Raw genomic sequence first — 139,118 nt, forward strand, 5'->3', positions numbered from 1 at the left:
ACCATGAAAAACACTCTGTGCAGCTCTGAGGCAATATAAGGCATTTTCTCCAAGGAGCCTATATAGCCAAAAGCAGTGCAGCTCCAAGCTTTGTATCCTTTTCAGATTTTCATTGGAGCTGACATTCAGTAAACTCTAATACAAGTTTCCTCCTTCTTAATTTTTTAAAAGGTGTTTATTAAGTTTCCTATGAGCATTTTTAATGATATCAATGTTTCTCTGGAATCTTAAACACAACTCAATTTCATAAGCTTTTTTCATTTTGTTTTCTCTCAGCTTTTTGGGAGTCTTCTCTTTCTCTGGTTCCTCGAGCTGGGATCTCCAATCCCTCTTCGCAAATTTCTCCTTCTGTTTAAACTCTGTCTGCCAGACCCATCTATCCTTTCTCCTGCCTTGCTATTGACCAGTTCTTTATTAGACCATATCGTGTTTTAGACAGGCACAGTAACACAGGTTCACAGAGACAAAAGGATCAGTGAAACCTCTAGCCACCAGCCTAATCCAGTTCCACCACATAAAACCTCTTGCCTTCAATAAGAAGACACTATGTAAAATATGATCTCATTTTTATAAAAATAAATTTATCATAGAGAGATGTATAAAATGGTGACCCGAGTGCTATACTGAGTAAGCCAGGGGTAGCTTCATTTTTCCATCTTTTGCTGTTCATCCTTTAGATGGCCACACACAGGCTCCCCATCCACACAGCCTCAGGTCCCTCATGCTTATTCAGGTGGGACAGATGAAGGACAGAAATAATTCCACTTCGTTACGGACAATGAGTGTCTTGGGGTGGATGTAGTCTGGCAGATCCAAGCTGGAGGTCATTTCCCAGGCATCCACAAAGGCCACTTGGAGACCCACAAAGGCAGCTCGGAGGAACCTGTTCACCTGGAGTGTGAGCCAGTCACTGCCATACACAGATTTGTAGCCAGTACTGGCCAGTTTGATAACCACCAGAGTACTGGGTTCCCGGTCCAGCAGGGCTTTCACAGCTGCCCGAATCCCTGCCAGTCTTCGAGCAATGATGGATGGATGGAAGGTGGTAAAGTGAGCTCCCACACCCAGCACCACCACCGTGGAGGGGCCCCAGCCAGGCCATGCAGTTCTCTGGCCACAGAGTGGAGCGAGGCCACGGGGGTGCGGAGAGAGCGCAGGGGCCAGCCATGGGCCCTCCAATGTAACACTGTCCCCCGAGTGGTGTCCACAGCCATCAGGGGACCGGCCTGATATGTGACATGTAGATCAACTGGCTTCAGGGCTGTTGGGAGGAGGAGAAAGAAAGTATTAACATAGGGGATCAGCAAGATGGCTCAGCCAGGAAGGGTGTTGCTGGCAGCCCTGACGACTTGAGTTTGATCCCCTAAGATTCACAGAGAGAGAATCAGCTCTTGCACGTTGTTCTCTGATCTCCTCACACACACTGTAGTATACACACACATGCACAAGCTCACAAATATTTAAGATAAAGTCTTTTGTTGCTGGTGCTAGATTTTAACCTTCTTTGTAGCTGAGAACGGCCTTGAATTCCTAATATTCCCGCCTCCATCTCTAGAGCACTAGGACTACACGTGTGCACTTCCACACTCAGGCTGAAGAAGTATTCATGTCTCCACTTACAGGTGGGACACTGAGATCCTAGAATGTTCAGTATTTTACCTTGATCACAATGATGGCAGGAGATGTGGCTCAGCACATAGAATGCTTGCCTAGTGTGGCTAGGGCTAGTGAGAGGACTCCTTAGGTAAAATTCCTGCTGTGCAAGCCTCACCACCTGAGCTCCATTCCTGGAAGGAAGAGCTGACTCCTTATTGAGAGCTGCTGGTAACAAAAGACCATGGGAGTATACAGCAGGTGATATCTAGTATTCAGAAGGTCAACCTATTAGAACAAAGGGTTCTGTTAGAGGAAACTGCCACACAAGGTGTTATGGAATTACTGCCTTTTGTATGAATTGGTTGTTTCTTGTTGTAAACTTCTTGTGCGATAACAGCTATGATTCTCTCCATTTACCATGCATTTCCATGTATGTGTACATGCAATGCCATGACTGTATCTCAATCTTATGGGCACACATAATTGTGGATAATCAAGAAGATGGTTTCTTATTTAACTATACAATTTATATGAATAGAAACATACTAAAATATGCTTCATAACAAGGTCTATTGTTCCATGTGGACTGTAGACACCTAGAGGTCTTGTTCTTTACCCTAAGCCACTGATAAGGCAAAATTGGCCAGAATAAGTGTCCTCGTATAACTTTTACAGAGTGGAATTGAGGTGCCTGGCATTGTTAGATGAAAACTCTTCAGAAGAATCACAGTGAACCAGAAGTGATAGTGCAGTGTCTGGCCTTGGTATGTCTTAGTCCTTCAAGAGATCAATAGCACCTTTGTTGCCCTAAGCTTCTGCCACTGGCACCTTCCCCCACTCTGATTAAAAAAAAACAGTTAACACTTTGTATTTATTTCTACACCAGTTTTTAATGCAAGATTTTATGCTCAGTAGAATAATTATATATAGGTCCTGAGATTCAGTGACTAACAGAAAAAGGCTGTTAACTGACTAACCATGTCTGGATATTACTAATCACATAAAATAGTACATGTATTCTTTGTGTTTTCCTTAAATCACTCATTGGTTTAGTTTCTTCCCTTGTAACTGTTGTAGCTATCCCTTTAAGAGACAGCCAGAACTTTTTAGAGCCTACAGGTGTTGGCAGCCACCAATTAAGCTCATCAAGTCTTTGCCAAGTGTGACTCTCATCAGAACACTTGTCCTTGAGAGTTTACTTTGTAGTTTTTATGAACAAGTTGTGAATGAATGGATATATATATGTGTGTGTTGTGTGTGTGTGTGTGTGTGTGTGTTTGTGTGTGTGTGTATATGTGTGTGTGTATATATATATGTATATGTGTGTGTGTGTGTGTGTGTGCTTGTGGGACAAAAAGGGGAAGGTGGTAAGAACTAGGTAGAATAATGAGAGAACAGCAGGAGGGACCAAGAGGAGCTAAGTATGAGAACAGAAAAGAAGCTGTGTAGATAGAATTGATTTAGAAGAATAAAGCGAATGGACTAAAGAACTTAGTGTGCTTAGATTCATTGAACATCCTCAGATCAATATCCTAAATGTTTGCAGTTTCTGTTCTGGACCCTGGTAGAATTCATAACTTCTCAAAGTCTCTATAAGCATTCCAAGAAACATGCACAGCTTTGAACACACACACACACACACACACACACACACACACACACACACACACACACTCATAGCTGGGCTTTAATTCTAGCACTCAGGATGCTCAGGCAAGTGGATTTTGTGAGCTTGAAGCCAGCCTGATACCCATAGACCAACCAGGACTACATAGTAAGACCCTGTCTCATAGAACAAAGAAGACATCACACTCCTTCACTTACCTGCCTTTCAGGAAGGCCCAGCATCCTGCCATACCTTTCTACCAATCATGGGAGTCTCCTTCAATACAAGTGCTTGTCTGGCTTTTCCATCATGAGTCCTCACAGGCCCCCCTCCTCCCCTCACGGTCACTCACAGGGCACTGTGTCTCGCAGATACTCCCACCACTGCCGAAGTGTGGAATCCCCCATCATGTAGACGATGCGGCCAGCCAGGCAGTTGAGGATGCTGTCCACAGTGGGGAAAGAGCGGCTAGAACAGAACGTGGAATGCCATCTGTCTTGGTGGTAGAAGCCAGAGGGTTTTGGAGACAGGTGGCCAGGGCGGCATGGGGGCCCTGAAAGCAAGGCTATGGGACACAGAAAGGCAGAGAAGATTAAACAAACAAAAAATGAAAGTTTTATAAAATACCAGGCATTCTTTATAATTTATTTGTATTTTTTTTTTACATTTACTTGTGTGCAGGTGTGTGAATGCCACACTACACATGTGGCAGACAGAGGGCAGCTTTTGGGAGTCAGTCCTTTCCTTTCACTGTGTATGTCCCAGGGTTTGAACTCGGGTCCTCAGCCTTGGCAGCAAGGCCCTTTGTCCACTGAACAATTTCTGTGGTCCAGGCAGGCATTCTTCTACATACTTTGTATGTAGCCCATCAGTGCACTCTTACAGAGCCTGGGACGTTCTATTATGGTGTGTGTGCGTGCGTGCGTGCGTGCGTGCGTGCGTGTGCTCGAGTGCACACATGAGTGAAACAGTCTTATGTAGCTCATAATTGCCTTTAACTTCCTATGTAGCCAAGAATGGCCTTGACTTCCTAATCCTCCTGCCTTGACCTCTAGTGTGCTGGGACTCCAGGTGTGCATCTCCACACTCATGATGTAGCCCTGTTCACATCTCTACTTATGGATGGGGACACTGAGCTCTTAGAATGCTAAGTGATTTACTGTGATCAAGAACAAGGAAGATGGGCCAGGCATGGTAACTCATGTCTTGGGGAGGCAGAGGCAGATGTCTATGAAGTCAAGGCCAGCCTGGTCTACATAGCAAGCTGCAGACCAGCCAAGGCTATGTAGTGAGACACTGTCTCAAAACAAACTAATAAACAAACAAAAAAAACATAAATGGCTGTAGGTGAAGCTGAGTTTAAGTATGCTTACCTAGTATGTTTGATGTTCTGGGTTCAAGTCTCATCAGTGAATAAACCAGTTCTGTCAACTTCTGGCCTGTAACTCAGGAGGTGGAGGTAAAACGATCAGAAATTTGAGGTTGTGCCCACAAGATAGCTCAGTGGGTAAAGCCATTTGGTGTACAAGCCTGGAAACATGAGTTTCAATTCCCCAGGGTCCACATAAAGGTGGAAGATGAGAATCAACTCCACAGAGTTTTCCTCTGACCTCACATGTGGGGGGCCATCCCTCACTCCTTCATTTCCACAGAGTATTCTTGAGCAGGAGCAGCAGGAAATATTAGCTAGAAGGATAGAGGGAAGAAAAACAGAAAATACAGAATAGCCTCGAAAGGGCCTGGATTCTAATCCAGTGGGCCTCAACTGTCTCTGCCCCAGAGTATTTAAAGAATACCAAGGGCTGAAGCAAAACATCTCCCCCAGCACAGCTAAGAGCAGACCAACTCAGACACCTGCTCTCAGGCACAAGGTTCAATCATCCTCTCTATGCAGACCTGCTGGGTAGAGCCACTAGGAAACCTAAAAATGGACACACACACACACACACACACACACACACACACACACACACTCATTATGGCACATGTGCACCCACATCCACATTACATATCCACATGTATAATAATCATAAACAGATGAGTAATTTTTAAAGGCCATCAATATGTCTCCATCACCAAGCTTGATGGCCTGAGTTTGATGCAAGGACCCACATGGCTGAATGAGAAAACCCATTTCTGTAAGTTGCCCTCTGACCTCCACACCTTTGCTGTGCCATGCATGGCTACACACACACACACACACACATACACACACACACACACACACACACACACACACACACACACACACAATTGTTGTGGGATGTCTTTCTATGTGCTGTAATATGTGTTGCTATGATTTGTTAATAAAGAAGCTGCTCTGGCTTATGGTGAGTCAGGTTATAGCCAGAAAAGAAATCCAAGAGAGAGACAACAAGAAGAAAGGCAGAGGAGATGCCAGACTGCCTTCCTAGGAACAACATGTAATGGGATGCAGGTAAAGCCATGGAACATGTGTCGAAACATAGATGAATAGAAATGGGTTAATTTAAGATATAAGAGCTAGCTAGAGGCCTGCCATAGGCCATACAGTTTGTAAATAATATTAAGCCTCTGAATGATTATTTTATAAGCAGCTGTGGGGCAATATGGCCAGATGGGACTGGAGAAAACTTTTGACTACACACAATGTAAAAAAAATTTTTTTCAATAAAAAATGTTCCAGTTCATCCTTGGCTACATAGCAGGTTCATGGCCTATCTGTGTTAACTAAGACTCTGTTTCAAAAGAAAAGTATGAGGTGTGGTGGAACACACCTTTTTTTTAAATTTTATTTATTTTATTTTACAATACCATTCAGTTCTACATATCAGCCACAGGTTCCCCTATTCTCCCCCCTCCCGCCCCTCCCATTACCCCCAGCACCCACCCCATTCCCACCTCCTTCAGGGCAAATCATCCCCCGAGGATCAACTTGGTAGACTCCGTCCAGGCAGGTCCAGTCCCTTCCTCCCAGACTGAGCCAAGTGTCCCTGCATAAGCTTCAGATTTCAAACAGCCAACTCATGCAATGAGCACAGGACTCGGTCCCATTGCCTAGTTGTCTCCCAAACTGATCAAGCCAATCAACTATCTCACCTATTCAGAGGACCTGATCCAGCTGGGGGCCCCTCAGCCTTTGGTTCATAGTTTATGTGTTTCTATTCATTTGGCTATTTTTTTCAATAATTGAGCAAAACCGAAATTTATTATAAGCCACAGTCGTCCTAGGGACCTCCATGCTATATATATAGCCTCCATGGTTCTATGGGTTGTGGTCTGATTGATCTTTATTTTATATCTAGAATCCACTTATGAGTGAGTATATACCATGACTGTCTTTCTGGGTTTGGGTTACCTCACTCAGGATGATTTTTTCTAGTTCCATCCATTTGCCTGCAAGCCTCATGATGTCATTGTTTTTCTCTGCTGAGTAGTACTCCATTGTGTATATGTACCACATTTTTTTCATCCATTCTTCCATTGATGGGCATCTAGGTTGCTTCCAGGTTCTGGCTATTACAAATAGTGCTGCTATGAACATAGCTGAGCATGTATCTTTATGGTATGAATCAGCATTCCTTGGGTATATGCCTAAGAGTGGGATGGCTGGGTCTTGAGGTAGTTCGATTCCTAATTTTCTGAGAAACCGCCATACTGATTTCCACAGTGGTTGTACAAGTTTACATTCCCACCAACAGTAGAGAAGTGTTCCCTTTGCTCCACATCCTCTCCAACATTGACTGTCATTGGTGTTTTTGATCGTAGCCATTCTGACAGGTGTAAGGTAATATCTCAGAGTTGTTTTGATTTGCATTTCTCTGATGATTAAGGATGTTGAGCATTTCTTTAAATGTCTTTCAGCCATTTGTGATTCTTGTTTTGTGAATTCTCTGTTGAGCTCTTTAGCCCATTTTTTAATTGGACTGTTCAGTATTTTGATGTCTAGTTTCTTGAGTTCTTTATATGCTGTGGAGATCAATCCTCTGTCAGATGTGGGGTTGGTGAAGATCTTTGAAGGAGGAGGTTTTTAAGGAGCCCTCCACATAGGCCTGCTAGGGCTTAGAGGGAGGAAACACGGGCAGAAGCTGTCTCCATGGCTCTCCCACTACATGCTGTGCAACTACCAGATGCCAATGGCAGGCAGCAGCTGGTCCATTGGCCTTTTCCCACTAGCAAGCTATATAATTGGAAGATGCAGAACCCTAAGTTTTCTGAGAAGCCTGCAAGGCTCATTGACCTGTTAGATTGACCCACATCCAACAATATCCAATGCCTAGAGAGACCAAAATGGGGTTTCCCCTCACATCAGAGACTGGATATCCTTGCCAGTAGGCCTGGAACATGCCCAGGCCTGTTAAAAAGCCCAGGTCTAATGACTACTGACCAGTACAAGACCTCAGAAAAGCTAACAAATGGGTTGAAGACAATCACCCCACAGTGCCTAACCTTTACATACTTCTTAGTACCTTGTCCCCAGAAGGAACTGTGTTAGATCTCAACAATGCCTTCTTCAGCCTGCCACCAGCCCCAGCCAGTCAACCCTTGTTTACCTTTGAATGGATGGACCCAGAAGGTGGATTCAACGGACAGCTGACTCGGACAAAACTACCCAGGGGTTCAAAACTCTCCCACCATCTTTGATGAAGCCCTTCATGAGGACATGGGTGAGTACTGACACACTCACTCTGGCATCAGCCTATTACAGTATGTGGATGATCTCCTAATAGTGGCTGACACCTTGGAAACCTGCAACACTGCCACCGAGGAGCTGCTCAAAACTTTGGGAGACCTGGGGTATTGTGTGTCAGCAAAGAAAGCTCAACTCTGCCACACTGAGGTAACTTATCTGGGATACACACTCAAGAGGCAGAAGAGATGGCTGTCAACAGCAAGAAAAGACATCATCCTGAGGATCCCCAGGCCCATCAACCATTGAGAGATGAGAGAATTCCTGGGGTCTGCTGGGTTCTGTAGACTCTGGATCCAAGGACTTGCTGAGTTGACATGGCCCCTTTATGGGGCCATGAGGGGAGGAAAGGCTCCTCTTTTTTTTTTTTTTTGAAGGTTCACCAAAGTCATTTAATCTGTCAGTTTCTCATTCATTTTTATGTCTTAATAATATTCTATTGTATGAATAAGCCACATTTTATTTCTCTCCAGTATTTGATAGCTATTTGAGTTGTTTTAACTTTTTTACTATTAGCAACACACTGCTGTAAACCTTCATGTACATGTTTCATAGGTGCACATTTTCAGTAGTTTGAGGGTATATTCCTAAGGGCAGAATTGTTGAGTAACAGAGTAACAATATTTTGCATTTTGACCAACCACCAAACTGTTTTGCCAAAGTGGCACACCATTTTACAATCTCACCAAATCCTTGTTTTTAAGGCTCTGATTTTTGTACAAAAGCATTCAATCATTCAGTCAGACCAAACCAGGAAAAGTAAGCTATAGTTCAGAGCTGTTCTATTCCATTTACTATGCAAAGCCATTCTTGGCGTTTGCAACTCTCAGCCCTTTTGAGTATTCTTGCAATGTTCACCTTTTCCTCCACCACTTTTTTTCTTCTTTCTTTCTGGTTTATTTCTATCTATTACAAATGTATGAAAAAATCCTCCATCAACGCCGCTGTTAGCAGCAGAACCTTGAGAAATATACCTTTGGTTTGCCTCAGAAAAGGAACACATATTGCACTGTAAAGTTTATAAAATTGGCGCAAAACATTGTGATAATGTTACAATACCAGTTTTAAGAGTTCAGTGACTAATGGGGAGCCGATGGGATACATGCAGAACTGTGAAAGTGATCTCACTTAGCCAGCTGTACACGTAGACTGTAAATCTACATTCAGATCATTTCTAAACTAAGACTATCATCTCAGTTTATCTGTTGAGGTCAACCAGGAAACCCTAGAATATACCTTGATTTTTGCAAAAAACAAAATAGGGGGAGGGGTTTCTTCAGCATTTCAGTCCACGAGTAACAGTATCCTAACAGGCAAAGTGTTCTCTCACTGTCAACATAGAATGAACTGCTGCTGGAGGTCAACTTGGGTTTTAATTTGCATTAGCACTTACATGCATAGTAGTCCAAGTTGTTGACCTCATGACTTTAAAAAGTAACTCTAAAAAAGTAAAATGGCCCTTCTTGGAAGACTAAAGAAAGACATCCAGCCACAGTTGTAAAAAGTCTCATCAAAACAATATACCCTTTTATGAATTACGCCTCAATTTAAAAAAAAAAGTAGCCCCAAATAAGAAGCAGTTCTGAAAAAGAAAATATAACTTAAGATATTTGAAAAAATACTTGCAGCTTGATCTGTACTGACAATGATTGTCGAAGCCTAGAATTCAACATTTACAAATTCTCATTCACACACACAAAACACACTATTATCACACAACTTGTGTCTTGAGAGAATCTTCTGCTTTTTAAATCTTTGGCCTCCCAGTCAATCCCAAGTTCAACCAACTTTAACTAAAACTTCACTCAGGATTTCACCAAGCTTTTCACCCACACATTAATGCTTGTCGTATCTTTCATCAACTGTCAAAATCTGAAGCCTGCTCAGAGATCGCCAGGTAAAAGAAAATAAATGAAATACACAGAGGTTATTTCAAAACAGAACATGACCATCATCAAAAAAAAAAAAAAATGTCATGATTCCCGATTGGGATCATCTTTTGTTTCCCACGTTGGACTATTTCACACTCTGGCATTGGCCAAAGGACATGAGAGCTGGTTCTGGAGCATGCAGTTTCTCACACAGGTGTCCCCAGAGGAACACCAGAGACAAAGTCACATGAGGCCTCTCCCATACAGAGACTGTCTCACAGGGGCAGTGAGGGAGGACACCCACTAGTTTGTGGAGATCCCTGAGAGAGTATGATTCTTAAAATCTGGACTGTACATAATTCACATCAGCCCTGTTCAGGTACTTACTGGAAGAAAGATGCAGCTGTTTGCCAGAACTCAGCACTCCACTCTAGATCTCTGCTGCCTTAGTCTCCGTCGCGGATTTCCGAGTTCTGGTAGTTACCTGAACCACTGAGGCATTGCCACAAGACTTCTTCTCTTTTGAAACATCCTTTTTCTCTAGATATTAGGATAGCTACACTAGCTTGTTTCTTCTGTGGTGTATGGTGGTGTGGGATTATCTATTGCTTGATTTTTCATGGATGTGTTTAGCTTCTTTGGGTTGAATTTTCCCTTCTAGTGCTTTCTGTAGGGCTGGGTTTGTAGACAGGTATTGATTAAATCTGGTTTTATCCTGGAATATTTTGTTTACTCCGCCTATGGTGATTAAGAGTTTTGCTGGGTATAATAGTCTGGGTTGGCATCCGTGGTCTCTTAGTGTCTGCATGAGATTTATCCATGATCTTCTAGCTTTCATAGTCTCTATTGAGTAGTCTGGTGTTATTCTGATGGGTTTACCTTTATATGTTACTTGGTCTTTTTCCTTTGCGGCTCTTAATATTTTTTCTTTGTTCTGTGTGTTTAGTGTTTTGATTATTATGTGGCAAGGGGACTTTTTTTTTGGATCCAGCCTATTCGGTGTTCTGTAAGCTTCTTGTATCTTCATAGGTATTTCTTTCTTTAGGTTAGGAAAGTTTTCTTCTATGATTTTGTTGAATATATTTTCTGTGCGGAAAGGCTCCTCTTGATTGGACTCCACAGATGGAAAAAGCCTTTGATGAAATCAAGGCAGCTTTACTAAATGAATTACCCTCTAACATTACCAGATGTTACCAAATCCTTCCACCTATATGTGGATGAGAAAAAGGGAGTTTCCAAGGGGGTAACTGATGCAAGCCCTTAGTCATGGAAAAGGCTGGTGTCCTACTTGTCAAGAAGCCCAGACCCAGTGGCCATTGGATGCCCCCCTTGCCTCTGCATAATAGCAGCAAGAGCCCAAAGTAGAAAGTACTGTCACCAAAGTAGAAAGGCCAGATAGAAAGGATGAACCAGATCTTTAAGGAGACCTTAACTAAATTAACCCTTGCACCGGCAGTGACTGGATTTCTCCCTTTGCTCTTTACTGGATACACAATTCCCCCTGTACTTTGGGCCTAATTCCACTTGAAATCATGTCTTTCAGGTCTCCACTCTGAACCTGATAGAAGAGAAAGTAGGAAGTAGTCTTGAATGCATTGGCATAGGAGATCATTTCCTAAATATAACACCAGTAGCACAGACACTGAGAGAAACAATCAATCAATGGGACTCTTGAAACTGAGAAGCTTTTGTAGGGCAAATGACACAGTCAATAAGATAAAATGAGAGCCTACAAAATGGGAAAAGACCTTCACCAACCCCACATCTGGCAGAGGGCTGATATCCAAAATATATAAAGAACTCAAGAAACTAGACATCAAAATACCTAAGAGTCCAATTAAAAAATGGGCTATAGAGCTAAACAGAGAATTCTCAACAAAAGAATCTCAAATGACTGAAAGACATTTAAGGAATTGCTCAACATCCTTAGTCATCAGGGAAATGCAAATCAAAGCCACTCTGAGATACCATCTTACACCTGTTAGAATGGCTAAGATCAAAAACACTGAAGAAAGCTTATATTGGAGAGGATGTGGAGCAAGGGGAACGCTCCTACACTGTTGGTGGGAATGCAAATTTGTACAGCCACTTTGGAAATCAGTATGGCAGTTTCTCTGAAAATTGGGAATAAATCTCCCTCAAGATCCAGCTATACCACTTTTGGACATATACCCAAGGAATGCTCAAGCATACCACAAGGACACATGCTCAGCTATGTTTTTAGCAGCATTATTTGTAATAGCCAGAACCTGGAAACAACCTAGATGCCCCTCAACTGAAGGATAGATCCAGAAAATGTGGTACATATACACAATGGAGTACTACTCAGCAGAGAAAAACAATGACATCATGAGGCTTGCAGGCAAATGGATGGAACTAGAAAATGTCATCCTGAATAAGGTAACCCAGACTCAGAAAGACAAACATGGTATGTACTCACTCATAAATGGATACTGGATGTGGAGCGAGGGATAACCAGACTACAACCCACAGCTCCAGGGAGACTGGCTGGTAGGGAGGACCCTGGGAGGGACACAGGGATCATACCATGAGGGAGGGGTGGATGGAATCTACATGAGCAAGCTGGGGGGTGAGGGGGGATAATGGAGGGCAAGGGAAAGGGGAATGAGAGCTTAGGGGAGCAGGAGATTTGAGCTGGATCAGGAGCAGATTAGGAGAGCAGAGAAGGAGATACCATGATGGGTGAAGGCACCATGGGAATAGGGAGAGGCAGGGTGCTGGGGAGGTCCCCAGGAATCCACAAAGATAATTCCACCATAGACTACTGGCAGTAGTCAAGAGGGTGCCTGAGCTGACCTGCTCTGGTGATCGGATGGCTGAATACCCTAGCTGACATCATAGAATCCTCATCTCCAACTTTCCCTATAGATGGCGCCATGGACATGCACTGTGGCAAATGTGTGTTGGCTATCAGTATAGAAATTAAGTCTCTTATCCTTCTCCAGCTGTAATGCCTTAGTTAGAGCTACCCTCTGAACTCATGTCCCAGGAGGCAGGGCCTCTGCCCATATGACTTTGTCCTCGGTGATGACTGCTGCCCTGCATACCTGGTACCATCCTTGATACCTCAGCCCTCATCAGAGAGATGTCCTTGAAGTCTTGTCTGATCCCGTGAAGATGACTCAGGATGTCCACATATTTGTGGAGAGGTTGGTCCAGGTCCATATCTAGAAGCATGATTGAAGGCACTGTTGCTGGTGAACTGGATTCTGGGTGGGTTTAAGAATAGAGTGTTAGCCATCTATCAGGAGGGTGTTTAAGAACCCCATCAATAGTATGGGGGGTTGTCACTTTTAGGGTTTGTCCCAAGGTTAGTTTGTCTGAGTCATTAACTAGCAGGGCTCTTGCTACTATTATGCAGAGGCAAGGGGGGCATCCAATGGCCACTGGGTCTGGGCTTCTTGACAAGTAGGACACCAGCCTTTTCCATGACTAAGGGCTTGCATCAGTTACCCCCTTGGAAACTCCCTTTTTCTCATCCACATATAGGTGGAAGGATTTGGTAACATCTGGTAATGTTAAAGGGTAATTCATTTAGTAAAGCTGCCTTGATTTCATCAAAGGCTTTTTCCATCTGTGGAGTCCAATCAAGAGGAGCCTTTCCTCCCCTCATGGCCCCATAAAGGGGCCATGTCAACTCAGCAAGTCCTTGGATCCAGAGTCTACAGAACCCAGCAGACCCCAGGAATTCTCTCATCTCTCAATGGTTGATGGGCCTGGGGATCCTCAGGATGATGTCTTTTCTTGCTGTTGACAGCCATCTCTTCTGCCTCTTGAGTGTGTATCCCAGATAAGTTACCTCAGTGTGGCAGAGTTGAGCTTTCTTTGCTGACACACAATACCCCAGGTCTCCCAAAGTTTTGAGCAGCTCCTCGGTGGCAGTGTTGCAGGTTTCCAAGGTGTCAGCCACTATTAGGAGATCATCCACATACTGTAATAGGCTGATGCCAGGGTGAGTGTGTCAGTACTCACCCATGTCCTCATGAAGGGCTTCATCAAAGATGGTGGGAGAGTTTTGAACCCCTGGGTAGTTTTGTCCGAGTCAGCTGTCCGTTGAATCCACCTTCTGGGTCCATCCATTCAAAGGCAAACAAGGGTTGACTGGCTGGGGCCGGTGGCAGGCTGAAGAAGGCATTGTTGAGATCTAACACAGTTCCTTCTGGGGACAAGGTACTAAGAAATATGTAAAGATTAGGCACTGTGAGGTGAATATCTTTAACCCTTTTGTTAACCTTTCTGAGGTCTTGTTCTGGTTGGTAGTCATTAGAACTCAGCTTTTTAACAGGCATGTTCCAGGCCTACTGGCAAGGATATCCCAGTCTCTGATGTGAGGGGTAATCCACAATTTGGTCTCTCTAGCATTGGATATTATCTGATGCATGTTGGCATTTTGTGTCAGGTTTCAGCTGTACTAGTATGGGGGGCCTGTGTGTTGCCAGCCCAGATCCCCCAGTCTCTATCCATGCCTGGGGAACTTTGTTGAGCCATTTTTGTAGTAGGTCTTTATTGTCCTTTTTATTGGGGGGGGCTGATAAACAACTTATATACATCCACAAGTGACATGGTGAGCATATGTAGGGCCTCCCAATTTGATCAGTCATTGGTGTTCCTGTCTAGTCAAAATGGATGTGGGCCTCCACCTTGATTAAGAAGTCTCTTCCCAAACAATGAAAGCATGAAATTTGCAGGCAAATGGATGGAACTAGAAAAAATCATCCTGAGTGAGGTAACCCAAACCCAGAAAGACAGTTATGGTATGTACTCACTCATTGGTGGATTCTAGATATAAAATGAACAATCAGACCACAACATAGAACATAAAGGCTATATATATATAGCATGGAGGTCCCTAGGACGACTGTGGCATATAATAAATTTCAGTTTTACTCAAAAAAAAAAAAAAAGAAGTCTCTTCCCAATAGTGGGTATGGGTATTCAGGGATGACCATGAAAGAGTGGGTTGCCCATCCCTTTCCTGTGTCTACTGATCTTTGGGTAGTCCATGAGTACTGGTTCATCCCTGTGCCCCTTGTGCCCAAGATTGCTTTTGGGACATTTGGGCCAAGGGTTGTTTGAGAATGGAGTGCTGTGCTCTGGTGTCTACCAGAAAATCTATGGGTTTCCCTTTCACATTTAGGGTTCTCCAAGGCTAGGGGGCATGAAGGGGGGGGCTCTGAACCCCATCCCCTTCAATCACTTATTTCTTCCAGTTCTAGTGGCCCTGATTTTGAGCACTGCCATTCAGGGCATTTGTTTTCCAGTGACCCAGTTTCTTACAGTAGGCACATTGGTCTCTTTGTAAGCTGGGTCTATTGCCTGGCCTTGTCTGTCAGTTCTTCCTTCCTTGTTTTGAGTTTCCAAAAGCCAATCTGCTTGCCTGTCTCTTAGCTTCAGGATTGCCTGATGCAGCCAAGAGGACCTTGGTGAATGAGTCCTTGTGTCTGCTTATCTAAAGCCTTTGTTAGCCTTCTGGTCCATCTTTCTTCCAGGGTCTCTCTATTATTAAACACTTTTTCTGCATCTGCAATGAGTTCAGCCAACATCTTACCTTCAAAATCTTCTAGTCTTTGTAACTTACAGCCAATGTCCAGAGCTGACTGGTTGACAAAAGCCAGACTCACTGTAGATCTATTCTCTGATGCTTCAAGATCCAAGGGCGTGTAAGTCTTATAAACTTTTATCAATCTCTCCAAGAAGGCTCCTGGTGTTTCCTTGGTTCCCTGATGCACCTGACTTACTTTGGACAAATTTGTGGGCCACCTCAGAGCAGCCCAGAAACCCCTTATTAGAGTCTGGTGTTAGACTTTTAATCTCTCCCTACCTTCCTCGTGTTGAACTCCCAGTCAGATCACAGCAGGGGAAAGCTAGCATTTATGAAGTCTGCACTGGTAATTGGCCTACTATCTGGGCCTAGAGCCAATTTTTCAGCCTCTTCCAGAATCCGTTCCCCCTCCTCAGTAGTGTAGAGGACCTGGAGTGACTGGTAACAGTCATCCCATGTCAGCCGGGGAGTAAAAAGCACAGAATCTAACAGATCAATGAGCCCTGCAGGCTTCTCAGAAAACTTAGGGTTCTGCATCTTCCAATTATATAGCTTGCTAGTGGGGAAAGGCCAATGGACCAGCTGCTGCCTGCCATTGGCATCTGGTGGTTGCACAGCATGTAGTGGGAGAGCCATGGAGACAGCTTCTGCCCGTGTTTCCTCCCTCCAAGCCCTAGCAGGCCTGTGTGGACAACTCCTTAATCCCTCCTCCTTCTCTATCATTGCCCTCCAGCCTGCCCTTGTGCGTCCACCCATCCCACAACTCCTCCATCCTGAGCTGACTTAGGGTGGGGAATTGGGGATGAGAAGAATTCTTTCTCCAGGTCACTTGGTGACAGAAGGACATGGTACAATGACGCAGAAGGCTTGCCTCCTCGCTTTGGCTCCACCTTCTTTTCAGCAGCTACCACCATAACTGACTTCTGGGGGGGGAGAATTTCATTCATTTAGGGGGCTGCTCTATAAGGACCTGCCTGGTAGTTACATAGAGAACTTCATCATGGTTAACCTATCTGTGAGGGAAAACAGTCAACGAATGAAGAAACAAACAAAAACTAAGCTCCCGGGCAGCTGAACCATAGTTCAAGTGGCAGAGGAGGTCCCCACATTCCCGCCAGCTCCACTCCTTGGAATAGGGGTGTAGCATCTGATGTACATCTGTGCTCTGCCACACCTGGCAATAAAGAGCCACGGGGCAGCTGGTGCCCAAGGACCTTTGTGCTCCTAGATAAACACTCCACTGAGCACACATTCCCATTGGCTCACAAGAAGCCAGGAATCTTACCACATATAAGTACATGTGTGAATAAAAATCCTGTTTTTCCACCTGAATTCTGCCTCAGCACCTATGTAATCCAGCCAAATGGACCTCCCCACCAATGGCTGGGGCTATTTCCATATCCCTGCAGCTATTACCACATCCCTCTATATGATATCAAATACATACGTCACGGGACAGTGTTCAAGGAAATGAGAAGTCTACACAGTGAATCAGCTCCTTCATGGTGGGAGAGCTCTCAAACTCATGGTGCCTGCAAAGAGAGCTACATTTGTATAGTTCCACAGGAATCTAGGCTGTGTGGATCTATTCATGGGGCAATTCAAGGATTACAAGATTGTGACTGCGGGGTTAGTCTTTCTGGTTTTGGTAAGTACTTTTCTTGCCTCCTGTTGGCTTCATTACTGCTTCTCCCTATATTTGGATTGGTTCAATGCTTTAATACTGGAGAGTGGACTGGGGGAAGCTCTCATGCTCCCTTTTTCCACCCTTGAGGGGTATCTGGGAGCATCAACTGCAGGGGAGAACATCATTCTAAGGAGTGTGAGCAGGTTGCATGTTGGAGTCCATCAGGAAATCTAAATAAGCAAGTGTGTGTACTTCTGCTGGGAAGAAATGAGCAAATGTTTGATTGCCCTATGTAAGGCACCACCAGTAGACAAAAGACCAGTTCTACCAAGTCTCGCGTGCTGAGTAAGTGGGTTTATTGGGCTTACTCAAGGAACCCAAGTAAGAGGTTACCCTCCAAACAACCACATCAACAAATGGGCTCGCCAGACAGCTTCCCTACAGTGGCATAAACGGAGTTCTCCCTGCTACTTGCTTTTGCCTTCTCTATGCTCCAGCACCTCCAGACACCACAAGAGGATGGAACAGAATTGCAGATACCTGGGAAAGGTTCGGGGTGGGGGCAGCTGAGTTCCAGGTGAGGTCTAATACCCTCCAAGCCCTCCTTCTTCCACACACAAGTCTATAGACTAGGCCTTGTTGAGGCGTTCTTGCCTGTCCTCAAAGCTACTCTAATGATGACAGTGATGGCTGTGTTCCACATCAGCAATTCAAGTTCTCAGTTCTCTCAACTATAGATGATGGTGATCTCTCTGTCCCAGTTTAAGAGAAAGAAGTCTTTTGGTGTCTGGTTCTGCTTTTAGCCTTGAGTGAAATAAAGTCAGGAAATAGAAAAAGTCTTGTGGACACATAGACACACAAACACGCACTCACACATTTTCTCTCTCTCTCTCTCTCTCTCTTCACACACACACACACACACACACACACACATACAGAGAGAGAGAGAGAGAGAGAGAGAGAGAGAGAGAGAGAGAGAGAGAGAGAGAGAGAGAGACTCACACACATACAAGGACTGGGGTTGGTAAAGGGGCCAGTGAGAGTGAGAGGGTAATAATGGGGGTGAATATGGTAAATATGCATTGTATATGTGTATAAAAATTGACATGGAAAATAAATAAATTTAAATCCCTTCCTGAGGAAAGAAGAGTTTAGGTTGAGCCTCTGTTTCTTCTTTGAAGTTGTGTACTAGAAGAAGCCAACACTGTTCAGGAGGAAGCTTGTCCTGTTTGTTCATAGGTCAAAACTGGAATTGTAAGTCACAGGGTGTTGTTGATATTTAGCAGCAAGGCTTTTTTGCCTGGAAATGTAGTTTCTCACCTTTCCTAGAAAAGGAATGATTTGAAATATAATTTGACAAATCAGACATTATTCTGAGAGCAGTGAAAGAGTGAAAGAGGTTAAGAAAAAGTGGATCCTTCTTTGCAAAGACGTTGATTTCTGATTGCATTTCCACAGCAACTTTGTGCTGTGTGCCCTCCCGTCAACCGTCACACATACTGAAAAGAGTTAAGCTATAACATACATCAAATGTCCAAGGAGATCAAACACATGGTTGTAACCCAGGAAAGCCAGAGATGGTGACTCACCATGTGGAGTCCCAGCCTTTGGGGGGACTTTGGCAGAGGAAGGAGAATTATGAGTTGGAGACTGACCTATGGAACAAGCCATGCCAACTACTATGAGCTGTCTCAAAAACAACCAAAGGGGGATTGGGCAAACGTAACAGTAATTACTGGAGAGTGTCTCAGAAGGGCTTTTCTCTCCCTGGATCCACAGGCTGTTAATGTATGCTGTGAGAAGAGGGAGATTTCCTTCAAGTGGTGTAGCCTCTGGGAAGTTGCCTAGGCTCTTGTAAGTCACCTTAATGAAACTTGTCAGGGGCTTCTGTGTTGTTTGAGTCAATTGAGAAAAGAGGTCACTCCGATCTGGATTTTATAAGCCTGTGTGGCAACAAGAAGGTCCATCCTCTAATGGGATGACTGTGTAGAAAGTTTTTTGTCAGGACCACAGTCAGCTCTGTCCCACCAGCCCAATCCCAAATAACCACACAGAAATTTATTATTCATATGAATGCTGGACTGATAGCTTATGCTTATCAGCTTATGTTACTAACTAGCTCTTACAACTTAAATTAACTCATATTTCTCATCTACCCTCTGCCACGTGGTAGTACCTTCTTTCCGAATGGCATATTCATCTCCTACTTCCTCTGCATTTCCTCTAGACCTCTGTGATTCTGCACTTCTGCCCATCATCCTCTTAGTCTGGCTCTCACACCCAATCTCTTCATGCTCAGCTATAGGCCAGTCAGCTCTTCATTAGCAATGAGAGTAACACATCTTCACAGTGAACAAAAGGATTATTCCCCAGTAGGACTGAACCTACAACCACTGTACAAAAGGCGTATTTATTTATTGTTGCACCAAGTTGTTTTTTGGGTAAACAAGTTCCTCATACAAAGTCCATTATTTAATCTATATGTTTTTCTGAAGGAGAGCATTACGCCCCAGCCATTTTACTTAGTCTTTTATTGTGTGTGTTTTACAATATTTGTTAACCCAAGAACTGCAAGTGTGCCAGAAGTGTCTTTTGACCAAAGTCATGCAAAGGCTGTAAAACTGCTTCAGACAAACAGCTGTATAATTCACAGGAAACATTCACTGATTTCCACCAACATTGCTTCTGTGAGGACCAGCCTCCAGCAGCTTGGATTTGACGGGGATACCATTGTAGGCAGACTAATCACTCAACTTGACTTTTCTATCTGAGGGAGTAAAACTTAAATCTCTGGGGCCAGCAAAAGGGGACAAAATTTAACTCTCTGGGGCTAGCAAAAAAAGGGGAAAACACACACACACACACACACACACACACACACACACACACCTTCAACATATCAGGATCTCACCTAGGGTACTGATGAATGGCAAGCCTTCATCAGGCCAGAAAAACTGAAGGGGAGATGCAGAGCAGGGGAACTACTGGACACACAGACACATGAGGACTTTTCTAAAGGCTGAAGCTTAGTTCTTCATTTTATTATTCTCACTGTTGCTTCTTCTACTCTGTTCTTTTTCTGTTCTCCTGCCCTGATGTTTCCCTTCTGTCTCTCTTAATGTTTTCCTTCTAACTTTCCTTCTACATCTTCCTTGGTGTTTTCTTTCTCTCATGTCTTTATTTTTTCCCTTCAAACTTGTATACCCCAGTAGAGTCTGTCAAGCAATATAAAAATTATATTGTGGTTACAATTTATTTTTAAGTGAATGATTACAATGAATACAAGTAAAAAAAAAACCCAGCATGTTTTTCATATCCCTTACATGATTAAAAATTTTACTATTACTGGTGAAAAACAAGTTTCCCCAAGCATACATTCACACCCAAGCAACTTGTTATAGATAACAGAATGTAAGCAAGCAAGTTATTTTTCTCAGCCAGCTCTTTTACTGGCAGGCTGCATTTTGCAGTTACAAAGAAAGGACCAATCATTTTATTACTTAAAAGAAACACAAATCTAAACCTTTAATATGTGAAAAACAATCAGTCATCTCTACTTTAAATCCTTAGGTTGCATACCCATTCATTCATCAACAGTTTTGTGGGGGTTTATATCAGAAAGCTGAGAGTAGAAATGGGTACAAAGAATTAATCATCATCTTTGATCACTAACCAATTCTAGTAAGAAAGACACATCAGCTAATAATAATTGGGCTTGCTTTTACCTATATTTTTACCTATATATAGTTTTTCCACTAAGCTAACCTTTATTATAATCCCTGACTATATTTATTAAAGATCCTCAATCATCAAAATCCTACTTAAACTAACACTATTATTGTATAAATTATTATTACTTCAGTTAAACAGTACAGTTTAGGAGAAAATCATCTTCAAAATCACAGATAAAAATGCCCAATAGAATGGGATATTTCCATGAGATAATTACATCACATTAAAGGCATGGATATCTCCCCACACCCATTCACACTATGCCAGATGCCAGACAAAAATGTCAGGAGCAAACATGTAAAGACACAGCAGTAGCAAGAGACATTCTGAAGCCAAAGCTCTCTGGAACCTGTCTAGCTGATGTTCACCCATCAGAGCTTTGCTTCCTCATGGGCCGATTCCCTGAAGTCAATTACCACCTGCTGCTCCTCTGACATGGCCACCAGTATGTCAACATTCTTCAATGTACTTCTAGAAAACCACTACTCTGTTCTAATGTTTACCCTAGATACAGCGACTCTGCTTGATTCCTACGACAAAACTAGTTAGGACACACACACTCTCATACACAACTTTCACACACACACACACACACACACACACACACACACATTCACTCTCACACAAACATACACACACTCTCATACACACATACACTCACTCTCACACACACATATACTCACTCTCACACACACATACTCACCCTCACTCTCTCACACACACACACATATTCACTCTCTCTCTCTCTCTCTCTGTCTCTCTGTCTCTCTGTCTGTCTCTCTCTCTCTCTCTCTCTCTCTCTCACATGCACACACACGAAAGTAGAATTAGGACTAAAAGTTGGGGGAGATACAAAAGAGGGTAATGGAAGGCTAGAGAGAGCTCAGTGGTTAAAAATACTTGCTGCTCTTCCAGAGGACCTGAGTTCAGTTACCAGCTTCATGTCTACTGGCTCACAATGCCTGTAACTCCAGTTCCAAAATATCTGACACCCAATTCTGACCTCTATAGGCATCTTCACACATGTGGCACACACACACATACACATAAATAAAAATAAATCTTAACAAAATTATTAAAGGGTTGAGTGTAGGGATGTAGGTCATTAGTCCCAGCACTTGGGAGACAGGGGCAGGTGAATCTCTGTGATTTGAGACCAGCCTGGTTAGAAAAATGAGTTCTATGCCAGGCAATGTTACACAGTGAGACTTTTCTCAAAAATATAAAATAAAAAACAGAAATCTTAGTGCTGGTGAGGTGGCTCATGGGTAAAGGTATTTGCTGCCCAACTTGACAACCTGAGTTCAGTCTCTTGAGACCCACAGGGTGGGAGGAAAAAATGACTCTGCAAAATTGTCCTCAGAGCTGCACATCTGTGCCATGAAATGTGTGCCGCCACATATGTGCACACAAATTAACACATGTCATAACTTTACTTATTTATTTATTATTGAATTTTTGAGACCAGATTTCACTTTATAGTCCTGGTTGTCCAGGAAGTTGCTCTGTGGACCAGGCTGGGTCTTGAATTCAGATATCTGCCAGCCTCTGCCTCCTGAGTGCTAGGATTAAAGGCATATGCCACCACACCCTACAACTTTTTTAATTAAAAAAAAAACTCACCAGGTGGTAGTGGCACATGCCTTTACTCTTAGCACTCTAGAGGCAGAGGCAGGTGGATCTCTGTGAGTTCCAGGCTAGCCTGGTCTACAGAGCGAGTTCTAGGACAGCCAGAACTATATAAAGAAACCCTGTCTGAAAAAACAGAGAGAGAGAGACAGACAGACAGAGACAGAGAGGCTGGCCTTCTGGTGAATGTCATTAATTAATTGATTGATTTAATGCACCACATGAGTACAGGTGCTAATGGCAGCCAGAAGAGGAACTTCTGGAACTGGAGGTAAAGGTGGTCTTGAGCCACCTGATGTGGGTGCTGGGGACTGAATAATGGTCTTCTACAAGGGTGTCGCTCTTAACCATTTACTGTCTCTCCAGCCTCTCAGCTCATTTTTGATTGCGTTAAATTGCCTACATTATCCTTATCAAGTTATAAAAGATTATTTATAAATATGTGTCTCTCTGTGTATGGGTATATGCACATGAGTGCAGGTGCCACAGAGTCAGAAGGGGGGTCAGACGTCCTGGAACTGGAGTTATAGGGGGTTCTGTGGCATCTAACAAGGGTACTGGGAACTGAACTTGGGTCCTCTGCAATCAGTACCTTATCCATCTCTCCAGCTCCTTGGTATTTTTATTGTTTGTTTGTTTGTTTGTTTGTTTGTTTTTTCAGATATGAATGGTCTTCTTGTGAAGCCCAAGCTGGCCTTGAACTCCAGATCCTCTTGCCTCTTCTGGGATTACATGCATGTACTATCACTGGCTCAAAGTTTTCATATTAGTAACTATATACACTTGTCTTACCACTATGTATTTGGGACAAATCCCCACTAGTTCCTGATTATTTTGAATGTTACTTTTGCATCACGTGTCCATAAAGTGTGGGTCTATTCTAGGCCCTCTGTTCTTTTGACATATTTATTTTTGCACCAATACCTCATCATCTTAATGACTGTGTGTGACTTAATGACTTAAAAAGATTTGATTTGATGTGTGGTGTGTAGTGTGGTGTGGTGTGTGTGTGTGTGTGTGTGTGTGTGTGTGTGTGTGTGTGTGTGTGCTTGCACATGATTGCAGATACCCATAGAGTTCAAAAGAGGGTGTCAGATCCTCTGGAACTGGAGTTTTGGGGAATTGTGGGATGCCTAATGTGGGTTCTGGGAACTGAACTCTGGTCCTCTGCAAGTGCAGTATGTTTTCATGGGCACCAAGCCATGTCCTTAGCCCAATGACTGTGTGTGTATATATGATATCATAAATTATCATCTCATGTGTGATAGTTTAAGTGAGAGATGTCCCTTACAGACTCCAGTATTTGAACTTGGTCCTCATTTGGTGGTGGTGTTGGGAAGGTTTGGAAGGTGTGGCCTGGCTAAAGGACATGTGTTATTGACACTGGACTTTAAGAGCTTAAGCCTCATCCTACTTCTAGTTTTCTTTCTCTGCTTTATGCTTGCAATAGAAGAAGTCAGCCCTCAGCATTCTGCTTAACATTTTTTCAAATTTACTATTGTTTTGTGTATGTGTGGGAGATGGTGTGGAGGGATGATGTGGGGTACTGGGGGATGGTGTGTGTGTATGGGAGGGTGTAGGGGATGGTTTGGGGGGATGGTTGGTATGTGGGGAATGGTATGGGAGGGCAGATGGTGTGGGTGAGGGATGGTGTGTATATGGGATTGTTTATGTGGGGGATGGTGTTTCTGTGGGTATGGTGTGTGTGTAAGAGAGATGGTGTGAGGGGGAATTGTGTTGGGGGAATGGTGTGTGTGTGTGTGTGTAGGATGGTGTCAGGAGAATGGTGTGAGGGGAGAGATGGTTGGGGAAAGATAGTGTGGTGGGGGATAGTGTGTGCGAGGATGGTGTTGGGGAATGGTGTGGGGGGTGTGGAGGATAGTGTGTGTGGGATGGTGTTGGGGCATGGTATGAGGGAGATGGTATGGGAGAATGGTGTGGGGGGGAGATGGTGCTGTGAAATAATCTTTGTACACTGTGAATATGTATTGCTCTCATTGTTTAATAAAAAGCTGATTGGCTGATGGCTAGGCAGGATTTTTCAGGGCAGAGAGAATGCTGGGAAGAAGGGTGGAGTCAGAGAAGTAGCCAGCCAGACAGAAAAGAAGTAAGACATTCAGGAGAGATAAAACCACAAGCCTCTGGGCAGCACACAGATTAATAAAAATAGGTTAATTTAAGTTGTAAGAGCTAGTTGGTAATAAGCCTCAGCTATTGGCCAAGTATTTATAATTAATAGTAAGTCTCTGAGTGGTTATTTGGGAAGCGGCTGGCTGAATAGAGCTGATCAGGGTCTCAATGAAAAACTCCACCTACAATATGGTGTGTGAAGGAGATGGTGTGTGTTGGGGAGAGGATGGTGGGGGACAGTGTCAGGGCAGATGGTGTGTGGTGGCAGATGGTGTATGTGTTGCAGGGAGAGTATACAGGAAGGACTTGGGAGGTAATTCTCTCCTTCCACCATGGATTATGGAACTCAGATAATCAGGTTCACACAGCAGACAATTTGACCCACTGAGCCACCTTGCTGGCCCTATTTCATGTTTTTTGTTTGTTTGTTTTTGTTTGTGACAGTCTCCAGTTTCCCCAGGCTTTTCATATCTATCCATACACAGCCTTGGGGACTAATATGACTAGGTGGGGAGGAAATGAATAAATGATAAACACATGGACACACAGAAAAGCTGAGTTCCAATCAATTGGGCTCTGGTGGTGAAGCTGCAGTAGGGAGAGAGATCACCAAATTTATTATATACATTTGAAGAGGGAGGTGGGTTTATAATATCTTCCTCAACAAGGAAGTGGGTTTAGCAAATATTGGTAGAGCCCATGTCTGTAAGGGAGCAGTTTTCAGGCAGTAAATGTCGTAGAGGAGGAAGCTAAGGTGGACACACACTATCAACATTTACACTCAGACCAGGAGGGAAGGCTTTGCCATTTCCCTGAGCCTAGCATGGGGAAGGCTTTACCAATTTCCCATGGGACTGAGACATTGGGGTCCTTGACATGGCTGTCAACAGCACACATCAACTCAGGACACTACATTCACCCAGGCCTTCCTCCACTCCTCCACAAAGGCTGTCCTTTAACCAAGAATGACCTGAAACTACTGATCTCCTGCCCAGGCCTCCCAAGTGCTGGGATGACAAATACACTATACCTGGTCTTATATCATGCTTACAAATGTCATAATCATCTTATAATTTACAAATACACATACAAGGGATTAGGATTTTGATCCTCAGTATATGTAATGTACATATCAATTTGAGTAGCATTTATATACTTGTAGTATGTACTTTCCATACCCATGAACCTACTATTTAGGTAAACTCTCACACAATGCATTTCCTGACCCTCCTTAACCCCATTTTCTTAGTCCTATCTACCTTCAAGCCTTGTGATCTATCAATGTACACAATGAGATTCTCTTGGTTCTGTCTCTCCACTGCTAGTTTAGATTTTTAAGTTCTTGGGTCTACAGAGTCTGTAAGCATCAATGCTACTGTTCTTCAGCATGTCAGATAATGTCAACACTGGGATCAGCAAGATGGCTCAGCAGGTAAGGGGACTAGCTGCCAAGCCTGATGACCTCAATCTGATACCCTGGAAATGGTGGAAGGAGAGAAATGACCTTACAAATTGTCCTCTGACCTTCATATGCAGGCTATAGTGTGCAAGTACATGAGTGAGTTCACGTGTTTACATACACACAGACACAGACACACACACGCACACACACATGCATACACACACACACACAGAGAGTTTAAAAAGAAAAAAACATAAGAGGCATTTTGTAAGGGTCTGAGAATCACTGAAGGAAGAACCCACACTCAAATAATATGCAAATACAAAGTGCATTTATTCTTCAGGAAAAGCCAGCAGGCAGGGGTCAATGATTATCCCCACAAAATGTCAATGATGACCGGGACAATGGCACCCAGGCCATTTTAAAGGAGACTTGGGAATTCTAAGTATCTCTGTTCTAATTGGGCAATTGGGAAGCAGTTACATGGGGTGTATTTTGATTGGACAGGACTGGATGGGGCTATTAAAGTTCCATCGATGGTGGGCTTTTTAGTCCTATATGATCAATAACAGCCATATCCTGTAACTTTTGGGTCTTTCTGCCTCATAAGACCAGGCTTCAAACTGTTTGGCTGATTGGTCAAACTTGGCTGGGGGATTTCCTAACTCTGGCTTAGGTCATTATATAAAATGGGATAGTTCCTGTGTCTAAGATGGAAACACATTATGGCCCCTTCAATTTGAAGCTGGAGAAATGGCTCAGTAGTTAAGAGCACTATCTGCTCTTACAGATTTCTGGGCCTGGTTTGCACCCCTCACATGACAGCTTACAAACATTTTTAACCCTATTTGCAGGTGATCCAAAGTTCTCTTCTGATCTTCTTAGGTACCAGGCATGGACATGGAACACATATATACACACAAGCAAAACACTCCTACACATAAATATTAAAAAAAGAAAAGAACTGCAGTAAGGACCTCAATTTCCCTGGTAACATATGGCCACTCCAGTGGGACTCCCCAGATAGTCTGGTAACAGTAGCATCCCATCCTGAGTTGTTTGTTTCAAATAAAGGTCATGGTGACTCAAATGCCAGGCTTATGAATGACAGACAGAATGACACAAGCAGGTAGGACTCCTAGGTGCTACTTGGCCAAATGCAATACCTCCTTCCAGGAAGAAAATATGGCACACACAACACACTGGCATATTACTCTTTCTTTACCCACAGGTGTTCTATCTCATGATGTCATGGCCTGAGCCCAGGAACCGTTCATTCCCACCACCCCATCCTGCCTCTGAATATGTCCCTGAGCCCAATGACTGGGACTCTCTCTCTCAAGAACTCACCAACCTGACCAACCTTCTATATTGGCCTCCAACTGGTGGAAACAGGGATGACTTTTTGGCTTCTACCAGCCCCAAAACCTCCACTTACAGACTGAAGGGTCCTGCCCAGGCCAGTTACACTCTGGGAAGTAACCTAGAGGCCATCCTTGTGGCTAGGGATCACCAAGGCAGGCCCAAGACTCATGGTGGAGATCTGTTTCGGGCAAAGCTCCTGGGCCGGGAATTGAAAGCAGGAGTCCCAGGGGAGGTGAAGGATCTGGAGAATGGCACTTACCTCTTGTCCTTCCCTCTGCTCTGGGCTGGATGGGCTCAGGTGCAAGTGAGGCTGATCCACTCCAGTGAGGCAGTTGGGGTCCTGCAGAGAATCTGGAGAGGAAAACGGGCCACTGTTGACTTTAGAGGATATTTCCGAGGAAGGAAAGGCACTCAAGAGACTGTTATCTGCAACGTGGACCCCCAGTCAACTGGAGCCAAAGGACCCACCTGCCAGTACAGGGATGTAGTTTCTGGGAGGACTGGTTCTGTGCTCAACCCTCTACTTTGCCCTGCGATGCTTTAGTCGGCCACTCGAGTGGAAGTTACCTGAAGGTGACCACACCGCATGATGAAGACCTGCTGGCCGGGTAAGAATCTAGAATAGTGCATGTGTCCCTAAGTGCTATCTCTCTCTCTCTCTCTCTCTCTCTCTCTCTCTCTCTCTCTATCTCTATCTATCTATCTATCTATCTATCTATCTATCTATCTATCTATCTATCTATCTATCTCTCTCATTTTACATTTGTGTGTGTGTGTCTGTGTGTCTGTGTGTGTGTCTGTGTGTCTGTGTATGAGAGGGCAGATCATGTGGAGATTAGAAGACAACTTGAGGGGGTTAGTTCTCTTCTTTCACTTTGTGGGGCCATTTACCATTCTCAGTTTATCACACTTGGCAAGAAGAACTTTTACCTGCTGAGGCATCATCATCATCATCATTATTTAGAGATTCCTGAAGCCCAGATTGAACTTAAATTCCTCGTGTGGTTTTGGGTGACCTTGTAATGGAGGCAGAAAACTCAAGAGTTGAAGGACATCCTTGGCTGCATAGTGAACACAAGTCCAGCCTGGGATACATGAGCATTACTCTGTGTGTCAAAAGGGCAATCAGGGTCCGAGTGGGCTGGGGGTATTGTTATATTCCCTACTGTTTGTGTAACAACAATAACAAAAGTTAATGTTCTTTCGAGACTCCAGTGCCAGGGAAATTAGAACTTCTCCCTTCCTGTGGTACTCCGTTTATTACAAAGGAGAACTACATGGCCCTTTGGTTACCTTGACTATTACCGAACTGATAAGACTGTTCTCTTTGTTGTGTATTTCTCCAAACTATTACAATTGACCTGTCAGTGATCACTTTATTGTAGTGACCTGGGATTAGGCAGAGGAGAGACAACCAGTCAATCATGGTATGCTCTTGAAAATCAAATTTTCACCTGGTCAACCTCCCTCAAAGTTCACACTCAGTGTTTCTTCAGGCGTGTGACTGACCAGCCACTCGCTTCAGGCATATCTCCAATCCTGGTGACACCAACAGCCGCTGGGAACATGAATGATGTGGGTGAGTGAGGCTGGAATATGGGGCTGAGGTGGGGATAGTTGTCAGCTGAGATGGGTTGTGGGCTTTTTTATTTGGTGTGGGCTGGGGGGTATATGGGTGGGGTCACTCTCCTGTGCAGAAGTATGCGAGGTCAGGCTTACATCAGAATCGCCCAAATTGCTCTTTATTTTGTTTTATTTGACTTTAAGTTGTATTACAGGTTCATTTACTTGTTTTGTGTACACGTGTGTGTATCTGTAGTCCCAGGATTTGAACTCGGTCATGAGGCTTGAGAGCTGGTGCCTTTACCTGCTGAGCCATCTCACTGGTGGTTTTATGTTGTTGTTGTTTTCTTTTTATTGCAAGCTTTTTCAGCATTTTGTTCATCAATAGTAATCAGAGCAAAAATGTGGGGTTCTGCCAGCCTAAGGGTGACTGGGTAGGTGGTATACAGAGCTAAGGTAAGCTGGAGGAGCTAATTCTGCTCTTTCAGGCCACATCCAGAAAGGAAAGGAGTCAGGCAGGACCCAGGTCCAATACATATATTATTTCTCAAAGAGGTTCCAAATGCAGTGTTTGCACAGTGTCTGCCTAGAGGCCTTGACTGACCAAGCACCCATAGTATTCAGAGAGACCCCTCGATCCATCTTCATCTGCCAACCCAAGGTGAAGAAGGAAGATCTATGAGGTCCTACCCAGCAGCACACAGAGCTCCAATCAGGATGGTCCTCAAAAGTCCACATGAACTCACACACACACACACACACACACACACACACACACACACACACTCAGATGAAATCTATGTGGAAAATATGCTTAGCCACTAAAGAACATTGAGCACAGGGTAGAAAGTATCTGTGGCGATCTTTTATTTGTATGTCAATAAATAAAGTTTGTGCGGAGAGGAAATAGCAAGCCATTTTAAGCACACATAGAAGTCAGGCAGTGGTAGCACATGTCTTCAATCCTATCGCTTATGAGGCAGGGTCTCTGTGTGTTCAAGGCCATATTAGGGAACAGAGTCATGCCTTTAATCCCAGCACCAACCATAGAGACCTGGAGGTCTGTACAGACAGGCAGTGGCAAGGAAGTGAGGTAGCTGGGCTAGAGAGCCACTGAGAGGGCCAAACAGCAAGGCAATAAAGGCATAGGTTAGACAGGAAGTAACACACATTTGGAAGCTGCAGAGTTGGTGAGTTAAGGTCAGCTGGTGCCTTCTTTGATCTCCTATATTTGGCACCACATGTTTTTTATTTAATAAGACCACTTAGAAATTTGTCTACAAGTATCGATTATTTTATGCTCCAGAGAATACCAGATACAGTGCCTAGAAGACGCACTGGTGGACTTAGAGCCTCAGGCACAAGGATCCAAGTGACCAGCCATGTGGCCTTGGGATGCCTGTGTCCAGCCTTGGAAGGTCTGGGCCGGAGTTCCAACTCATCCCTAATATCCTATAATCCCCAATGGATGGTCACTGAGGGAGGTGCTTGAGCTGTTTCCACTCCTGCCAGAGAAGGTGCTGGTTGCCAGCCATCAGCCCCAGGCTCGAGGAAGGGTTCCGGGTATACACAGGAAGGACCCAGACAGCAGGTTAACGTTCTAGGACTGTAAACATAGGGTAACATAAATAAAGGGCCTCTTTATGTTTTGAGACAGAGTCTCTCACTGAGCCTGGAGATTGCTGTTGAAGCTAGGCTGGCTGGTCAGTGAGGCCCTGGGATCTCCATCTCCATCTCCCGAGGTGCCTGGGTTCCAGGCATTGCACACCCAGTGTTTACACATGTTCTAGGGTCGAGCTTAGGCCCTCACCCTTGCACATGCTTGTACATCTTCCACTGAGCCATCTCCCCAGCCCTCAGATAGGTTTCATTCTAGGATTTATTTAATCCTTTTCCTGCCAGAGAAGTGTAGTGCAATGGTGTAACAGCATACTTCCTAGCTTCAAATGCTGTCATTGAACTTTAAAAAACAAAACAAAATAAAACTTGATAGACTGGAGATAAACTTAATGGGAGAGTACTTGTCTAGCTTGGACAAGGCACAGGATGTCATCCTACTGCTTTTGGCCCTCATCCTCGTTCTTAATCATGGTAAATCACTTAAGATTCTAGGATCTCAGTGTCCCCATCTATAATTGGACATGGATAGTTGTTGTGGAATGTTTAACTATGTAAAGATGTGTTACATTTGTTTATGCTGCATTTGTTTAATTATGTAAAGATGTGTGACTGTTTCACCTTGCCTGCCTAAGGCACATGATTGGTCTAATAAAAAGCTGAATGGCCAATAGCTTGGCAGAGAAAGGATAGGCGAGCCTGGAGGGGAGAGGGAATAAGTAGGAGGAGAAATCTAGGCTCTATAGAACGAGAGAAAGAGAGAGAGAGAGAGAGAGAGAGAGAGAGAGAGAGAGAGAGAGATAGATGCCTGGGGCCAGAAGCCAAGCAGCCACCAGCCAGTCATAGAGACAGCAGGGAAGTTATATATACAGAAAGAAAGGTAAAAAGCCCTGAGGCAAAAATGTAGATGAAGAGAAACCTGTTAAGTTGTAAGAGCTAGTGGGAGAAACATAAGATAAGTCTGAGCATTCATAACTAATAAGTAGTCTCTGTGTCATGATTTTGGAGCTGGTTTTTGGCCCAAAATAAAAAAAAAAAAAACTGCTGCAGACAGTGCTACATTCCAGTTGTGAATATGCACACCTGTAGTCCCAGCACTCTAGAGGTGAAGATGGGAGGATTAAGAAATTACAGCTGGGGCTTGAGAGATGGCTCAGTAGTTAAGAACACTGACTGCTTTCCCAGAGGACCCGGGTTCAATTCCCAGCACCCACATGACAGCTCACAACTGTCTGTAACTCTAAGTTCTGGGGATCCAACAACCTCACATAGACATACATGCAGGTAAAAACACTAATACACATAAAAAATTTAAAAAAAAAGTTAAGACCATTCTCAGATACATGGGAAGTTTAAGGCACTCACGAGCTACCTAAGACTGTTTCAAACACTCATGTGTACACACACAAACACACACATACATGCTTCACAGGCTCTGTAAGAGTGCACTGATATACTACATATAAAGTATGTAGAAGAATGACTGACTGGACCATCAAAATGGCTCAATGTACAAAAGAGTTTGTAGCCAAGGCTGATGACCTGAGTTCAAACCCTGGATTATACACAATGAAAGGAAAGAACTGACTCCCAAAAGCTGTCCTTTGAGCACCACATGTGTGCTGAGGCATTCACAGCACACAAATAAACAAGTATAAATGAAAGTTAATTTACAATCAATATTTAAGACTATTGACATTTTATAAGATGTTCATTTTTTTTTTCTACTTTAAATCTGCTCTGCTTTTCTGTGTCCTATAGCCCTGCCCTCAAGGCCCCCATGCCGCCCTGGCCACCTGTCTCCAAAACCCTCTGGCTTCTACCACCGAGACAGATGGCATTCCACGTTCTGTTCTAGCCGCTCTTTCCCCACTGTGGACAGCATCCTCAACTGCCTGGCTGGCCGCATCGTCTACATGATGGGGGATTCCACACTTCGGCAGTGGTGGGAGTATCTGCGAGACACAGTGCCCTGTGAGTGACCGTGAGGGGAGGGGGGCCTGTGAGGACTCATGATGGAAAAGCCAGACAGCACTTGCATTGAAGGAGACTCCCATGCCTACAGGCCAAGCTAATGGAGGCATTTTCTCAAATGAGATCTCTCATCCCAGATAACTCTAGGCTGTGCCAAGCTGACAGAAAACAATCCAGGACACCCAAGGATCCAGCCCCACTGCCCAGCACTAGGACTACAAGCACACATGACCACACCTAACTTTTTTATTATTATTAAATTTTTATTTATTTTACATATCAACCACAGTTTCTCCTCCCACCTCTCCCCCCACTCCCTCCCCACACCTGTCCATCCACTCCTCAGAAAGGTTAAGGCCTCCCATGACAGTCAACAAAGCATGGCATATCAAGTTGAGGCAGGACCAAGCTCCTCTCCCCTGCATCAAGGCTGAGCGAAGCATCCCACCATAGGTTCCAAAAAGCCAGCTCATATGCCAGGGACAGGTCCTGGTCCCACTGCTAGGGGCCTCACAAAGAGACCAAGCTACATAACTGCCATCTACATGCAGAGGGCCTAGGTCGGTCCCATTCAGGTTTCCTAGCTGTCAGTCCAGAGTCAATGAGCTGTCTCTGTGGGTTCCCCTCTCATGATCTTGACGACCACCCCCCTTGCTTGTATAATCCTCCCTTCCTCTCTTCAACTGGACTCCCAGAGCTCAGCCCAGTGATTAGCTGTGGATCTCTGCAGCTGCTTCCATCAGTTACTGAATGAAGGCTCTATGATGACGGTTAGGATTATAGAAGAAAGCCAGTTCAGGCACCATCTCCACTATTGCTACAAGTCTTAGCTGGTTTCATCCTTGTGGATTCCCAGAGTTTCCCTGGCATTAGGTTTTTTTCTAACCCCATAATGGCCCCCTCTATCAAGATATCTCTTTCATTGCTCTCCCTCTCCATCTCTCCCCCAACCATCCTGGTCCCTCATGCTCCCATCCCCCATTCCCTCCCCTCTACTGCAACCCCCCTCCACCCCCAGTTTACTCAGGAGATCTCATCTACTTCCTCTTCCCAGGGCAATTGGTGTGTCCCTTTTAGGGTCCTTCTTGTTTCTCTAGGGCTGTGGATTGTAGCCTGGTTATCTTTTGCTTCACATCTAATATCCACTTATGAGTGAACACATGTTCGTCTTTCTGGGTCTGGGTTACTTCACTCAGGATGATTTTTTTTTTTTTAGTTCCATCCATTTGCCTGCAAATTTCATGATGTCATTGTTTTTTACAGCTGATGTTGGAGCCCACCTTCAACCTGGGTGGGTTGAAGGGTTCTTGGAAGGAGGAGAGAGGAATGAGGAAGTATTAGAAATATAGACGGAGACTAGAAGAAAGACAGAGACACAGGATAGCTTCGAGAGGGCCTTGGGTCTCCTTGAGTTTTATTCTAATGAGCTTTTATTTATTTATTCATTCATTCATTCATTCATTCATTTTGGTTTTTTAGACAGGGTTTCTCTATGTAGTTTTGGTGCCTGTCCTGGATCTCACTCTGTAGACCAGGCTGGCCTCGAACTCACAGAGATCCACCTGCCTCTGCCTCCCGAGTGCTGGAATTAAAGGCATGCACCACCACCACCTGGCTCTAATGAGCTTTTTATACACTACCAAGGAGGAGAGGCAAAAGATCTCTCCCTTTCAAGATCAAAGCACAACATACAGGCAAGTGTAAACCCTTCAAAACACCTGGAAACCACACCTGTGGCCAAATCATCCCATTTTCATCCCTGCTGGGTAAAGTAAGCTCAGACTTTCTGACCTTCAGTAAGGCCTTGCTAGAGCGCCTCTGTGGGCCCCCACAAGCTGAGTAATACATCATTGTGTATATGTGCCACATTTTCTTTATCCATTCTTTGGTTGAGGGAAATCTAGGTTGTTTCCAGGTTCTGGTTATTATGAACAATGCTGCTATGAACATAGTTGAGCAAATATTCTTGTGGTATGATTGAGCATGCCTTGGATATATGCCCAAGAGTGGTATAGCCGGGTCTTGAGATAGATTGATTCCCAATTTTCTGAAAAACCACCATACTGATTTCCAAAGTGGCTGTATAAGTTTGCGCTCCCACCAACAGTGTAGGAGTGTTCCCCTTGCTCCACATCCACTCCAACATAAGCTGTCATCAGTTTTTTATTTTAGCCATTCTGACAGGTGTAAGATGGTATCTCAGAGTCGTTTTGATTTGCATTTCCCTGATGGCTAAGGATGTTGAGCAATTCCTTAAATGCCTTTTTGCCATTTGAGATTCTTCTGTTGAGAATTCTCTGTTTAGGTCTGTACTCCATTTTTTAATTGGATTATTTGATATTTTGAAGTCTAGTTTCTTGAGTTCATTATATATTTTGGATATCAGCCCTCTGTCAGATGTGGTGTTGGTAAAGTTCTGTTCCCATTCTGTAGGCTGCTGTTTTGTCTTATTTACCACGTCTTTTGTGTTACAGAAGCTTTTCAGTTTCAGAAGGTCCCATTAATTAATTGTCAATCTCATTGTCTGTGCTACTGGTATTATATTCAGGAAGTAGTCTCCTATGCCAATGTGTTCAGGCTACTTCCTACTTTCTCTTCTATCAGGTTCAGTGTAGCTGGATTTATGTTGAGGTCTTTGATCCACTTGGACTTGAGTTTTGTGCATGGTGATAGATATGGATCTATTTGCATTCTTCTACATATTAACATCCTGTTATGCCAGCTCCATTTGTTGAAGATGCTTTTTTTCCATTGTACACTTTTGGCTTCTTTGTCAAAAAGCAGGTGTTCACGGGTGTTCTTTTGATGTCTGTTAGGTCCATTTGAGTCATAACATATGTTAGTTTCCTTATTTCTCTATCACGTTTCTGTCTGGCAGACCTGTCTATTGGTGAGAATGGGGTGTTAATATCTCTCACTATTAGGGTGTGGGGTGTGATGTGTGATTTAAGCTTTAGTAATGTTTCTTTTACAAATGTGGATGCCCCTGTATTAGGGGCATAAATGTACAAAATTGAGACTTCATCTTGATGGATTTTTCTTGTGATGAATATGAAATGTCCTTCTCCATCTCTTTTGATAAATTTTAGTTTGAAGTCCATTTTGTTAGATATTAGGATAGCTATACTAGCTTGTTCCTTAGGTTCATTTGATTGGAAAATCTTTTCCCAACTATTTACTCTGAGGTAATATCTGTCTTTGAAGTTGAGGTGTGTTTCTTGTATGCAGCAGAAGTATGGATCTGTTTTCAGATTCATTCTGTTAGCCTGTGTCTTTTTATAGGCCAATTGAGTCCATTGATATTAAGAGATATTAATGACCAGTGATTGTTAATTCCTGTTTTTTGGTTTTGGTGGTGGTGGTGGTGGTTATAGTGTTCGTGTTTCCCTTCTTTTGGTATGATATTATCTATTGCCTGTGTTTTCATTGTTGCAGCTAACTTCCTTGGGTTGGAGTTTTCCTTCTAGTACTTTCTGTAGGGCTGGACTTGTGGACAGGTATTGTTTGAATCTGTTTTTGTCATGGAACATCTTGTTTTCTTTGTCTATGGTGATTGAAAGTTTGGCTGGGTGTAGTTGACTGGGCTGACTGACATCCATGGTCTCTTAGTGTCTACAAAATGTCTGTCCCTAACCTTCTGGCTTTCAGGTTCTCCATTGAGAAGTCGGGTGTAATTATGATAGGTCTGCCTTTATATGTTATTGGCCTTTTCCTTTGTAGCTCTTACTAATCTTTCTTTATTCTGTACATTTAATGTTTTGATTATTATGTAGTAAGGAGACTTTTTTGGGGGGGGTCCAATCTATTTGGTGTTCTGTAAGTTTCTTGATCCTTCTTTTGGTTGGGAAAGTTTTCTTCTGTGATTTTGTTGAATATATTTTCTGTGACTTTGAGCTGGAATTATTCTCCTTCTAATATCCCTGTTATTTTTAGGTTTGGTCTTTTCATTGTGTCCCAGATTTCCTGGATGGTTTATGTTAAGAATTTGTTGGATTTAACATTTTTTGACCAATGAATTTATTTCCTCTAATGTATCTTCAATGCCTGAGATTCTGCCTTCCATCTCTTTGTTTGTTTGTTTGTTTTTGTTTTTCGAGACAGGGTTTCTCTGTGTAGCTTAGCGCCTTTCCTGGAACTCACTTGGCAGCTCAGGCTGGCCTCGAACTCACAGAGATCCACCTGGCTCTGCCTCCCAAGCGCTGGGATTAAATCTGCCTTCCATCTCTTATATTCTGTTGTTTATGCTTGTATCTGTAGTTTTTTTTTGGTTTTTTTTGTTTGTTTGTTTTTTTTGAGACAGGGTTTCTCTGTGTAGCTTTGTGCCTTTCCTGGGACTCACTTGGTATACCAGGCTGGTCTCGAACTCACAGAGATCCACCTGGCTCTGCCTCCCGAGTGCTGGGATTAAAGGCGTGCGCCACCACCGCCCCGGCCGTATCTGTAGTTCTTGTTCATTTACCCAGATTTTCCATTTCCAGAATTCCCTTAGTTTGTATTTTCTCTATTGCCTCTATTTCAATTTTCAAGTCTTGAACCAGTTCCTTCACCTGTTTGATTGTTGTTTTCTTCCATTTTTGTTTGTCTTTTCCTCAATTTCTTAAAGGGAATTTTTCATTCCCTGTTTAAGAGCCTCTATCATCTTCATAAAGTTATTTTTAAGGTCTTTTTCTTCTGCTTCATCTGTGTTTGGATATTCAGGTCTTGCTGTTGTAGAATCACTAAGGTCCTGGTGGTGCCATATTGCTCTTTATGTTGTTGGATGTATTCTTCCATGCGTTTACCTATCTGGGTCTGTGATAATTATAGGTATAGGTATTGATTCTTGTGATTTTTTTTATTGGATGGGTCTTTTGTTCCTATATTGTCTGTTTCCTTTATTATCTTTTGGTCTGAATGGCCAAGGGTTCTTCTAACTGGCTGGTTGTCAGGTGGAGGAGGGTTGTCTCAGCTGAGGTTTGTGGGGTTCGGGTGCCTAGATCCAACATATTGTCCAGTTCTTCTGGCTGGTGTGGGCTTCACTTGTGCTTATGGGGTCTGTTCTTCCAACTGGTGTGGGTGGCACTTGTGCCTATAAGATCTGCTGATGCTGCTGGAGAGGGCTGTTCATGGGGAGACTGTTCTTCTTCCATTTGGTGCAGGTGGTGCTTGTGCCTCTAGAGGCTGCTAATTTTATGGGGGCTGGTTTGGAGGACAATGGTTCGGTTTGTTTGGGTGGCAGAGTGGGTCTTGTAGGTTACAGAGTCCAATGGGTGGCAGTAGTGAAGCCGCCTCCTCACAGGACTCTTACCTGCTGGCCTGTGCTGGAGCTGAGACGGGAGGAGGAGGGACATGGGATGTGCCTTGGAGCTTAGGGTCTAGGGATTGGGGCAGTTTAGCTGGGAGACCAGTCACTCACCTCTTCTTCCAATTGGTGCATTTGGTGCTTATGCCTCTAGGGGCTGCTGATTTTTGTGGGGGATGGTCGGCCAGGGGGAGGATGATGGGTATGGTGGGTTTGGGCATCAGAGCGGATCTTGTAGGATCGTGTAGGTCTAATGGGTGGCAGTGGTGGTGGAGCAGCCTGCCTGCAGGCCTCTTACCTGCTGGCTGGCCGCTCCACACCTAACTTTTTAACATAGGCTCTGGGGCTCCAGCTCAGGTCCTCGTGTTTGCACTGCACGCACATTTTAAAGAATAAAAATAATGAAAGGAAGAAGAGAAAAGAGAGAGAAAACTGGGTTTGATAGGACATTCAGGAGGGAGAAGCAGAAGGATAAGGAGTTCAGGGTCTTCCTTAGTTACATAGTGAGGTTGAGGCCAGCCTGGGCTCTTTGAGCCCTTGACTGACAATAAAAACAAGCAATGACAACACAAGCATCTGGAAATCTTCTCAAGATATTAGTTGACTGGGGTGTGGTGGGGGAGAGTCAGGAGACAGAGAGTAATTTGTGTAGCGACAGTAGGTTTGTTTTATCCATGCTGCATTTGAGGCAACAGAGAAACATTAGATCCTGTTGCAAAGGACACTTGACACATGGAATGAGACTCAGGAGTCTGGTAGCTCTTTGACAGAAACCCAAGAGAAAAAAGTGGTTGAATTCCTCACAGGGTGAAGATGGTAAAGGAAAATGGGTGGAAGTCAGTACAATGGCTCAGCTGGTTAAAGCATTTGCTCTTCAAGCCTGGTGACCTGAGTTCAATCCTGGGAGCCATTATGGTGGAAGGAGAGCTGACCCTCCAAAGTGGACCATGTGCATGTGCACTCCATGGTACACTCGTGTGTACACTCACACACACATATCATAAACACACATCCTCACACATGGAAGGAAGGAAGGAAGGAAGGAAGGGAGAGGAGATGGTAAAATGGGACATGGTGGTGCCTGACTGTAATCTCATCAGGCAGAAGGAAGAGGATCATGAGTCCAAGGTCAACCTCAAGTAGTCTGGGCTTCAAGATCCTTTCTCAATCCTCTCTCATACAACAAGGGGGGAAAGGAGAAAGGAAAGAGAAGGAAAGTAGATAACAGAGACAAAATTTTATAGAATTCAGGGCTGGAGACATGGCTCAGGGGTGAGTGCTTGCAGAGGACCTGAGTTTGTATGTATGTGCAATATATGCATGTGTATATATATATATATGTATTATATATATTATATATGTATTTGAGACACGTTCTTATGTATAACATGTGTAATACATATATACCTATAATATTATATAGTATATATGTATAATATATGATGTACATTATAGGTATAAATATGTACATATATTTGATAAACTAAGTGTAATGTTGCACCCCTTTAATGTCAGTACTAAGAAAGCAAAGGCAAACAGATCTGTGACTTCAATGCCAGCCAGCTTGGTCTACATAGTGAGTTTCAGACCAGCCAGGGCTACATAGTGAGAACTTGTTTTTGTTTGTTTGTTTGGTAGGTTGGTTGGTTTTTTAAAGGTAATTTACAGTTCTGTGTTAAATCACAATTCAAATTTTTATTATATCTAATCCTTTATGCATGTATATGGACAATCACATGCTACAGTGTGTGTGACGAGATCAGAGAACAACGTGCAAGAGCTGATTCTCTCTCTATGAATCTTAGGGGATCAAACTCAAGTCGTCAGGGCTGGCAGCAACACCCTTCCTGGCTGAGCCATCTTGCTGATCCCCTATGTTAATACTTTCTTTCTCCTCCTCCCAACAGCCCTGAAGCCAGTTGATCTACATGTCACATATCAGGCCGGTCCCCTGATGGCTGTGGACACCACTCGGGGGACAGTGTTACACTGGAGGGCCCATGGATGGCCCCTGCGCTCTCTCCGCACCCCAGTGGCCTCCCTGCACTCTGTGGCCAGAGAACTGCATGGCCTGGCTGGGGGCCCTTCCACGGTGGTGGTGCTGGGTATGGGAGCTCACTTTACCACCTTCCATCCATCCATCATTGCTCGAAGACTGGCAGGGATTCGGGCAGCTGTGAAAGCCCTGCTGGACCGGGAACCCAGTACTCTGGTGGTTATCAAACTGGCCAATACTGGCTACAAATCTGTGTATGGCAGTGACTGGCTCACACTCCAGGTGAACAGGTTCCTCCGAGATGCCTTTGTGGGTCTCCAAGTGGCCTTTGTGGATGCCTGGGAAATGACCTCCAGCTTGGATCTGCCAGACAACATCCACCCAAAGAAGCTCATTGTCCGTAATGAAGTGGAATTATTTCTGTCCTTCGTCTGTCCCACCTGAATGTTCCTGAGGGACCTGAGGCTGTGTGGATGGAGAGCCTGAGTGTGGCCATCTAAAAGGTGAACAGCAAATGATGGAAAGCTGAAGCTACCCCTGGCTTACCCACTATAGCACTTGGGCTACCATTTTGTACATCTCTCTGTGCACCACACGGATAAATCTAGTTTTATATAAGTAACCATATTTTACATAGTGTCTTCTTTTTGAATGTGGGAGGCTGTGTGTGGAGTATGCACATGTGTGTACAGGTGCCCTCTCCCATGTGCACACAGAGGCCAGAGGAGAACTTAGGGTGTCCTGTTCTATCGCTGTCTACCTAATTCCCTCAAGACAGGATCTCTCACGGAGCCTGGAGCTAGGCTGGCAGGCAGGAAGCCTTGTGGATCCTTTTGTCTCTGTCACCCACAACCCTGGGGTTACAGCATAAAGTTCATACCAGTTTTCATGTGCTGCTGGGGTTTCACACTCAGGCCCTCATGTTTGTGCCCTTACCCACTAGGCTATCTCCCAAGCCTCTTTTTTCATTTTCTTAAGGCAGGTCTTGGGGTTGTAGAGATGACTCAGTGGTTAAAAGCACTGGCTCTTCTTCCAGAGGACCTGAGTTCAATTCTCAGCACCCACATGGCAGGTCACAACTGTCTGTACCTCCAGTGCTGGGGGATCTGACACTCTTTCTCTTTTTCTCCCAAGACAAGGTTTCTCTGTGTATCCCTGGTTGTGCTGGAACTCACTCTGTAGACCAGGCTGGACTAGAACTCAGAGTTCTACCTGCCTCTCCTCCTGAGAGCTGGGATTAAAGGTGTACACCACCACCACAAGGCAGCATATACCAACACTCTTAAACAGACATACATGCAGGCAAAATAACAGTGCACGTAAAATAGAACTAAATCATTAAAAAAAAAGACAGGTCTTCATGCCTCTGAGCCCTCACTCCAGCCTCCTGAGTGCTGTGATTACAGCCATGCAACCACCTTGCCTACTACCAAGGCAATTATGCTTTATTTTTAATTTGGGGAATTTTTTACTAGTTTCATTATAGATTTTGCAATTGTGGGAAATAATACAGAGGAATTCTTTGAACCTTGTACCTAGTTTCTCCTAGTGACAATGTCTCAGAGAACTGTGTGTAGTAAGCTATCACAATCAGGATTAAAATGTAGGAAGGAAACTAACAGACATATCCAGATGTTTCCACTTCTTTTTATTTTTGTATCTCGGAGACTGTGGATGGTAGACACAGCTTTACCATTGAGCCCCAGCCCCTCACTGGGGATTCTAGGCAGGGGCTCTACCACTGAGCCACACCCCAGCCCCTCACTGGGGGATTCTAGGCAGGGGCTCTACCCCTGATCCACACCCCAGCCCCTCACTGGGGGATTCTAGGCAGGGGCTCTACCACTGAGCCACACCCCAGCCCCTCACTGGGGGATTCTAGGCAGGGGCTCTACCACTGAGTCACACCCCAGCCCCTCACTGGGGGACTCTAGGCAGGTACTCTACCACTGAGCTGTCTTCTTAGCTATTTGAGGCAACATTCTCATCTTTCTCTGTTTCTCTGTCTGTGTCTCTCTGTCTCTTTCTCTCCACCTTTCTCTCTCTCTGCACACACATACCTCCCAGGTGGCTTAGAACTTACAGTTGTCCTGTGTCAACTCTCCCAAGGGCCGGTAATACAGATGTATGGCACTGTGCCTGCTGGAGTGTGATTATCTAGTTAAGAATAAACTGGGCACAAATAAGACAAGAGCAGCAACAGAGCCTGCCGATATTACAAAGCTCATTTTGAGAGATATGCCTGTCCACCAGCCAGTCACAGGCATTACAGCATCTGCCAGGAGGAAGAAACGTGGAGGACAAGTGTGATGTGACACACAGAGCCCAATCTGGGAGATGCTTCAAGGCAGGGTTAAAGTACTATTGACTCTCCAAGAACTCAAATTAGAAAGAAGAAAAACAAAACAAACATCTCATTTAACTTTAAGATTTAAGTTAAATCTCATTTCACTTTAATTACCTTTCAAAGGCAAGATTTCCAAACAGTCACGTTAGTAGTTAGTGTTTCAATGTATAAAGTTAGAAAGATGGGGGGCTGGAGAGATGGCTCAGAGGTTAAGAGCACTGACTGCTCTTCCAGAGGTCCTGAGTTCAATTCCCAGCAACCACATGGTGGCTCACAAACATCTGTAATGAGATCTGGTGCCCTCTTCTGGCCTTCAGGCATACATGTTATATATATAATAAATAAATAAATCTTTTAAAAAAAAAAAAGTTAGAAAGACAAGCAAATTCACACAAAAGATAAAATGAAAACATTTCCTGGACTTGGGTGTGACTCCACTGTGGACATAGAAAGAAAAAAGAACCGTCCATTTCCAAAGGAGCCATGAACCAGCTTAGGTCCAAACAATGAGAAACAGAAACCCGAGGACCCCACTAGCATCTGCTGGTCTAACTAGCCCTCAATAAACTAAAATAAACTAAAAGATTAGAGGGCGAAAAAAAGTAAATTGTTGGAGCTGGAGAGATGACTCTGTGGTTTAGACACTGGTTGATCTTTCAGAGGACCTGGGTTTGATTTACAGCATCATCATGACGGCTCACAACCACCTCCAGTTTGAAGGGACCTGACACCCTTTTCTTATCTCCACAGGCCCTGCATATGGGTAGTGCACATACTACAGGCAAATGTTCATGCACACAGAGTCAATAAAATAAATGTAAAAATTTTTAAATTATCAGAGTCCAAAGCTTGCCTGAAGACATGACAAAGTCATGTGCCTGATAAGCCTTAAAATATACGGGATGGGGGTTGAAGTCATGGCTCAGTGGTTGTGATTGCTGCTCTTGCAGAGGGCCCCAGTTTGGTGGGTGGCATACGATGCCCCATAACGCCAGTTCCAATGGAAACAGTGCCCTCTACTGGCCTCCGTGGGCACCTGCACACATATGGCACACACACATACCTACACAAGAATAAAAAATAGTTCAGGTGGTGGTGGCACATGCCTTAATCCCAGCACTTGGGAGTCAGAGATAGGGGGATCTCTGTGAGTTCGAGGCCAGCCTGGTCTACAGAGTGAGTTCTAGGACAGCCAGAGCTACACAGAGAAACCGGTTTCTCTCTCAACAAACAAAAAGAGTTTTTGTTTCTCATGCCTAGTGTTTATGAAGCCCTGGGTTACCAATGTAGCACAGACTTAAAAAGGAAAGAGAGAAAGAGAGGGGGGGAGGAGGGAGACACAGAACATCATGAACTCAAACTTACAGAGGATACACTAGTCTTTATTTTTAAAGTGGGTAAGTGGGATAAAATGGCTCAGTAGATAAGGCACTTGCCACCAAGCCTGATGATCTGAGTTCAGTCACTGGGCCCCACATGGTGGAAAGAGAGAAATGGTTCCTGAAAGTTGTCTGGACTCTACGTGCATCATGGTACATTTGTGCTCATACACATGCACACATATAATAATAAATGGAAAAAAGTTTATCTAGGCCTGGTAGCTCACATGTGAAATCCCAACACTTGGGAGGCAGAGGTAGGTAGATCGCCAAAGGACAGAGGCAGCCTGGGCTGCATAGTAAGTTTGGACATCTTGGCTATAGAGTGGGACCCTGTATCTAAAACCAAACCAAAACAAGGGGACTGGAGAGATGCCTCAGTGGTGCTCTTACAAAGGACCTGGAACAGATTTCCAGTACCCACATGGTGGCACTCAACCATGTGTAACATCAGTGCTAGGGAATCCAATGCCCTCTTTTGAACTTCGGGGGCACCATGTACACACATGATGCACATAACATGCATGCAGGCAAAGCACTCATACACATAACAAAATAAAATAAATTTTAAAAATTTAATATTTCACACTGCTGGGGAACAGCATATTCCAATAATCTCAGCACTTAGGAGGCTGAAACATTGTGGTTATGGGTATGAAGCCAGGCTGGTATAATGTACATTTTATTTGTGGTCTTAGTTAGGGTCTCTATCGCTGGAAGGAAACACCATGGCCAAAAAGCAAGTTGGGGAAGAAAAGGTTTATTTGGCTTACACTTCCGCATCGCTGTTCATCACCAAAGGAAGTCAGGACAGGAACTCAAACAAGGCAGGGACCTGGAGACAGGAGTTGATGCAGAGGCCATGGAGGGATGCTGCTCACTGGCTTGCTCCCCATGGCTTGCTCAGCCTGCTTTCTTATAGAACCCAGGACCACCAGCCCAGGGATGGCACCATCCACAGTGGGCTGGGCCCTCCCCCCATCAATCACTAAATGAGAAAATGCCTCACAGCTGGACCTCATAGAGGCATTTCCTCTCTGATGACTCTAGCTTGTGTCAAGTTGACACACAAAACCAGCTCATACCCTTGTGTATTTGTGGTGATATTGTGTCCTCCAATATATTGTGCACCCTAATAAATGTATCTGGGGTCAGAGAACAGAACAGCCACTAGATAGACATAGAGGCCAGAAAATGGTGGCACACTCCCTCTAGCATTCTGGAGGCAGAGATCCATCCAGATCTCTGTGAGTTCAAAGCCACACTGGAAACAGCCAGGCATGGTGACACACACCTTTAATCCCAGGAAGTGATGGCAGGAAGCAGAAGGTATATAAGGCCTGAGGACCAGGAATTAGACCTCTGTTAAGCTTTTAGGCTTTTAGCAGCAATTCAGCTGAGATCCATTTGGATGAGGACTCAGAGGCTTCCAGTTTGAGGAAACAAGATCAGCTGAGGAATTGGCAAGGTGAGGTTAGCTGTGGCTTGTTCTGTCTCTTTGATCTTCTAGCATTCACCCCAATACCTGGCTCCTGGGTTTGTTTTTATTAATAAGACCTTCTAACAATTCATGCTATATGTATTAGTTTCTTTCCATTTGCTGTGATAAAAGCATCTCATGGAAAAAGGGTCCAAAATAGGAGAGGGACAATCTACAATGGCAGAAGAGACATGGTGGCAAGCTGCAGGCATGGAGGCAGGAGCAGGAAGCTGAGAAATTACATCAGGGAGTAGAGATAAAATTGGAAATGGGGTGAGGCTATAAACCCTCCACGCCCTCCCCTAGTAATGTACTTTTTTTTTCCATCACAGGCAATTTATTTTGTTCTATTCATTCACAGTTAATACAGAAAATACTTGGAAACATTTCCATATAATGTTTGACACAGAAATCATCAAATAGAAGTATACAATGTTGACAGGAGGCAGTACATTTATAATTTATAACCCCAAATGTATTTATAAATTAGAAATGGAAAGATCTACAAATGAAATTATGAAGGTTCACCAAAGTCATTTAATCTGTCAGTTTCTCATTCATTTTTATGTCTTAATAATATTCTATTGTATGAATAAGCCACATTTTATTTCTCTCCAGTATTTGATAGATATTTGAGTTGTTTTAACTTTTTTACTATTAGCAATACACTGCTGTAAACCTTCATGTACATGTTTCATAGGTGCACATTTTCAGTAGTTTGAGGATATATTCCTAAGGGTAGAATTGTTGAGTAACAGAGTAACAATGTTTTGCATTTTGACCAACCACCAAACTGTTTTGCCAAAGTGGCACACCATTTTACAATCTCACCAAACCCTTGTTTTTAAGGCTCTGATTTTTGTACAAAAGCATTCAATCATTCTGTCAGACCAAACCAGGAAAAGTAAGGTATAGTTCAGAGCTGTTCTATTCCATTTACTATGCAAAGCCACTCTTGGCGTTTGCAACTCTCAGCCCTTTTGAGTATTCTTGCAGTGTTCACCTTTTCCTCCACCACTTTTTTTTTCTTCTTTTTTTCTGGTTTATTTCTATCTATTACAAATGTATAAAAAATCCTCCATCAAAGCTGCTGATAGCAGCAGAACCTTGAGAAATATACCTTTGGTTTGCCTCAGAAAAGGAACACATATTGCACTGTAAAGTTTATAAAATTGGCACAAAACATTGTGATAATGTTACAATACCAGTTTAAAGAGTTCAGTGACTAATGGGGAGCCGATGGGATACATGCAGAACTGTGAAAGCTATCTCACTTAGCCAGCTATACTCGTAGACTGTAAATCTACATTCAGATCATTTCTGAACTAAGACTATCATCTCAGTTTATCTGTTGAAGTCAACCAGGAAACCCTAGAATATACCTTGATTTTTGCAAAAAACAAAATAGGGGGAGGGGTTTCTTCAGCATTTCAGTCCACGAGTAACAGTATCCTAACAGGCAAAGTGTTCTCTCACTGTCAACATAGAATGAACTGCTGCTAGAGGTCAACTTGGGCTTTAATTTGCATTAGCACTTACATGCATAGTAGTCCAAGTTGTTGACCTCATGACTTTAAAAAGTAACTCTAGCCGGGCGGTGGTGGTGCACGCCTTTAATCCCAGCACTCGGGAGGCAGAGGCAGGAGGATCTCTGTGAGTTCGAGGCCAGCCTGGGCTACCAAGTGAGTTCCAGGAAAAGGCACAAAGCTACACAAGAGAAACCCTGTCTCGAAAAACCAAAAAAAAAAAAGTAACTCTAAAAAAGTAAAATGGCCCTTCTTAGAAGACTAAAGAAAGACATCCAGCCACAGTTGTAAAAAGTCTCATCAAAACAATATACCCTTTTATGAATTACGCCTCAATTAAAAAAAAAAAAAAGTAGCCCCAAATAAGAAGCAGCTCTGAAAAAGAAAATATAATTTAAGATATTTGAAAAAAACAAGGTGAATACAGGTTCAAAAATAATTAAGATACTTTTCTTAAGGCTACCTAGAATTAGGCTTTAAAGAATTCTACCATTTCAAGTTTACCACTAGTTACTAGATACCTATTTACAAACAAGATGTTCACCTTTTTTGTTCCTTTATCAAGAGAAAAATCTACCTTCAGACTATGAGGGTGGTGATGGGGAGGGACGAGAAAACAAGATTCAAACAATCCCATGCAAATATCACATTTTTCAAATGGAAGAACTCCAAACTGCACTAGAAGTTCCAATCACTAAGACACTTTCCATTGAAATGATTTAAGTACAACTACATGGCACCAAGGTTTAGGCCTAATATAGGCCTGACAACCAAGTCCTTGTTTTCTGGAAGAAAGGCCTCAAAAGTCCCACTCAATTCCACATAACAATACTTCAAAGATCAATTATGTTTTCATTTCCTTAATATTTTTGTTTTTGACTTCTAATCTTAAAGACTAGATTAAAACTTAGCTCATTTCCCAGAAGGCATTGCTTCCCTTTGCTCTATGAAAGAGTCCACCAAGACCTCTTCCTCAAAACCATCTAGCCCCCAGCCTCCAGCCTGTGCTTGTGATGCATCTTTCTCAACATCCTGAAAAGGTAATGTAGGTAAAATATGCTCATAAACATTAAAACTAGTTGTTAGAAAGACGTAACTAGCTTTATAATTTAAGTTTTAAAGCATAAATACTTGCAGCTTGATCTGCACTGACAATGATTGTTGGAGCCTAGAATTCAACATTTACAAATTCTCATTCACACACACAAAACACACTATTATCACAATTGTGTCTTGAGAGAATCCTCTGCTTTTTAAATCTTTGGCCTCCCAGTCAATCCCAAGTTCAACCAACTTTTCCGAGTTCTGGTAGTTACCTGGACCACTGAGGCATTGCCACAAGACTTCTTCTCTTTTGAAACATCCTTTTTCTCTAGATATTAGGATAGCTACACCAGCTTGTTTCTTCTGTGGTGTATGTTGGTGTGGGATTATCTATTGCTTGATTTTTCATGGATGTGTTTAGCTTCTTTGGGTTGAATTTTCCCTTCTAGTGCTTTCTGTAGGGCTGGGTTTGTAGACAGGTATTGATTAAATCTGGTTTTATCCTGGAATATTTTGTTTACTCCGCCTATGGTGATTGAGAGTTTTGCTGGGTATAATAGTCTGGGTTGGCATCCGTGGTCTCTTAGTGTCTGCATGAGATTTGTCCATGATCTTCTAGCTTTCATAGTCTCTATTGAGTAGTCTGGTGTTATTCTGATGGGTTTACCTTTATATGTTACTTGGTCTTTTTCCTTTGCGGCTCTTAATATTTTTCTTTGTTCTGTGTGTTTAGTGTTTTGACTATTATGTGGTGAGGGGACTTTTTTTTTGATCCAGCCTATTCGGTGTTCTGTAAGCTTCTTGTATCTTCATAGGTATTTCTTTCTTTAGGTTAGGAAAGTTTTCTTCTATGATTTTGTTGAATATATTTTCTGTGCCTTTAGTTGGTATTCTTCTCCTTCTTCTATCCTATTATTCTGTAGGTTTGGTCTTTTCATGGTGTCCCAAATTTCCTGGACGTTTTGTGTTAGGACTTTTTTGTCTTTAATGTTTTCTTTGACTGACGAATCTATTTTCTCTATCGTGTCTTCAGTGTCAGAGATTCTCTGTTCCATCTCTTGCAATCGGTTGGTTATGCTTGTTTCTGTAGTTCCTGTTCGTTTTGTCAGGATTTCTATTTCCAGCATTCCCTCAGCATGTGTTTTCTTTATTATCTCAAATTCATTTTTCAGATAATGGAATGTTTCTTTCATCTGTTTAATTGCTTTTTCTTGGCTTGATTTGATTTCTTCCCATTTTTTGTTCGTTTTTTTCTTCCATTTCTTTAAGGAGTTTTTTATTTCCTCTTTAATGGAGTTTTTCATTTCCTCTTTAAGGGAAGTTTTTATTTCCTCTTTAAGAGAGTTTTTCATTTCCTCTTTAAGAAAGTTTTTATTTCCTCTTTAAGGTAGTTTTTCATTTCCTCTTTAAGGAAAGTTTTTATTTCCTCATTGAGGGAATGTTTTATTTCTTCTTTAAGGGCCTCTATCATCTTCTTAAAGTCATTTTTAGGGTTGATCTCTTCTGTTTCTTCTGTCATGGTATGTTTAGGTCTTGCAGGTGTAGAATCACTAGGTTCTGATGTTGCCATATAGGTCTTTATGTTGTTGCCTGTATTTTTGCACTGGCGTCTACTCATCTTTTCCTCTGTGTGGTGCAGGTGGTGTCTGTGTCTGAGAGTGCCTCTCTTGTTCTAATTTTTAGTCTTGGTTTAGTAGGGGTTCTTGGTTAAATTGGTGCTATTGGGCTGTTTCTTCAGGGACAGCTGATTTCAGTCGGTGAATTATATACTTATGATTCTGATGATCTGGTTTAGTGGCTGGGTAGCGCCTTCTTCTGTGTTCCCAGGTCACGTTTTGTTCATTTGTCAACTCCTCAGCTGATCTTGTTTCTTCAAACTTCAAACTGTAGGCATCTGAATCCTCTCCCAGATGGGTTTCAGCTGAGCAGGGTAGTCTCACCAACACCTCCAAGTTGTTGGGTTTCACAGGATCAGCAGTTGGGCCCTGGGTTGTCCCCAGACGGAGTGCCCAGACTCGCCCTGGTTCTGACCCACGGAGATAGCCTCTTCCCCAGGTGTTGGGGCTAGGGGCGTCCCCGTTCCAAGCTGCGTCCGCCCCTCTCTGTCCCCGGGCCTGTCCACCCCTGTGGCCTGCCGCCACAGGCCCACCTGCGTCCACTTGTCTCCGCCGCTGGGCCTGTATGTCCCTGTCAGCTGCCGCTGGGTCTGTCTGCCTCTGCAGGCAGCCAACGGGCCTGTATGGCTCTGCCGGCAGCCACTGCGGGCCTACCTACCTCTGCTTGTCACTGCTGCCGGGCCCATCCACCTCTGCGAACTGCCACTGGGCCTGTATGTCTCTGGCAGTTGCCGCTCGGCCTGTATGTCCCTGTCGGCCGCTGCCACCGGGCCCTTCCACCTCCGCGAGTCGCCGACCTGCTTCCGCCTGTCTCCGCCGCATGGCCTGTCTACTTCTGTGGGCCGCCGCCGGGCCTGAATGCCTCTGGCCACTGCCGCCGGCCCATCCACCTCCGTCTGTTTATCTCCGCCGCAGGGCCTGTCCACCTCTGTGGGCCGCCACTGGGCCTGAATGTCTCCGCCAGCTGCCGCCGGGTCTAAATGTCCCTGTCCTCCGCTGCCGCCAGACCCGTCCACCTCCACCTCTGTGGGCCGCCACTGGGCCTGAATGTCTCCGCCAGCTGCCGCCGGGTCTAAATGTCCCTGTCCTCCGCCGCTGCCAGACCCGTCCACCTCCACGGGCTGCTGCCACAGGCCTACCTGCGTCTGCTTGTCTCCGACATCTTCGTAATGTACTTCTAGCAAGGCAACACCTCCTAAATCAATGGTTCTCAAACTGTGGGTCATGACCCCTTTGGGGGGGTTGAATGGCCCTTTCACAGGGGTTGCCTAAAACCATCAGAAATATCAGATATTTACATTATGATTAGTAACAGTAGCGAAATTACAGTTTTGCAGTAGCAACAAAAATAATTTTATGGTTGGGGGTCACCACAACATGTACTAAAGGGTCGCATTGTTAGGAAGGTTGAAAACCAACATCCTAAAGGGTCTATAACATTCCCCCAAAATAGTGCCATCCATTAAGGATCAAGTGTTCAAATACCAGTGCTGTGGGATGTCGTTCAGTATGCTGTGAATATGTGTTGCTCTGATTGGTTGATAAATAAAAAGCTGTTTGTCCAGTAGCCAGGCAGGAAGTATAGGCAGGGTGAGCAGATGAGAATTCTGGGAAGAGAAAGGCTGAGTCAGGAGTCGCTAACCAGACACAGAGGAAGCAAAATGACAAGGCAGAACTGAAAAAAGGTACCAAGCCACGTGACTAAACACAGATAAGAATTATGGGTCAATTAAGTGTAAGAGCTAGTCAGTAATAAGACTGAGCAAATGGCCAAGCAGTTATAAAATAATATAAGCCTCTGTGTGTTTACTTGGGTCTGAGCAGCTGCAGAATCAGGTGGGACACAGAAACACTTCCAACTACATACCAGAATCTATGGGGGACATTTCTCATGCAAACCACGACAAATTGTCATATACTGTTTGAGCTCTCCAAGCAGCTGACTCTGGAAGCAGATTTGTCCCCACCCCATAAACCCAGTCATGCTTACCTCAGAGAGTCTGCCTTGTCTACAGATGGGCTGACCCTGTAACTTTGAGACAGTGAAGGAAATAGCCTAAGAGCAAAAATGCTATGTACTTCAGAACAAAAGGAGAGTAATTGTCAGAAAAAACAAAAACAAAAACAAAACATTGTGTCCTGAAGGGTCATGGAATAGGAAGATAGAAATACAGGAACAAGATAGAAATATAGAAATAAGAATATAGGAATAAGATAAGAATATAGGAATAAAAAATTATATAGGCTTAAGAGATGGAAGCTGACAGTCATCAGCTCTGCCAGCAAATAAGGATTACTCTTTAACTAGGTCTTTCTTTGTTTTACGATGGGCAGCTCCATCAGCAACCCAAATGCTAGTTTTTTTTTTAACAGGGCTCTCTATAGCCAGTTAGCTATTCTCCCAACCACTTACAACCCTACCACTGACAACTGCCGTAAACCAAAGTTAACCTTTAGTGAGTTCTACATGACAATCTGTTCTGCATTGTTTCATGTCCTCTCTGCCATGGGAACCCAGCTATGTCAGGGAAAGTTGAGAGTTTGGGCAAACATCAATCAGCTGTGTCAGGGAAGACTACAGACTTCTACAAACATTAACTAGCTGGAACCTTCTCAAACGCTTTTAGTAAAATTATAAATTCTAAATTGCAGTATGTCTCGAAATGTTTAACTTTGAGATTGTAAAAATTCGTTTGTCCATGCCTAAGGCTGACTTCTTGCTATAAAAAGGGGGCCAGAACCCACCTTCATTGCCACAAGTTTCAGAATTCCAAACTCTGGCTGTGGTCTCAGCTAGTTGATAAGCTTTTTGGGCTAGCAGTGATTTTTTTTCTAGAATAAAGTTAGCTTCTGGTTTCATAGACTTTGGTGGTCTTTTGCATACTCTTGGACCTAACAGTGTCCTTGGACATAGTTGAGAGGTAAATCATTCCCACACACCTTTCTAAGAGCAAAAGACTCAGATATTTTTTATAACATGATATAAAAAAAGAAGCTGAAATTTCAGTCATAAAAAGAAAACCCAAAACAACTTTTATTTAAGGCTGGGGGTGTGGTTCAGTGATACAACTGCCTGGAATTCCCCAGTGAGGTACTGAGGGTGTGAATCAGTAGTAGAGCACATGCCTGGAATCCCTCAGTGAGGGGCTGGGCTGTGGTTCAGTGGTAGAGCACTTACCTAGAATCCCCGAGTGAGGGGCTGGAGTGTGGTTCAATGGTTGAATACTTGCCTAGCATATACAGCTTCCCAGGTTCCATTCTCAACACCATTAAAAAAAAAACCACATCATACTCTGTGCTAACACCACATATGAGATGACACAGGTAGATCTAACTTTTGGGGATTTAATTCCTCTAGTGTGGATCTCAAAGGCTAGAGTGAAGAAAATACCTCCTATTTCACACCTTATGCACCAGGTTATACTTGCTGATGTGTCTACCAAATCTTTCTTCCTGTTCATGCTGACTTTGTTTGAGAATCTTGTGAGTGGAGAAACATCTGGGTATTTCCTTTGCTCTGGCCTTGGTTTCATTTGAGGTTATCAATTGGCTGGCAGTGTGTACATGTCACCTATTATTTGTGCTTTGAGGAAAGGATTAACAAGGGAGTAAAAGATTTTTTCACTTAGGTGACATAGAGTTAGACATGAGAGATAAATGTTAGAGATTCTTAAACTGTATTCCTTTATTTTCATTCCCCATTCTCGGCCCCCCCCCCCGTGTGTGTGTGTGGTGTGTGTGTGTGTGTGTGTGTGTGTGTGTGCTCATATGAGTGCTATGCCCATTGAGGCCAGAAGAGGGTGCTGGATCCCATGGAGCTGAAGCTACAGACAGCTGTGAGCCATCTAACTTGAGTACTGGGAATCAAACTCTGTTGTATGTGGTGATATATTGTATACCCTAATAAACTTGCCTGAGGATCAGAGGACAGAGCCAGCCACAAGATTAGACATAGAGATCAGGCAGTGGAGTCACCTCTATATTTAATCTAGTGGCTGGCTCTGTCCTCTGATCCTCAGGCAAGTTTATTAGAGTACACAATATATCACCACATTCCTAGGTAAGAGCAGCCAGTGCCCTTAACCACTGAATCATCTCTCCATTTTGAGCTATGTGGGTATTTCCTGTAATGCAAGACCAACTTCAGACACAGGATATATAGGATCTTCTATATATCCCAGAATAGCCTGGAACTCACCATATAGTCCAAGCTGGTACTGTCCACTCCATGCCTTAAATCCCCCCTTCTGTCCTTCTGCTGCTAGAGATTAAACCCAGAGCCTTGCTTATGCTAAGCAAGAGTCTATTGCCGATGTATATCACTAACCATTGAATCTCCCTTTCATCTGGGCATTTATACAAATGTTCCCTAAATGGTGTGGAATAATCTTTTTGTATACTGTGAAGATGTGTCACTCAAATTGGTTTAATGAAAAGCTGAATGACCAATAGCTAGGCAGGATTTCTGGAGCACAGAGGATGCTGGGAAGAAGGGCAGAAATGGCCAGAGACACAGAACAAGCAAGAAATGCAGGAGGAAAGGTAACAGCCACGAGCCACATGGCAGCACATAGATTAATAGAAATAGGTTAAATTAAGTTATAAGAGCTAGTTAGGAACTAGCCTAAGCTGAGGTTTCATAAGTCTCCATGTCTTTATTAGGGAGCCAACAGTTCCGATGAAAAAGTCTAACTATATCTAAGGGCTGTCAGTCTTCAACCTTCTGTGTGTAAAAAAAAAAAAAAAAAAAAAAAAAAAAAAAAAAAAAAACTTGTCCTGGGGCTGGAGAGATGGCTCAGTACTTAAATGTGTTTGCTGCTCTTACAGAGAACCCAAGTTTAGGTTCCCTACACTCATATCAGGTGGCTCACAACTGCCTTCTCAGGGATCTGCACTCACATGCCATGCTCATACCCACACATAGATGTATAAACCCACAGGTACACATAATTTAAAAATAAAATTAGGAGGATGGATGTGGTGATCCACACCTTTAATCCCAGAACTCAGGAGACAGAGGCAGGTGAACCTGTGAGTTTGAAGCCGGCCTGGTCTACATGGCTAGTTCCAGGCCAATCAGGACTATAAGGTAGGAGACCCTGTCTTTAATAATAATAAAACTGAAGAGAGAGTATGGCAGTTAAGAGCAAGTCTGTTGCTCTTGCAGAGGAATCACATTCTATTCCCAGTACCCACATCTTTCTGCTCACAACAATCTGCAATTCCCATTCTAGAGGCTCCAACAGCCTCTTCTGGCTTCCATGGGCACACACACACACACACACACACACACACACACACACACACACAAATAATAAATCTTTATTTAGCTGGGCAGTAGTGGTGCACACCTTTAATCCTAGCACTTGGGAGGCAGAGGCAAGTGGATCTTGGTGAGTTCCAGGCCAGCCTGGTCTACAAAGTGAGTTCTAGGACAGCCAGGACTACACAGAGAAACCCTTTCTCAAAAAACCAAACAAAAAAAAATTAAAAAAAAATAAATAATAAAAACAAATCTTAAAAAAACACCTCTCCCTGTTATGATGGCTATTCTTGGTTGTCAACTTGATTATAACTGGAATGAACTGTTATAATCCAGAAATGGAGGGCACACTTATGATCCGGATCTTGAGGCAAGAAGACACACCTTTAATCTGGGCCACACCTTCTGCTGGAAAGACAATGGAAGAAGGAAGAGCTTGTTCTCCACCTATCTGCTCTCATCTTGCCAGTACATCCATTTCTTCACTGGCATTGGAGCCTACTTCTTCAGGGTTCCAACATATACAGAAGACTAGCTGAGAGATCCAGCCTTGTGGGACTGAGCAACTACTAGATTCTTGGACTTCCCATTCACAGCTAGCCATTAGACTGCAGCCTGTAAGTCATTCCAATAAATTCACACACATACACACACACACACACACACACACACACACACACACACACACACACACACACACACACACGAAAACAGTTCTGTCAGAGAGCAGAGTTAACAAAGACTGCCCTCTGGTGGCTACCTTGGTTCGTGCAGGTGATGGGCAAATGCCACACAATGCGTTTAAAGTTTGAGGCTGGGCGGGTTTATTTGTTCTTCGGGTTTTTGCAGCACTGAGATTGAACCTAGAAAGGAGCACATACTAAGCAAGCATTCTACCACTGAGCTCCATCCCAGTGCTCTTTCTACTTTCTATTTTGAGATGTGTCTTGCTAAGTGACCCATGCTGGCCTTGAACTCGCTTTGTATTCCAGGTAGGTTCTGTGATATCCCTGACTCTGCCTCCTTAGTGCTGAGATTAAAGGCACGCAGACCCTCTCAGAGTCTTAGACTTGTTTTTCTGGGTGGTGGTGGTGCATGCCTTTAATTCCAGCACTCAGGAGGCAGAGGCAGGCCAATCTCTGAGTTCAAGGGCATTCTGGTCTATAGAGTGGGTTAAAGAACAGCCATAGCTACTCAGAGAAATTGTCTCTTAAGTCGTGCTGGGATCAAGAAAAATGGGCCTTGGCAGTTCATGTTCCTGGAGTTATGTCCATGCCAGTGGATGTCCACACACTCCAGAAGAGAATTTGACATTGCTGCTGCCATTGTTGCTGTTATAGCAGTGGCAGCCACAGCTGCTACTGTTTCTGGGATTGCCATATCATAATTGCTTACTACAGCTAGCACAGTGGAGACCCTGGCAGCAAAGTAGCTACCACAGTTAATTAATCTTTAATTCTATTGGTATGATAAATTTAATTCAATAATTATATATATTTTGATTGGCTTTGAAAGTTATAAATTTATAAACTCAAATTCCATTTGCTTTTGGGATACCATCTTACAAGGACTCCAATTTGCAGTAAAGCTTGTTAAGGAAGGGAATGGCTCAGTTGCCTTTAGCCTACTGGCTATGGGTGGGTTAGGACTTCTGTTGGTCTTTTCTGTGTTGAACACACAGATAACAAGCCCAGCGCCACTTTGAGATCTTTGGCAGCAGTTAACTCTGCAGCTCACACACGATTGAGCCTGTATTCTCTGAATGAGTATTCAGAGAAGGGTAATGCCTGGGGGGTGCTCACCAACCTAAGAGAGAGCGTCTGTGTGGCCTGGGCAGGTGTCTCCATGATGGGTAAGGTGACCTGCTGACGTTCCAAGCAACCTAAGTCAGAAGCTCATTTTTTAGTAAAAGGGGGAACCTGCAGGGCCTTGGCCCCATTTTGGGTAACTGTTGCCTTGCTTGCTGACCTTGACCTTGATATCCTCCCTATGCTAATTCCCTGCTGGGTTCCACCCTCCCGAATGCTTAAGGAAAGTTCCTTGTCTGTGTATCCTGCTTATTGGGCGTTAACAGCTTAGATGCAAGATTGCAAAACATCAGTAGCGAACTTCTGCCCTCTGGGTTCTCCCATTGTGCTGTAAGCCTGTATTTAAGACCTCTCCCTCCTTCAATAAATGGCATTTGGCATTCAAAAATTAAAAAAAAAAAAAAAAAAAAAAAAAAAGATTCGTTTCCCAAGCAAAGAAAACTGGCAGGTTTTTAGGGTTTTGTTGTTGTCTTGGGCTTGCCTAGCTTGTATAAATCCCTGGGTTTCACCCCCAGCACATTACAAGCCAGACAAGGTGGTGTACACCTGGAACCCCAGCACTCAAGATGGAAGGCAGCAGAGTGTTGGAGGCATGTGCCTTTAATCCCAGCACTTGGGAGGCAGAGGCAGAAGGATCTCTGTGAGTTCAAGGCCAGCCTGGTCTACAGAGTGATTTCCAGGCCAGCCATGGCTACACACACACACACATATTTAATTGTGTGTGTGTGTGTGTGTGTGTGTGTGTGTGTGTGTGTGTGTGCACATGGGTGCAGAGTTGCCGGGAAGACCAGAGGTGTCAGATCCCTGCTGCCATTCCAGGCAGCTGTGAGCCTCTGACATGACCACAGGGGATGGAATTCCAGTCCTCCGCAATAGCACTACATGCTTTTAACTGCTAAGTCGTCTCTCCAGACCCTCCCTTGACCTGTCAAAGGAGGAAGCATAACACCAACTTAACCCCTCATCCATACTCTCCTCCTCCCAACAGCACTGAAGCCAGCACATCACTTACCAGGCTGGGTTCCCACTGGCTGTGAGGTGTGGGACATAGTACCGCACTGGAAGGCCACTTGGCTCCAGTACTTTCTTACCATCAATGACTTCCCTTCACTCTGTAACCAGGTAGCTGGGGAGCCCGGCTAGGGGACCAATTTATCACTTTCCCTCTGTCCATCTTTGTGTGGTGGCTGAGAGGGATCCACACAGCTGTGATGGCCCTGCTGTCCTGGGATCTCAAGACTTCTGTGGACATCTAACTGGCCATTACCAGTCATAAATATGGCTCACACTCCAGCTGCCTCTGTTGATCTCCCTGTGGCCTTTGTGGATACTTAGGAAATGACCTCCACTCAGGGAAGCTCATTGTTCAAAACAAGATGGGCTTCCTCCTCTCCATCTATCCCACCTGAGTGTTCCTAAAAGAGTTGACAAAGGGTCTAGGGGGTGGTTGGGGACACGACAATGAAGACAATCACAGCCACAATAAAACTTCTAGAATCAGGGCAGGTGCCACTAATTCCTCTCACTCTAGGACAGTGGTTCTCGACCTTCCTAATGCTGCAACCCTTTAGTACAGTTCCTCGTATTGTGCTGACCCCAACCATACAATTATTTTCATTGCTACTTCATAACTATGATTTTGCTAGCATTATGAATTGTAATGTTATTATGTGTTTACTGATGGTCTTGGGCAACCCCTGTGAAAGGGACACTCCCCCAAAGAGGTTGAGATCCAGAGGTTGAGAAACGCTGCTCTAACACTTCCTACCAATCTACCTGATCCTGCTCTTGCTCCACACTAAGGCCTTCTCCACTCAGATCAAGTGATCGCTTGTGTTTTACTTGTTTGTTTGAGACCTAACCCAGCAGGCCTCAAACTCACCATGCAGCTTGAGGATGACCTTGAACTCTTGGTCCTCCTGCCTCTACTTCCCAAGTGTTGGGATTAGAGAAGTGAGCCACAGTGCACTGACAGATTACTTGAAAACAAGTATGTTACAGCCTGCTTCTAAGCAGATGGCTTCTATGTTGCAATGATTCCCAGGCTTGCTCCATGTGAACTCTCATTCCTTGCCACTTTCCTGTCCCACTGCAGTCCAGCCCCATGAGTCTTCCTTACTTATGAGACTAGGCCTCATGTAGCCCAGGCTGGCTTTGAACTTGCTCTGTAGCTGAGGATGACCTTAAACTTCTCATTTCCCAAAACTGGGGTTATAGGTATGTCAGTTTTATACCATGCTGGGAATTGAACCAGGTACTTTGTGCATGCTAGGCTAGCACTGTATCGAGTTACTTCCCAGGGCCCCATGGGTCTTTTTTTCTGCTCAAACGGGTTGTGGCTCGGAGAATTACATCTACTGTTCTGCTGCCACGGACACCCTTCTCTAGATTCTCACGGAGGCAGCTTTCCCGCATTCAGTTCTTCCATCAAACACCTTCTCACAAGCTGGATGTGGTGGCTTTACCCTGTAATCAGAGCAACCAGGAGGGGGAGACAAGAGGACTGAGAATTTTGAGGCCAGCTGGGGTTACACGGCAAATTCTAGGTGAGCCTGGGCTGCAGGGCAAGGCGGTCTCAAGAACAAAAGGAACACGCTATGCTTGTTAGTACTCATTTGTACCTCCTGCAAGTACTCATCTGCACTTCGGAGGTAAAGACAAGAGGTTCAGGTCACCCTCAGCTACATGGCAAGTTCAAGGACAGCCTGGGTTACAAAAGACCCTAATCTAAAACAAAAACAAAAACCGGGGCCATGCCAAAATAAGTGTTATTGTGTTTCAAGCTTGATCCCCCACCCCAATTGTCTTATTAAAAGAGAAAGTTAAAATTTAAAGGGGGGGGGGGCAGAGAGATGACTCAGTTCATAAAGGTGCTTGCTGCCAAGCCTGATGGCCTAAGTTTGACCCTCAGAACCTACATGCTTGAAGGAGAAATACAACTGACATCCATGTTTAAGCCATAGCTCAAATTCATGCATATACACCCTGCAAAATAAATGAATGTAAAAAAAACAAAGAAGCAACATCATTCAGAGGCGTTTCCTAACCTCTCAACATCAAGTGGCCTCTCCCAACCTTGCTCTCTCTTGTCCTCATCCTGCATGTATATACTGCAAGCCACAACCTATAATTGTTTGGTTGCTACTACTATTATGGTTACTCATCTGTCTCCTGAATAGAATGTGACTTCTGTGTGAGGCAGGGAATCTGTCATTTGCTCAGTGTCATAGTATCACATGACCTGCATCAGTGCTTGAGACATTACAAGTATTAATTATCCACCGAGTGAATTCACTGAGTAAGTGAATGAACTAAAGTCAGGTGAGAGCCAGGATTCTGTAATCCTGCGAGAATTAGGAGTTCAAGGTCAGCCTCAGCTTTGAAGACAGACTGGAGTACATGAGACTGTCTTAAAAAAAAAAAAAAAAAAAAAAAAAAAAAAGGCCAGGCGGTGGTGGCGCACGCCTTTAATCCCAGCACTTGGGAGGCAGAGCCAGGTGGATCTCTGTGAGTTCAAGACCAGCCTGGGCTACAAAGTAAGTTCCAGGAAAGGCGCAAAGCTACACAGAGAAACCCTGTCTCAAAAATAAATAAATAAATAAATAAATAAATAAATAAATAAATAAATAAATAAATAAAGTCAGCTGACTATGGGGTCATCTCATCTCCGTGTCAGGCACCTTCTCACCAGAGTGCATCCTGGGAGAAACAAGTCATTGGCCACAATGTTCTTCTCTTGCAGCTTCTGGTTACCATCCCAAGGATTATTGCTATCAGTATTTTGCATTTACATCAGGACAGTATGTCTTCCAGTCTCTTTTTTTATTTTGGAAGATCTTAACAAGAATATTCGTCAAGAAGGTAAAGGTGCCTGCCACCAAACCTGACGACCTGAACTTAATCCTGGGGACCCACAGGGTGGAGAGACCGACTCCTCCAAGTTGCCTTCAGTCCTTCACGGACACACACACACATCCCATAAATATTTTAATTAAAAAAATTTTTTTCTGCATTTTACTGAGGCTCACAGAAGATGCAGAGTTGAGCCAGTCCTTCGTCCTACTTAGGTTGCAGATAGTGATAAAGGTGACTGATGTCAGTCACTCCATCCTGCTTGGAAGCTGCCTCCTGGCAAAGCTGAACATGACAAGTGACAAGTCTTGCTTGCTCTGACGGTGTCCTCTGGGTCTCCCTGGCTCCAGTTCCTCGCTGGAGGGGCTTTCCTGATAGGAGTCCAGTTAAGCGGCCTCCTTGTCTTCACACACCAAATCCTCCGAACTCTTCACTGCTCGCCTGACCACCCGAAAGGGGGCTCCGTGACCAGGTACCACCACATCAGCCACACCCAGGATCCTCTCCCGGCTCCGCTGCTGAGCTACTGGGTCTTCGCTCAGGGCCTGCCAGGAGTCCTCGTCCCCAAGGCGCTCGAACACATCACCAGCCACCACCACGGTGCCCAGGCTGGTGCCCTCCACTACGACACTCACGTCCCGCTGTCCTCCGTGGCCCGGCGTGGCCCACACCTGCAGTCCGGAGCCCAGTTTCAAGGGCTGCATTTCACACAGCCCATGAGGCAGATAGAGGCCCCCGGGAAGGCAGAAGTCATGGGACACTAACAGAGCCGCCCGGGAAAACAGCCCTAGGTTCCCAATGTGATCCGAGTGCCCGTGGGTCCCCACCACCAGAGTCACGTCTCCGGGGGCCACGCCCTGCCTGGCCAGGGCTTCCAGCAGCGCCTCCCGAGCCCAGGGGCCCCCGGTGTCCACGAGGATGGGGCCACGCACCGCCTCCTCCAGGGCAGTCTTCGCGCCGCCGTCTGCGGATGGGGACCTTCGGCGGCTGGAATCCGAGGCCCAGGCCCGGGGCAGGACGAGGGTCACAGTGCCATCAGCACGCACCGCGTCGCCGGTCCCCTGCGGCTCCGCGTAGCCGCGCAGCAGAACCACCACCGAGTAGGAGTCGCTGGACGCCAGCAGAGGGGTCTCACCGTGCAGCGGCTCGGTCCGCACTGGACGGCTCATGGCAGGGGAAGGGACTATACCCAGCCACGGACGGCTGCCCAGCACCTCCGAATTCCCACCTACCGCAAGCCCCGCCACTCTTTCCGTCTCAACTCGTTGCCACCCCCCAGCTCTTAAAGTGGTATCGCCCTCCCTCTCCCCACCCCCGCCTAAGATGGTATCGCCCTACCGGCCTTTCCACGTGTCCCGGTCCCTTTAGGCTTGTAGACGGTAGGTCTTCACCCATCAACATTTTAAGGATATCTTTACCCCCTCCATTCTAGCTCTAGCCGTTGACGAGTTTGAAACCAAACTATTGCGGTCCTTAAGTCTTTTTTTTTACTGGGGGGAGGGGGGGTCGGGAAAACGGGAGGAATTTTGCTCTTCCCAGGCTCCCGTACAAAAACTATGGTGGATGAAGTGCTAGCCACGTCGTTTAATTCTAAGCTCTGTGCAGTTTACACCACGTGTTGCACAAACGAGGTAGGTTTTTTTTTTCCCCCTATTTTCTGATACAGGATCTCATGTAGCCCAGGATGGTCCCGAACTTATTACATAGCCGAGGAAGACCTAAACTCTTGATCCTTTCGCCTTTTCCTCCCAAGTGCTAGGATGATGAACGCGTAGCGTCGCTCTGGTACAGCTGTTTCCCCAACCCCTGCCAGTATCCTTGGGCGCAAAATTATAAACACCACTAGCTGTTAATAGAAGGCTCCACTGTTTGGGTGCTCCCTCAGTGATAATGTGAGCATGTTTGAAATGGGGCTCAGCCAATTCATATAGAAAAGGTTTAATAGCGATATAGAATATATGGCACCGGTGAAGTATGAAATAGGCCACTGTCTACACCACCTAACCTATCAGCATTGCTTCAGTCTTTGCCAGTGTCGTGTTCTTCTTTACAGATTGACAGCATACAGCCTCATGTTTACAGGCTGTGTATGTAGGTTGGTGAGTGTCCCTTTTTGGCATAGTCTGAGACAGGGTCTCGTGTCGCTCTGGTTGGTCTTGAACTGCCACGTAGCTGGGTGATGGCTTTGAACGTCTGATATTCAAGTGCTGAGATTATAGGAGTTTGCCACTGCATCAGGTTTTATGTGGTCCAACTCACATCATTGTCCATACTAGGCAGACTTTCTACCAACTGAGCTACATCTGTAGCCCTCCTCTGGCCCCTTGAAAGGGTCTAAAATAGACCCTTTAAAAAGCAAAGAGACATTCCCACAGCTCATACCATGACTGACCAATCAGTGCAGTAAAGGATAGAGAAAAGCTTCAGCACTGTCACCACACACACTTGGTCAATTAAGTGGCTGCATGTGACTCATCACTGAAGGCAAAACTTGCCCCAGCTTCTCTCCACCTTTTTCTCCTCTCATGTTGCCATTCTGGATCCCCAGGACCATGCCTGAGATTATACGAAAAGGACAGTTAAGCCTTGGGATGGGGAAGGGAGAGAGTTTAGAAAACTCCCCATGACCCACCCTGGGGGTTCAAAGATCCTCTGGGTCATGCTTGGGATTGCCTGAAGTCTTGGTTATCTTCTCTTCTTCCTCCTCCCCCTCTTCCTCCTCCTCTGCCTTCTCATGCCCATCACTGATCTTCTCCTTTCCAGTCCAGGTTTCCTGTAGACAAGCTAGGTAGAACGGGAGAAAACAATTGCCAATATTAATGCTGGGGATGGGAGAGCCTAGAGAGGAGAGGCCCAACCTCTACACTTACCAGTTTCAGAGGCTGGAAGCACATGACCTTCACAGAGAAAATGCTGCAGGGGCTGCTCCTGGTGGTGGAAGTACCAATCTCCCACGACATCTTCAAATTTCTCCAGCATTGTCTCACACTGGTGAAGAAGAGCAGGAAGAGGGTCCGCTCAGATGGGCCTTGGAAGACCTCTGCTTTTCACTCCCTATCTTCCTTCTCCATTCACTGCCTTTTGAGAGGCAGGCAGCAGTCAGATGGTTACACGTGGAGTACTAGATGTGTGATTCTCTTCCTTCAACATTTACCAGTATCTATTACTGTCTAATACCCAGTATATCTACTCTGCTAGGTGGCAAATGCCTGTAATCCCAGTTGGGAGGTAGAGGCAGAAGGGTCATATATTCAAGTTCATTCTCAACTACATAGTGAGTTACAGACCAGCCTGGACTACATGTAATCCTGTCTCAAAAACTCAGTATGTCTCAGATTCTAGCCTGAAAAGTGGGGAACTGGTAATCACACCTGTGATGAGAGTATAACAAGGCAGTAGGATGTGGCCCAGAACCCAGGACATAGTAGGTGCCCAGTGGTAGTAATATTACTATGCTTTTGAGCCTGCCTTAATAAATGGCACAGTCCTCACTCTCCGTCTTCTCCCTGTTCATAGGTAGACATTCCTGACATCGAATTCTAGGATTTAGCTCTTCTCACCTCCCTGGACAGAGTGGTATCCCATCCTACCTGCTTCTTGAGGAATGTGACCTCCACGCTGGGCTCATCCCATAGCTCCAAAGGGATCCCCAGGTCCACTTTCACTCCCTTCTGTACTAAGCCTTTCAGCGTCGCCATGGTCTGACTCTGACCCTGAGGGATGGAAAATTCGGTATTAGTCCAGTCCACCACCTTACCTCTTCTTTTCCCTTTTCACCACACCAGCTTTATCAACTGCTGGAGATTCGTGGTGTGTTCTGTGAGAGAGTCTGGCTGTAATAGGGGGACAGACTGGCAAGTATTCCTTGAGGATCTTAGATGATAAAAGTCTCTGCTTCTGAGAAACAGGGTCCTGGGCTGAGGAGAGAGTTCAGTCAGTAAAATGTTTGAGAACCTTAGTTCACTCCCCTGAATCCATATTAGAGAGAGAGAGAGAGAGAGAGAGACATGGTGGTATAAGCTTACAATCACAGCACTGAGCAACAACAGACAGGTAGATTCTTGGCGTTCTCTGGCTAGCCAGCTTAGTTTGCTTGGAAAGTCAGTAAGCCAGTGAGACCCTGTCTCAAAAACCAAGGTAGGTGCTGGGTGTGTGTGGTAGCATGCTTTAATCCCAGGACTTGGGAGGCAGAGGCAGGTAGATCTCTGAGTTCGAGGCCTACCTGGGCTACAGAGTGAGTTCCAGGACAGCCAGGACTGTTTCACAGAGAAACCCTGTCTCAAGAAACAAGAAACAACAACAACAACAAAAAAAAAAAGCGGGTATGGCAAGATTTCTCAGTGGGTAAAGGTGCTTCCCACCAAGCCTCATGATCTGAGTTCAATCTGGAGAGAACCAACTCATACAAGTTGTCCTCTGACCTCAGTAGTATGTTGTGACACATGCTCACACATGAAATAATTATGGAAAAATGAAATAAGGTGGATGGCTCCTGAGAAAAAACACCCAAAGTTGTTCTCTGGCTTCTCTACATGCACACACACACATACATGAACATACAGGGGAACATACAAAGCTTTAGGGGAAAAAAGAAAAATCAGCAAGGCCCTTCCTAAGAAATGCCTGACCTTGGCATATCTCAGTGAGCCCTTGCGCTCAGCGTGAACACTGTAATCCAGGATCCGCTCACATAAATTCTCCAAAGCCTCTTCCAATCTTGTCTCACTGTGGGAACAAGGGAAATAAGACTGATGTTTCAGGAACCCGGCAGCTCCGCTGGGGTTGGTTAGAAGGTGGATAAGCACAAAGACTCACGAAAGGCTGTAAGGCACGTGTCTCTTCCTCTTGCCCGTGTCCAGCACCTGCCCCAGCTCCAGCACTTCTCGAGATCGGCCTGTGCGACTCAGCTCTTCCTGTAGCTCCATGCTCAGCAGCTTACACACTGGTAATAAGGAGATGCCCAAGGGGATGAAGACAAGTGATGACTCCAAAGTCGTTCTGCCCATGATCCAAGGCAGCAGAGCATATAAGCATACGCTCTGGAGCCAGAATGGCCGGAGGAGACCGACTCAATCAGTAGCTTTGTGACACTTGTGTATCTCAACTTCTTCACCTCAAAACGTGGATCAACTGTGTCCCTTGTAGAGGAGCGATGGTTTAAGTCCATCAATACATGGGAAACGCAAGAGCCGCGTCTGGCATGTAGTGAGCACTGTGTAAGTACTTGCTCTCACTCTGACATTACTCACTGAGCTACTTTCCTATGTGTACGAGAGTACAGACAGCATAAAACCCATCATGATGCGTCCATGAAACACTGCCGGAATAGTTTGGGACTGATACATACACGATGATACAGTGACAGTGATCCAGGGTTACAATCAAGAAACCTGTTTCCAGGGCCGATCAGATGGTTAGGCAGGTAAAGGAACCCACTGCCAAACCTAGAGGACCCACATGGTGGAAGGAGAGAACAGACTCCTCCATGTTATCCTCTGACCTCGCACACATACACAAAATAAATTTTTTTAAAACAGAGATTTAATCTCACCAGGAAATGTAAAATTCATCCAAAAGTCACCGGCTATATTGTAATTTCAATAAGGATGAACATGTCTTTTCCACCATTGTCTTTCCCAGCACCTGACCTGGCACACGGTGGGCTGGGCTCTCAAAAGAAAAGTCTCCTATAGAAGTAACAAACTACGGCCTGGGCACACGACTTTAATCCCAGCACTTGGGAGGCAGAGGCAGGCGGATCTATGTGAGTTCAAGGCCAGCCTGATCTACAGAGAGTTCCAAGGTAGCCAGGGCTACACAGGGAAGCCCGGTTGTGAAAAACAAAACGAACAAAAAACAAACAAACAAACAAAAAAAAAAAAACAAGTCCCAAGAGAAGAGTGGGACCAGATGCAAAAAGAAGTGAAAGATTAGACTCAAGTAATGAGTAACAATGATAATAAAATACAGTTGGGTGTAAGGTGAAGAGAGAAAGAATCCAAAGAAAAAGTAAATGTCAGGGAGGCAACAAACCAGGGAACCACAGGATATTCAGTAACCTGGCTCCCTCCCGGTTGGGGGGAGGCGGGGGAGGCATTCAGTCATGCAGCCAGAGACCACGCTGCTTGCTGTAAAATCCCTACAGTACACCCCAACTGCAAAGCCTCACTCTGATGAGCAACTAACTTCTAAGTGGTGTGATGTCTCCCATGTTTTGTTTACCAGCTTCAGCTGCTGACTTACTCACCTTTAAACCCCTGGAGGGTGTCATAAGGGTTGTAATTTTCGAGCGTCTATGCCAGGGCGGGGCGCAGGATGTCTAGAAGGTATGAACCTTACACCCCACCCATGCAAGGCTGTCAGATTTAGGTCTGGTGGCTAACAGGGCGGGAAACGCAGTGAGGAAGATGCTCCGTAGACCCCGCGTTACAGGTCCTTAAACTACAATTCCCACAATCCATTGGGGCCCGAGCCTACAAGAAAAACCTGGCTCCTTCTGGATGCTGCCTGGGAAATGTAGTGTCACCCTAACTCCGATTTCTCTCCCTTGTTCCCATTCAAGAGTTACCAAGCACCGGGCGGTGGTGGCGCACGCCTTTAATCCCAGCACTCAGGAGGCAGAGCCAGGCGGATCTCTGAGTTCGAGTCCAGCCTGGGCTACAGAGTGAGTTCCAGGAAAAGGCACAGAGCTACACAGAGAAACCCTGTCTCGAAAAACCAAAAAAAAGAGCTACCAAGCTTCAAAGAACTTTCAAGATGGTCGAGTGACCCATCTATGTTAGTCCATTTGAGCGAGCCTAGAGCTAGAGCTAGAGAGGCAGGAGGTGAGATGGACAGATGCAAATAAGAACAGCTCCCTTTCTATACCTTCGCATTTGCTGGGCAAACGTTCTGTGTCATCTTCCTCTTCTCTCGTCCCTGCCCAAGCACTGTACGCTGCCAGGATGAAAAGCAGTATTTCCAACCGCACCGGTCCCATGACAAAACGCAGTCCACACATACACACAACCACCGTTTCCCTTCAGACTAACTTCTGGAAGGCAGCGGGCCCTTTAAATTTAGACGCAGCGGGCCACAAGCTTTAAAAAAAAAAAAAAAAAAAAAAAAAATCCCTCGTAGGACGGTCAGCGCATGCTCAGAGCTAGCCCGAAAATGGGTGGAGCGTCATGGCTCTGAGCTTCCCCGCCTCAGTTTTGTGGCGCCTCCTGAAGGTCCTGGCAGCTGGGTAGTGAAGAAAGAGATTGAAGTAATTAGAATATAGTAATATTATCCTTACACATCTACGTAGAATATAATTTTTATGTAATTTAAGACTGTGAGACGGAACGATCTATTTTGATGTAGGGAAGAGCAGTGATAAGCTCTTGGCTTCTGCCAGGACCTACTCCTGCCAGGGGGCGGGGCCAAGATGGCGCCGAGCGCCGGGTGAGCGGCGCTTTGGCAGCGGTGAGAGGCTTTTACTGCTCCCAGTGCTTGGCTGGCGGGGGAAGGTCTGAAGTGTATCCGGGAGGAGACCCTTTGAAAGGGCCCATGTGAGAACTGGGAAGAGGACGGTTGGTTGTGTGTCCGTGCTCGTGGGGACTCTGTGCGTGTTTGCACTGGAAGGATGTTGGGGAGATGTAGTGGATTGTGAACCTCCTGTAGCGCTGCCCGGGGAAATCTTCGAAGCAGTTCTCTTCTGAGGAAAATGGTGCACAGATGTAGCTCAAGTTATCCGTCCTCTGAGAAGTCTTCCTGTCGCTTCCACTGATCTGAGACGCTCCTGAGGCTGTTAGAGTGTTTTATGAACCCTTAGTGGCAGAGGGGACCGCAGGGGACCGGGACCCGACTACTTCTTGTATACCTGCCACCAGGTACAGAGTATGTGCTGAATAATTGTATCCCTGTAGACAAGGTTTAACAAAAGTCTGAGAAGACCTGGCATGGCTTGAAAAGAACCAGTGCCCTTTGGCCTCTTTTCCCGGCTCCCTAGCACTCAGTTCTGAACACTTTTGGGGTTGATCTTCCTCTGTCCAGTGTCAGGCAAGCTCCTTCCCTTTTGACCACAGAGTAAACTCTAAGCTCGAGTCTGTGTCTTTTTCATTTTGGTAATTGTTATACCGAGTATTTATAGAACACTTACACCTTTAAGACTTAAAGTTCTTTTATTTTAACAATGTCCCAGGTACCGATCTAGGTACCAAATAGATCAGTGAACATAATAGACATATTCCTGTCCACTAGTGAGGTCAGGATGATCAACAAGAAGAAATGATAGCCAGACCTGGTACTGCACAGCTGTAAAAGGCAGGAGGAGCTCAGTTTCAAGGCTAGAGTGAGTTCCAGACGAGCCTCAGCAACTTACTGAGACTCAGTTGTAGAGGGGTTGTTTAACATGTAGAAGGCCCTAGATTTAATCTAGAGTGAGATTATGTATATGTGTATATCTATATATACACATATATATGTATATATATATGTGAAGAAAATATGGCAAAGAAGTAAAGCCAGGCATGGTGGTACTTGCCTGGGATCCCAGCACTTGGGAGGTGAAGGCCAAAGGACTAGGAGTTAAGATCAGTGTGGTCTACATAGTGAATTCGAGGCCAGTCTGGTCTACATGAGACCCTGTCCCTAAGGAGCCAGGGTGAGGTCATGTAGCCAAGCTCATTTCAGGAAGACAACAGCAAAAGCTATAAAACCAAGTGCATGTCTGTCAGACTGAAAGGACAACAAGGAGAATGGTGTGAGAATAAAGCGGCAGAAGGAAGGATAGGTGATCAGAGATAGGATGAGAGAAAGGGAACTGAAAAGGAAAAAGCCACTTTAGACAGGAACTTACTGCCTAGTCCAGGCTGGCCTCAGACTTACTGTCCCTACAGAGTGCTGGGATGACAAGTGTACACTGTGCAGGGTCTCATTGTGAAGCACACCCTGGTATGATACTCAGGGCGGTCCATTGAGAAGTATTAACCCCGACACCTGCACAGGGAAGGCTTTGGAAGGGTTTGCTGTCAAAGGGGAACCATTACAGCAAGAAGTGGTAACCTAGTTCATACTTTGACAGCAGCACAATATTTTAAGGAGTAAATGCAGGGAGGCGGAGATAGAAACAGGAACACTTTGTCAGGGGCTTTTAGAGTTTAGCAGGTGACAGGTAATGGTCACCCGGGCCAAAAAGGGTCTGGTTGGGCTGCCTAGTTCATTTTGAAACAGTGCTGGGATCAAACCCAGGCCATTGTGCATGACCAGTAACTGAGCCACATTCTCCAGCCCTTACCTGGTGGATGTGATTCAAGGGTCCAGACAGGAATGAGTTGTGATGGCTGTGGTGACACATGCCTATAGTCTCAGCACCTAGGAGGTATAGATAGCAGTATCAGGAGTTCAAGGGCATCGTCGGCTATTTATGGCATAGGAGGCCAGCCTGGGCTACAAGAGGCCCTACTTAAAAAAAAAAAAAAAAAAAAAAGTCAGGTGGTGATGGCCCACACCTTTAATTCTAGCACCCAGGATCAAAGGCAGGCAGATATCTGAATTTGAGGCCAGCCTGGTTGGTTTACAGAGCAAATTCCAGGTGAGCCAGAGCTACACAGAGAAATCCTGCCTGGGAGGAAAAAGAAAAAAGGGGAAAAAATGAAAACAAAAAATTGGTGTGGAGATGTAGCTCAGTTTTTAAAAGTATTTTTCCAGCAGACACAAAGCCCTAAGTTCCATCCCCAGCACCACAAAAACTGGGTATGGAGGTATATGTCTATAATCCCAGCATTAGGAGGGTAAAGACAGAAGGATCCAGAGTCAAGCCTATCTTTTGTTACAGAGTTTGAGACTAAGCTAGGCTACAGAAATCCTGTCCCCAAAAGTAAAACAAAACAAAACAAATTGTCACTAGTCACGGCAACACATGCGCATAATCCCAGTGCTTGAGAAGCAGAAGCGGAGGGCGGGTGTGTTGAATGCCTTTAATCCTGGCACTTGGGAGGCAGAGGCAGGTGGATCTCTGTGAGTTCGAGGCCAGCCTGGTCTACAAAGCAAGTTCCAGGACAGCCAGGACTACACACAAAAACCCTGTCTTGAAAAACCAAAAATAAAATAAAATTTTTAAAAAAGAAGAAAAAGAAAGGCAGAAGCAGGAAGCTGGAATTAGAAGTGTCTGGGCTACATAGTGAGCCCCTGTGTCCAAAATAAATAAAAGGACAAACCAAATTCCTGGGTGATAGCATTGCTTTCCAGATGAGCTGAAGTTGAGGCAAGTAGAGAGGGAGCTCAGGTTTAGGTTTTGAATTGTTTTTCTTCTCGCCCCATCCCACTCCCAGTGGCTCCATCTCTCCACCCCGGGGTGGCATCCTTCCCGGGACAGGAGGTGGAATTCCAGTATGGCCGAGGAGAAGAAGCTGAAACTCAGCAATACTGTGTTGCCCTCTGAGTCCATGAAGGTGGTGGCAGAGTCCATGGGCATTGCTCAGATTCAGGAGGAGACTTGCCAACTGCTGACAGATGAGGTCAGCTACCGCATCAAGGAGATTGCCCAGGTAACCCTTCTGCCCAGCCTTGCTTTGTGTTAAAGATTCAGCTTACTCCCGGTCGATGGTGGCTTACGCCTTTAATCCCAGCACTCAGGAGGCAGAGGCAGGCGGATCTCTGTGAGTTCGAGGCCAGCCTGGGCTACAGAGTAAGTTCCAGGAAAGGCGCAAAGCTACACAGAGAAACACTGTCTCGAAAAACCAAAAAAAAAAAAAAAAAAAAGGATTCATCTTACTATGTAACTGAGGATAACCCTGAACTTATGATCCTCCTGCCTCCACCTCCCTCTGCTAGGATTTCAGCATGTCCTACCATGCTGTTTTTGTGATGCTGGGCATTGCATGCTGGGCAAGTGCTTTACCCCCTGAGCTATATTCCTCAGGGTCTTAGATTAACACCTCTTCTCCTCCCAATCCCTAGGATGCTTTGAAGTTCATGCACATGGGGAAGCGGCAGAAGCTCACTACCAGTGACATTGACTATGCATTGAAGTTAAAGAATGTGGAGGTGATTTGGAGGGACTCGGAGGGGACAGGAGGCTTCGGAGTGGGGAGACAATGCACATGTAGCCATGCCTCGCTTGCCTGCCTCTCATGTCTTTCTCTGTCTCTCCTGATACAGCCACTGTATGGCTTCCATGCTCAGGAATTCATCCCTTTCCGTTTTGCCTCTGGTGGGGGCCGGGAGCTTTACTTCTATGAGGAGAAGGAAGTGGACCTGAGCGATATCATCAACACCCCTCTGCCTCGGGTGCCTCTGGATGTCTGCCTCAAAGGTGGAGGGAGGGTAGAGCTGGGTGTGCGGGGAGGAGGGAAAGGAGGCATGTGACTGGGGGGAACCTCACACGTGAAGAAACAAACATCTAATGTGAGACCCCTGGTGAAAGGCAAGAAGGGGACCGGGAAGGAACACACACCTTCCTTCGTATGGGGTGATACCCCAGTGTCCCTGCCCAGTAACTCAGCTTGACATCTTCCTTACAGCACATTGGCTGAGCATTGAAGGCTGCCAGCCAGCTATACCAGAGAATCCACCCCCAGGTAACATTTTCCATGGCCAGAGCCAAGCCTCCTTATTCTCCTCCCTCATCCCTGGTCCTGTGGGGCTCCTCCACCTTCTCACCAATCCTCCTGTGACCACTTTCCCACCAGCACCCAAAGAGCAGCAGAAGGCTGAGGCCACAGAACCCCTGAAGTCAGCAAAGCCAGGCCAAGAAGAAGATGGACCCCTGAAAGGCAAAGGTCAAGGGGCAGCTGCAGCTGATGGCAAAGGTCAGGATCCAGGCCAGGCCTCTCCCTGCTCTTATCCCAAAGCCAGATGGTCCTCAGTGAAGTAGATAAAGTCAGAGACAAAGGAACCCCAGAAAGGCCTAGAAGGCTAGAGAAGGACTACATGTTGCGGTGAGGGTTTGCCCTGTACAGAAGCCTCTTCTGGAGCTTGCTTTTTTATAGCACATGTGTACACATGTGTAGGTGTGTTTCTGTGTCGGGCGCAGGTGTGTGTGTGTGTGTGTGTGTGTGTGACCAGAGGATCATCTTAGCTGCCAGTCCTCATGTGTGATCTACCTCCTTTTTTTTTTTTTTTTTTTTTTTGAGACAGGGTCTCAATGGCCTGGAAATCTTCAGTTAGGCTAGGCTGACCAGCCAGCAAGCCCCAGGGATCCTCCTGTCTCCGTTTTCCCCAGCACTGAGATTACAAGTGTGCACCACCATGCCCAGCTTTTATATGACAAGCTCTCTACTGACTGAGCCATCTCCCCAGCCTGAGCTTTCTTTCTCAAGCCTGTTTCCCCAATTCACACAGGAAAAGAGAAGAAAGCACCTCCTTTGCTGGAGGGAGCCCCTTTCCGCCTGAAGCCCCGCAGCATCCATGAACTGTCTGTGGAGCAGCAGCTGTATTACAAAGAGATCACAGAAGCCTGTGTAGGATCCTGTGAGGCCAAGAGAGCGGTAAGCCTGCCCTCTGGCCTGCCTTCGCACCGGGGAGAATCCTGGAACCGCGGTAGTTTTCCTTCAGTAAATGGTCTGCCTGACTCATTGCCCCCTCCAACAGGAAGCTCTGCAGAGCATTGCCACCGACCCAGGGCTCTATCAGATGCTACCACGATTCAGTACCTTCATCTCTGAGGGGGTGAGAGAACTGGGAAAGGCCAGACCCAGGATGAGGCTCCAAGGAAGGGGGTTGGCAAGGGGAGTCCATCTGAGGGGTCTCTCTGCCCCTCCCCCAATTTTCCCTTTCCTAGGTCCGTGTAAATGTAGTCCAGAATAACCTGGCCTTGCTCATCTACCTGATGCGCATGGTGAAGGCCCTGATGGACAACCCCACGCTGTATCTAGAGAAATATGTGAGTGGTCTCGCCTACCTCCTGTCTTTTCCAAGGTCAGGTCCCCTTCTGCTGACCGCACCACAGGAGATCAGGTATCAGAACTGGCTTATGGTGCCTGGTCTCCCTCAGGTGCACGAACTGATTCCAGCAGTCATGACCTGCATTGTGAGCAGACAGCTGTGCCTGCGGCCGGATGTGGACAATCACTGGGCACTCCGGGATTTTGCTGCTCGTCTAGTGGCCCAGATCTGTAAGCATTTCAGCACAACCACCAACAACATCCAGTCCCGGATCACCAAGACCTTTACCAAGGTGAGTGCCAAAAATGTATCAGATGAATCAGATGATGCAACTCACCTCTCCAGGGTTATCCCCAAGAAAGAAAGAACTTCACCCACCTGGCAGTGGAAAGATACCCAGAACATGGGGCAAAGACTGGAGCCAGGGAGACTGGGTCCTAGGGTCTTGATTGAACCTGTGTCTTAATGCTTTATAAGTGTTTATAGGTGATGTCAGTCTTTAGCAATTAGTCTTTCCTTTTTTGAAACAGGGTGTCATGTATCCCAGGCAAGCCCTAACCCTGACCCTCTAACTCTATCCTAAATTAAACTCTGTGTAATTGAGGATGGCTTTGAACCTTTTTTGCAGGGGAGGGGAGTTTAAGACAGGGCTTCTCTGTTGTAGCCCTGGCTGTCCTGGAACTAGCTCTGTAGACCAGGCTGGCCTCGAACTCATAGAAATCCACCTGCCTTCCAAGTGCTAGGATTAATGGAGTGTGCCACCACTGCCTGGCAGCTTTGAACTTGTAATCTTCCTGTCTCTACCTACTATGTACCAGGATTACAGGCATGTACCACCAGGCCTAGTTTAGCAGTTAGCCTTTCCAAACCTTTTCATCTGGGTTTTTCTTCTTTCTTTCTCTGCAGAGCTGGGTAGATGAGAAGACTCCATGGACAACTCGATATGGCTCCATTGCAGGCCTGGCAGAGCTGGGACATGATGTCAGTGTCCAGAGGGAAAGGCTGGGAGAGGGGCATTCACATGTGGGGTGGGAGAGACCTCTGGTGACCTCGTCTGGCTTCTCCCCTTCCTTCCCACTAGGTGATTAAGACACTGATTCTGCCAAGGCTGCAGCAGGAAGGGGAACGGATCCGCAGTGTCCTGGATGGGCCTGTGCTGAGCAACATTGACCGTATCGGAGCAGACCATGTGCAGAGCCTTCTCCTGGTGACGAACCCCCACTATACCCCTGCTTCTTCCCAGGAGCTCCACTCCTAGCTCCCACAAACACAGCTAGTGTTTAGCAAGCACGAGGCACATCTTAACCCTTACTCTTCTGAGGCCAGCACTGTGGTGTACATGGAAAGCTTGGCACAAACAGGAACAGAGGCCCTAACAGTCACTAACTTCTGGACTACACTGCCCTCACCCTACACAAGGCACATGAACACCCTGTCTGTGTCATTACTAATACAGCAAATCCTGTTCATACCAGCCGATCTGTAGGGAAGGAAACTTTTTTATTTGTTGACTCTTACAGATGGGGTCTTGCCTTGGCTAGTCTGGAACTTGTGAGGTAGACCATGCTGCCCTGTGGCAACCCTGCTGCCTCTGCTTTCCTGAGTGCTAAGATTACAGCAATGCACCACCACACCCACTGAGATCATCCTTTTTATTTTTACAAGTTTTTTTGTATGTTTGCATGAATGGACACTGTGTGCACAGATGCCCACAAAAGCCAGAGGAAGGCAGCAAATCTAGAACTGGAGTTCCAGGTGGTTGTGAGCAAGCAACCTCTGGAAGAGCAAGTGCTCTAAACCTCTCCAGTCCCCCTTTCCCTTTTTGCCTGTGTGTTGCTGGGAATTGAACCTAGGGCCACGTGCATGTTTTCAAAGCACTACCACTGAGCTATGGTCTCCTTGGCCCTCTTTTTTTTTTCATTTTGAGACAGTCCATCTGTCCAGGCTAGCCTTGAAGTTCTCTTTGTAGCTCTGGCTAGCCTGGAACTCTGGTCCTCCAGCATGAGTGCTGGGACTACCAGGGTGAACACCACCCCAGCTCAGATGCCTTCCTACTGGAAGAACAGCAGCTTTTCATCGCGGCCTCCAACGACAGCAGTGGGGGCTCCTCACATTTGCTGCGGGGTACCAGCCCTCACTTTGCCTTCTCTGCAGAAACACTGTGCCCCCGTCCTGGCGAAGCTGCGCCCTCCACCTGACAATCAGGATGCCTACCGGGGAGAATTTGGGTCCCTTGGGCCCCTTCTCTGCTCCCATGTGGTGAAGGCCAGGGCCCAGGCTGCTCTACAAGCTCAGCAGGTCAACAGGACCACACTCACCATCACACAGGTCAGCCGCTGCAGGAGGAGGCCGACAGGAAATGGGCAGGTTTGGGACAGGACTGGCCACCGCCAGCAGTCTCAGGGATCCTCACCCTACTGCCACCCCCAATGAAGAGCTAAGAGCAAGTGCAACCTAGGTCTGCCTTCAATGTTGACACTTTCTCCCTGTCTCTCCTCACAGCCTCGGCCCACACTGACCCTCTCGCAGGCCCCTCAGCCAGGCCCTCGGACCCCCGGCTTATTGAAGGTTCCTGGTTCCATTGCCTTGCCTGTCCAGACCCTGGTGTCTGCTAGAGCTGCTGCCCCTCCTCAGCCTTCTCCTCCTCCAACCAAGTTTATCGTAATGTCCTCATCTTCCAGTGCCTCATCGACCCAGCAGGTATGTGGGGCCAGGGTGAGGGGTGTGAGGGGCGCCTGGGGAAAGTCTCCAGTGGAGGCCTAACCCCTCCAGCCTCAAACTCAGAAGGTAGGAGGGCCCTTGTCAGGATCTTGGAGGCCTCAAGCTAGCAGCAGCCTCCTGGATCTTGACCCCTCATTGGGGACTGCAAGGGAACACGCAAGGACAATGGCGCAGGCCCTCCAGGTGTGAGGCAGGCAGCAGAGTCCCCACACTCACGCTGCCCTCCTTCCTTCCCCAGGTCCTGTCCCTCAGCACCTCAGCTCCTGGCTCAGGCTCTACCACTACCTCTCCCGTCACCACCACGGTTCCCAGCGTGCAGCCCATCGTCAAGCTGGTCTCCACGGCCACCACCGCACCCCCAAGCACAGCCCCTGCTGGCCCTGGCAGTGTTCAGAAATACATCGTGGTCTCCCTTCCCCCGACAGGGGAAGGCAAAGGAGGCCCTCCTTCTCATCCTTCTCCAGTCCCTCCTCCATCATCTTCACCATCCCCACTGGGGGGCAGTGCCCTCTGTGGGGGGAAGCAGGAAGCTGGGGAAAGCCCCCCTCCAGCTCCAGGGACTCCAAAGGCTAATGGCTCCCAGCCGACTGGACCTGGCTCCCCTCAGCCTGCTCTGTGACAGCATCACATCTGCTGACCTCCTCTTGTGCAGATTCCTCCACGCACCAAGAACGCGGGAGGGAGGAGGTTGTTTCCCCCAGTGACTTTCTTTTTAGATACTGTACAGTAAGTTCCTCAGAATAAAAGTTGGATTTGTAAGTTTGTGAGCTTCCCTGCGTCACATACAGCAGAAAGGATGAGTCCGTGGAACCTTCCTGGTCTTGGGACTCTTCCTGTCCAGATCCAAAGACACAAGAAAGAAAATGTCCTCTTCCCGTTCAACTGCCTGCTGACTTTGCTGTCTATATCCTTGTTTGGGAAGTTTCAAATCCGAATTACGTAGGCGTTGCTGTGGCTCAGATGTCGCACCCACTTGTGAGGGTTGGCACTACCACAGGCGCTAAAGGACAGCCTAAGGAAGCGAACCTGGAGGCCAGAGCATGTATGCCGAGGGAGTTCAAAGGAGAGGCTGGCAGGACCCAGCCCCAAGGGAGGCGCTGATGGGGAGGGCCCATGGCTGGGAGGCCCCTGTGAGCCAGGGACATCCATCTGTAAGTAAAACAGAAGATGTGAGGCTAGACAGCTACCTGGCACCAGGACTGGGCTGTTGCCAAAGGTGCGTGAGGATGGAAAATGCATACCTGGAAAAGGCCTGAGAGTTGAGAGCCTCCTTGTACTCGGGGCAGGTCCCAGTGGAGGGCTCCTTCTACCAGCTCTGCCTTCTGATCAGGGCTGCTCAATTCCTGAGACAGGCTGGAAGGTGGACAGGGAAGATGTTGAGTTAAGTGGCTACTTCCTTGGTAGAATGGAGGCTCTCCCCAGGGAGTCTTCCCAGCAAGCATGCTGACCTGACTACCCCTCGAGGCAGGGGAAGGTGCAGATGAATGTTGAGAGCTTGGCTGCAAAGAGAAGAGAGTCAGCTCCAGGATGGCAGTGTCTTACCTGTTTGCATTGTTCTTGAGACAGTCTTACGAAGTTTAGGATGACTTTGAACTTCTGATTCTCTTTCCTCCAGTGCTAGGATTACAGGACTGCACCACTACACTTGATGTGGTGCTGAGGATCAAACCCAGGGCTTTGTGCATGCTAAGCAAGCATTCTACATGCATCCCCAGCCCTTGCTCTGTTCCTCCTTCATGTCCCAACAGGAGTTCAGCACAAACACATTCCCTCCTCTAACTCTTTCACAAATGCCATAACCTCTGACCCAAGTGGAATTTAAAGGTGGTGGATGCAAATACCAGTTTGTTTTGAGACAGGGTCTCACTCTGAAGCCCAGACTGGCTTCAAACTGGTGATTCTCCTGCCTCAGCCTCCCAACTGCTGGGATTACAGGCACACACACACTACAGGGCTTTATACATTTACAGGAAGAATTAGCAGGCCCTTGGCCCTGTTTCCTGTTCTAGACAGTCGAAGTGGGCTTGAGCAGCCCACCCCCACTTTTTTTTGTGTTTTGTTTTTTTGAGACAGAGCTTTATGGGACCCAACTTGGCTTCAAACTCCCTATGTAGTTGAGATTGGCGTTAAACTCCTGATCTTCTGTCTCTGTCTCCCAAGACTGGGATTGTAAGTGTGTACCACCAAGCCCAATTTAGTTAGCCCCAACTCGTACCTCTTTGGTGGCAGGTCACACCGTAACTTCAGGTAAATCTGGAGCCTGGAAAAGGTGGCATACAATTATTTACAACGTATCCTGTTGGCATTCCATGGCTGTTTATCCGGGGCCTCCATGGGAGGCTGTATAAGTTGTACCCTAAGAAGGAAAAGGGCTGAGAGCCATCCCAACAACACTAGCCAGTACTTTTTCCAACCTGCCTGCTATCATCTCTGCCTCCCTTCCATATTAACCCTAACCCTTCCATGTTAAGCTATGGCTCAGAGGAGTTGTTAAACACAGAACTAGTCTCACCGGCCTGAACCTCGGTCCCACTGTACAGAGGGGAAGAGCCGGAAGGGGAGCGGTGAGGGGAGGTCATCAGACAGTTGGTATCGCATCACAGTCAGCTGAGGCCAGAGAGGAACAGGTCAGCGTGGTCTTGCTCTGGTTACTGCCTCCCTCCCCTCTGGTGGATGGAATATACCAGGCCACCCTGAACCTGACCTCGCCCTGAGGTGGCTGCAGGCGGAGGATCCGATGAGACTCAAACTCATCCAGATTGACAGAGCTATGGAACGACACCTCATCAACTCGGATGCCTGGCCCATATCCTGCAAAGAGAAGAAGATGGCTCTCCCGACCTGTGATTGGAAGGGAAGAGACATTTCCAACGTCTCTCCATGATATTTATGGAGAGGAAAAAAACTCATGCTCCCCTTACCTCTCAGTTCTGACTTTCCCACACAAAATTCTTCTGTCAAGCCTATGTACATCTCTGTGGGAGGAAAGGACATGAGGAAGGGGCATCAAATACCACCGCACACATCACCAGGAAGCCGTACCACACTTTACCATGGGTCCTCACCAGAACCGCTAGGAAGGAAGCTCTTGAGCCGTATCTCTCCTTGGACATCCACCTTCAACAGTGAACCCTGGGGACAGGAAGGAAGTTAAGACTCCGCTGTCCCCAAGTACCATTTCCCTTCAATTCCAGGGGGTGGGGGGACACGGACCCAGACTTACATTAGATGCAATCAGTACAGACAGCCTCTCGACCACATCTAAAAACACTTCATTCTTTTGGCTCTAAGAAAGAGAGGATGTGAGTTGTGGAGGCTGACAAGCAATGCCAGGCATGATGACACATGGAAGCTGAGGTAGAAGGACCAACATGAGTTCAAAGCCAGCCTGGGTTACAATGTGAGAGCCTGGGAACTACAGGGATGGCTTAGTCAGTAACGTGCTTGCCACGTGAATGTGACGATCTGAGTCTGATCCCCCAAATCCATGTGAAAGTCAAGTGTGGGGATGCGAGCCTGTAATACCTACACTAGGGAGGTGAAGATACACACATCGCCGAGGCTCACTGGTAGGCCAGCCAGCCCAGCCTAGTCAGTGAGTTCCAGGCTAATGAAAGGGCCTGTCTCAGAGGAGAATGGAATTCCTGAGGACGACATCCAAAGCCTAGTCCTTTGGCCTCCACACAAATGCATGCACCATACGTATACACATACAGGCAAAACATAACAGAGGCAGTAGAAGGGACAGGGTAGTCGAAGTAGAGCCCTGGGATAGGAATATGTCAAAAGGAGTGAAGAGATAAGCCAAGTTCTTGGACTCTTGGGTGTTAGGAACAAAAAAAAAAAAACCATCAAGTCTGGCCTCACTGATCTCTTACCTGGTCAGAGCGACTGGACAAGACCGGTCGACTGGCTGCACTGCTTGGGGCCACTCTGTTCTGCTGTGTCTCTGCTCCGAACTGTAAAGCACCCAAGGCAACCAATCCTCAGCTTTGATGCTCACAGCCAACCCTCCTGGCCCCTCCTCTTTCCCTGCTACTGACCAATCCAACGCTGCTGAGGTCAAAGAGGCTGAAGGGCTTGCTGACCACAGCTTCTGTTTGGATGAAGTTCCGGAGCATTTCCGTGGACGTAGTCTGCACATAGCCGTAATCCTAATGGACAGAAAGAGTGGAACGGAGTGGATTTGGCCTCCTAACCACAAAACTCTACGCTAGAAGAGAGGACACTTTCAGGGTAGCAGGGAACAAGGGAAGGAAGTCCTTGGGGCTGGGGAGATGGTGCAGTGGGTAAAGGGCATGCTCAGCAAGTGTGAGGACCTGAACTCAATCCCCAAAACTAAAGTGAAAAAAAGCTAGACATGATAACGAGCATCTGTAATTCCAGTGATCTCATTTGGAGATGGGAGATGGAGACAGGAGAATCCGGGAAGCTTGAGGGCTAGTTAGTTTAGTGTATGTGCACTGGCAAACAGAGACCTTGCCTTTTGTCTGTCTTTTCTTCCCACCCCCACCCCAAGTTCTTCAAGACAGGATTTTTCTGTGCGGCCCCAGATGTTCTAGAATTCACTCTGTAGAACAGACTGGCCTTGAACTCAGAGATTCACCTGCCTCTGCCTTTCCAGTGCACCACCACACCTGGCTTCTTTTTCCAATTTTTGGGGACAAGGTCTCACTATGCAATCCTGGCTGGCCTCAAACTCATTCTGTAGACCAGGCTTGCCTCAAAATCCAAAGTGGTCCATCTGCTTCTGTGTGCTGGTATATTAAAGGCATGCACCATGACCAGCAAAAGACTAGTCTGGAACAAGGTAGAAGGTAAGGACCAATACCCGAGATTGTCCAACAGAAAAGAGAGAGAGATCCTGTGCGATGACTCAGCTGGTAAAGGTGCTGCTACCAAGCCAGTCAACCTGAGTTCAATCCCAGGGACGCAGACAGTAGGAGAAAACTGTCTCCTACAAGTTATCCTCTGAACTCTACTCATGTGCAGGGGTGTGGACAACCACATACATACACACACAAAATGAATAAATCAAATTTTTAAAGAGGAAAGTCTTTGGGCTTTACCAGCACTTCATCCAGGAGTTCGTAAACAAGAGCCACATTCCGTGAGATGGTTCCCTCACTGAGTGAGCCACAGTAGTCACCCAAGAGAGTGGCTAACCTAAGGAGACATAGTTGAGTAGTGAATAAACCTCTCAGGCCCTCCTTCTTATTCTTAGGTGGCTGTCCCAGCCCTACTCACCGGGAAAGCAGCTCCAGGAGGCTGAAAGGAGAGACGTTTTCTGAGGTTGTGGCCACCAAATAGAGACCACTGTGTCTGATGTGAATGAAATGACGGTCATCATGATACTGAGGCGGAGTTGGGGAGAGAGGCATTAAAAGACCAGGATTGCAGTAACGTAGCCTGAGATGGCACCCTACAGTAGCTACTAGTGAGAGTAGAAAATGTGGCTTTGGGTGATCCCTGAGACCTTCAAAGACCTGGCCTCCCAATGTGTAACCTACCTCTCTGTGTTGTTGACAGTCAAGAGATGGGGGTGCAAGGCTCTGTCTCTGTCGTCTTGTTCACTCAATACACTCTTCTTACTCGGAGAAATGTATCCCCTCCCCTCCCGGGAAGCTTCCTATCAAGCAGCCCTCGAAAGGGAGATCTAGACGAGGCACCCATCAAACTCCACAGTCCTAAGCCCCTGCTTGCCCGCCACAAGTGGTTACCATGACAACCGGAGACTCGCCTCCAGGCAGCCCCGTCAGCTTCCGGTAAAAGAGCTCGGCCACATCACGACCACCACTGTCTCCGCGAACTGGACGGATAGTTAAGGACACAGGCGACACAGAATGACTCTGGGCTCGATTTCTACCAGCTACTCCACTCCGTCTCGCCGGTCAAGGATACAGTCTTTGTAGATGAGCGGGTCCCCCTTGGAGGACAGAATGAAGAACTGGGAAATCATGGCCGTTCAGAGGACAGACGAGAAGACGGTGAAAGTTGAACCCACCCCGCCCTGCGGTCGCGGAACAAAAGGACGCAGGGAGGCTGGCGCTTTAAGAAACACTCCTCCCACACCCACACGGACAGCAGTAATTTTGAACCGCGGGAAACCGGGTGCCCAACCCGCCTGGGCTTGGCAATCTCCCTCCGGCCCGCCCCCTCGCCCCCTGTCATTCAACCCAGAGTCGTCCAGTGATTGGTTAAAGTTGGTTGCCGGCAGCGGTTACTAGCCCCCTGTCTGATTGGCCCGTCCTCAGCGGCACGGGTCACGTGGGTGTGGACGTTTCGCGCCAATTTCGGTTGGTCGGCTGCATCGCGCCGCGCGCTCGTTCTGCGCTTCCCCAGAGTGAGACTTCTCAGCTCGCCCGCTCCTGTCGCACGGTCCCCGGCAGCGATGGCGCTTAAGGACTACGCGATCGAGAAAGGTGACAGACTCTAGGGCTGGGATTGGCGTCCTTCGAGGGAAGCTTCTCCACCGACACCTGTTGAGGGAAGCTGGAGTCTTGGGGGGAGCTGGGTCGGTGGCTCTGGGGACAGGCGGACTGCGCCCGAGACGAGTGTAGCGGGCATCGGGATGGGAGCGATCCTGATTGGAAAAGGTGCTGTGGTTGTGAGGGGGAGGACCCAGCGGAGGCCGCGAAGAGGAGCGGCGCTCCAGAGCGACAGCTGGGTGACGTGGAGCCTTCAGTCCATGGCCGGAGGCCCCGGGGACCCGGGCCTGCCTCTGCGCTCTGGGGCGCTGGAGAATTCCCGCGTCCACTCGAGACGCGCCGGACTTCGGAGGCGGGGCTTGCCCGGCCGCTACGCGCCGGGATTGGTTGTTTTAGGCCGCCCTCCAAGCGGAAGTAGAGGCGGGCGGAAGTGGCGCTACTCCATCGGAGGGAGTGTCGTGTGTAAACAGTGTCCTTCCGCGCGGTGGCCTCGGAGATAGCTGCCGTGGGTAGGGGCGTGCCTGGAGTCGGGAGACTGAGCGCCCGGCGGCGAGAGGAGGCAGTGAAGTGGACCCGAGTGGCCCTTCGGCGTGCTGGCCAATCGCCGCACGGCCACCCGCCTCGGGCGGAGGAATCCTGGGCTGTGAGGCGGCTGGAATCCGGGCCCATGTGCTTCTTTGTTTACTAAGAGCGGAAGCAGTGGCGGGAGCGGGGTGTGGGGTGCAGAGGAGGCCTAGTGGCGGACGTCCCGGCGGGAGCAGAAGAAAAAAAAGAGTTGTACTGGTGGAAGGAGAGCCGAGAGTCGATTGTGTGCGAGCTGAGAGAATTGAAGACCTGAGATTCCTAACTAAGGCAGTGAGTGAAATTCTCGTGGGAAGGTTGGAGTAAGACTCACTCTTGTAACTGCCCGGGGACCTATGTTCTTCCCCAGGTAAAAGCAGATTTGTGCAAAGGAGTACTGCCTACTTTGGGGAGAACTAGGTAGGCTTGTTTTGAGTGTTCATTTAATTAGCTCACAGGTCCCGTCTTAATTGGAAGTGGGTTTCTTAGGTTTCCGTTAAGAACTTGAAGTAAAGAATCCGAAAGGAAGCTTGTGTGTGGAGTATTTGGTACACTATTGTGTGTGGGACCGCGCGCGCGTGTGCTGCACGAGTGTATCACGGCTTACACGTGGGTGTTAGACAGCCTCGGGAGTCGGTTCTCTTTCAACCGGTGGGTGGGTACCAGGGATTGAACTCTGACCATCAGGCTTGGCAGCAATGGCCTTTACACCTTACTGTACTTAAAGATTTGTTTTTGATTTTACATTTGTTTGTAGAAAAAGTTAAGAAGTTCCTGCAAGAGTTTTATTATGATGATGAACTTGGAAAGAAGCAGTTCAAGTATGGAACCCAGTTGGTAAGTCCCAGGATTGGTTATGGAGAGTTGGGGTGGTATGTAAGAACTTGTACAAGGTGGCCTACCTTGTTTGTAAAAGTCTTCATTTTAGCTTTGGGTTTTGTCTTTTTCTTAACTGTTTAAGTTATGTTTATTTGTGTATGTGTGGAGGTCCATTCTCCACCATGTGGGTTCTGGGGTTCAAACTCCATTCTTCAGGCTGGATGGCAAGTGCCTAACCCATTGAGCCATCTCTCCCATTCCTACCTAGCTCTTGGTTTTTAGAAATAGTGTTTGTGTGGCCTGAACGGGCTTTGGGAACACCTTATGTAGTTACATAGCTGGGGTTGGCTGTGAGCTCCTGACCTCCTGTCTTGGGCATCCTAAGCACTGGGATTACCTGGTATGGTGGGTTAACACCACATTCATAAAGACAAAGGGTTTCTGGAGTTCGGAAGTTTTCTTCAGAGCTGAAAAGTAGCTCTCTACTGTGTTCTTTCCTCTGGGGGATGGCCAGTGACTTAGATGAGCTTTTGTAGGTGAGATAAACGTGATCCTAGAGTAGTATTACTGCCTTTTCCTTGCCTCAGGTTCATCTGGCTCATCGGGAGCAAGTGGCATTGTACGTGGACCTAGATGATGTAGCTGAAGATGACCCTGAGTTGGTCGACTCAATTTGCGAGAATGCCAAGCGCTACTCAAAGCTGTTTGCTGATGTTGTACAAGAGCTTCTGCCTGAGTACAAAGAGAAGGAGGTAGGTTGCTGGCTTCTGAGCTCTCCTGCCTGGTGCCCGCTATTCTTTTTGTTTTTTTTTTTTTAAGACCGGTTTCTCTGTAGTTTTGGTGCCTGTCCTGGAACTCACTCTGTAGACCAGGCTGGCCTCGAACTCACAGAGATCTGCCTGGCTCTGCCTCCCGAGTGCTGGGATTAAAGCGTGTGAGCCACCACCACCTGGCCTATTCTTTTTCTATCCTGCCCCTCACTTTTCCTGTTTTTAGGTGGTGAATAAAGATGTCCTAGATGTTTACATTGAGCACCGACTGATGATGGAACAGCGGAGCAGAGACCCAGGGGCAGTCCGGAACCCTCAGAACCAGTATCCTTCCGAGCTCATGCGGAGATTGTGAGTGTCTTGGTGGGCAAGGTTGGGGACTTGTTCTCCAGGACCTTGCTGACAAATGTTTCCTTCTCTTAGCGAGTTGTATTTCCAAGGCCCAAGTAGCAGCAAGCCTCGGGTGATCCGGGAAGTGCGGGCTGATTCTGTGGGGAAATTGGTAACTGTGCGTGGGATTGTCACTCGTGTCTCTGAAGTCAAGCCCCGGATGGTGGTGGCCACATATACTTGTGATCAGTGTGGGGCAGAGACTTACCAGCCGGTATGTATACAGTAGGGAACAAGAAAATACTTGTCTGGGTTTATTGTTCTTGAAATAATAATTGTTTCACTGATTATAATCTGTCATTTTCTCTCTGACTACAGCAACAATTGCTGCAGGATTCATTTTTAATTCTTTGGTAGTGATCTGATCTCTAGTCATTTTGTTTTGTCAATGTCTCTGCTTGACTCAGAATATTTCAATGGGTTCTTTCAGAATGCCTTGTCACAGCAGGAATGATTCCTGTAGTGATTGTAAGGGGCTTTTGATTTCTTTCCGTTCCTTTCTAGATTCAGTCTCCCACCTTCATGCCTCTGATCATGTGCCCCAGCCAGGAGTGCCAAACCAACCGCTCAGGAGGGCGGTTATACCTGCAGACTCGTGGTTCCAAATTTGTTAAGTTCCAGGAAATGAAGATTCAAGAACATGTGAGTTTGAGGGGAGGTGAATCCTGCCGTGGTTGTGAAGTAGAAGAAAAGAGGAGTGAAGGGCTGGGGAGAGAAGTCATAGTAGGAACAAGTTAAACTAGAAGTTTTCATACTTGCTTTTAGGCAGAAAGTCAAGAAGTGATTGATTGAAATTTTCTGGTTGAGTTGGAAGATAAGAGCTCAGCTTCCCTCTTGGAGTCTTCTAGGCTGGGCTGCTGAGTCTTACCATAGAATTGGCTTCTGAGGCAATGGTCTATGGGTCAGGTCCCTGTCTGCCTCACTTTTCTCCTTGTCTCATGTCCTGTGCTCTGACTCCTACCCCCCAGAGTGATCAAGTTCCTGTGGGGAATATCCCTCGTAGCATCACAGTGGTTTTACAAGGAGAGAACACGAGGACTGCCCAGCCTGGTGACCATGTCAGTGTCACTGGAATCTTCTTGCCAGTCCTGAGGACAGGATTCCAACAGATGGCACAGGTGAGGGAGTTTGAAATGAGGGAATAGTTCCGTTCCGCTCATCCACCCACTTACTGTCTTCACACCCTTAGAAAAAAAGTAAAACCAATCAGATGGAACTTGTGGCTGTTAAGAAACTCTTAGGGATTCTGGTGATGGACGGTTAAAGGGAAGCCATTCTTCTGTCCAGGGTTTACTCTCAGAAACGTTCCTGGAAGCCCACCGGATTGTGAAGATGACTAAAAGTGAGGATGACGTAGCTGGGGCTGGAGAGCTGAGCCGGGAGGAGCTGAAGCAGATTGCAGGTGAGGGGCCACAAGGTTGAGTTGAAAGCGGAGTTTTATCCTAGCGTTTGTCTCGTGAAATGCAATGGCTTAACTTTCTGCAGAGGAGGATTTCTATGAAAAGCTGGCTGCTTCTATTGCTCCGGAGATCTACGGGCACGAAGATGTGAAGAAGGCACTGTTGCTGCTGCTGGTGGGTGGTGTAGACCAGTCTCCTCAAGGCATGAAGATCAGGGGTAAGGGACAAAGGAGAGAGAGGCTGGGAGTTGTTTGGGGGGTGAGAAGGGATCAGATGAGTAAGTGTTCTGTGAATGACAACTGAGGAGTTGATGACTTGGCTTCATGGTTGTTGATGTCTTAGAAGAAATAGTAGGGGTTTGGAAGGGGAACCAGGTCTAAAGTGCTCTCCCGTTGGTTGACAACTTGGGATGAGCGTGTCATTTAGGCTTCCTTCCCATTTTCTAGGAAACATTCACATCTGCCTCATGGGAGATCCTGGTGTGGCCAAATCTCAGCTCCTATCTTATATTGACCGTCTGGCCCCACGAAGTGAGTATGGGCAAGGATAGGACTTTGTGTTTGTTTGAAACACTAAGACCTCTGGAAGGCCTGGGCAAGTGGTTCATTCCTTCAACAGTCTGCTGTTTCTCTTTGCAGGTCAGTACACAACAGGCCGGGGCTCCTCTGGAGTGGGGCTGACAGCAGCTGTGCTGAGAGACTCTGTGAGTGGGGAACTCACTTTAGAGGGTGGTGCCCTCGTGCTGGCTGACCAGGGTGTGTGCTGCATTGATGAGTTTGACAAAATGGCCGAAGCTGACCGCACAGCCATCCATGAGGTCATGGAGCAGCAGACCATTTCCATTGCCAAGGCAGGAATTCTCACTACACTGAATGCCCGATGCTCTATCCTGGCTGCTGCCAACCCTGCCTATGGGCGATACAACCCCCGCCGAAGCTTGGAGCAGAACATACAGCTTCCCGCTGCTCTACTTTCCCGATTTGACCTTCTCTGGCTGATTCAGGACCGGCCTGACCGAGACAATGACCTCCGGTGAATAAAGTATAATACCCATAGAGACAGCCATTTTAGTGGTTTGCGGGGAGGAAGTAAAATCAGAAAGCCACTCAGCTTGTCTGTGTGGACACATCAAACACTATTCTTGTCTATAGTTCCTAGGGAAATGGAAGGTTGAGGATTTCCTGGGAGGCCTGTCTCTGCCATGTTATGTAGAAGAGGTGGGGCTAAGAAGGGGTCCTGAGTCAGAACCTCAAGGTATATTGCTCTTAATGTTGCCTGTGTTCTCTCCAGGTTGGCCCAGCACATCACCTATGTCCACCAGCACAGCCGGCAGCCCCCTGCCCAGTTTGAACCTTTGGACATGAAGCTTATGAGGTGGGTAGGGAGTGAACCCAGGACTCACTTTTGTAGCCTAGCCATACAAGGCAAGGCATCATCAGAAGTTGTTTTTCTGGCTTGAGGTGATGAAGCAGCAGGCTATAATCCTAGCTACCGTGGAGACAGGAGGATCTTTAGAGATCTTTCGGCAATGTCTCCAAAAATTACCCCCTGCCTCATACATTCTTCACCATCATCATCTTGTCCTTGGGGTGAGGCAGGTACAGCTTCTTGGCCATGTCTTCTCCTGTGGCATTACTATGGCTCAGAGCATCTCCATGATCTTCAGGTTTCTAAATTCTTTTCACCAGGTCTCTGAAGTCTTTCTCCTTTGTGACACATTCAGGGGGGCTAGGTCATCCCAGTGCAGATGGATTTGTGTTACTTTTGCAAATGTCATTTTCCTGAAAACCTGCAAGTTACTTGAGCACTGGCAGCCCTGTTTGGTGAAGTCCCTCGGTGATGCCCAAGCAAATAGCTGTCTGCCTCCTGCGTGGAGTACTAAGTAGGGAATGCATAAAGCAGGCTGCATTCTGCTTTCCCACAAGCCTTGTTTCCCACAGACGGTACATAGCCATGTGCCAGGAAAGGCAGCCCACAGTGCCTGAATCTCTGGCTGACTACATCACAGCAGCATATGTGGAGATGAGGCGAGAGGCCCGGGCCAGTAAGGATGCCACCTATACTTCTGCCCGGACCCTGCTGGCCATTCTCCGACTTTCTACTGCTCTGGTAAGTGCTGGGTCCCTGTCAGCTGGAAGGCTGGCTCTTGCCTGCCACCTCACCTTAATGGTGGCCCTCAGGCTGCCTCCTCCCTCCCTCCCAGCAGCCCTGCTGGGGCTAAAGTGCTGACAGTGCAGATAGTGGTCCTCTCTGTGCTACCGCACTGTGGGTACTTGCTGCTCCAGCAGGGCACGTACAACAGCCACGGAGGGAAAGGCTGCTTGCTACTCAAATCCAAGAGGGGCAGAAATGTCCTAGGTACATGGTCTTAGAAATCTCCATCTGTCCTTCCCTCTTGGACCTTAGTCCTGGGGGCTCCAAAGTGCTGTTCGTGCAGGTAGTGTAATTACCTGACCTACTGCTGAGCTAGCACTTCCCGAGCCCCCAGGACACAACCTCTCTGACAGTGGCCCTAGCTGAGCTCCCCAGGCTCCATTTATCACGATGGGGAACCTAGTGGAGTTCAGAAGGGTCTGGTCTCCCTCACAGGACAGATGAACACCCACCGGGACTGGCCAGTGTTGAGAGGCGGAGACTTGGGCAATTGCTGGAAGCTGCCCTGGGCATTGCACTTGTCTCGGTCTGACAGTGCCGGCCCAACACTGCAGATGTGGGGGGCAGGGAAGAGTCCCCACTTTTGTTCTATGAGTAGGCAAACATGGCTTGCCCAGCCTTAAAGCTGGAGCAAAGATTTTTTACTTCATCCCCCTCCTCCCCTCCTATCCCCATCTTGTCCCTGCCTTCCCCCCCTAGGCTCGCCTCCGGATGGTAGACATTGTGGAAAAGGAAGATGTAAATGAAGCCATAAGGCTGATGGAGATGTCAAAAGACTCCCTTCTAGGGGAAAAGGGACAAACAGCTAGGTGAGTATCTTAATGAAATTGGGCCACTTGACTTTTTTGAGCTGGCCACTAGTTTCTGCACTCATAAACATACAAGTTTGACCTGAGAATTCTAATGTTAATTGCTCCTGTTTGCTTAGCCCTGCCTCCTGACATTTTCCATCCATGTGTTTCAGGACCCAGAGGCCAGCAGATGTGATATTTGCCACAGTCCGTGAATTGGTCTCAGGGGGACGAAGTGTCCGTTTTTCTGAGGCTGAGCAGCGCTGCATATCACGTGGTTTCACACCAGCCCAATTCCAGGCAGCTCTGGATGAATACGAGGAGCTAAATGTCTGGCAGGTCAATACTTCTCGGACACGGATCACTTTTGTCTGATGGCCAGCTTTGAGGCTCACCTTTGTCTGATAGCCAGCTTTTAAGGCCCAGCTGCCCGCCCCAGAGATGAAGATCCCATTTTCCCACGCTGCACTTTTTTATTCTGTTGTTAATAAAGTGTTTTGAATACTTCCTGTTTGGGCCTGGCTTCTGCTAAGATAGCATTGGGGGAAGGGCTAACACCGCGATTCCAATGCAAGTTTACTCTACCTTGCCCACATTAACTAGGGTGTGGCAAGGACTGAATGGAGCCTCTAGGGTTCTTGCCTTACTGTGTGCTATTCAAGCTGGGAGGTACAGTGCCTCAGGCCCACTCACTTCTTGAAATGTTCCCACTGTGGCCATCTTTTTTTAATTCCCACCTCCCTCAGAGGGTGGTGAAATAGGAGATGAAGGATGACATAAAAAGTAGCACCTGGCACAAGAAATGACTTAGGTGGGAGTCTCACAGGTGGGTTGAAGTGTTAAGGCTGAGATGTGAAGAATTCATTTCCCTTGGTACTTTTCAGTGTCCATAGGACCAAGGATTTGAGTGATCCATAATTATAAAGACAGGCTTGGTATCCCTCCCCTTGTTAGCTCAGAAAGCAGTCCTCTCATTTCTGTGGACTGGCCTATGTAAATTGGTAACACAGACCTGGAAGCAAGCAGGCAATCCTACCACCTTCTGTCTATCCAGACAAGGGGCCACTCAAGTCAGTAAAAGGCGGTTGAGAAGTGCTGATGGATGGATTCTGCCTCTGACAAGGCTGCCTGGACTCCAAGTTGAGAAACCAATGTGGTGCCTGGTAGGACAAAGCCACTGGAAGGGCTGCTAAGGGGCTGCTCTTTTATTAATGACAGTTTCTCTAAGGGAATGCAGTGCCCAGTCCCAATGAACAGTTGTCTGGGCCCTGTACATCATCCCTTCCAGAACCTTCATCAGAAAAACAGTCCCCTCATTCGCCTGCCGATGCCCTGTCGGTCGTAGAGGACGTTGAACTTGTTCACAAACTGGTTCATTGTGTTGCACGTTTTGGTGATGGTGCCGAGGTAGGCCATGAGCCCCACGTCATTGCATTGCTGGAGGGAACAGAAAGAACCAGTTCCCCAGGGATCCCTCACATTAGGGCCAAGGACAAGTGAATTTCACCTCCTGCCTGCAAGAGTAATGGTGTGAGCCCCACCTCCCCATCGAGGGTATTAACACTCACATCATAAAAGTCTGTCTTGAACTTGTCTGTGCTGAGAACCGGAAGGCAGTGACACAGGGCGTAGGCCTCCCGCAGGATCTCATGGTTGAAGGGAACCTCTCCTAAGGGTGAAACGAGGCTGCACTGATGTGGATGCTGTCACTTCTCCAGGAGGGAGGAAAACAGTTAAAAGTGACAGAGGCGCCTGTCCTACCTGCTTCAGAGGCCTTGACATATTCTAAAATGAGCTTCACACGGCTGTGCAGCATCTTGATGGCACTATGCTGAGCTATCAGGTGTTCAGCCACTGCAGGGGAACAGGGCGAATGAAGGAAGGTACGTGACCACAACCACCCACACTTCCAAAGAATTCACCTCCCTTACCAGTGGAATTCTCCCCACTGCCTGTTGCTGTCATCCGGGCCACATGGTCTACACCGATCCGTTCAGCTTCCTCAGTGGCCAGTGTGTAAGTGAGCTCAGCAAACAGCATTGTTGCCTGCAGGGTCAAGGGTTCCCACACAGGGAGAGTCAGAGTCCGCAAACGGCTGGGCAGATGGCGGAGTGGGTAGACAGCACTTGTGGCACAAATCTGAGGATCTGTGTTTAGATCCTCAGAACCCACACTAAGCTAGATGTGGTAGAATATCTCCGTTGTGGCACTTTAATCAGCAGAGCACATCTCTGAGTCGACATGGTAAATGATCAAAAGCAAATAACAGAGAAACTCGAAAAAAAAAAAAAAAAAAAAAAAAGAAAGAAATCCACTCTACAGCAAGATGGGAAGGAGAGACAGAATTCCCAGAAGTTCACAGGCCAACCAGCCTGGCAAACAAGAGATCCTGTCTCAAACACAGCAGAAAGCTGGGACGGACACCCAGGGTTGTCCTGTGACTGCACACATGTGCATGGCATGCAGGAAACAGACTAAAAGCAGGATTTGAAGGCTGCAGGGTAGGTATTACCTCTCCATTGATTATATCGATGACAGACTCAAAAACGCTGACAGGAAGCTGTAAAACAAATAGAGAGCAATTACTAAGGACAAATGTACTTCAACTTACACACACGTTCCAGGCTGGCCTTGAACTCACAATCCTCCTGCCTCAACCTCTTGAGTGCTAAGATTAAGTGTGTCACCACACTTGGCTCACATTTTCTAATTTCCCCAAAAACCTACTGGATAGGTTTTACCCACGTTACATATGAAAATGTCACTTCAGAGATGATGTCATACACCTGATGGGGAAATTGCAGCATGGAGGTTCAACTCAAGCATTCTTTAATACAGATGATGTCACAGAGTAAATTATAGCAGAGCATGAGGATAAAACACAGACACAGTGGTAGATGATCAACACAAAGGGGACCCAGCAATACTCACATCTGTGTGCTTGGTCATGGGGTTCAACTTCAGAAAGAGGGGACTCTCAATGATCTCGCATACCTGGAAGAAAAGACAGGTCCCAGAAAAAAGTCAGTTTCTCTTCCCCTCATCTTCTGCTCTCCTCCCCAACATGTGCACATTTGAGCCTGTACCTGCTTATGGACGTGAATGTCGGAGGGGTCAGGCGGCCCCCCTGTGGTATACCAACCCAGAAACTCCAGCTCCTTGAACACCTGTTTAACTGGAGAAGGGGCCAGAGTAAACAATATTTCTTTAAACCTCTCGTCCTTAGTTTGATGGACCTGGTGTATTTCTTTTTTTTTTTTCTTCCTCTCCAGCTCTTCCCTCCCTCCTCAAATTTTGGCTCCGTTTAGAATAAAGATCGTTCTATTCTGCCATCTCTCCTCCTTTACTTGCTGAAGATAACCTTTTACTTCTGATCCTCCTGCCTCCACCCCCTGGTTTATATGGTTCTTGAGGACTGAACTCTGGGCTTCCTACATGTTAGGGCAAGCACTCTACTCACTGTCCTACACCCCCAACCCTTTTATCTTAAAACCAAACCAAAAAAACAATCTTCCCACTTCTCTTTCCCACCCACTTCTATCCCCTCTCACACTGCTCCTCCTTGGTGTAATAATATTCCTTGTCAATGATAATCTTCTCTTCCACGGTGTGGGACAGCAGCTCAAAGGAGTTCATCACTTCGATATTTCGCCCCTCCTGCTTTCCGATCAAAGCCCCAATCACTGAGAGGAGAGAAGCACACGGAAAACAGGTGAGGTACAGGCAGCCAAAACCTTTCCTAATAACCTCAGGCTCTGAGGTCAGTGTGGATCAATGATTGGGGAAACTAATTTGGAAGAAAGGGGAGGCAGGGTAAAAGTGATTGGAGGAGGTCTCCAAGAGGAGGGTTTGAGATTTACACACAACACTCACCCTGCATAGGCCGCCCCTCCTGGGAGCGCATGCGGATCCAGTGGTCTGAGATGTTGAGGATGACAAGGGGATGGAGAGCGACAGAAACACTCCCAGTCACTCCGGAGGCCATCACGCTGGGCACTGTTAAAGGTGAAAAGAAAACATAGCGGGTGAAAGCTCGGGCCCACACATTCTCCTAGACATGGGAGTAAGGGACCGGCAGAGCCGGGCCGTCCATCCCTGCCCGCAAGTTATCCTGGGAGAGATGTTGCTTCTCCCAGGCTTAAGAAGTACTCAAGATACTCCGCAAGGAAGACTCCAAAAGTCGCTCCGCACAGCCCGTTACCTGCTGCATCCACCTCCATGCCGCTGCTGCCTCCGCTCCCGTTCGCCGCCGCTGCCGCCGCCGCCGCCATTTTCCCCGCGCCCGCCAGACACGGCCCGCCCCCTTCCTTCCCGGCTTCCGTCGGCGAGCAGCGCATGCTCAGTATGTACTTGGTGCTGCTGAAGGGCGGGGCATCTGCCAGTACTTGTTAGCTCTGGGTGGAGAGCGTGTTGTGCTGCGGGCTCTCATGTAACCCAGCCTGGCCTTGAGCTCTGTATTGTGTATCTGAGGATGACTTCGAACTTTGATCCTCCTGCCATCACTTGCTTGTTGAGGTGGGATCTCACTGTTGTAGCCCAGCTGCCTGGGAACTTGCTATTAGAGCGGGCCGACTTCAGACTCACAGAAATCCACCTGCCTCTGCCTCCTGAGTGCTACGATTGTGTGTGCGCCACCATGTCCAGCATCCATAGCTTTTATGTGTGTCCTGGGGACTTAAACTCAGGTCCTAACACTTTACTCACTGACCCATCTCCCCAGCTATGACCGCTCTTCAACTGTTGAGCTACGTCTTCAGTTGCATGGCATCCTGACTCCATATGCAAGCTAGTGACTGCTACTGGCGCACACAGTGGGATGGGTGCCAGGTGAATCTGGGGTCACTTCGGTGTGGGCAGCTGCTGCTCACTGGCAGAACTTCAGTGATCCAGCAACCCCATAGAAGTCTCCACCACTTTCCAGCAGGCATGCAGAGGACTCTTTTTTTTTTTTTTTTTTTTTCATTCTGTTTTTAACAATTGAATAATATTGGGAGCTGGAGAGATGGCTCAGCGGTTAAGAGCATTGACTGCTCTTCCAGAGGTCCTGAGTTCAATTCCCAGCAACCACATGGTGGCTCACAACCATCTGTAATGAGATCTGGTGCCCTCTTCTGGCCTGCAGGGATACATGCAGACAGAACACTATATACATAGTAAATAAACCAATCTTAAAAAACAAAACAAAACAAAAAACAATTGAATAATACTTTATTTTGTAAATATACCACATTTTCTTTCATTTTTTGTTTTTTGATACGGAGTTTTCTGTGTAGCCCTGGCTGTCCTGGAACTAGCTCTGTAGACCAACTTGTGTTGGAACTCAGAGATCTACCTTCCTCTGCCTCCTGAGTACTGGGATTAAAGGTGTATGCCACCGTACCCCAAAAGTACCACATTTTCTCTCTTTCTCTCTCTCTCTCTTTCTTTCTCTTTTTCTTTTTCTTTTTTTTTTTTTTTTTTTGTAAAACCAAAACTTATTATAAGCCACAGTCATCCTAGGGTCCCCCATGCTATATATATAGTCTCCATGGTTCTGTGCGTTGTAGTCTGATTGTTCTTTATTTTATATCTAGAATCCACTTATGAGTGAGTACATACCATGTTTGTCCTTCTGGGTTTGGGTTACCTCACTCAGGATGATTTTTTTCTAGTTCCATCCATTTGCCTGCAAATTTCATGCTGTCATTGTTATGCAGAGGACTCTTTAGCCATCGGGTGAACAGGAGCAGGGGCAGCAGCCGCATGGAGGTGGATGCAAGCTGCCACCAGCAAACCATACAAGAGAAGCCTTTATCATGCCTGATTGTACCAACAGGGAAGGTGGAGTGTTATGGTGGTTTGAATAAGAATGGCTCCCAGTGGGCTGGAAAGAGGGCTCAGTGGTTAAGAGCACTGGCTGTTTTCCAGAGGACTGGAGTTCAATTCCCAGTACCCACATGGTAGCCCACAACTGTCCATAACTCCAGTTGCAGGGAACCTGACACCCTCACACAGGCACACAGGCAGGCAAAACATCAATGCACATAGAAGTAAATCTTAAAAAAAAAAAAAAAAAAAAAAAAAACCCCCCCCCCCAATGACTCATATTAGTCACCAGGGAGTGGCACCGCTGGACACGATTAGGAGGATTAGGAGGTGTGGCTTTAATGGCAGAATTGTGTCACTGGGGGTGGGCTTTGAGGTTTCAAAAGCCCATGCCAAGCCCAATCTCTCAGCCCATGGATCAGGATGTAGCTCTCAGCTACTGTTCCAGTGCCTGCCTGATGCCACTCTCCCAGCCAAGATGATAATGGACTGAACCCTAAAACTGTAAGCAAGACCTCAACTGAATGTTTTCTTTTTGTAAGAGTTGCCTTGGTCATGGTGTCTCTTCACAGCAATAGAACAGGGACTAAGACAAGCTGGATCAACAAGTGAGGCTAAGCATCCTGCTTATATAGCCAAGAAAGAGTATTTGGCCCAGTCATTCACCTGGGCTGATCATAGTCGTTTGTTTACCAATCAGTCACTGAAGTGTGTGTTTTGACCAATCATGGCCTTGCACCAGTTCACAGTAGTCCTTCTGCTAGGGGAAGGGCTCCCTTCCTGTCAAGGTGGAAATGACTAGTTTCATAGACAGTTCTTTGGGGCCTATGACAGCAAAATGTCTGGTAGCAACTGTGTCAAACACACAGGTGGGGCTAAGTCTTCAGAAGCTTAGGAAATCATCTGCAATCTTGACACAACTGCCTCAAGGCCTCTGTTGAGTGTCGTAGACAACTGATGCTGATGTAAGGGCAGTCTGGCTAACTGTGAGGCCATAGTTTTTTTGTTTTGTTTTGTTTTGTTTTGTTTTTGAGACATGGTTTCTCTGTGTAGCTTTGGAGCCTGTCCTGGAACTCACTCTGTAGACCAGGCTGGCCTCGAACTCACAGAGATCTGCCTGCTTCTGCCTCCCAAGTGCTGGGATTAAAGGCGTGGGCCACCACCACCTGGCCGAGTTCTTTGGCGATGGCAGCCCACGCCTTTAATCCCAGCACTCTCTTTCTATCTGATATTTTCTTATTCCTGTGTCCTTCACCTAAGAGCCCTTCGAAAGGTGGGAACAGGTCAGAGCTGGACTTCCAGCAGACTCCCACAGGTTATACAGTTCAAACAAACTTAAAAGTTGACAGATATCTTTTACCTGCTTAAACATAAAACAAAGAATCATCTTTGGCTGGCTTGCATACAATGCGTAGTCCATACTTGTGTTAATGCAGACATGTATGTTACCTTTGAAAGTTTATGTATTTTCAGAATAAGGGGACCAGACACCAATGAAAATTGGTGGCCCAGGTGATCCAGCCTTTCAGATGCCTCTGTTGCAGTTTCCTCAGAGTTCTGCATTCAGAACAACATCAAGGCTGCTAGTTGAGATGGTCCAGCTTCACAGGACTTCAGAGAAGCTTTGTACTTTCCCATTACACAGACTAGACAACAAATGCTATAGCTAGTTTTCTTAGGACTTGACTATCATCTCAGTTTCCTCAGGGCCCTCTGGGGATGCCATCACCCCCAGACAACAGGAAGCAGTCTAGAGAACACAATGCTCACATTCCCAAGAGGTGGAGTGGGTGGTTTTTGGTCATTTGGTGGGTTATGGATGTTTGTCATTATTTAATGGAGATATAGGAATATAGGATAAAAAGACAACTATTCATCTCAAATATATTACATTGGTATGGATTTTTTATATTGATACAAATTTAATGTTATTTTTGCTAGAACATACTGTATATACATTTCTACTCTTGTTTAAGGTATTTTTTTTTTTTTTTTTTTTCAGGTTTTCTTGTACTTTGCGCTTTCTGATACTTTAGCCAGCTGCTCAACTCACAGGATCCGCTGGCTCGCCCCGAGTGCTGGGATTAAAGGCGTGCGCCACGCCCGGCTTGTAAGGTATTATACCTATGCAGCTCATTTAACAACGTAATGTAAATTTCTAATTCTTGAAAGTTATTATTACAAACTATTTAGGATAATAAAGAAATACAGGTTAGTAGATAGTCACCTGTAAAAATCAAACTTGTTGCCGGGCGGTGGTGGCACACGCCTTTAATCCCAGCACTCGGGAGGCAGAGGCAGGCGGATCTTTGTGAGTTCGAGGCCAGCCTGGGCTACCAAGTGAGTTCCAGGAAAGGTGCAAAGCTACACAGAGAAACCCTGTCTCGAAAAACAAAAAACAAAAAACAAAAAAAATCAAACTTGTAGTTACGTTAGGTATGTTTTCAAGGTTAAACAGCTATTTTAGATATGTAGGTGATCTTCAAATGCTTCAGAGAATGGCATTTAAGATGTTTACTAACCTAAGGCTTTTTTTTTTTTTTAAGATTTATTTATTATGTATACAGTGTTCTGCCTACATGCCAGAAGATGGCGCCAGACCTCATTTCAGACAATTGTGAGCCACCATGTAGTTGCTGAGAATTGAACTCAGGACCTCTGGAAGAACAGCCAGTGCTCTTAACCACTGAGCCATCTCTCCAGCCCCAACCTAAGGCTTTTCATGACAGACAAATCTGTTCCTGGCAGCACCAATCTACTTTATAAAAGGATGATGGGTGTTGAAGAACCTCCATATGGCATTTGCTTTCACTGTGGCAAAACTAGCCATTTGGGCAAGAAACTGCCCTTGCCTTGACTGCTGACGGTATGCTGTACAAATTGGTCACGCAGGACACAAAGGAAAAGAACTGCTGAACTTTGCCAAGACAAGATGGGACAGTCCTTCAAAATTCCTGTTTCACAGAAAGATCTGTCAGATATTCTAGCCCTGTAGGCTGAAGGTGAATGCCCCAATGGTGCAGAGGAACCCTGGGTGACTGTCCAGACAACAGCTGCTTCTGTCATTTCTACAGTTTTGGAAGTTTCTTGCTCTGTACTTCCTGTTTACTTAGGTAATATTATATTCTTCGTGGGTCCCTGATGGAGTTGAAGACTAGATAGTTACAGTTTTCCTTGTTAACAAATTCAGAAAATAAACATAAGAGATGTAAAGTTTATAAGGTTGAGAAACAAAAAAGTTTAAAGTGTTTATCTAAGAAAATGTTTTGAGGTCTAAAAAGATAATTTTGGGTTGGTAACAGAAGTTATAATAAAAAAGTAAATTAGGTACATGACTTTGGATTCACCAAGATAGAATAGAGAATGGAGTATTTTTTCTGAATTTGCCAAATGCAAATGGACTGAATATTGTAAATGTAACTCTTACTTGGTAATTGCTTTATTGTATATAGTCTTATTATGTTATAGATAAAACCTTTTTTATTTAGACAAAAAGGGGGAAATTTTGCTGCATATTTGTTTAACTGTAAAGAAGTGTTGCATATGTATAACTATGTAAAGATATGTTGCTATTTTACCTTGCCTGCCTAAGGCATCTGATTGGTCTAATAAAAAGCTGAATGGCCAATAGCGAGCGAGGACATACAGGTGGAACTTCCAGGCAGGGAGAGTAAGAAGGAGGATGAATTTAGGCTCAAGGAAGAAAGAAAAAGAGATAACAAGGGGACACCAGGGGCCAGCCAGCCAGAGAAAGCAGGAAAATAGAACATACAGAATGAAAGAAGGTTAAAAAGCCACTGAGGCAAAGTGTAGATGAATAGAAACTTGTTAAATTAAGTTAAAAGAACTAGTGGGACAAGCCTAAGCTAAACCCAAGCATTCCGAATTAATAATAAATCTCCATGTCTTTATTTGGTTAGAGGCCCAAAGAAAATTCCAACTACAACTTCTTATTCTCATTAAGTCTGGTTATGCATCATCCAAAGGCTTCCATTCCCTAAGCCATCTCACTAGCCCAAGGGGAGCATTTTATGTCAAACAAAGATTTTATTTGAAAATCAGGCATGGTAGTATACACCTTTAATCCCAGCACTTGGAATACAGAAGCAAAAGGATCTCTGTGAGTTCCAGGCCAGCCTGGTCCACATAGCAAGTTTCAGGCCAGCCAGAGTTGCATTGTGATACTCTGTCTCAATTAATTAATTAATTGGTTAATTAATTAGCTAAAAGATTTTATTTAAAAATGTTAGGCTTGGGACAAATCAGGCCATGCTAACTGGCAGAACCTCTTTCTCCAACCTCACAGCTGCTGTAAAAGAAATGACATTCAACTGCCAGGCAGTGGTGGCGCACGCCTTTAATCCTAGCACTCGGGAGGCAGAGCCAGGCAGATCTCTGTGAGTTTGAGGCCAGCCTGGTCTATAGAGTGAGATGCAGGACAGGCACCAAAACTACACAGAGAAACCCTGTCTTGAAACAAACCCCCACCAAAAAAAAAAAAAAAAAAAAGAATAAACAACTAATGGACATCTGAGCCGGACGGTGGTGGCGCACGCCTTTAATCCCAGCACTCAGGAGGCAGAGACAGGCGGATCTCTGTGAGTTCAAGGCCAGCCTGGGCTAACAAGTGAGTTCCAGGAAAGGCACAAAGTTACACAGAGAAACCTGAAAAAAAAAAAAAAAAAAAGCTGCAGTGGTGCAGCTAATCCAGCAAGGCGCGATCCTGAGTAAGCCTACCAAGTGAGTTCCAGGAAAGGTCAAAAGCTACACAAGAGAAACCCTGTCTCGAAAAACAAAAAAAGAAAAGAAATGACATGCACCATCCTGTGATCCTCACGTCCCCCTAAGGAAGTGTACCAAGTGTCTAGAAATCAGTGGTTGCAGGTGGCACACCTCATATGATGGACACACATTAGCTAAAGAGCCAAATCTTTTCCTCCTTCCCTTGCAACTGAGTTATAGGTGGTTGTGAGCCTACAGACATGAGTACTGGAAAATGACCCCCTGTCCTCTGGAATCGCAGCAGCACGTGCTCTTTACCACCACAGCATCCCTCCAGCCTCAAGCACATACTACTGACTATTCATTAATTACGTGGAATGGGATTACCTGCCCCCCCTGAAACTAGTAAGATGGGGCACCACCCTTCACTCCTGTTAGTCTCCGTGGCCTGGAATATGTGAACTCCCATCACAATTACTGTGGCATTGACAATGCTTCTAATAAACCGTTTACCCCAAACCACAATCTGCCTCAGTGTTCCTCTTGAACCCCAAATGTGAGACTTTATAGGAAGCTCATTATAAATATGTATATGCTAGTAAAGTAATTAATCTTTTTTTTTTTTTTGAGACAAAGTTTTGTTCTGCAATCTAGGCTAGCCTCAAACTCTTGGCTGTTCTCAGATTTCAGCCTCTAAAGCACTGGGATTAGAGATGTGTACCCCCAGGCCAGGTTCATAAGTGCAAAATCATTATTATTTATGTGAGACCTCTCATGTAGCCCAGGCTGGCTTTGAACTCCGTCTGTACTGAAGAATGATCTTGAATTCCTGATCTTCGTGTAGCCGCCTCCCAAATGCTAGGAATGAGTCCTGTGTCATCTTGTCTGATTTGTGCAGTGCTGAGGATGGAACCCAGGGCTTCAGTCAGGTTAGGCAAGCATTCTAAAAACAAAGGTAAGGGTTGGCGAGATGGATTAGCAGTTAAAAGCACTGACTGCTATACCAGAGGATCGGGTTCCATTCCCAGCAATCATATCGTTGATCACAACCGTCTGTAACTGCAGTTCTAGAAGATGTGCTGACCTCATCTGACCTACACCTGCATCAGGTGGAGGTATGCATACATACAAGCAGGGAAAACTTGCAAAAAAAATATTTTAAAAAACTGAGGTAGGGGCTGGAGAGAATGCTCAGCGGTTAAGAGCACTGGCTGCACTGGGTGTTGGTGGCACACGCCTTTAATCCCAGCACTTGGAACTCAGAGGCAGGCGGATCTCTGTGAGTTCGAGGCCAGCCTGGTTTACAGAGCGAGATCCAGGACAGGCACCAAAACTACACAGAAAAACCCTGTCTCAAAAAGGAGGAGGAGGAGGAGGAGAGGAGGAGGAGGAGGAGGAGGAGGAGGAGGAGGAGGAGAAAAAGAAGATCTCTCTCTGGCATGCATGCAGGCAGAGCACTCATACCTTAAAAAAAAAACTGAGCTAAACCTTCAGTCCATGGTGCACATTTTTAAAAATTTATTTATTTTTATTTTATGTGCATTGTTATTTTGCCTATATGTATGTTTGTTTGAGAGTGTCAGATCTTGGAGTTACAGACAGTTCCTAACTGCCATGTGGGTGCTGAGAATTGAACCCGGGTCGTCTGGAAGAGTAGCCAGTGCTCTTAACCACTGAGCCATCTCTCCAGCCCCCACCTTTTTTTTGGGGGGGGGTTGGTTTTTTCGAGACAGGGTTTCTCTGTGTAGCTTTGGCGCCTTTCCTGGAACTCACTCTGTAGCCCAGGCTGTCCTCGAACTCACAGAGATCAGCCTGGCTCTGCCTCCCGAGTGCTGGGATTAAAGGTCTGCGCCACCACCGCCCAGCATGGTTCATATTTATATTAACGGATCTTCAAGTTTCTTATATTTGCTGTGGAGGTTTAGGCGATGGTGTTGACTGGTCCACCGGATTTTATGGCCTGACGTCCCTTCCCGACCTGGCCAGCAGGCGGCGCGGTCTGCAGCACTTGTTCCTGCACACCAGTCTTCTTTGAGTCAGCGAACCATCGAGAGATGAAGACCTCCCGTTTTCCTAGAGAAAGCAAACGGGCGTTTGGCTCACGGGGATTGTAGTGGGTGGCGAAGGACGACCCGGAAACGACATGGGGAGGGGGAACTTCCGTTCTTTGTTCTGTTCTCGGTTGTGTGGGTCTGTGACAGGGTCCAAGAGGGCCTGGTTCGTGTCCGGCCCCCTAATTACGTCCCTGTCCCCAGGGTGAGTGGGGCCGTCTTCGGGACTCGCGGTGAGGCGGAAGTGTGGTCGCCGGGGAAGGGGGTTGGTGTTCACGCCTCTGCGGCCCGCGGGGTCCCCGGGCCCGGCTCCTCGGGGTCCTGGGCCCTCCTTGTCCCTGCGGCCGCTGCTCAGCTCCGCAACCCCGGCTCCTCCAGCCCAGCGGGTTCCCGCGTGTCGCGGATTGGGACTCCGGACCTGCTCTTGTGTCCTCCACCGCCAGCCCCAGTGTTTGAAATTTCCAGCGTCGCTGCAGAGGTCCCTTTCTTTAAAACAGCTGATGACAGACAGACAGCCTAACTTGGTACTCTCAGTGCACCGTTTTCTGTGCTGGGGGCAGGAGAAGGAAGTTTGTTTTTCCTTAATTGGATCGGAGAGTGAGAGTAGTTCTGTGTCGTGGTGAGAACTAAGGCTGGGGAGGAGATGCGAACTCGGGTCCTCAGAAAGATCCTGCGAGGACCTCACCAAAGACCTAGTGTCCTGTAGATATGTTTTAGCTTACTGCCGGATACCCTCTCCTGGCGAAGCTGTACAATGCCGGCGCAGATTCCCTGCAGAAAGTGGCTGAGTGTCCAGCTGACTAAGACACTAAGAACCTAGATTGACACAGAGAACCTTCAGTTCATATCAGCTCTCTAGGGTGCAATGAAAAGACAATGGCCTTCGTCGGTAGTTATTAGGGTATATCCCTTTCCCCTCCGTACTTCTTAAGCATCTATATTAGAAATAAGTTTCACGTGAGTTTTTCCATTTTGCTCCCTTAATCATACAGCACTGGTATCACCTAAAGCAGCGGTTCTCACCCTTCCTAATGCTGCGACCCTTTAATACAGTTCCTATGTTAGAGTGACCCCCAACCATCGTTATTTTTGTTGCTACTTCATAACTGTAATTTTCCTACTGTTATGAACTGTAATGTATATATCTGTTTTCTGGTGGTCTTAGGCGACCCCTGTGAAAGGGACCTTCGACCCCACCCCCACCCCTAGTTGAGAAACACTTAAAATGAATTTCCAGGAATTAGTCAAGCTTGCTGGCTCACATCTGTAATCCCAGCACAGATGCAAATGAAGCAGGAGTATGAATATAATTTCAAGGCCAACCTGTACTATACAGTGAATTCCAGCCTAGTCTGGGGTATACTGTGAGGTCTTACCCAATAAAGAAAGACAAAAAAAATAAAATCCCAGAAACTGAACATAAGATGCCAAATTTCTTACATCACTACTTTAATCTTAACAGGGGTTAACTCTGTAGAAGGAAGAAAGGATCCAGGAAGGGAGGCCTCCTGACCTGTCCTCACTGTCATGTGGTCCTTCTTGGTCCCTTGGGCAGCTTGAGGGAGTGGAGTTGGCAACAGGACCGGGGAAAGGCTCTGCCCATACCCAGATGGCAGAAGTACCAAGCAGAGTTTCTATGAGAAACATTGTTTACTGACTCAAGACACTGGGGACTTGTCCTCAACATTATGCCTTTGAGTTCCAGCTTCAGTTAACACAGCCTTGAACGGGGACTATTGCCTTTCACTCTGTTGTTTGTTTTTTGAGACAGCATCTCTCTACAAACCCTGGCTGTCCTTGAACTCATTATGCAGACTAGGCTGGCCTTGAAGTCTGCCTTCCAAGTACTGGTATCAAAGGCATGGGTTACCATGCTCAGCTTGCCTTTTACTTCGGAGTCAGCGCGTGCGTGTGCGTGTGCGTGTGTGTGTGTGTCCTGTCTCAGCCTCTCAGGTGTCAGGTGCTAGGCTTTCAGGTCTGTGCGATGATGGATGAATTCCTACAACGCTACAGCCGGTTTGATACTAGAGTGCTAGCACCTAGCTTTGATCTGCCTTCTGTGATTGCTACCCCCTGCCTCCTTACCTTTTGTCTGAAGTCTTATCTGAGTTTCCTAGGGGATGGAAGCCTATGCAAACTTAGTAACAACAACCCAGTGGTGTTATTACTGAGAATTTGCATTTGGCATTATCCCTTTGGGGGGCTTAGATCAAAGACTCTGGTATACGGAATTGACTTGCTAAAGGTGTGATTTGTCTAACAAAAGGTCTCTTTGCTCAGCAAGGGCAGTTCAGTTCACTGAGAAATCCACCCTGCAGCTGGAAAAGGCTGAAATTCAGCTTTGAGGTGCCTCTGTACTTCTTTCCATGGACCTGCTTCTTTCCATGGACCTGCATGAACCTATACCCACTCCCGATAAACAGCTGTGCCACCCATGCCAAGTTGTTGATTACCCCCACCGCCATCCCCCTCCAACAGGGTTTCTCTGTAGCCCTGGCTGTCCTGGAACTTGCTCTGGAGACCAGGCTGTCCTTGAATTTAGAAATCTGCCTGTCACTGCCTCCCTTGTGTCAGGATTAAAGGTGTGCTGCACCGCCACCGCCACCTGGCTGATTTTTAAAGAGAAGATAATTTTGTTGTTTTTGTCCTTTTTGCGATAGGGTCTCATACTGTTGCTAGCTTGGTCTATTTTTTTTTTATGTGTTTTGCCTATGTGTATGTCTGTGTACTGTATGCATGCAGTGTCCCCAGAAGCCAGAAGAGGGCATCAAATCCCCTAGGACTGGAGTTACAGATGGTTGTGAGCCACCATGTGAATGCTGGGAATCAGGCCCTGGGCCCTCTGGAAGGGCAGCCAGTGCTCTTAACCACTGACCATCATTCCAGTCCCTTGTTTGTTTTGAGACCGGATGGCACAAAGAGCTATGAGATCCTATTTTTAGAAAAAAAGGTGTGGAGTAGTGTAAAGAATGTTGCCACCTTCTTAGTGAGAGGAAGCACAATTGGAGTTAGTCCTTTTAATTGTTTTTTGAGATAGGGTTTCTTTTTTATATTTATTTACTTTTATATTATGTGTGTGGGTGTTTTGCACTGTGTCTCTGCACTGTGTATGTGCCTGGGGCCTTTCAGGTCCAGAAGGTGGCATTGGATTCCTTGGAACTGGAGTTCCAGATGTTCTGAGTTGCAGTGTGGGAGATGGGAATCGAACTTAGGTCTTCAGGAAGGGCAACAAGTGCTCTAAACCACTGAGCCACCTCTATAGTCCCAAGATACGTTTCTTCTTTTCTTTCTCTTTCTTTCTTTCTTTCTTTCTTTCTTTCTTTCTTTCTTTCTTTCTTTCTTTCTTTCTTTCTTTCTTCCTTTCTTTCTTTCTTTCTTTCCTTCTTTCTTTCCTTCCTTCCTTCTTTCTTTCTTTCTCTTCCTTTCTTCCTTCCCTTCCTTCCTTCTTTCCTTCCTTCCTTCCTTCCTTCCTTCCTTCCTTCCTTCCTTCCTTCCTTTCTTTTTCTTTCTTTTTTGAGATAGGGTTTCTCTGTGTAACCTTGGCCTTTGGCTGTCCTGGATCCCACTCTGTAGACAAGGCTGATCTCAAACTCACAGAGATCCACTTGCCTCTGCCTCCTGAGTGCTGAGTTCTGGGATAAAGGTGTGCACCACCACTGCCCAGCAAGATAAGGTTTTTTTTTTTTTTTTTTTTAATTTTAAAAACTATTTCTATTTTATGTGCATTGGTGTTTTGTCTGCACATCTGTGTGAGGGTGTTGGATCCGCTGGAACTAAAGTACAGATGGTTGTGAACTGTCATGTGGGTGCTGGACTTGATCTTAGGTCCTCTGGAAGAACAGCCAGTGGTGTTAACTGCTGAGCCATCTCTCCAGCCCCAAGCTAAGGTTTCTTATAACATAGTTTGGCCTTGAACTAATCCCCCTTCCACATCTCCCTAGTGCAGGCATTACAGGTGTATGCCACCATACCTGGCTCAGGGTCAGTCATCTCAGTCTAGTGAATGAGACCCACCTCATTACTACACTTGTCACTAAAAATGTTGGAAATCTTTGTGTGGGCTCATTACAGAAGTACCCATGTTCACAGGGATCTAAAGGGTAGTCCTGTGTGTTTCTTCTCACTCTTCCTGTGTACTGAGATGCAATTCCCTTTATGAAATCAGGAGGCATTTTAAAAAATCAACTTTGATCTCTTTGCCTCTGCAGTGCTTCTTCAAAACCTGCTTCCTGCTGAGTCTACAGCTAGGAGATCAGCGACTAAAACATTTCACTCACCCATGGAAACTCAGGCTGACCTTGCATCCCAGGAACCTCGGCCCCTGCTAGAGAGTGGTAAGATAATGGGGTTGGGAGAGGAGGTTGTTCTCCTCTTTTTCTGTTGTTTAACTTGCTTGTGTTTTGTTTCCCTTTGAGGTAGGGCCGCACTTTGTTGCCATGGCTGACCAGAAACTCACTGTGTAACTAGGTTGGTCTGAACCTCGGAGAGATCCCCCTGCCTGTGCATCTTTAGTGCTGGGATAAAGGTGTGGGCCAGCACACTTGGTAGGCTTGTTTGTCTCTTGAGACAGGGTCTCATTGTGTAGCCCAGGCTGGCTTTTAATTTTCCATATTCTTGACTTGTGTCTATAGTGTTGGGTTTAAACAGATATCTTTCACCAAGCCCTGCCTCATTCTTTCCTGTGTGTGTGTGTGTGTGTGTGTGTGTGTGTGTGTGTGTGTGTGTGTGTGTGTTGAGACAGGGTCTCACTGTGCAGCCCTAGATGGCCAAGGACTTCCTATGTAGACCAGGCTGCCCTGGAACTCCCAGAGATCTACCTGCTTCTGCCCCCCAGGTGCTGGGACTAAAGGCATGTGGCATCACACCCAAGCCAAAATAACTTTCATTGAATTTTTTTAATTGTATTTATTTTGTTTGTTATGTATATAGACATATATGGCACAATACACCAAAGTTTCTATGCAGAGGTCAGAGGGCAAGCTCTGGAGTTGGTTCCTTTCTTCCACCATATGAGTTGGGGGTGGGCATCAGCTCAAGCAGAGAGGCTTTGTCAAGGTGCCTTCACCCATTGAGCCATAGAACCTGCCCTGAACTCTCTTTTTGAAGCGTTTTGTATTGCCATATAGTAATTATATATGATATTGGGTTTCATTACATTTTCATACTTTTTTTAAAATATTAAAGAGCTGTGGGGTTGGAGAGGTGGCTCAGTGGGTAAAAGCTCTTGTCTCGGAAGCATGAGGACATGAGTTTGAATCCCCAGAACCTGCATTAAACCATGTGTATAGTAAGAATGTCTGTAGTCCCAGTATTCCTATGGGAGATGGGAGCTAGAGATGGGAGAATCCCCAGAAGCTCATAGGCCAGCTAGCATGGCATACATAGCAGAAAAACAACAAAGATACCCAGTCTCAACCAAGGAGGGAAGCTGAGGCTGTCCTCTGACCTCCACATGTGCACCATGGCGTGTATGCACCCACACTCACAGGGGCATTCCTACACACCAATTCCCCAAACCTTAGAAAGTTGTGTGGGAGAAAGGACTTCTAGGGCACTTACCAGGATCATGTATGTCTCAGATTGTCACAGCGGGGTGTGTGACGGATCCGTGGAAAGAAGATTCAGAGGCACCTTAAGTCTTTCTTGGCTGCAAGGGGGTCCTGCCTCGGAGGACTGAAGCACTTTCCCTTCACCCAGGGCATTTTTATTTTCTATTTACAGTTTAGCCAGTTAATTTTCATATGCTCAAAGCAACCTGAAAGAAGCTCCCAAAGATAAAATGCCAAGTGAAAATTCCTTGATTTCTCAGGTACCACGGTTTTCCCAGTTTCCTGAACCAAGTTTTGCATGGGCCTTTGATCCTTTGGGAGACTCAGACAAGATTCACATAGGGCATAAGAGAAACAAAAGGTGTGGGTTAAACAAAGGAAGGATTAGGGCTAGGTGCTACTCTCTGGAGCCCTGGCTAGGAGTAGCTCAGCAGGAACACCGCCACACATACATTTGCTAGGTAAGCACTTAGCACTGAGCTAAGAGCTGCTGGTTTCAGCCATAATGGCTATTGTTCCCATGCTTACTAGGAAAAAGCATTTAAAATCTGTTTTGTCAAATCTAGTTATGTATAGTGGGTTAGACCCTGAGAGACAAACATAAAACTTACGGCTGATGGGGAAAGGTATGTGGTCCAAAGCAGAGCTAGGGAAACATTTCTGTCATATTGATATAGATTTGGTCTTTGGATGGAAAAAGAGAAGAGGTGTGGGTGTTGTGTTTTCGGTCTGGGCTCAAAGGAAGCTGCTCATTTCCCTCTGCCTACGAATCTCCTACAAGAATTTGCAGTATTGGAAGGAAAATGAGAATGGAACTGGTCCCCGACCCCACTTGAAGAACAGGCATGAATGGTCAGGAGTGTGGCATTCATAGAAGCAGAGACAGGGTGGGTTTTGAGGCATGTGACCTTAGGTCAGAAAGCAGGCAGATTGATTCCTGGCCCTGGTATTGTCCTTCAGCTCTTTCCTCTTCAAAAGTCCCTTCCTTTCCTGACAAGGACAGCCTGGGGCAAGAGATGTTGGCTGCTGCACTTCTGAAGGCCAAGTCCCAGGTAAGCCATGGTTCCTTCTCTTCATTCTTTTCCTTCTCGTTTTGTAGAGTGATGTATCATTTATTGCCCTAAACTCTTAATTCTGTCCATCAAAACCATGGTTCTGTGGCCAGACCAACACCTTTAATCTCAGCACTCAGGAGGCAGAGGCAGGCGGATCTCTGTGAGTTCAAGGTCAGCCTGGTCTACAGAGCGAGATCCAGGACAGCCAGAGCTACACAGAGAAACCCTGTCTGGAAAAACAAAAGCAAACGAAAATGGTGTTTGCTGCCAACCCTGCCAACTGGATATAATCCCTGGGATCTGTATGTTACAAGGAGAGAACTGACTGTCACAGATTGTCCTCTGACCTCCATTGTGTGCAGTGGTACCCCTCCCCCAAATAAATAAATGTTAATAAAAAAATCATTTCCATTATGGACTCTTGGAAGGCAGTTATGCTCATCCCTATGCCATCAATGCTGTACCCTGTTTTGGATGCTCACGCTGGTATTGCTCTGACCTCTGCCCTCATCCCAAAGAGCTCAGCCCCATCCTGGTTGCTGTCTGGTGCTGCCAGTCTTGACCCTTGCCCTGAAATTGTACATATGGCCATATGACTGTTTCAGGATTTGGTAACATTTGAGGATGTAGCTGTGTACTTCATCTGGAAAGAGTGGAAGCGTCTGGAACCTGCACAGAGGGACCTCTACAGGGATGTGATGCTGGAGAACTATGGGAATGTGTTCTCACTGGGTAAGGACTTGTACCTTCTCAACAGAGCATGCTACTTTTTCTAGGCTTCAGGGTTTGCTAGTGGCAATGTAGTCTTAGAAAACTCTAATAGTGGTGTTGGAGAGATGGCACTTTCTGCTCTTGCAGAAGACTTAAGTTCAGTTTCCCATTTCTCACATGGAGGCTCTCAATTGTAACTCCATTTTTAAGGGATCTGTACCCTTTCCAGAATTAAGAGTTTAGGGTACATCCATGCATGCATGCAGACAATCATAAACATTAACAATAAAATAAATTAAAAAAGAAAACTAATAACAGTAAGAATGACAACTCACATTTATAGGGTAATTTGCTGCTTATAAGGAGGTTTCACATATATCCTTGCATTTAATTCTCATAGTAACTCCATAGTTGAGGTGGTTAGTATTATCTTCATTTTATAGGTTTGGAACGTAAGGTTAAGAAACATAAAATCAGGGCTGGAGAGGCAGCTCAGTGCTTAAGAGCACTGGCTGCTCTTCTAGAGGACCTGTGTTCTATTTCTGCACCCACATGGCAGCTTGCAACCTTCTGTAGTCCCAGTTTCTGGGAATCTGACACCCTCTTCTAGCCTCCACAGATACCAGGCATGCATGTGATACACATACATGCAGACAACCACTCATATATGGAAAACAAACAAAAAGACCCTTAGAAGCCAATTGGGCATGGTGGCATATACCTGTAATCTCATCACTTGAGAAGTAGAGGCAGGTGCACCAGCTATGACATGTTCACTATGGGTTTGAGACCACCATGGGCTGTGTGAGACCCTGCCTCAAACAAACAAGCAAACAAACAATGAACTTAGACACTTTTTGCATGGTAGTAGAACTTGTGAATGACAAAGTTTGAACTCCAGTGTTTTTTCCTGTTATTTATATCTTTGGATTTATTTGTCTGTCTGTCTGGACTTATTTATCTATCTGTCCGTCCATCTATCCATCTATCTATCCATCCATCCATCCATCCATCCATCCATTCATCCATCCACCTAGCTACCTATCTACCTGTCTGTCTATTTGAGACAGGGTTTCACACTGCAGCCTAGGCCGACCTGGAACTCGTTAAGTAGCCCAGGATGGCATTAAACTGTGTAATCCTTATACTTCATGTACTGTAGTGCTGGGGTATAGGTGTGAGCCACCACATCTGGCTGACCCCCTCCCTATTAACACCAAACCTGGTACTTTAGCCATCTATTTCCAGGACTTAATGTGTCACTCAGAGACTTTTCTAAAGGATTAGGATGTTGGGATTCCTGAACATGGAAGGTGGTGATCTGTGTCTGAGTGAACATTCTAGAGCTCTCTGTTCTTTTTTCTGTTGGATTACTCCAAGGACCTACTGTTTTGTTCAGGAGCTTCTGTACCTCTTATAGAAATGTATGTTCTGAGGCTGGAGAGATGGCTCAGGAGTTAAGAGCACTGCTGCTCTTTCAGAGGACTATAGCTCAGGTCCTAACGGCCACAGCAGGGGGCTCCAAAGCTACCTGTAACCCCAATTTTAGGGGGTGGTGTGGGGCTGATGTCCTCTTCTGGTCTCCAGAAACACCTGCACACATGTGGACACACACACAATTTTTAAAAGAAATGTATTACTAGGCATGGTATTATACACCTTTAATTCCAGCATCTGGGAAACAGAAGCTGGGAGACCTCTGTGAGTTCAAGGCCAGCCAGGTCTAAATAGTGAGTTCCAGGACAGCTAGCCAGGGCTACATATTGAGACCCTGTCTCTGAATAAATAACAAACAAACAAAATCATTTCCTTGTTTTAAGTAGAAATTACCTCCTTAACACTTAGTTAAGTCTCTTACCTCACTTTCAGTTAGAACATTTTCCCAGCAGTACCAGGGCATCTTCCTAACTGCCAGTTGAGATGTCCCTATGCACTTCCTTTTGTCCCCTGCAGACCTGGGGTCTAGGTTTGTGCTCTGGGAACACTTAGAATGGCCATGTCTCTCCCTATGAGTGGGTTCTTCTTTTGAGTCCTGTGACAGTCTCTTGGCTGGAATGAGAATTGAGGCGTCTGAGAAGAGAGAAGGCTTGAGAGGGGTCTGTCCAAGTGAGTCCTTGCCCTGTCTGCTTTAAAAAATACTGACAAACTGAAAATACTACCTGGACCCAGTGGAACCATCCTCGGTGCCTAGAGTTCCCTGTAGGAACTCTGTATATAGTGAAAATGAGAAGCCAGACATGGAGATTATTTATATAGTCTGCAACACAACGTCGCCTTCCTGGTCTACAGCCCAGAGCTGGCCTAAAACTTTTGTCTTTGTTGGTGGCATACGTGGTTGGACTACAGACGGGTTAGTTCTCCCCGGGGGTTCTTAGTGTCTGTCCTCTGCTCCTTCTTGCTCTACTGCTGTTTTTCATCTCTTTTCCTGCCTCTCTCTTCAGCAGTATATTAAGTTCCCTACATATTTGCTCCACCTATCGGGCTTCCCCTTTTTCGGACTGTGTCTCCCTATGTAGCCCAGGCTGGCCTCAAACTCATGGTCTTCCAGCCTATTGTGTGCTACAATTAATAGACACATACCACCCCTGTCATTCTTTTTGTTTTGTTTTTTGAGACAGGGTTTCTCTGTGTAGCTTTGGAGCCTGGTTGGCCTTGAACTCACAGAGATCCGCCTGCCTCTGCCTCCAGAGTGCTGGTATTAAAGGCATGAGCCACCACCGCCCGGCTTTCCTGTCGTTCTTAAACTTGCTACTTCACCCATTGTCCTTTTCTTCTCACCATCTTCCCAGCCACAGCTACAGCCTCTGACCTGCCTGGAAACTTTGGTGCTTCATTAAGTAACAAGTCTTTCTTACCTAGACTTGTTTTGTTTTAAAGATTTGTTTACCTTATTCTTTTATATGTGTGAGTGTTTGCCTGCATGTATGTGTGCACCACATGTGTTCCTGGTGCCTCTGAAGGTCAGAGGAGAGCATTGGATCTCCTGGGACTACAGTTACAGACAGTTGGGAGCTGCCATGTGGGCCCTGGGAATCAAACCCGTGTCCTCTGCAAGCGCAACAAGTACTCTTAACCTCTGAGCCAGCTCTTCAACCTCCCTTACCTAGTTTTTGTTCCCAACAAAGCAGGCCATCTCCTCCCATCCCCAGCACATCACTGACTTCCTCTAAGTTCGCACCTTTTCTCCCCAGCTTTCTCCCTGTTCCTTCTCTGTTTCTTTAGCCCATTTGTCTTACTTTGCTTTAGTTACACATAAAGGTTGGAAGGCCTCTCTTCAGTCCAGCAAAGGGACATGTGCTTTTGGCACTATAAATGTCAGACACAGGATTATTTTGTTCTCTGACTTTTATTCTTTTCCTCACAAATAACATATGACACTTGTACTTTTTTTATTGTGCTAGATGGTGAGTCCAAAACTGGAAATGACCAAGCACTCTCTGAAGGCATGGGGTCACATGAGATGATACTGGGACGATTGCAAACGGATGTTTCTCAGGGTCTTAAGTTTGAAGAAGCCTATGAACAAGAAGTCAGTCTGAAGAGACAGCTAGGGAACTCCTCTGTTGGAAGACTGAATAGGAAAATACAGGAGTTTCACCAAATGACAGTTGAGGAAAAGCTCACCCACATGGGACAAAGAAATGAGAAGTATAATGAGTTTGGGAACAGTTTCACCATGAATTCCAAACTTATTTCACATCAGAGATTTCCCATGGGAGACAGACCCCATAAGTGTGATGAATGTAGCAAGAGTTTTAATCGAACTTCAGACCTTATTCAACATCAGAGAATTCACACTGGGGAAAAACCATACGAATGTAGTGAATGTGGAAAGGCCTTCAGCCAGAGCGCACATCTTATTCAGCACCAGAGAATCCACACTGGAGAGAAGCCCTATGAATGTAAGGATTGTGGGAAGACCTTCAGTTGTAGCTCTGCTCTCATCCTACACCAGAGAATCCACACTGGGGAGAAACCTTATGAATGTAACGAATGTGGAAAAACATTTAGCTGGAGCTCCACTCTTACTCACCATCAGAGAATCCACACTGGCGAGAAGCCCTATGCTTGCAACGAATGTGGGAAGGCTTTCAGTAGGAGCTCCACCCTTATTCATCATCAGAGAATCCACACTGGAGAGAAACCCTATGAATGTAATGAGTGTGGGAAAGCCTTCAGCCAGAGCTCACACCTCTATCAGCACCAGAGAATCCACACTGGAGAGAAGCCCTATGAATGTATGGAATGTGGAGGGAAGTTTACCTACAGTTCAGGCCTTATTCAGCATCAAAGAATCCACACAGGGGAAAATCCCTATGAATGTAGTGAATGTGGGAAAGCCTTCAGGTATAGCTCAGCTCTTGTTCGCCATCAGAGGATTCACACTGGAGAGAAGCCTTTGAATGTAATGGGTGTAAGCAGAAATTCCGGAATTTCTGCTGAATTAAACATCAGAGAATCCACATGAGAGAGCCATATGCCATTTTCCTGACTCCCTGAGTCTAAAGAGCTCTTGCCTTACTTTATTATATAGGGCCAATTTAGAATGTGTCCCACCTCCAACCTTTCACTCAGAGAGTGGGGCGGATTAGGAAAAACATCCTGGCACAGTGATCAGCAGGATTTCCCAGGAATGGTTACCAGTCTTGAAAAATTGTGAGGCAAGTAGCAAATTAAGCACTGGGAAAAGAAGGAAGTTTGGGGACCAGTCACCCCTTTTGGGGAAGGGGTTTGCACTAAACCAATTTTCTCACACCAGAAGAGCCTTTCTTTCCAAGGTGGGGATGGAAGCTTATTAGCAACAAAATTCCAAGGATTCCACTAGTTGGAGTCAGTCTGGTAAGCACAACAGGCAGAGGGAAGAATATTCTGGGTCATCATAAGTTCTAGGAAGGGAAACAAGCTGTATTTCTTTCTTTTTTGAGACAGGTCTTACTATGTAGCCCTGGCTGTTCTTTTCACTGTGTAGACCAGTGAGCTACACATAACTCTCTGGCCTTGAACTCAGAGAGACCTACATGCTTTTGCCTCCTAAGTGCTGGGATTAAAGGCATATTCAACCATGCCAGGCCCCCAGAGGCTGCATTTCAAAGCCATTCCTCTAATCCAGCTTTAAGATTGGACAAGGAATATGCTGCTTTGGCATATGAATCATGAATTCAGGAAACTTGGTGCTGATGGGTTCATTTTATTGGGGGAGGGGGACCCCAGCTAGGGTTTCTGTAGTGACTATCCTCGGAGCTCTTGGAGCAGTGATAACATGTTTTCAAGAGCAGTCTGGCAATATTGTAGGCAGACCCCACATCCTCCCTTGTAACAGGACTGACTGGAGATCTCATCGGAGCAGTAAATAACCTGAGGTAGATCAGCATTTACTACTGGCCTGACTCCTGTTCTCTCTTCTTCCTGTTCCTGTGGTAAAAGGTAATTTGATATCAACCTCTAGTTATTAAGGATGCTGTCAGGGAACTCACCTACCCAGCTTGTCCTACCCTCACCTCTAACATCTGGCCCCAGCAGCTGGACCTCTCTGGAGTACATCTGACTTCAGCTACTTCGGAGTACATAAACAGTAAAGCCAGAGAGGCATTGAGGCCCAAGCTTGGCAGCTGGGCTCCTTGCTGGGTATGGGTTGTGCTCCAACCAACAGATGACTTTCCATATTTCTCTAACCCTGCTCATCCTGTAGCTTAAAGGAAATACACTGTTAAACAGAATAGTTTTTTCAGAAGGGGAGATGTAGTGGGCATTTGTATAGGAATCAAAGTTTTGTCAGTTAAAACAGCACAGTAACTATAAATGGAATCCAAAAGTATACTCTGAAATTTGTCTTTGATAACCATTTTTGGGTCACAAATGTGAGGTTTTCCTGTCCCACACAGCCCTCTCAAACTCTTGCAGACATTATTGCAGACCATATAAACGTGCAGCTATTCCCACCTTCATACCAAATTAGAATTTTGTGAGCTGTAGATCATTTTGTGTGGTAGACTGATGACGAAAACTAAAGGTGTGTTTGGCTCTTTTGTCGCAATGGGCATATCTCTCTGTTTTGGTTTGGGGTTGGTAGGGTATTATGGCCATGGAGAATGGTAGGCTGGGAATGGGATGAAGAGGTTAACATTAAGATGGCTGTGAACACCCAGCACATACGAGGCAGAGGCAGGAGGATCTCTGTGAGTTCAAGGACAACCTGGTCTACAGAGCTAGTTCTAGGACAGCCAAGGCTACACAAACCCTGTCTTGAAAAACCAAAACAAACAAAAATGGCCATGAACTCATTTTTTTTTTGGGGGGGGGGTAAGAGTGTGGTAATGGATCATCTATTATGTATCTTTAATTTCACAAATCTTTGGAACTGATCATTTTTGGCTCCTTTAACACTTATTGCCAGGCTTGATGGTTCAGACCTCTAATCTCAGCTACTTGACAGGTTCACTTGTGAGGAGGATCACAAGTTCCAGGCCTGCCTGCACTATGAAGTGAGTTTAAGGCCAGCTTGGACAAGTTAGTACGGAGTCTATTCCATTGTTTGTCTTTCTAATTACTGGAAATTAAGCTGAGCCGCATCAGTTATACAACTGGCTTCTAGTTCTGCCTTTTCAAGCAGGACATAATTTTTTATCAAATAAAACTTTGAAGAACATTTTCTCTTTCTTTTGTTGAGACAGGGTTTGTCTGTGTAACCCTCTCTGTCTGGGAACTCGCTTTGTAGACCAGGCTGGCCTCGAACTCAAAGAGATCTATCTGCTTCTGCCTGCTGAGTGATTGGGTAAAAGTGTGCTTGAAGAACATTTTCATTCTGCAAAAGAAGTTGTTTTATTCACCTCTGCTGGGGATCATATCCAGCATTCCTTTTGTGCTGGGTAAGAACTAAGTACCTCAGCCTAGATTTTTTTTGTATTCATTTTTGGTATGTGTTCATGCATGCATACATGTGCCATGGAATGCACATGGAGGTCAGAAGCCAACTTGCAGGAGTTGGTTCTCTTGCAGTGTGGGTCCCAGGGATGAAGTCAAGGTTACCAGGCCTGACAAGGGCAAGTGCCATTACCTGTGGAGCCATCTCTCTGACCGAGGAATTTTTACTTTATTTACTTTTGTGGTTTATTTTTGACCCAGGACTGACCTGAACTGATCCTCCTGTGTCTACCTCCCAAATGCTGGAATTACAAGCATATGCTGCCTTTCATCTCCAGTGACATCTTTGAGATCCAATTCAAATGATTCTGGGAAAGTATGTTATGTAATAAAGTTTCTAACTGAGCACAGAGTCCAGTTTCATGTACACTTTTCAGGTAACAGGATGAACAATGCAGTGATGATAAACATCTTATTGGATTGTTTTTTTTTTTTTTTAGGGAATAATACAAAACAAAAACAAGAGAAAAGGTTGTTTTGCTTTGGTTTGTGTTTTAGGTGGAATCTTGCCATGTAGCCCAGACTAGCCTTGAACTCAATCCTGCTGGAACCTTTTTAAATTCTGGAATTATAGATTAATCCATCATACCCAGTTAAAAGATAGTTTTTAAAAAGCCCTCCATAGTCCTTTTTAAAAAAAATATATATAAGTTGCTTAGACAGTTGGGTTGTTTTTTTTTCCACTTAAAAAAAAAGTCCAAGGGCCAGAGCTGTAGCTCAGTTGGTAGAGAACTCACTTCACTTGATAAAGTCCAGGGTTTGAGCTCCAGCAATGCATAAATTGGGCATGGCTTAATCCCAACACTTAGAAAGGTCAGGAGTTAAAGGCTATTCTTAGTTATAAATGGTTGCGGCTAGCCAGAGCTACATGAAACCCTACTCCCCCTCCCTTAAAAAAAAAAAAATGTACCCAGCTAGATGCATTACTTAAAATGTCAGTAATGAATCAAAAATTGTATAGACTTATTTTCACACAAAGATGATTGTGCTTACCAGAATAGTTTGTCCTAGAATAGCAATTCTGCTTTTTTGTTTTGAGACAGGGTTTTTCAGTGTAGCCCTGGCTGTCCTGGGCTCTGTAGACCAGGCTGGCCTCGAACTCACAGAGATCTTGCCTGCCTCTGCCTCCCAAGTGCTGAGATTAAAGGCGTGCACCATCACCACCCAGCTCTTTTACTTTTTTTTTTTTTTTTTTTTTTTTTTTTTTTTTTTTTTGGTTTTTCGAGACAGGGTTTCTCTGTGTAGCTTTGCGCCTTTCCTGGGACTCACTTGGTAGCCCAGGCTGGCCTCGAACTCACAGAGATCCGCCTGGCTCTGCCTCCCGAGTGCTGGGATCAAAGGCGTGCGCCACCACCGCCCGGCTCTTTTACTTTTTCTTAAGACTTTATTTTTATTTATGTCTGAATATAGGCCTAAGGAAGCTGTACAAGGGCCCTGTATCCCAGGGAGCTGGAGTTACATACAGGCAGTTGTGAACTGTCAGACATAGGTTCACAGCTGCCAGACTTGGGTCCTGTAAAAACAGTGTCCTATTACTCACTGTTCTATTGCTGTGAAGAGACACCATGACCAAGGCAACTGTTACAAAAGAAAGCATTTAACTGGGGGCTTGCTTACAGTTTTAGAGGTTAGTCCATGATCATCATGACTGGAAGCAGATGAGCACAGAACTGAGCAGAAGGTAAGTAAGAACTTTACATCCTGATCCACAGGCAGCAAGCAGACAGACAGACAGACAGACACTGGTCCTGGCATGAACTTTTGAAATCTCAAAGCCCACCCTCAGTGACACACCTACTCCAACAAGGCTGCACCTCCTGATCCTTCCCAAACAATTCGGTGGGGACTAAACATGCAAACAGATGAGCCCGTGGCTGTTATTCTCATTCAAATCACCACAGGCAGTACACTCCTAACTGAGGAGCCGTCTCTCCAACCCAAGAATGATCGTTCTTAGGACCAACTGCCTGTTGAGGTGGGGTACAAACATGGGGATTATCCCAAATACGTTGTTTGATTCCTTTTCATCCCTACAGCTTCTCAGTCAACATTGTATCCATCATTCTTCCATAGTCTCACCTTGGCCCTTGTTAGCTCATTCCAGGATTTTGGTACCAGCCTCACAGTGGGTCTCTGCATTCTTTCTCCTACACTTTTTTTTTCTTCCTACCCACACATATTAGTTACTGTACTGTTGCCCTGGCCAAATAATTGACATAGGTAAAATGGAGAAAACGTTAATCTTGGCTCACACAAATTCTGGGGCCTTTCCCCCCTCTTCCAGGTTATTCATTTATTGTATAAATTGAGTATTATATAATAAACTGACATTACCTCTCCAGCTATGGTAACTTAAAAGATGAGGTCAGACATTTTAGAATCTTTTTGTGTTGCTTTTCACAGCTGTAGATTTTTAGATTTAAACTTTAAGTATAAGACTGGCACAGCTATTCCTCTGTCTGTGGCCAGTACACAATTCATTCTACCCATGATACTCTAAGAATTGAAATACGGATTGAGAGATGACTCAGTGATGAAGAGCACTTGCTGCGCTTCCACAGGACTTGAGTCTGGTTCCCAGCACTTATGTGGGGCAGCTTACAATCACTTGTAACTCTAGTTCTAGGGGATGCCCTGTTCTGGCCTCTGCTGGTACCTGTACACACATGGGGTGCACATACACTAGTAAATTTTAAAAGGTTGAAATACCTTTTAAGAACAGTGAACTATCCAGGACAGGCACCAAAACTACATGGAAAAACCTTGTCTCCAAAAAATCAAACCAAACTGTGAACTGGACCGCTTCTGGCCCTGCCATGACTTCAATGACTTAAGGTTTCCAGGGTAGGTAAGCAGAGAACATTTACTGAAAGTTGATGATAGTCCCTGGAGGTCCTTGTGATGCTGGAATCTACTCCTTACATCTGAACAGATAAGATCTGAGTAAACAGCGAAACAAAAAATTGCTTTGCCTATTGGCAGTGGGAATGTGTGGGGAAGGTTGTTCACTTCATGGCAACCAGGAAGAAGAGAAAGGGCCTGGGACTAGGTATTCTCTAGGGGTGGGCCTTGTCATCCATTTTCTCCAGCTAGGCTTCATCTCCTGAACTTTCCACATCTCCAAATGGCCCCACCAACTAGAGACTGACCACAACACATGAGCTAATGGGGAGATGTCCTCTCCTATTGTAACATTGTATGTGAACTGTCATACTGACAGCATGTCAAGAGTATTTCTGTGTCTCCTTCCCTGGATGAAAAGCCAAAGTTAATTTTTTTTTATTTATTAATTTCTTATGTGTGTGTCATGAGAGGTCACCTGTAGAGACCAGAGGACAACTTTCAGAAGCTGATTCTCGCCTTCCACTCCCTGGGTCCAAGGGACCAAACTGAGGTTGCCGTTTTGAGGCAAGTGCCTTTCCCTGATGAGCCATCTCACTGCCCAGAAATCTCAATTCTTTTATCATGCCACAGGGTTGGTTGGTTGGTTTGTTTTCTTCTTCACTTCTCAGCCCTGCCTCCTTCCCTGTTCTTGCCTCTTGGCCCTCTTTTCACTCGCTCACAGCCGTTCCTCCCCTCCCACAGACCTTGCCTTGATGATACAAAAGCACCATAGTTACAAGAACACCACGTAACGCCTCGGTGGCACCTGCTCTTCCTGATGTTCTCCCACTCTACCTACTGAAGGAATTCCTGGGAGAACCTTACTGCATGTTTCATTATTTAGTTTGTCAATGAGGATTGAGCCCAGCCTCATGCATGGTAGGCAAGGAGGCTACCACCAAGTTGTATCTCCAGGCCTTTATTACTATTGAGGCAAGGTCTTGGCCACAGATGGAGGATGTGCCTTTGAAATGATCCCTCCTGCCTCTGCCTGGGCAAGCATCACTAGACCCTGTGATTGTTAGGCAAGCATTCTTAACACCTTGCTGAAGAACCACCTCCAGCTGATCAGAGAAACTGGAGAGGAGACGTGGAGCCTGCAAATGCTAAACATACACATTGGAGGCTTATCTGAGGGGCAAGACTTCATTCTTCATTTTATTTCCCTCTGTTTCTTCTGTTCTTTTTCTCTTATCCCTTTTATACCACCTAAGACAAAAATTTCTATGCCAGAAAAGATTACCTCACAACCACACTTACATAATTTCCAGAAAGCAAAATCTTTACACAAGAAATCATCACATGACCACAAATTTCATGTTTTTTCTTAGAAAAGCACAAGTTAAATATTTTTCTGGCCGGCGGTGGTGGCACACGCCTTTAATCCCATCACTCGGGAGGCAGAGGCAGGCGGATCTCTGTGAGTTCGAGGCCAGCCTGGGCTACCAAATGAGTTCCAGGAAAGGTGCAAAGCTACACAGAGAAACCCTGTCTCGAAAAACCAAAAAAAAAAAAAAAAAAAAAAAAAAAAATTTTTTTTCTTTGTATTAATTTTCCCACCATAACATCTTCACCCCAAAGCAATGATTCTTTTATAATTGACTAAGAAAGTTTTAAGCAAGCCAGGTATATTTCAGCCAGTTCCTTTTGTACTGGCAGGTAGGTGTTTGTGGTTTCAGTGTAGATTTCTATCCTATTTTACTCTACAAGACTTGACTCAAGTGGTCTAGCAAACCATCTATTTTTCTTTTTTTCATTACCTACAATAGGGTCATTTAATTTCCTTTCACAACTTTGTTTTTTCAAGGTTTCTGCTGGATCCTGTGATTAATTCTGTAAGCTATATGACCAAGGAACTCAGGCCTAACCTTGGGTGTAGGGACATGATTGTTTTCTTTGATCATCAGCCTGTTTTCCACAGGCAGAATTCATGGGTCTATAATGCATGAAACTTCCTTGTTCTTATTTTTAATCCTCTGCAAATCTCACATCTAACAAAGGGGAAGGTAACTTCTAGCCTAGTTTTGCCTTTTTAGTATCTCTTAATTGGAGCAATTGGCAGAATAACCTAAACCATTTCCCTAATCATCTTTACTGTCTTAACCACCTGTATCTTTTAGGCTGACTCAAAAAGTCCAATTAAATCATTGATCCAACTAAGCATCATTGCTCTTTATAAAAATCATCTTCATTATGATCTGCAAGTAAATTGCCCAGTGAGGAGTGGGATTTTCCCATGAAGCAATACACTATACTAGATGCAGTGGGATCATTTCACATAATAATCATACCATGCCAAATACAGCAGGAACATGACAGCAAGTAGGAGAAAGCACAGCAGAAGCAAGAGGCATTCTGGAAACAACCCCCCTGGCCCCGGGGCTTTGCCTTTCGAGGGTGCGCCCATCATACCTTTGCTATCTGGTGGGTTGCATTCCGTAAACTCCACTGCTGAATGTGGGTCCTCCAACACAGCCACTGACTCCACTTGAGCCCCACCATCCCTACTTGGCATTTCAGTGGAACCTTTTCTAGTTCATTGCTTCCATCCCTACAAAGTTATTAATTTCCCTCAAAGTGCCTCTGTAGTTACTGCAAGCATTCATCATAGTGCATGTCCTCCATCCATTGGTTTTGTTTGTTTGTTTTTGTTTTTCAAGACAGGGTTTCTTTGTGTAGTCCTGGCTGTCCTAGAACTAGTTCTGTAGACCACTGGCTGGCTTTGAACTCACAGAAATCCATCTGCCTCTGTCTTTTGAGTGATGGAATTAAAGGTGTCCACCACCACTGCCCCGCCCATCCATTTGTCTTTATACATCTGATTCCCTCATTGTGGTGGGGTAATTTCCCCCATAACTTCCTACTATCCTACCATAACTATTACTTTCATAGTTGGAAAGAATGATAGAGTGTGTATGCCTGGAAAATGACAATTTTCTTTCTAAGAAAAAGTTTACTTTGCTCACAGCTTTAGAGGCTAAGAGCCCCAGATTGGGACGCCTCACTGACCTGACATCTGGTGAAGATCTGATAGCAGTGGTCGAAGCATGTGTGCAAGTGAGAGAAAGCCAGAGTGTGATTCGGGAGTCAAGCTTTCTATTTTAACCACTTCCCCTTGAAATTGCTCAGGAGTCCTATCAAAGTCATTTCGATCCTTTCTTATGGCAGCTTCTTTGAATGTGACTTAGGGACCCTCCATTAAATCCCAGCTCTTAAACTGCCTGACATCTTCCTACCCCTCATCTCTGCAGGGATGGAGGAGCCCTTGGAGTACACACTCAAACACAGCCATTTCATTGGTTGGAGAAAGATACTTGTTAGCCAGGTATCCAACACAGGGCTAACAAGCTCCTGTAAATCAGGAGACGGAGACAAACACCACTGGGCCGCCTAACCTGGGACGCAGACTTGCCATCCCAACTTCTTAGGTTAGGAAAGGCAGGAGGATCCATGTTCAGCATCAACCTGAGCAACTTAAAAAGGGCTACATACTTGAATAGACATTTCTCCAAAAATGTCCCACAGATAGATACATGAAAAATATTTTGTTTTTAACACAGGGTCTCCAGTAGTGCAGACCGGACTTCAATGGGGTGGGGATGTGCAGGTGGGACTGGTTTTGAACTCTTGATCCTCCTGCCCCCACATCCAAAGTGCTGAGATTACAGGAATGTGTCACCACACTGGCTTGAGGAAAAAACAAAACAAAACAAAATGTTCCAGATCATTAATCTTGAGGGAAATGTAAATCTAAATCCTGTCTTGAAAAACAAAAACAAACCAGTGGATGGAGGACATGCACTATCATGAATGCTTGGCTATTGTCAAGAAAAGATGGCAACAACTATCAGGAGAATTTGGAGAACTTGAGACCTTTGAACATTGGTAATGGGAATTTAACATGGTGAAACTGTATTTTTCAAAAACTTAGAATTAGCCTATTTTGCAGAAATCCCTTTTCTAGGACTGAGGAGAGATAATTCTGCGAGGACACCCAAATACATCTTTCCTAAGCTACTGTGAACAGCAAGAAAAAGTCAAGTTTTCATTTTTGGTGCTCCACCCCTCCTATTGGCTGGTACATGAAGACTTAGTGTGTGTGGCCAATCAGAAGAAAAGATGCCAAGTTCAGAGAGTGGAAGCTGGGAGCTCTCCTTCAGAAGAGCCTTATCAGGAAGAAGGGTGGTCACAGCACAGGGGAGGCGGTGGGGTGGGACTGAATGGAGAGCATTCAGTTCCCCAGGATGTAGAGAATATCAGGACATGGAGGATATTCCTTCTTTTTACAGACTTCTGGGGGAAGGGGGGTTAAGTTCCACAGCCCAGTGGTATGACCTCGCTTAAGGACCAGGAGCCACAAGGTGAGAGGGCCTCAGGGAAAGGGCGGGCTGAGGAGATGGCTTGGTGGTCAAGAGCATGTGCTGCTCCTGGCAGAGGACCCAACTTAGGTTCCCAGTATCCACCTCAGGCAATTCACAACTGCCTGTTAACTCCAGCCCCAGGGGATCCCACACCTCTGGCTTCTACAGGCATCTGTTCTCATGTGATACCCACAGAGATACACATATATACACATAAATACAATATTCAGAACAGAGTAAAGTTGGGCAGGCATGGTGATATATACCTTTAATGTCAGAACTTAAGAAACAGATCTTTGTGAGTTCGAAACTAGCCTGGTCTACACAGCATAGCAGCCAGGGTTGAATAGTGAGACCCTGTCTCAAACAACAAAATGAAAAACAGAGTAAAGTTAAAGTTCAATGTTGTCAGGGTTGGAGGGATGGCTTAGTGGTTAAGAGCACATACTGTTCTTCCGGAGGATCTAAGTTTGGTTTCCAGCACCCATGTTGCAGAGCTCACAGCCATCTTCCCACACCTCTAGGCACCTGCACACATGTATACATACCCATGAATGGGCATTAGGGCCCGGGAATATGGGTGTGGGGAGGGAGAGGGCTATTGCCAAGGTCACTGCAAGCTTATTGACTCTCCTGTCCATGGAAAGCTGAAGGGAAGTGTAGCCTGACTGCTGTGGTAGAGGGTCTGGAACAATCCTTAGGTCTGGCACTCAATGGGAAAGTTTCTTGCTTCCCAGTTCTTAGCATATCAAGATGCTTGGTATAATACTTTAGTGATTCCTTTTCAGGAGGTAAAGAACTGTCATAATATGCAGAGAAGCAAGTGGCGAAGGAAGGGGAGTAGCTGGGTTTCTGGACAGCATCGGACAGAAGGAACGGGAGATGTTTCATCAGTGCAGAGACTACATTTGGATTTTGCCAGGGAGGATTTAAGGTAATCCTGTTGGATTTTGACTTCTGTAGTCTTCAAAAAGAAGCTGCTTATGGAGAGCTGATTTTATTTTATTTTATTTTTTGGTTTTTCGAGATAGGGTTTCTCTGTGTAGCTTTGCGCCTTTTCCTGGAACTTACTTGGTAGTCCAGGCTGGCCTCGAACTCACAGAGATCCGCCTGTCTCTGCCTCCCGAGTGCTGGGATTAAAGGCGTGCACCACCACTGCCCGGCCGAGAGCTGATTTTCATAGACATGAGTATAGACAGGGTTGATATAAAACTCACAGGCTGACAAAATGATCCCACTAATGAAAATATGTGTTCACACCAGGAGGTGGTGGTAGTGGCGCATACCTTTAATCCCAGCACTTGGGAGGCAGAGGCAGGTGGATCTCTGTGAGTTTGAGGCCAGCTTGGTCTACAGAGCAAGTTCCAGGACAGCCAGGGTTAGATAGAGAAATTCTGTCTCAAAAAACCATGGCTACACATAGAAAGCTTATCTCAAGAAGAGTGTGTGCTCACTGTCAGGACAGCACACTACAACAGTGCAGACCATCAAGGCAGCTATACCCATACTCGCCCATGATTTCATCACACACATTCACAAGCTCCAGACTGGAGGCGGTTGCTCTTTCCTTCCTTCCTCTATCTCCTCCCCTTTCTTTGACATGGTCTAGCCAGTCTGGAACTCATGATCCTCTCTTTATGAGAGTATACCCCCATGCCTGGCCAATATTTTAACCAAGAGTGTTCAGTAACATGGCTACTGATAGGTTCAGTGGGTGAGGAGCTTGCCACCAGGTCTGACAACCTGAGTTTGATTCCTGGGACCCATATGCTGGATGGAAGGAGAGAATAATTCATTCAAGTTGTCCTCTGGCCTCCACATATGTGCTAGGGCATGCACACACTCACATACCCATCCACCCACCTACCCACCCACCCACCCAAAAACTGTAAAAAACAACAACAACAAAAAACCAAGTGTTGTATAACATCTTCATTTATCACAATAACAGTCCTGAGACATTACATGATGCTATACGTTTATTCTGAAACAGACTGTTCAAGGTGGCTCAGTTCTTTACAAACTACAACTGTGGAATATATGTTAAAACAGTTAAACAATTTTAATGTTTCCTCCTTAACTACACTGGACACACATCAGTTTAACTATGCGGAAGGCAATGTCAGCATAGTTCACTAGGGCCTGGAGTGTGAAGAGGGACCCTGCTGGCCGAGGTGACCACTGTGGAGCTCACTGCTGCTCCGCAGACCTCCGCCTGCCCTGTCACTGTGGAGTCCTCCCTCCATGGCATCCCTTGATGACTAGAGCAAAATCTACCACCAAACATCATTGTATTACAGAGCTGCTCTCTAGCATTCACATTCTAATGTTTACAACAACAAGAACAACAGAGGAGGATGGGCAGTTACAGTACTTCTCCCTCTCCAGTGTGGACTCTCTGATGTTTGGAAAGGTTGGACTTGCTACAGAAGGTTTTCCCACAGTGGTTACACCAATAGGGCTTCTCGCCAGTATGGATTCTGTGATGCTTATTAAAATTTGAACTATGGTTGAAGGCCTTGCCACACTCCTTACACTTATAGGGCTTCTCCCCTGTGTGCAGGCGTTGATGGGAACTGAGACCTGCATGCTGACTAAAACTCTTTCCACACTCGTTACACTGATAGGGCTTCTCCCCCGTGTGGATACGATAGTGTCGAATGAGGCTGCCCTTCCCACTGAAGGCTTTCCCACAGTCTTTACACTGATAGGGCGCCTCTTCCGTGTGCATCCTTTGATGTTTAAGGAGTTCTGCGCTCTGCCCAAAGGCTTTCCCACACTTACAGTCATAGGGCCGGTCCACCAAGTGTGTTCTGTAATGAAGGGTAAGGTTGGAGCTGTGGCTGAAAGCCTTCCCACACTTTGTGCACACATAAGGCTTCTCCCCAGTGTGTGTTCTCCGGTGTTTAGTGAGGTTTGAGCTATTGCTAAAGGCCTTCCCACACTCTGCACATATGTAACGTTTTTCTCCCGGTGCAGGCTTAGCAGACATGGATTCTGCCCCTCTCCTCGAACCTGCATCCTGCAGAGAAGCTCTTGCTCCCTTCTCCCTTCCCAGACTGTTGGCCCACTGCCTTTCTGACCTTGACCTGTACTTATTGGCAGCAATCATGGGGATGATGTCTCTTTTGAGTCCGTCTGCATGAGACTCCTCTTCAGAACTTCTCTGCTCATCTGCTGAGTCCTCCTTCTGAGGATTCGATTTCAAACCTGAAAGCAGGCGGGTTAAGGATGCATCAGTTGTTCCTGTTCTGAGGATGCAGCTGGTACAGGGGTAGCAGGATCACCAAGGGAGGTAGACGGATTTGAAAGGATGATGATGTGTGAAACAGCTCTAACAGCAATACAAATGAAGTTACTGTCACATCTAGTTTATGGTACTGTGCGTTCAGAGGGCCCCGGCTCCTAGTACCTATTACATGATTATTTTACAGTTCTTACTATCAGAAAGAGTGTGTTCCCTCCCCACTCCCACCCCCGTATGCTCTGAAGCAGTCTAGAAGACACTGGAATATTCTGTCTGTGACTTCACATTTGCTTCTACAAGATACTCAGAGCCAATGTTTGTGAAGGATTTCTGCCTTGGAAGGTTTCTGGGCCATGCAGGTAAAAGAAAGGAGCTCAAGTTTCTACCAGGGTAAACATCAGGTTTCAGTGCTGTGGGTGAGGTTGAGTTCCACTCACGCTCAAACTGGTCAACTCCCCCAGTCCTGTGCTACTGGCTCAGTCTTCCAGTACAGCACACCTTCTCAGGGGTACATAAGCTTCTTTGAGAACAGTGCCAACTCCTCTCCCTTAAGAGCACTTAAAAGCCCTTTGCCCAAATGGGCATTAAAACCTGAGCCTGGGCCAGGTATAGTGGCGCACATCTTTAATCCTAGCACTTGGGAGCAAGAGGCAGGTGGATCTCTGTCTTTTGTGGCAGCCTAGTCTACATGGTGAGTTCTGGGCCAGATAAGGTTACATAGAGAGACCAAAACAAAAAACAAGAACAAATAAAATTACAATCAAGTCAGAACCAACCAACCAGTCCACCAACCGAACAGAAAAAAAAAATCCACAAAAACAAAAAAACCCAGTTCATTTCCAGCTCTGGTAACACTTCCTCCTGGTCTTCCACTCTGTGTAGAAATGATATGTGAATATGCACAGGGAAGTATATACAACAGGATTCAATCTATCCTATTGTAATTTTTCCTCCAACTGTCATAATTTTTCTCTTAAGTTTTTACAGTTGACTATAATTCCATTGTGTATATATGTACATTTTCTTTATCCACTGATACCCAGGCTGGTTCCACATTTTGGGTATTATGAACAGAGCTACAGTAAAATTAGCCCAGTCTCTGTGATATGCTGACTTAGAACCCTCTAGATATGAAGCTGGGTATGGTGGTACACATCTCAAATCCCAGCACCAGAAGGAAGTAGAAGCAGGACCAGGAGTTCAAGGTCACCCTCCTTTACATAACACTTCTGAAGCCAGTATCCCCTCTATCCTCACTCCCCCAGACAGGGTTTCTTTGTGTGGCCTTGGGTGTCCTAGAACTCACTCTGTAGACCAGGCTGGCTTTGAACTCAGAGATCCTCTTGCCTCTGCCTCCTGAGTGCTGGTATCAAAGGTGTGAGGATCAAAGGTGTGAGCTACCACCACCAGCCAGTGTCCTTTTTTAACCATAAATAAATAAAACAAACAAATAAATAAAAAAATAGTGTTCATATGGGTATTTTCCTTGCACATATTAAAGTGTACTGTGTGCATGCCTGGTTCTCATGGAGTCCAGAAAAGGGTGCCTGATCCCCAAAACTGCAGTTCTGGATTGTTTTAAGCTGCCACGTGGGTGCTGGGAACTGAAAATGGATCCTCTGCAAAAGCACCAAGTGCTCTTACCTGTCTAACCATCTCTCCAGTCCCAATTATCCCAGATTTATTTTTATATTTATTTTAAGATTTATTTTTATGCATGTGTGTAACTGTGTGTCTGCTACATGTACACAGGTGCCCACAGAGGCCAGAAGAGGCCATGAGGTCTCTTGAAGTGGGAGTTAACACACAGGCAGTTGTGAGCAGCCTCCTGTGGGTGCTGGGCTCAAGCCTCTGTCCTCTGCAACAGCAGAAAGTGCTCTTATCTACTGAGCCATCTCTCCAGCCCCTAATTTCTATTTACAACTGAAAAGGTACACTGGGTACACAGTCTACTGACAGTGGTGCCAGGGCGGTCAGTCAGGAGCGCATGCCTATCAACTGTCTGTATTCTGCACTCACTTGTGTGGTGCCCTCAAGAGCAGGAGGTTGGCTATCCCAGGCGGAATCAAGTTTCAAAGGGTCAGAGTCTCAGAATCCAAAGCAGGGGGGAAGGGGCAGAAGGAGTGCGTGGCACAGAACAGAAAGGGAAGGAAGAGAGCAGACTGAGGTAGGATGGTATTCTAAAAGTGGGGATTGTGGGGGAACACTTTAATCTGCTAGAGGGAGGGTCTTCCTTCTTTTGGGGACAGGGTCTCACTCTGTAGACTCTTCTGTAACATACTAGGTTTGCAACAGGCCCCCAGGTCCTAGCACAACCGACACCATGATGGAAGTGCCATTCAGGCCTTGGAACCCAGCACACAGCACCACTACCTGCTGAAACAAGAACGAGGACGCAGCCCATCAAAGCCCACAGTTCTGAGGAAGTTCCTAAATGTACTAACCTTGCTTTTTGGCTTCTGGCTAACATTCTTGCTAACTGAAGTGTGTCAACCCAGGATGTGGTTTTTATGCTTAAAAGCACATCCAGAGAAAGGCTAGGGACTGCACTCTGGTCCTGAATACCCAGTTGTTGTGGAGTATTTGTTTAACTATGTAACGATGTGTCGCTGTTTTACCTTGCCTGCCCCTGACTGGTATAATAAAAAGCTGAACAAAGTATAGGTGGGACTTCTGGGCAGGGAGAACAAGTAGGAGGAGGATTTTAGACTCAAAGGAAGAAAGAAAAGAGACACCAGGGAGACGCCAGGGGCCAGCCAGCTAGACAAGGAGGAAGCAGGAAAGTAGGACATAGAGAATGAAAGAAAGGCAAAAAGCCCCAAGGCAAAACCTAGATGAATAAAAACAGGTTAAATTAAGTTATAAGAGCTAGTGAGGCTGGAGAGATGGCCCAGTGGTTAAGAGCACTGGCTACTCTTTCAGAGGACCTGGATTCAATTCCCAGCATCCACATGACGGCTCATAGCTGTCTGTAACTCTAATTCCATGGGATCTGATGCCAATGCACATAAAAGTTAAATAAATTAAAAAAGAGCTAGCGGATAAGCTGAAGCTAAGGCTGAGTCTTCATAGGTCTCCGTGTCTTTATTTTGGGATCTGGTTGGCAGCACAAAGACAATTCCAGCTACACCCAGTGTAAGCTGCTGCCAGATAATGAAGACCTTCTCTTGGCTTGAACCATGTCTGAGTGGTCTTCTCTAGTAGACACCTCACAACAGGTAGATCTAGGCTGGCCTCAAACTCATGGCAATCCTCCTGCTTCAGATTTTCAAGTGTTGTGCAAAGTTATATTCTTGGTTTTCTTCATGTATAATTAATTACTCTGGCAGTCCAGGGAAGCCCCCAGGTAAGTGGAAGATTATTAACAACTCTAAACAGTGAAAAACTTAAATTAACAGTTTAATTTTCACTTTTCCCAGAGAATATGATTTTGTTGTTTCTTGAGTCAGAGTGTCAATATATAGCCCAGCCTGGCCTTGAACTCTTCTACCTCGGCCTTTGTGAGTGCCGGGATTACAGGGCGTGTGACACCGTATCTGGCTGGAGAATGTGGGAATTTTGTTGCTCATTTTTTAGACTTACTTTATGTACATGCATGTTTTGTCTATATGTATGTATGTGCACCATATGTGTGTTTGGTGCCTGAAGAGTCAGAACGAGGAACTGGAGAGTTCCAGATGCTGAGGAGCTACCACGTGGGTGCTGGGAGCTGAACTCAAGTCCTCTGCAAGAATAACAAGCACTCTTAACTGCCACCTCTCTCCAGCCCCCTAGAATGTAGCTTTCAACAGACTTAGGCCAGGAGTGATGGTGCACACTTTCAGTCTAGCACTCAGAAGGGACAGGCAAGCAGCTCTGAGTTCTAGGCCAGCCAAGACTGCACACTGGGACCCTGTCTCATTAATAAATAGGAATTACTGAGTGTGTGCAGGCATTTCTGTAACTGCCTGTGTGAAGGTCAGAGGACAACTCCAGAACTTAGTTCTCTCCTTGTCCAGAACTTAGTTCTCTCCTTCTTTTTGATGTAGGTTCCAAGGATGGAACTCAGGTCACTGGGCTTTCAGAGCAAGTACTTTAACTGCTGAGCCATCTTGTCTGTCCCTATGATGTACATTTTCAAACAATTATTTTTATTTATGTGCCTGCTTATCTGTATGTGCACAACAAATGTGCAGGTACTGTTGTAGGAATTTAGCAGCATCACTGTATGGGGCAGATATTAGAACAAACAGTTGTTTTTTTCAGAAGTACTTTGACCTTGGAGAATCCTCGTGGAAAACAGTGATTGTTTCGCTAAGGTGGTACTGTAGCCTCCCAGGATTTTGGGCACAAGACGCCTCAGGCATACCGGAGGCTCTTGTCTTATTGTGTACTGCAAAGGATACATAATAAAGGACTAGAGTAATGGCATGTGATGCTCTCCTTCAGGAAGACATGTAAATTAGATTAGGGACCTTGGTATGAGGAAATACTTTATGTAATTTTTAATAAATATATCTTTGTACAACTTTTCGGGGGCTCAGTCCATCAGAAGAGGCTGGACCTTCCTGCTGCCCGATAGGCCTTAAAATTTTATGTTGGGAGTGCCTTCTTTCTTCAACCGACCTGTACACTACTCGGTGCACCCTGACAAGATGCCCTTGGAGAGCAGACCTTAGTAACTAGAGTTATAGACCATTGTAAGGCACTCCATATGGGTGCTAGGAAATGAACTGGGTCCTTTGTAAGAGCAGCCACTGCTCTTTACTGCTGAGCCGTCTCTCCAGCCCCAATACAGTTTTTTGTTTGTTTGGTTTTTTTTTTTTGGACAGGATCTCTCTACAAAGCACTGGCTCATTATGTAGATCAGGCTGGTCTTGAACTCACAGAAATCTCACCTGCTTCTGCCTCCCAAGTACTGGAACTAAAGGTGTGCTCTACTATGCCTGGTACAGAATATAGTTTTCAACAGGGCTCAAAATTTTGTTTCCAAGAGGGGGTTTCAAGTATCTAGGACATGGTAAGTAATTTAGGCATTTTCTAAGGGCCACAGCTCTGCTCATGAACATACCATATCCATGAAAAATGATAAATACAAGATTTGGAACAATGTGCTATATTTTCATCAACATGTAAATCTAATTAATCTTTGAAAACTTTATTATACCAGGTAAATGAAAGTATATAAGAGCAGAAACAACCTGTAGAAAAATAAGGCTGATATGTAAACCATGATTTGTGGAGATCTGAGGTAGGGGAAGTTAGTTACCCTAATATACTTTTTTTTTAGACAAGGTCTCATAAAACCTAGACTGGTCTTGAACTCACCATGTAGCCAAGGATGACCTTGAATCTGAGTGCTGGGGATGGAACCCAGGGCCTCCTGCATGCTAGGTAAGCACTCTATAAACTGAGCTGTATTTCCAACCCCTAATTTATTTCTGACCTGTGACATCTGCAGAGATTCAGAACGGAGGCTCCTTGGCCTTTTCCAGACCCAGTCTGTCCTGCTACGTATCCCAGGAAACTGACCCTTAGGCCTAAAGACTTTTCACACCATCGGCTGCGGTTGAGTCTGCTAACTGGTACACCAGAAAATGTGTGACAGGAACAGTGTGAAAATGAGGTATCTATCCCATTTTCCCCTCTTTACACAATGGTAGGACCTAGGGCCATGGCTCCTAGCACGTGACCCCCTCCTTCCCTACCAAGGCTCGGCTCTTGTCTGGTTCTGTAACACCAGGTCTTCTTTCTTGGCCCTTCGGGCTCATAGGCAGCAATACCTCTTCACTGTTGTCTAGTTTGGCACTATCCTGGCTCATTCAGCCTGTCCATGTCTCCCAATCAGTGTCACTCATTTTTAAAACAGCTCACTCCACTCAACCCTCTGCAAGCATGCTGCCCATCCTAGTGCTGGGAACCTGTCCGAGGCAGTCGGGTTTGGGAGGAAAGTGCATGAATGACTTCTGCCTAGGCTGCTCAACCAGTCAGGTCAATCTAGAGTTACAGAGCTCTCTGGACACCGAGATGGGTCCTTACCTTGCCGCTTTCTTGGATCCTGAGTGAAAACCTCCTCCTCACCAGTCTCTTGGATGTACAGGGGCCCCCAATACTCATACTTGGGGCTGGCATCCACAGGCTGAGCTTGGGTAGTACTGCTTAAGGACTCCATTGCAGTTCCTGAAGTTGACATCTTCTCCCAAGCCTGCTTCTGTTCATCTGGAGGAGATGAGACCTAGAGACAGTAAGAAATGACGTATGCATAGCTGACTCAAGATGAGAAGAATCTCAAGCAAGCTAAGCAGAATTCTAGGGAAGGAGGGGAAAAATAGCCATCCCACTTGGTTCCCACAGTTACTTCAGGATAAGAGCAGACAACAGGAGGAAACATGATCTAGCTCCCCAGAAGCTTCTAGCTGGTTAATAATCTTACTGGATGCTGTTGTGTAACAGTTTCTGCCTTCCATCCTACAGGAAGGTAAACAACATAAACTAGCCTCAGGAAGTCCCTGAAACTGACCAGATTCATTAGGCCCCTCCCTGTCAGAGTAAGGAATAAAAGCTGGGCGTCCCTCTGAGACTAGTGGAACAGAGCTGTACAGGAGACCAAGCAAAGCCAAGCTGCAAACAAGAGTCTCAGACCAGCTGAGCTGCCTGGACAAAACATTCTCCAACCTGCTGAGCTGCCTGTAGGCTGGGCAGTGTGCTCCAGGTCCCCAGCTGTGTGAGCTGTCACCCATGCTGGGCTCTGGTGATGCAGCTGTCTTGAGTCACTTCTGCTCCTGTAAGTAACCCCTCACCCAAACTTTAATAAGCAACCCCAATAAAACTTATCAGTTCACCAAGCTGGACTTTGGTGGTGTCTGTAGTTTGGTCTGTTGTGGGTTCCCTATCTGGGGTGAGTAGACGTGTGTTGTGTCTCCCCGGGAAAAGTTGCACACAACAGATGGACAAGCCCTGACTGCTGCCAAGGATGTTATGTCTCCTAGCATCTGATCCCTCCCGCCCACCTGCAGTCCTGGCTCATCCAGTTCTTGCTCCAGGTCTTCCAGGAGAGTGACGGCCTCCTCTGCACTCTCAGGGCAGTGCTGCTGCACCCAGGCCTGGAGCTCTCGGGGCAGGATGGTCAGGAACTGCTCCAGCACCAGCAGCTCCAGGATCTGCTCCTTGGTGTGGATCTCGGGCTGCAGCCACTCACAGCAGAGCACCCGAAGCTGGCTCAGTGCCTCCCGGGGCCCAGGAGTGTCATGGTACCCAAACTGCCTGAAGCGCTGACGGGATATCTCTAGGTTAGGGCGGCACTTATCCTTCTCTTCATCCTCTTCAGCTTTAAGAGTCGAAGGCCCCATTGGCTCCTGAGGTGGCCTGGGGCCCAGAACTGTGGCCATGCCCACCACCTTGGTCATCACACAGATTCCAGAAAGAGCAGGATCTGGGGAGCAGACCTGGTACCTCTGGGTTTCTGTTTCTTAAGGGCCACACTTCAAACCTACAAAAACACAGTTGCCATAAAATTATCAAAAAAGTTTTTCTGATCTTCATCACAGGGGCCACCAGACAACTACCATATAAAAAGTATTGTTCAGAGCTGGTGGGATGGCTCAGTGGATCAAAGTGCTGCTGGGCCTGACCACCCTTTGTGATCCACATGGTGGCAGAAGAGAACCAACTTCTTCAAGTTGTTCTCTGACCGCATGTGTACGTCATGCGTGTGCATGCGCGTACACACATACATATATACATACACACACACACAAACATACACTGTATATATATAAAAAAAGCATTGTTCAGAAATGATGTTGACAGAAAAATGGATGGAAGTGGAAATTATCATGTTCAGCAAGATAAGCCAGACTCACCAATTCTCTCCTATGAGCACGTATTCTCTCCTATGCAGAATTTGAAGGGTGGGAGCAGACATGAAAGTAAAAGGGAAGTGGAAGGGATAGAGGGGTGTGAGGGGTACAAGAAAGGGCAACTAAGGACTAAGTATGATTAAAGTAATTATATGTGCTATGGTTGTTTGCCTAAGAACGGCCCCTATAGGTTCATATATTTGAAAGCTTAGTCACCAGGGACTGTACTATTTGAAAGGATTAGAAGGATTAGGTGTGGCCTTGTTGGAGGAAGTATGTCATTGGGGGTGGGCTTTGAGGTTTCAAAAGCTCACAACAGGCCCAGTGTTGCTCCCTCTGCCTACAGATCAGGATATAGCTCTTAGCTACTGGGCCAGTGCCTGCCTGCATGTGGCCATGCTTCCTGCCACGATGATAATGTACTTAACCTCTGAAACTGTAAACAAGCCCCCAATTAAACACTTTCTCTTATAAGAGTTGGTTTGGTCATAATGTCTCTTCCATCAACGGAACAGTGACTAAGAATGTGTGCATGGAAATATCACAATGAAGCCTGTTACTTTGTACCATTAATACATACAAATTAGAAAAATACATATCGTTCAAAATCGTTCTGGAGTCAGCTAAGTCACCTGATGTGAGTTGTGTCCATTTCCCCCCAAAGTCCAGAGTGGCATAATTTAAAAATAGATCTTTGCTCCAAAAACTGTTTCACAATCTTGTAACTATAGGTACCTTAGTTTCTATGGTTTCAGCAAACTAACTAATACTGTCTGAACACAGAAAAGTAGACTAGTCAAATGATTGTGTTTGTCAGCATGAGCATGTATGTCCCAGGCTGGAATTAACTAGCTTGTTTAAAAAAATAATGGCATATAGGGGCTAGGAAGATAGCTCAGGAGAAGAGTGTCTGTCTGGTGGATACAAAGCTTTGGGGTCTATTCCTAGCACCAAATAAATAAATGAATAAAAACTTTAAAACAAAAGTAATCCAAGTCTAATTAGGATGCAATCTGAATTTATCTGACTTTTGCTTTGTTTTTCGAGACAGGGTTTCTCTGTGTAGCTTTGGAGCCTGTCCTGGAACTCACTCTGTAGACCAGGCTGGCCTCGAACTCACAGAGATCTGCCTGCCTCTGCCTCCCGAGTGCTGGGACGAAAGGTGTGCGCCACCACTGCCCGGCTTATCTGACTTTTTAAGGAGAACATATTCAATTGTTTTTCTTTTTGGGGGTGTGTATACGTGTATAGACAAGTGTACAGATGAACTTTCCTGTGCATAGATCAGAGGTCAATGTCAGACATCTTCCCCTGTCACTGTTCACCTTATTTATTGTTTGTTTTGAGACAGGGTCTCTCACTGAACCTGGAGCTCATGGCCAGCATGGCTTGCTGGCTGGCCATGGAACTAAGGATCTGCCTGTCTCGCCCTTCTAGTACTGAGATTTCAGGCACAAACAGACAAATCTGGGATTTTACCTGTGCTCAGGTCCTCATGCTTGCACAGAAAGCATTTTACTAACTAAGCCTCTTCCCGAGTCCCATATTCAAGTTTTTATTTAAGTGTCTTTAGCGTTAAGAAAAATTTTAATTTTAAAACCGTGTCATTGTGTTTACATTCCCATGTGCACATGAGGGCAGGTACCTGTGGAGGGCAGTAGTGGGAACCCCTGGAGCTACAGACATTTTGTGAACTGCCTAACACGACTGCTGGGAAACAAATTAGGGTCTTCTGCCAAGAGCAGTACATATTCTTTTTTTTTTTTTTTCTAGACAGGGTTTCTCTGTGTAGCTTTGTACCTTTCCTGGAACTCACTTGGTAGCCCAGGCTGGCCTCGAACTCACAGAGATCCGCCTGGCTCTGCCTCCTGAGTGCTGGGATTAAAGGCGTGCGCCACCACCGCCCATCAAGCAGTACATATTCTTAACCACTGAATCATTTCCCCAGTCACCATTGCCCTTTTTTTGTTTGTTTGTTTGTTTTGTTTTTTGAGACAGGGTTTCTCTGTAGCTTTGGAGCCTGTTCTAGGACTTGCTCTGCAGACCAGGCTGGCCTCAAACTCAGAGACCCGCCTGCCTCTGCCTCCTGAGTGCTGGGATTAAAGGCATGTGCCACTATCACAGGGCGCCCTTCCCCTTTTTAATTGATCAATTTTGTGTCAGAGTGAGGTGTATGCATGCCACAGTTTGTACAGAGGTTTTTAAGAGGTCAGAGCTAACTTGCAAGACTCACTTCTCTTCTTCCATCATGTAGGTTCCAGGGACCAAACTCAGGCCATCAGGCTTGGGGACAAGCACCTTTACTGGCCCATCTTTTGTGGCCTTGCTGTTAGATTTTAACAGAATAATGGGTAGAAAGACAAAAAACGAATGTGTGTTGTTGTTGTTATTTTGAGACTGGGTCTCGATGCATAGCCTTGGCTGACCTGGAACTCATAAACGATTGGCCTGCCTCTCCTTCTGAGCTCTGGGATTAAAGTGGTGTCACCGACCCCAGCAGGACACATGCTTACAGTTACTTAGTCGGAGAAAATACATATCGCTGAAAAGAAACTGACAGGAAAATTCAACCAAAAAAGGTGATGAAAACAAAGAGACTTAGAAACATTTTTCTTTTAGCTTTTGGACATTTGGTATCTCCCACTTGGTACCCTAGAATGGAACACTAATTGAACCATTGAATGTGCCTTGCCTTCATTCAGCCTTTCAGTCCTGGACTCTAAAAGTCTCTTTAGTAAATTTTTATGGTTGTGATGGGAGAGCATGTCTGCAATCCCAGCATTGTGAGACAGGCCAAAGCCAGAGCCTTGGCTACGGAGTGAGTTGAGGCCATTAGGCCAGCCTGTGAAAAATGTATGCACAGCTCTCAAACACCACCACCACCACAAAAGGGACGTAGAGAGAAGAAATGGTAGGAGATGGGATAGGAGTGAGAGAAATGCTTCCACCTGACTGGCATGTTGTGGAGTTTTTTTTTTTTTTTTTTTTTTTTTTTGGCAAGATTTAAAAAAAAAATCTGATAATAAACTATCTTGGCATCCCCCCTCCCCTCCAAAGAAAGCCAGTAATTTCGAATTTGGTTATGCTGAGCTTTCCATTTGGAGATGCCCTCCCTCCCCAAGTCTTTGTTTCTGAAAATTTCTTAAATGTTCATAAAATCAAAAAGCCAGGCAGATCTATGTGAGTTCGAGCCAGCCTGGGCCACAGAGTGAGTTCCAGGACAGGAGCAAAGCAACACTACACAGAGAAACCGTCTCGAAAAACAAAAAAAAAGACAGCTAGGACTATACAAAGAAACCCTGTTTCCACCCTCCACCCTCCTGAGACAGACCAGGCTGTCCTTGAACTCACATAGATCCGCCTGGCTCTGCCTCTCGAATGAGGCGTGTGCCACCACCGCCCGGCAGAAACCCTGTCTTAAAAAACCTTTTGGTTTTACAACAACAAAACCCAAAGCTATCTTAAAGGTTTAACTGGACTAGCAAGATGGCTAGGTGAGTAACGAGGGCAACTTGTTACCAAGTTTGATCCTGGTGCCCACATGATGGAAGGGAAGCACTGATTCATGCAAATTGTCCTTTGACACACACACACACACACACACACACACACACACACACACACACAGAGCAAATAAAATAATAAGTTTTAACTCTTGCAGTCTACCAGCAGAGGCATGTAGCCTATTTCAGGGCAGGCTTTTGGTCACTTCCCAATTTTGCCCTCCTTTATGCCAAATCTGCAAAGTTTATATACCCCTCTTAATAAGCCTCAAACTCATTCTGTATAAGGCGAGGTATACATAAGTCAAAGTATCACAGATTGCAGCAAATGAACAGCAATTACTACCTAGTGGTAGATAAAGCCTTTAAGAACAGTCTGTACTTGGAAACTCCAAGCTGAAGCCGTGGTGACACACACCTGTTAATTACAGCACTGGGGATAGCAGAGACAGGAGGATGACCAATTATACGCCAGCCTGGGCTATACAGCAAGACCCTGTCTCAAACCGAGCAAACTTATTTTCGAAAAACTTCTAGGCAAGCCAATAATTTTTCAGGAGCATAACTGCGGGGCGGATCTAATTGCTAAGAAAGGATCCTTTAGAGCGAGCCAAATTCTGCATCATTTCAATAGCCCTGGACCAATACTTAGTTTCTCATCAGAAGCCTTCCAGCATTTGAAAAACAACTTTTGTGCCTGTTAATCTTCTGTTCAGTTTTTCAATTGTCCCCCTTCAACACAGATTTCCAAGCATGTCAACCCACTAAATAAATCACCTTTCTCTCCTATACTCTACTTACAAACGATCCTCTAAAAATCTTTCCAAACTCAAGCAGATCCCTGTTCTGTGCACACAAAGCCTAACGGGACTATTTCCCCGCCTGGACTGGACATTACCCAAGATTAATGAGATTCGGGTTTTCACACAATGTTCCTAACCTCAGGCTTGTTCGTAACAATCCCGAGTTTAAATGTCCGGGCGAGAGGTAGGGAAAAAAGAAGGCAGTTTCCTTCGGATAACATAAGAGCTCAGCTGAAGGAGATCGCAGAAAAAGCAATTCCGGAAGCAAAAGAAACAAGGTTTTGTTCGAGAAAGCCCTTGGAGGGTGGAAAAGGCTTTCCGTAGAGCGGCGCCTACAGCAGCTGGGCGGGGCCGCTCCTCCCTAGGCAACCTCCCAGAACCACGATGGACGAATCCCCGGAACCAGAACCACAGCTGCTAAGCCCGTTCCTCCCTCCCTACACCTTTCGGCCAACGCTCCTTTTCCCGGCCGCTAGGCTAACCCGGGACTCGCAGGCTCACCGTGACTCAGAACCGCTTCGGAGTCTGGAACCCGCACAGCCGCTGAACAACGGCGCAGCCGGAAGTGCGTCAGGGCCCCGCCCCGCGGGAGGGGGCGCAGTCGCCCCTCTAGAAATCCGGGAATTCTCGGTATCCTAGTCGATCCGACACTGGAGCTGTCCTAGACTTGATCTGTCCAGTCCCCACCCCCACCCTTTTTTTTTCTATTTCTTTTTTGTTCTCTCCCTCTCCCCTCCCCCTCCCTCTCCTTTTGTTTTCCTTTTTTTTTTTTGTTTTTGAGACAAACATCTCATTATGTAGCTCTGTCTGGCCAGGAACTCTATGTATACCAGGCTGGCCTCAAACTCAA

The 139,118-nt window shown here is 45.9% G+C and overlaps 10 protein-coding genes across 19 annotated transcripts; 4 read left to right on the forward strand and 6 right to left on the reverse strand.

The window, feature by feature from the left end:
- Positions 1 to 738: 738 nt before the first annotated feature.
- On the reverse strand, positions 739 to 15,842 carry LOC119086548 (NXPE family member 3-like). The gene is made up of 3 exons (XM_037198531.1): positions 15,665 to 15,842; positions 3,555 to 3,767; positions 739 to 1,261 (listed from the first exon to the last, which is right to left on the reverse strand). The coding sequence occupies exons 1-3, from the start codon at positions 15,840 to 15,842 to the stop codon at positions 990 to 992; spliced, it is 663 nt and encodes a 220-aa protein (XP_037054426.1). The 3' UTR covers positions 739 to 989.
- Positions 15,843 to 16,661: 819 nt separating this feature from the next.
- Positions 16,662 to 40,243, forward strand: LOC114685012 (NXPE family member 3-like). Its single transcript, XM_028859605.2, is given in 6 exon segments — positions 16,662 to 16,953; positions 27,057 to 27,684; positions 27,687 to 27,798; positions 28,687 to 28,769; positions 32,132 to 32,344; positions 39,533 to 40,243. Coding segments are annotated over 6 exon segments (1,626 nt in total). The 5' UTR covers positions 16,662 to 16,896; the 3' UTR covers positions 40,066 to 40,243.
- Positions 40,244 to 59,887: 19,644 nt separating this feature from the next.
- On the reverse strand, positions 59,888 to 61,419 carry Mblac1 (metallo-beta-lactamase domain containing 1). The gene has a single exon (XM_028859635.2). It carries the CDS (start codon positions 61,103 to 61,105, stop codon positions 60,323 to 60,325), a length of 783 nt encoding a protein of 260 aa, XP_028715468.1. The 5' UTR covers positions 61,106 to 61,419; the 3' UTR covers positions 59,888 to 60,322.
- A 439-nt stretch (positions 61,420 to 61,858) lies between these two features.
- Cnpy4 (canopy FGF signaling regulator 4) lies at positions 61,859 to 67,025 on the reverse strand. Its single transcript, XM_028859636.2, has 6 exons — positions 66,804 to 67,025; positions 64,752 to 64,878; positions 64,565 to 64,661; positions 63,527 to 63,649; positions 62,807 to 62,924; positions 61,859 to 62,720 (listed from the first exon to the last, which is right to left on the reverse strand). Exons 1-6 carry the CDS (start codon positions 66,934 to 66,936, stop codon positions 62,578 to 62,580), a joined length of 741 nt encoding a protein of 246 aa, XP_028715469.1. The 5' UTR covers positions 66,937 to 67,025; the 3' UTR covers positions 61,859 to 62,577.
- Positions 67,026 to 67,286: 261 nt separating this feature from the next.
- On the forward strand, positions 67,287 to 76,265 carry Taf6 (TATA-box binding protein associated factor 6). 3 transcript variants are annotated; one of them, XM_028859612.2, is made up of 15 exons: positions 67,287 to 67,382; positions 70,232 to 70,447; positions 70,860 to 70,946; positions 71,061 to 71,214; positions 71,423 to 71,479; positions 71,591 to 71,710; positions 72,243 to 72,388; positions 72,492 to 72,569; positions 72,682 to 72,783; positions 72,895 to 73,077; positions 73,692 to 73,766; positions 73,867 to 73,992; positions 74,940 to 75,113; positions 75,288 to 75,485; positions 75,745 to 76,265. In XM_028859612.2, the coding sequence occupies exons 2-15, from the start codon at positions 70,292 to 70,294 to the stop codon at positions 76,123 to 76,125; spliced, it is 2,037 nt and encodes a 678-aa protein (XP_028715445.1). In that variant the 5' UTR covers positions 67,287 to 67,382; positions 70,232 to 70,291; the 3' UTR covers positions 76,126 to 76,265. The 3 variants fall into 3 exon arrangements, with proteins under 3 accessions (XP_028715445.1, XP_028715444.1, XP_028715446.1); XM_028859611.2 differs by having other exon boundaries at positions 67,314 to 67,789; XM_028859613.2 differs by having other exon boundaries at positions 67,314 to 67,468.
- Positions 76,202 to 81,767, reverse strand: Ap4m1 (adaptor related protein complex 4 subunit mu 1). The gene is made up of 15 exons (XM_028859614.2): positions 81,408 to 81,767; positions 81,227 to 81,315; positions 80,754 to 80,860; positions 80,576 to 80,672; positions 79,550 to 79,660; positions 79,385 to 79,465; positions 78,730 to 78,792; positions 78,572 to 78,638; positions 78,428 to 78,481; positions 78,211 to 78,317; positions 78,019 to 78,113; positions 77,722 to 77,766; positions 76,955 to 77,005; positions 76,748 to 76,859; positions 76,202 to 76,655 (listed from the first exon to the last, which is right to left on the reverse strand). The coding sequence occupies exons 1-15, from the start codon at positions 81,463 to 81,465 to the stop codon at positions 76,431 to 76,433; spliced, it is 1,362 nt and encodes a 453-aa protein (XP_028715447.1). The 5' UTR covers positions 81,466 to 81,767; the 3' UTR covers positions 76,202 to 76,430.
- Positions 81,768 to 81,775: 8 nt separating this feature from the next.
- On the forward strand, positions 81,776 to 89,328 carry Mcm7 (minichromosome maintenance complex component 7). Of its 4 annotated transcripts, none has more exons than XM_028859623.2 (15): positions 81,776 to 81,928; positions 83,253 to 83,332; positions 83,902 to 84,066; positions 84,311 to 84,435; positions 84,508 to 84,688; positions 84,979 to 85,116; positions 85,443 to 85,592; positions 85,762 to 85,876; positions 85,960 to 86,091; positions 86,321 to 86,404; positions 86,513 to 86,906; positions 87,165 to 87,248; positions 87,815 to 87,983; positions 88,728 to 88,837; positions 88,993 to 89,328. In XM_028859623.2, exons 1-15 carry the CDS (start codon positions 81,898 to 81,900, stop codon positions 89,192 to 89,194), a joined length of 2,160 nt encoding a protein of 719 aa, XP_028715456.1. In that variant the 5' UTR covers positions 81,776 to 81,897; the 3' UTR covers positions 89,195 to 89,328. The 4 variants fall into 4 exon arrangements, with proteins under 4 accessions (XP_028715456.1, XP_028715459.1, XP_028715458.1 ...); XM_028859626.2 differs by lacking the exon at positions 81,776 to 81,928 and adding an exon at positions 82,691 to 82,789; XM_028859625.2 differs by lacking the exon at positions 81,776 to 81,928 and adding an exon at positions 82,847 to 82,865.
- Positions 89,329 to 90,003: 675 nt separating this feature from the next.
- On the reverse strand, positions 90,004 to 93,114 carry Cops6 (COP9 signalosome subunit 6). The gene is made up of 10 exons (XM_028859627.2): positions 93,021 to 93,114; positions 92,693 to 92,815; positions 92,371 to 92,502; positions 91,906 to 91,994; positions 91,751 to 91,813; positions 91,332 to 91,379; positions 90,751 to 90,865; positions 90,581 to 90,673; positions 90,388 to 90,488; positions 90,004 to 90,256 (listed from the first exon to the last, which is right to left on the reverse strand). The coding sequence occupies exons 1-10, from the start codon at positions 93,088 to 93,090 to the stop codon at positions 90,116 to 90,118; spliced, it is 975 nt and encodes a 324-aa protein (XP_028715460.1). The 5' UTR covers positions 93,091 to 93,114; the 3' UTR covers positions 90,004 to 90,115.
- An 8,327-nt stretch (positions 93,115 to 101,441) lies between these two features.
- Znf3 (zinc finger protein 3) lies at positions 101,442 to 114,721 on the forward strand. 5 transcript variants are annotated; one of them, XM_028859619.2, is made up of 5 exons: positions 101,442 to 101,602; positions 105,606 to 105,731; positions 107,907 to 107,998; positions 108,607 to 108,733; positions 112,114 to 114,721. In XM_028859619.2, the coding sequence occupies exons 2-5, from the start codon at positions 105,677 to 105,679 to the stop codon at positions 113,178 to 113,180; spliced, it is 1,341 nt and encodes a 446-aa protein (XP_028715452.1). In that variant the 5' UTR covers positions 101,442 to 101,602; positions 105,606 to 105,676; the 3' UTR covers positions 113,181 to 114,721. The 5 variants fall into 5 exon arrangements, with proteins under 5 accessions (XP_028715452.1, XP_028715454.1, XP_037054259.1 ...); XM_037198364.1 differs by lacking the exon at positions 101,442 to 101,602 and adding an exon at positions 105,817 to 105,922 and having other exon boundaries at positions 105,645 to 105,731; XM_037198363.1 differs by lacking the exon at positions 101,442 to 101,602 and adding an exon at positions 105,813 to 105,922 and having other exon boundaries at positions 105,666 to 105,731.
- Positions 114,722 to 124,838: 10,117 nt separating this feature from the next.
- Zscan21 (zinc finger and SCAN domain containing 21) lies at positions 124,839 to 138,874 on the reverse strand. Its single transcript, XM_028859648.2, has 4 exons — positions 138,770 to 138,874; positions 133,114 to 133,592; positions 132,143 to 132,338; positions 124,839 to 126,087 (listed from the first exon to the last, which is right to left on the reverse strand). The coding sequence occupies exons 2-4, from the start codon at positions 133,507 to 133,509 to the stop codon at positions 125,243 to 125,245; spliced, it is 1,437 nt and encodes a 478-aa protein (XP_028715481.1). The 5' UTR covers positions 133,510 to 133,592; positions 138,770 to 138,874; the 3' UTR covers positions 124,839 to 125,242.
- Positions 138,875 to 139,118: the final 244 nt, after the last annotated feature.

This window comes from Peromyscus leucopus, chromosome 23 (assembly GCF_004664715.2).
Source record: "Peromyscus leucopus breed LL Stock chromosome 23, UCI_PerLeu_2.1, whole genome shotgun sequence".
Taxonomy (NCBI): domain Eukaryota; kingdom Metazoa; phylum Chordata; class Mammalia; order Rodentia; family Cricetidae; genus Peromyscus; species Peromyscus leucopus.

Bases quoted from the DNA above. Each gene is read 5' to 3' on its own strand.
- Znf3 (XM_037198361.1), top strand. From the start codon at position 107,792: ATGAATGGTCAGGAGTGTGGCATTCATAGAAGCAGAGACAGGGTGGGT. The intron at 107,999-108,606 runs GTAAGCCATGGT...TGACTGTTTCAG, and splicing joins TTCTGAAGGCCAAGTCCCAG to GATTTGGTAACATTTGAGGA. The intron at 108,734-112,113 runs GTAAGGACTTGT...TTATTGTGCTAG, and splicing joins TGGGAATGTGTTCTCACTGG to ATGGTGAGTCCAAAACTGGA.
- LOC119086548 (XM_037198531.1), bottom strand. From the start codon at position 15,842: ATGCAGAACCCTAAGTTTTCTGAGAAGCCTGCAGGGCTCATTGATCTG. The intron at 3,768-15,664 runs GTAGGCCAATTA...TGTGTCCCATAG, and splicing joins ATTGGCTCTAGGCCCAGATA to CCTTGCTTTCAGGGCCCCCA. The intron at 1,262-3,554 runs GTGAGTGACCGT...TCCTCCCAACAG, and splicing joins TCTGCGAGACACAGTGCCCT to CCCTGAAGCCAGTTGATCTA.
- Cops6 (XM_028859627.2), bottom strand. From the start codon at position 93,090: ATGGCGGCGGCGGCGGCAGCGGCGGCGAACGGGAGCGGAGGCAGCAGC. The intron at 91,380-91,750 runs GTGAGTATTGCT...TTTGTTTTACAG, and splicing joins CCATGACCAAGCACACAGAT to CTTCCTGTCAGCGTTTTTGA. The intron at 90,257-90,387 runs GTGAGTGTTAAT...TGTTCCCTCCAG, and splicing joins TCAAGACAGACTTTTATGAT to CAATGCAATGACGTGGGGCT.
- Ap4m1 (XM_028859614.2), bottom strand. From the start codon at position 81,465: ATGATTTCCCAGTTCTTCATTCTGTCCTCCAAGGGGGACCCGCTCATC. The intron at 80,673-80,753 runs GTGAGTAGGGCT...ATGTCTCCTTAG, and splicing joins CTCCTGGAGCTGCTTTCCCG to GTTAGCCACTCTCTTGGGTG. The intron at 77,767-78,018 runs GTGAGACTAGTT...CACCTTTTCCAG, and splicing joins TGGGACCGAGGTTCAGGCCG to GCTCCAGATTTACCTGAAGT.
- Cnpy4 (XM_028859636.2), bottom strand. From the start codon at position 66,936: ATGTGTGGACTGCGTTTTGTCATGGGACCGGTGCGGTTGGAAATACTG. The intron at 63,650-64,564 runs GTCAGGCATTTC...TCCATCCCTCAG, and splicing joins GCTCACTGAGATATGCCAAG to GGTCAGAGTCAGACCATGGC. The intron at 62,721-62,806 runs GTAAGTGTAGAG...CGTTCTACCTAG, and splicing joins GCTTCCAGCCTCTGAAACTG to CTTGTCTACAGGAAACCTGG.
- Taf6 (XM_028859612.2), top strand. From the start codon at position 70,292: ATGGCCGAGGAGAAGAAGCTGAAACTCAGCAATACTGTGTTGCCCTCT. The intron at 72,570-72,681 runs GTGAGAGAACTG...TCCCTTTCCTAG, and splicing joins GTACCTTCATCTCTGAGGGG to GTCCGTGTAAATGTAGTCCA. The intron at 73,993-74,939 runs GTGACGAACCCC...CCTTCTCTGCAG, and splicing joins ATGTGCAGAGCCTTCTCCTG to AAACACTGTGCCCCCGTCCT.
- Mcm7 (XM_028859623.2), top strand. From the start codon at position 81,898: ATGGCGCTTAAGGACTACGCGATCGAGAAAG. The intron at 83,333-83,901 runs GTAAGTCCCAGG...TCCTTGCCTCAG, and splicing joins TCAAGTATGGAACCCAGTTG to GTTCATCTGGCTCATCGGGA. The intron at 87,984-88,727 runs GTAAGTGCTGGG...TTCCCCCCCTAG, and splicing joins TCCGACTTTCTACTGCTCTG to GCTCGCCTCCGGATGGTAGA.
- Zscan21 (XM_028859648.2), bottom strand. From the start codon at position 133,509: ATGACCAAGGTGGTGGGCATGGCCACAGTTCTGGGCCCCAGGCCACCT. The intron at 132,339-133,113 runs GTGGGCGGGAGG...TACTGTCTCTAG, and splicing joins TGGATGAGCCAGGACTGCAG to GTCTCATCTCCTCCAGATGA. The intron at 126,088-132,142 runs GTAAGGACCCAT...GCCTGCTTTCAG, and splicing joins GGATCCAAGAAAGCGGCAAG to GTTTGAAATCGAATCCTCAG.
- Mblac1 (XM_028859635.2), bottom strand. From the start codon at position 61,105: ATGAGCCGTCCAGTGCGGACCGAGCCGCTGCACGGTGAGACCCCTCTG.